The sequence below is a fragment of the Apteryx mantelli genome, chromosome 11 (assembly GCF_036417845.1).
Source record: "Apteryx mantelli isolate bAptMan1 chromosome 11, bAptMan1.hap1, whole genome shotgun sequence".
NCBI lineage: Eukaryota > Metazoa > Chordata > Aves > Apterygiformes > Apterygidae > Apteryx > Apteryx mantelli.
Genome location: NC_089988.1, coordinates 11,004,885 through 11,141,740, shown reverse-complemented (window position 1 = coordinate 11,141,740; position 136,856 = coordinate 11,004,885).

Sequence of the window (136,856 nt, the reverse complement as noted above, 5' to 3'; positions counted from 1 at the left end):
TGCCTGCTAGGCCAGTGCTCGGTGCGTGGCTGCTGTTTTCAATTGTGAGGTCAGTGGTGGCTCAGTGCCTGCTAGGCCAGTGCTAGGTGCGTGGCTGCTGTTTGTGGTTGTGAGGTCCCTTGTGGCTCAGTGCCTGCTAGGCCAGTGCTAGGTGCGTGGCTGCTGTTTTCAATTGTGAGGTCAGTGGTGGCTCAGTGCCTGCTAGGCCAGTGCTAGGTGCGTGGCTGCTGTTTGTGCTTGTGAGGTCACTTGTGGCTCAGTGCCTGCTAGGCCAGTGCTAGGTGCGTGGCTGCTGTTTGTGTTTGTGAGGTCACTTGTGGCTCAGTGCCTGCTAGGCCAGTGCTAGGTGCGTGGCTGCTGTTGTCAACTGTGAGGTCAGTGGTGGCTCAGTGCCTGCTAGGCCAGTGCTAGGTGCATGGCTGCTGTTTGTGGTTGTGAGGTCACTTGTGGCTCAGTGCCTGCTAGGCCAGTGCTAGGTGCGTGGCTGCTGTTTTCAATTGTGAGGTCAGTGGTGGCTCAGTGCCTGCTAGGCCAGTGCTAGGTGCGTGGGTGCTGTTTTCAATTGTGAGGTCACTTGTGGCTCAGTGCCTGCTAGGCCAGTGCTAGGTGCGTGGCTGCTGTTTGTGGTTGTGAGGTCCGTGGTGGCTCAGTGCCTGCTAGGCCAGTGCTAGGTGCGTGGCTGCTGTTTGTGGTTGTGAGGTCACTTGTGGCTCAGTGCCTGCTAGGCCAGTGCTAGGTGCGTGGCTGCTGTTTTCAACTGTGAGGTCAGTGGTGGCTCAGTGCCTGCTAGGCCAGTGCTAGGTGCGTGGCTGCTGTTTGTGGTTGTGAGGTCAGTGGTGGCTCAGTGCCTGCTAGGCCAGTGCTAGGTGCGTGGCTGCTGTTTGTGGTTGTGAGGTCGGTGGTGGCTCAGTGCCTGCTAGGCCAGTGCTCGGTGCGTGGCTGCTGTTTGTGGTTGCGAGGTCACTTGTTGCTCAGTGCCTGCTAGGCCAGTGCTAGGTGCGTGGCTGCTGTTTGTGGTTGTGAGGTCAGTGGTGGCTCAGTGCCTGCTAGGCCAGTGCTAGGTGCATGGATGCTGTTTGTGGTTGTGAGGTCAGTGGTGGCTCAGTGCCTGCTAGGCCAGTGCTAGGTGCGTGGCTGCTGTTTGTGGTTGTGAGGTCAGTGGTGGCTCAGTGCCTGCTAGGCCAGTGCTAGGTGCGTGAGTGCTGTTTTCAATTGTGAGGTCAGTGGTGGCTCAGTGCCTGCTAGGCCAGTGCTAGGTGCGTGGGTGCTGTTTTCAATTGCGAGGTCAGTGGTGGCTCAGTGCCTGCTAGGCCAGTGCTAGGTGCGTGGCTGCTGTTTGTGGTTGTGAGGTCCCTTGTGGCTCAGTGCCTGCTAGGCCAGTGCTAGGTGCGTCGCTGCTGTTTGTGGTTGTGAGGTCAGTGGTGGCTCAGTGCCTGCTAGGCCAGTGCTAGGTGCGTGGCTGCTGTTTGTGGTTGTGAGGTCAGTGGTGGCTCAGTGCCTGCTAGGCCAGTGCTAGGTGCGTGGCTGCTGTTTTCAATTGTGAGGTCACTTGTGGCTCAGTGCCTGCTAGGCCAGTGCTAGGTGCGTGGCTGCTGTTTGTGGTTGTGAGGTCAGTGGTGGCTCAGTGCCTCCTAGGCCAGTGCTAGGTGCGTGGCTGCTGTTTGTGGTTGTGAGGTCAGTGGTGGCTCAGTGCCTGCTAGGCCAGTGCTAGGTGCGTGGCTGCTGTTTGTGGTTGTGAGGTCACTTGTGGCTCAGTGCCTGCTAGGCCAGTGCTAGGTGCGGGGCTGCTGTTTGTGCTTGTGAGGTCAGTGGTGGCTCAGTGCCTGCTAGGCCAGTGCTAGGTGCGTGGGTGCTGTTTGTGCTTGTGAGGTCAGTGGTGGCTCAGTGCCTGCTAGGCCAGTGCTAGGTGCGTGGGTGCTGTTTGTGGTTGTGAGGTCAGTGGTGGCTCAGTGCCTGCTAGACCAGTGCTAGGTGCGTGGCTGCTGTTTGTGGTTGTGAGGTCAGTGGTGGCTCAGTGCCTGCTAGGCCAGTGCTAGGTGCGTGGCTGCTGTTTGTGGTTGCGAGGTCACTTGTGGCTCAGTGCCTGCTAGGCCAGTGCTAGGTGCGTGGCTGCTGTTTGTGGTTGTGAGGTCACTTGTGGCCCAGTGCCTGCTAGGCCAGTGCTAGGTGCGTGGCTGCTGTTTTCAATTGTGAGGTCAGTGGTGGCTCAGTGCCTGGTAAGCCAGTGCTAGGTGCATGGCTGCTGTTTGTGGTTGTGAGGTCAGTGGTGGCTCAGTGCCTGCTAGGCCAGTGCTCGGTGCGTGGCTGCTGTTTTCAATTGTGAGGTCACTTGTGGCTCAGTGCCTGCTAGGCCAGTGCTAGGTGCGTGGCTGCTGTTTTCAATTGTGAGGTCACTTCCTGCTCAGTGCCTGCTAGGCCAGTGCTAGGTGCGTGGCTGCTGTTTGTGGTTGTGAGGTCCCTTGTGGCTCAGTGCCTGCTAGGCCAGTGCTAGGTGCGTGGCTGCTGTTTGTGGTTGTGAGGTCCGTGGTGGCTTGTGCCTGCTAGGCCAGTGCTATGTGTGTGGCTGCTGTTTTCAGTTGTGAGGTCAGTGGTGGCTCAGTGCCTGCTAGGCCAGTGCTAGGTGCGTGGCTGCTCTTTTCAATTGCGAGTTCACTTGTGGCTCAGTGCCTGCTAGGCCAGTGCTAGGTGCGTGGGTGCTGTTTTCAACTGTGAGGTCAGTGGTGGCTCAGTGCCTGCTAGTCCAGTTGTTGGTGCGTGGCTGCTGTTTGTGGTTGTGAGGTCAGTGGTGGCTCAGTGCCTGCTAGGCCAGTGCTAGGTGCGTGGGTGCTGTTTGTGGTTGTGAGGTCAGTGGTGGCTCAGTGCCTGCTAGGCCAGTGCTAGGTGCGTGGCTGCTGTTTTCAATTGTGAGGTCACTTGTGGCTCAGTGCCTGCTAGGCCAGTGCTAGGTGCGTGGCTGCTGTTTGTGGTTGTGAGGTCAGTGGTGGCTCAGTGCCTGCTGGGCCAGTGCTAGGTGCGTGGCTGCTGTTTGTGGTTGTGAGGTCAGTGGTGGCTCAGTGCCTGCTAGGCCAGTGCTAGGTGCGTGGCTGCTGTTTTCAATTGTGAGGTCAGTGGTGGCTCAGTGCCTGCTAGGCCAGTGCTAGGTGCGTGGCTGCTGTTTTCAATTGTGAGGTCAGTGGTGGCTCAGTGCCTGCTAGGCCAGTGCTAGGTGCGTGGCTGCTGTTTGTGGTTGTGAGGTCACTTGTGGCTCAGTGCCTGCTAGGCCAGTGCTAGGTGTGTGGCTGCTCTTCGTGGTTGTGAGGTCAATGGTGGCTCAGTGCCTGCTAGGCCAGTGCTAGGTGCGTGGCTGCTGTTTTCAACTGTGAGGTCAGTGGTGGCTCAGTGCCTGCTAGGCCAGTGCTAGGTGCGTGGCTGCTGTTTGTGTTTGTGAGGTCACTTGTGGCTCAGTGCCTGCTAGGCCAGTGCTAGGTGCGTGGCTGCTGTTTTCAATTGTGAGGTCAGTGGTGGCTCAGTCCCTGCTAGGCCAGTGCTAGGTGCGTGGCTGCTGTTTGTGGCTGCGAGGTCAGTGGTGGCTCAGTGCCTGCTCGCCAGTGCTAGGTGCGTGGCTGCTGTTTTCAATTGTGAGGTCAGTGGTGGCTCAGTGCCTGCTAGGCCAGTGCTAGGTGCGTGGCTGCTGTTTTCAATTGTGAGGTCCCTTGTGGCTCAGTGCCTGCTAGGCCAGTGCTAGGTGCGTGGCTGCTGTTTGTGGTTGTGAGGTCAGTGGTGGCTCAGTGCCTGCTAGGCCAGTGCTCGGTGCGTGGCTGCTGTTTGTGCTTGTGAGGTCAGTGGTGGCTCAGTGCCTGCTAGGCCAGTGCTAGGTGCGTGGCTGCTGTTTGTGGTTGTGAGGTCGGTGGTGGCTCAGTGCCTGCTAGGCCAGTGCTGGGTGCGTGGCTGCTGTTTTCAATTGTGAGGTCACTTGTGGCTCAGTGCCTGCTAGGCCAGTGCTAGGTGCGTTGCTGCTGTTTTCAACTGTGAGGTCACTTGTGGCTCAGTGCCTGCTAGGCCAGTGCTAGGTGCGTGGCTGCTGTTTTCAACTGTGAGGTCAGTGGTGGCTCAGTGCCTGCTAGGCCAGTGCTAGGTGCGTGGCTGCTGTTTGTGATTGTGAGGTCCCTTGTGGCTCAGTGCCTGCTAGGCCAGTGCTAGGTGCGTGGCTGCTGTTTTCAATTGTGAGGTCAGTGGTGGCTCAGTGCCTGCTAGGCCAGTGCTAGGTGCGTGGCTGCTGTTTTCAATTGTGAGGTCACTTGTGGCTCAGTGCCTGCTAGGCCAGTGCTAGGTGCGTGGCTGCTGTTTGTGGTTGTGAGGTCAGTGGTGGCTCAGTGCCTGCTAGGCCAGTGCTAGGTGCGTGAGTGCTGTTTTCAATTGTGAGGTCAGTGGTGGCTCAGTGCCTGCTAGGCCAGTGCTAGGTGCGTGAGTGCTGTTTTCAATTGTGAGGTCAGTGGTGGCTCAGTGCCTGCTAGGCCAGTGCTAGGTGCGTGGCTGCTGTTTGTGGTTGTGAGGTCAGTGGTGGCTCAGTGCCTGCTAGGCCAGTGCTAGGTGCGTGGCTGCTGTTTTCAATTGTGAGGTCAGTGGTGGCTCAGTGCCTGCTAGGCCAGTGCTAGGTGCGTCGCTGCTGTTTTCAATTGTGAGGTCAGTGGTGGCTCAGTGCCTGCTAGGCCAGTGCTAGGTGTGTGGCTGCTGTTTGTGTTTGTGAGGTCACTTGTGGCTCAGTGCCTGCTAGGCCAGTGCTAGGTGCGTGGCTGCTGTTTTCAACTGTGAGGTCAGTGGTGGCTCAGTGCCTGCTAGGCCAGTGCTAGGTGCGTGGCTGCTGTTTTCAATTGTGAGGTCAGTGGTGGCTCAGTGCCTGCTAGGCCAGTGGTAGGTGCGTGGCTGCTTTTTGTGGTTGTGAGGTCAGTGGTGGCTCAGTGCCTGCTAGGCCAGTGCTAGGTGCGTGGCTGCTGTTTTCAATTGTGAGGTCAGTGGTGGCTCAGTGCCTGCTAGGCCAGTGCTAGGTGCGTGGCTGCTGTTTGTGGTTGTGAGGTCCCTTGTGGCTCAGTGCCTGCTAGGCCAGTGCTAGGTGCGTGGCTGATGTTTTCAACTGTGAGGTCAGTGGTGGCTCAGTGCCTGCTAGGCCAGTGCTAGGTGCGTGGCTGCTGTTTGTGGTTGTGAGGTCACTTGTGGCTCAGTGCCTGCTAGGCCAGTGCTAGGTGCGTGGCTGCTGTTTGTGGTTGTGAGGTCCCTTGTGGCTCAGTGCCTGCTAGGCCAGTGCTAGGTGCGTGGCTGCTGTTTTCAATTGTGAGGTCAGTGGTGGCTCAGTGCCTCCTAGGCCAGTGCTAGGTGCGTGGCTGCTGTTTTCAATTGTGAGGTCACTTATGGCTCAGTGCCTGCTAGGCCAGTGCTAGGTGCGTGGGTGCTGTTTGTGGTTGTGAGGTCACTTGTGGCTCAGTGCCTGCTAGGCCAGTGCTAGGTGCGTGGCTGCTGTTTTCAATTGTGAGGTCAGTGGTGGCTCAGTGCCTGCTAGGCCAGTGCTAGGTGCGTGGCTGCTTTTTGTGGTTGTGAGGTCAGTGGTGGCTCAGTGCCTGCTAGGCCAGTGCTCGGTGCGTGGCTGCTGTTTTCAATTGTGAGGTCAGTGGTGGCTCAGTGCCTGCTAGGCCAGTGCTAGGTGCGTGGCTGCTGTTTGTGGTTGTGAGGTCCCTTGTGGCTCAGTGCCTGCTAGGCCAGTGCTAGGTGCGTGGCTGCTGTTTTCAATTGTGAGGTCAGTGGTGGCTCAGTGCCTGCTAGGCCAGTGCTAGGTGCGTGGCTGCTGTTTGTGCTTGTGAGGTCACTTGTGGCTCAGTGCCTGCTAGGCCAGTGCTAGGTGCGTGGCTGCTGTTTGTGTTTGTGAGGTCACTTGTGGCTCAGTGCCTGCTAGGCCAGTGCTAGGTGCGTGGCTGCTGTTGTCAACTGTGAGGTCAGTGGTGGCTCAGTGCCTGCTAGGCCAGTGCTAGGTGCATGGCTGCTGTTTGTGGTTGTGAGGTCACTTGTGGCTCAGTGCCTGCTAGGCCAGTGCTAGGTGCGTGGCTGCTGTTTTCAATTGTGAGGTCAGTGGTGGCTCAGTGCCTGCTAGGCCAGTGCTAGGTGCGTGGGTGCTGTTTTCAATTGTGAGGTCACTTGTGGCTCAGTGCCTGCTAGGCCAGTGCTAGGTGCGTGGCTGCTGTTTGTGGTTGTGAGGTCACTTGTGGCTCAGTGCCTGCTAGGCCAGTGCTAGGTGCGTGGCTGCTGTTTTCAACTGTGAGGTCAGTGGTGGCTCAGTGCCTGCTAGGCCAGTGCTAGGTGCGTGGCTGCTGTTTGTGGTTGTGAGGTCAGTGGTGGCTCAGTGCCTGCTAGGCCAGTGCTAGGTGCGTGGCTGCTGTTTTCAATTGTGAGGTCAGTGGTGGCTCAGTGCCTGCTAGGCCAGTGCTAGGTGCGTGGCTGCTGTTTTCAATTGTGAGGTCACTTATGGCTCAGTGCCTGCTAGGCCAGTGCTAGGTGCGTGGGTGCTGTTTGTGGTTGTGAGGTCACTTGTGGCTCAGTGCCTGCTAGGCCAGTGCTAGGTGCGTGGCTGCTGTTTTCAATTGTGAGGTCAGTGGTGGCTCAGTGCCTGCTAGGCCAGTGCTAGGTGCGTGGCTGCTTTTTGTGGTTGTGAGGTCAGTGGTGGCTCAGTGCCTGCTAGGCCAGTGCTCGGTGCGTGGCTGCTGTTTTCAATTGTGAGGTCAGTGGTGGCTCAGTGCCTGCTAGGCCAGTGCTAGGTGCGTGGCTGCTGTTTGTGGTTGTGAGGTCCCTTGTGGCTCAGTGCCTGCTAGGCCAGTGCTAGGTGCGTGGCTGCTGTTTTCAATTGTGAGGTCAGTGGTGGCTCAGTGCCTGCTAGGCCAGTGCTAGGTGCGTGGCTGCTGTTTGTGCTTGTGAGGTCACTTGTGGCTCAGTGCCTGCTAGGCCAGTGCTAGGTGCGTGGCTGCTGTTTGTGTTTGTGAGGTCACTTGTGGCTCAGTGCCTGCTAGGCCAGTGCTAGGTGCGTGGCTGCTGTTGTCAACTGTGAGGTCAGTGGTGGCTCAGTGCCTGCTAGGCCAGTGCTAGGTGCATGGCTGCTGTTTGTGGTTGTGAGGTCACTTGTGGCTCAGTGCCTGCTAGGCCAGTGCTAGGTGCGTGGCTGCTGTTTTCAATTGTGAGGTCAGTGGTGGCTCAGTGCCTGCTAGGCCAGTGCTAGGTGCGTGGGTGCTGTTTTCAATTGTGAGGTCACTTGTGGCTCAGTGCCTGCTAGGCCAGTGCTAGGTGCGTGGCTGCTGTTTGTGGTTGTGAGGTCACTTGTGGCTCAGTGCCTGCTAGGCCAGTGCTAGGTGCGTGGCTGCTGTTTTCAACTGTGAGGTCAGTGGTGGCTCAGTGCCTGCTAGGCCAGTGCTAGGTGCGTGGCTGCTGTTTGTGGTTGTGAGGTCAGTGGTGGCTCAGTGCCTGCTAGGCCAGTGCTAGGTGCGTGGCTGCTGTTTGTGGTTGTGAGGTCGGTGGTGGCTCAGTGCCTGCTAGGCCAGTGCTCGGTGCGTGGCTGCTGTTTGTGGTTGCGAGGTCACTTGTTGCTCAGTGCCTGCTAGGCCAGTGCTAGGTGCGTGGCTGCTGTTTGTGGTTGTGAGGTCAGTGGTGGCTCAGTGCCTGCTAGGCCAGTGCTAGGTGCATGGATGCTGTTTGTGGTTGTGAGGTCAGTGGTGGCTCAGTGCCTGCTAGGCCAGTGCTAGGTGCGTGGCTGCTGTTTGTGGTTGTGAGGTCAGTGGTGGCTCAGTGCCTGCTAGGCCAGTGCTAGGTGCGTGAGTGCTGTTTTCAATTGTGAGGTCAGTGGTGGCTCAGTGCCTGCTAGGCCAGTGCTAGGTGCGTGGGTGCTGTTTTCAATTGCGAGGTCAGTGGTGGCTCAGTGCCTGCTAGGCCAGTGCTAGGTGCGTGGCTGCTGTTTGTGGTTGTGAGGTCCCTTGTGGCTCAGTGCCTGCTAGGCCAGTGCTAGGTGCGTCGCTGCTGTTTGTGGTTGTGAGGTCAGTGGTGGCTCAGTGCCTGCTAGGCCAGTGCTAGGTGCGTGGCTGCTGTTTGTGGTTGTGAGGTCAGTGGTGGCTCAGTGCCTGCTAGGCCAGTGCTAGGTGCGTGGCTGCTGTTTTCAATTGTGAGGTCACTTGTGGCTCAGTGCCTGCTAGGCCAGTGCTAGGTGCGTGGCTGCTGTTTGTGGTTGTGAGGTCAGTGGTGGCTCAGTGCCTCCTAGGCCAGTGCTAGGTGCGTGGCTGCTGTTTGTGGTTGTGAGGTCAGTGGTGGCTCAGTGCCTGCTAGGCCAGTGCTAGGTGCGTGGCTGCTGTTTGTGGTTGTGAGGTCACTTGTGGCTCAGTGCCTGCTAGGCCAGTGCTAGGTGCGGGGCTGCTGTTTGTGCTTGTGAGGTCAGTGGTGGCTCAGTGCCTGCTAGGCCAGTGCTAGGTGCGTGGGTGCTGTTTGTGCTTGTGAGGTCAGTGGTGGCTCAGTGCCTGCTAGGCCAGTGCTAGGTGCGTGGGTGCTGTTTGTGGTTGTGAGGTCAGTGGTGGCTCAGTGCCTGCTAGACCAGTGCTAGGTGCGTGGCTGCTGTTTGTGGTTGTGAGGTCAGTGGTGGCTCAGTGCCTGCTAGGCCAGTGCTAGGTGCGTGGCTGCTGTTTGTGGTTGCGAGGTCACTTGTGGCTCAGTGCCTGCTAGGCCAGTGCTAGGTGCGTGGCTGCTGTTTGTGGTTGTGAGGTCACTTGTGGCCCAGTGCCTGCTAGGCCAGTGCTAGGTGCGTGGCTGCTGTTTTCAACTGTGAGGTCAGTGGTGGCTCAGTGCCTGCTAGGCCAGTGCTAGGTGCGTGGCTGCTGTTTTCAATTGTGAGGTCAGTGGTGGCTCAGTGCCTGCTAGGCCAGTGGTAGGTGCGTGGCTGCTTTTTGTGGTTGTGAGGTCAGTGGTGGCTCAGTGCCTGCTAGGCCAGTGCTAGGTGCGTGGCTGCTGTTTTCAATTGTGAGGTCAGTGGTGGCTCAGTGCCTGCTAGGCCAGTGCTAGGTGCGTGGCTGCTGTTTGTGGTTGTGAGGTCCCTTGTGGCTCAGTGCCTGCTAGGCCAGTGCTAGGTGCGTGGCTGATGTTTTCAACTGTGAGGTCAGTGGTGGCTCAGTGCCTGCTAGGCCAGTGCTAGGTGCGTGGCTGCTGTTTGTGGTTGTGAGGTCACTTGTGGCTCAGTGCCTGCTAGGCCAGTGCTAGGTGCGTGGCTGCTGTTTGTGGTTGTGAGGTCCCTTGTGGCTCAGTGCCTGCTAGGCCAGTGCTAGGTGCGTGGCTGCTGTTTTCAATTGTGAGGTCAGTGGTGGCTCAGTGCCTCCTAGGCCAGTGCTAGGTGCGTGGCTGCTGTTTTCAATTGTGAGGTCACTTATGGCTCAGTGCCTGCTAGGCCAGTGCTAGGTGCGTGGGTGCTGTTTGTGGTTGTGAGGTCACTTGTGGCTCAGTGCCTGCTAGGCCAGTGCTAGGTGCGTGGCTGCTGTTTTCAATTGTGAGGTCAGTGGTGGCTCAGTGCCTGCTAGGCCAGTGCTAGGTGCGTGGCTGCTTTTTGTGGTTGTGAGGTCAGTGGTGGCTCAGTGCCTGCTAGGCCAGTGCTCGGTGCGTGGCTGCTGTTTTCAATTGTGAGGTCAGTGGTGGCTCAGTGCCTGCTAGGCCAGTGCTAGGTGCGTGGCTGCTGTTTGTGGTTGTGAGGTCCCTTGTGGCTCAGTGCCTGCTAGGCCAGTGCTAGGTGCGTGGCTGCTGTTTTCAATTGTGAGGTCAGTGGTGGCTCAGTGCCTGCTAGGCCAGTGCTAGGTGCGTGGCTGCTGTTTGTGCTTGTGAGGTCACTTGTGGCTCAGTGCCTGCTAGGCCAGTGCTAGGTGCGTGGCTGCTGTTTGTGTTTGTGAGGTCACTTGTGGCTCAGTGCCTGCTAGGCCAGTGCTAGGTGCGTGGCTGCTGTTGTCAACTGTGAGGTCAGTGGTGGCTCAGTGCCTGCTAGGCCAGTGCTAGGTGCATGGCTGCTGTTTGTGGTTGTGAGGTCACTTGTGGCTCAGTGCCTGCTAGGCCAGTGCTAGGTGCGTGGCTGCTGTTTTCAATTGTGAGGTCAGTGGTGGCTCAGTGCCTGCTAGGCCAGTGCTAGGTGCGTGGCTGCTCTTTTCAATTGTGAGGTCACTTGTGGCTCAGTGCCTGCTAGGCCAGTGCTAGGTGCGTGGCTGCTGTTTGTGGTTGTGAGGTCCGTGGTGGCTCAGTGCCTGCTAGGCCAGTGCTAGGTGCGTGGCTGCTGTTTGTGGTTGTGAGGTCACTTGTGGCTCAGTGCCTGCTAGGCCAGTGCTAGGTGCGTGGCTGCTGTTTTCAACTGTGAGGTCAGTGGTGGCTCAGTGCCTGCTAGGCCAGTGCTAGGTGCGTGGCTGCTGTTTGTGGTTGTGAGGTCAGTGGTGGCTCAGTGCCTGCTAGGCCAGTGCTAGGTGCGTGGCTGCTGTTTGTGGTTGTGAGGTCGGTGGTGGCTCAGTGCCTGCTAGGCCAGTGCTCGGTGCGTGGCTGCTGTTTGTGGTTGCGAGGTCACTTGTTGCTCAGTGCCTGCTAGGCCAGTGCTAGGTGCGTGGCTGCTGTTTGTGGTTGTGAGGTCAGTGGTGGCTCAGTGCCTGCTAGGCCAGTGCTAGGTGCATGGATGCTGTTTGTGGTTGTGAGGTCAGTGGTGGCTCAGTGCCTGCTAGGCCAGTGCTAGGTGCGTGGCTGCTGTTTGTGGTTGTGAGGTCAGTGGTGGCTCAGTGCCTGCTAGGCCAGTGCTAGGTGCGTGAGTGCTGTTTTCAATTGTGAGGTCAGTGGTGGCTCAGTGCCTGCTAGGCCAGTGCTAGGTGCGTGGGTGCTGTTTTCAATTGCGAGGTCAGTGGTGGCTCAGTGCCTGCTAGGCCAGTGCTAGGTGCGTGGCTGCTGTTTGTGGTTGTGAGGTCCCTTGTGGCTCAGTGCCTGCTAGGCCAGTGCTAGGTGCGTGGCTGCTGTTTGTGCTTGTGAGGTCAGTGGTGGCTCAGTGCCTGCTAGGCCAGTGCTAGGTGCGTGGCTGCTGTTTGTGGTTGTGAGGTCAGTGGTGGCTCAGTGCCTGCTAGGCCAGTGCTAGGTGCGTGGCTGCTGTTTTCAATTGTGAGGTCACTTGTGGCTCAGTGCCTGCTAGGCCAGTGCTAGGTGCGTGGCTGCTGTTTGTGGTTGTGAGGTCAGTGGTGGCTCAGTGCCTCCTAGGCCAGTGCTAGGTGCGTGGCTGCTGTTTGTGGTTGTGAGGTCAGTGGTGGCTCAGTGCCTGCTAGGCCAGTGCTAGGTGCGTGGCTGCTGTTTGTGGTTGTGAGGTCACTTGTGGCTCAGTGCCTGCTAGGCCAGTGCTAGGTGCGGGGCTGCTGTTTGTGCTTGTGAGGTCAGTGGTGGCTCAGTGCCTGCTAGGCCAGTGCTAGGTGCGTGGGTGCTGTTTGTGCTTGTGAGGTCAGTGGTGGCTCAGTGCCTGCTAGGCCAGTGCTAGGTGCGTGGGTGCTGTTTGTGGTTGTGAGGTCAGTGGTGGCTCAGTGCCTGCTAGACCAGTGCTAGGTGCGTGGCTGCTGTTTGTGGTTGTGAGGTCAGTGGTGGCTCAGTGCCTGCTAGGCCAGTGCTAGGTGCGTGGCTGCTGTTTGTGGTTGTGAGGTCACTTGTGGCTCAGTGCCTGCTAGGCCAGTGCTAGGTGCGTGGCTGCTGTTTGTGGTTGTGAGGTCACTTGTGGCCCAGTGCCTGCTAGGCCAGTGCTAGGTGCGTGGCTGCTGTTTTCAATTGTGAGGTCAGTGGTGGCTCAGTGCCTGGTAAGCCAGTGCTAGGTGCATGGCTGCTGTTTGTGGTTGTGAGGTCAGTGGTGGCTCAGTGCCTGCTAGGCCAGTGCTCGGTGCGTGGCTGCTGTTTTCAATTGTGAGGTCACTTGTGGCTCAGTGCCTGCTAGGCCAGTGCTAGGTGCGTGGCTGCTGTTTTCAATTGTGAGGTCACTTCCTGCTCAGTGCCTGCTAGGCCAGTGCTAGGTGCGTGGCTGCTGTTTGTGGTTGTGAGGTCCCTTGTGGCTCAGTGCCTGCTAGGCCAGTGCTAGGTGCGTGGCTGCTGTTTGTGGTTGTGAGGTCCGTGGTGGCTTGTGCCTGCTAGGCCAGTGCTATGTGTGTGGCTGCTGTTTTCAGTTGTGAGGTCAGTGGTGGCTCAGTGCCTGCTAGGCCAGTGCTAGGTGCGTGGCTGCTCTTTTCAATTGCGAGTTCACTTGTGGCTCAGTGCCTGCTAGGCCAGTGCTAGGTGCGTGGGTGCTGTTTTCAACTGTGAGGTCAGTGGTGGCTCAGTGCCTGCTAGTCCAGTTGTTGGTGCGTGGCTGCTGTTTGTGGTTGTGAGGTCAGTGGTGGCTCAGTGCCTGCTAGGCCAGTGCTAGGTGCGTGGGTGCTGTTTGTGGTTGTGAGGTCAGTGGTGGCTCAGTGCCTGCTAGGCCAGTGCTAGGTGCGTGGCTGCTGTTTGTGGTTGTGAGGTCAGTGGTGGCTCAGTGCCTGCTAGGCCAGTGCTAGGTGCGTGGCTGCTGTTTGTGTTTGTGAGGTCACTTGTGGCTCAGTGCCTGCTAGGCCAGTGCTAGGTGCGTGGCTGCTGTTTTCAACTGTGAGGTCAGTGGTGGCTCAGTGCCTGCTAGGCCAGTGCTAGGTGCATGGCTGCTGTTTGTGGTTGTGAGGTCACTTGTGGCTCAGTGCCTGCTAGGCCAGTGCTAGGTGCGTGGCTGCTGTTTTCAATTGTGAGGTCAGTGGTGGCTCAGTGCCTGCTAGGCCAGTGCTAGGTGCGTGGGTGCTGTTTTCAATTGTGAGGTCACTTGTGGCTCAGTGCCTGCTAGGCCAGTGCTAGGTGCGTGACTGCTGTTTGTGGTTGTGAGGTCCGTGGTGGCTCAGTGCCTGCTAGGCCAGTGCTAGGTGCGTGGCTGCTGTTTGTGGTTGTGAGGTCACTTGTGGCTCAGTGCCTGCTAGGCCAGTGCTAGGTGCGTGGCTGCTGTTTTCAACTGTGAGGTCAGTGGTGGCTCAGTGCCTGCTAGGCCAGTGCTAGGTGCGTGGCTGCTGTTTGTGGTTGTGAGGTCAGTGGTGGCTCAGTGCCTGCTAGGCCAGTGCTAGGTGCGTGGCTGCTGTTTGTGGTTGTGAGGTCGGTGGTGGCTCAGTGCCTGCTAGGCCAGTGCTAGGTGCGTGGCTGCTGTTTGTGGTTGCGAGGTCACTTGTTGCTCAGTGCCTGCTAGGCCAGTGCTAGGTGCGTGGCTGCTGTTTGTGGTTGTGAGGTCAGTGGTGGCTCAGTGCCTGCTAGGCCAGTGCTAGGTGCGTGGATGCTGTTTTCAATTGTGAGGTCAGTGGTGGCTCAGTGCCTGCTAGGCCAGTGCTGGGTGCGTGGCTGCTGTTTTCAATTGTGAGGTCAGTTTTGGCTCAGTGCCTCCTAGGCCAGTGCTAGGTGCGTGGCTGCTGTTTGTGGTTGTGAGGTCAGTGGTGGCTCAGTGCCTGCTAGGCCAGTGCTAGGTGCGTGGCTGCTGTTTTCAATTGTGAGGTCACTTGTGGCTCAGTGCCTGCTAGGCCAGTGCTAGGTGCGTGGCTGCTGTTTGTGCTTGTGAGGTCAGTGGTGGCTCAGTGCCTGCTAGGCCAGTGCTAGGTGCGTGGCTGCTGTTTGTGCTTGTGAGGTCAGTGGTGGCTCAGTGCCTGCTAGGCCAGTGCTAGGTGCGTGGCTGCTGTTTTCAATTGTGAGGTCAGTGGTGGCTCAGTGCCTGCTAGGCCAGTGCTAGGTGCGTGGCTGCTGTTTGTGGTTGTGAGGTCAGTGGTGGCTCAGTGCCTGCTAGGCCAGTGCGAGGTGCGTGGGTGCTGTTTGTGGTTGTGAGGTCGGTGGTGGCTCAGTGCCTGCTAGGCCAGTGCTCGGTGCGTGGCTGCTGTTTGTGGTTGCGAGGTCACTTGTTGCTCAGTGCCTGCTAGGCCAGTGCTAGGTGCGTGGCTGCTGTTTGTGGTTGTGAGGTCAGTGGTGGCTCAGTGCCTGCTAGGCCAGTGCTAGGTGCATGGATGCTGTTTGTGGTTGTGAGGTCAGTGGTGGCTCAGTGCCTGCTAGGCCAGTGCTAGGTGCGTGGCTGCTGTTTGTGGTTGTGAGGTCAGTGGTGGCTCAGTGCCTGCTAGGCCAGTGCTAGGTGCGTGAGTGCTGTTTTCAATTGTGAGGTCAGTGGTGGCTCAGTGCCTGCTAGGCCAGTGCTAGGTGCGTGGGTGCTGTTTTCAATTGCGAGGTCAGTGGTGGCTCAGTGCCTGCTAGGCCAGTGCTAGGTGCGTGGCTGCTGTTTGTGGTTGTGAGGTCCCTTGTGGCTCAGTGCCTGCTAGGCCAGTGCTAGGTGCGTCGCTGCTGTTTGTGGTTGTGAGGTCAGTGGTGGCTCAGTGCCTGCTAGGCCAGTGCTAGGTGCGTGGCTGCTGTTTGTGGTTGTGAGGTCAGTGGTGGCTCAGTGCCTGCTAGGCCAGTGCTAGGTGCGTGGCTGCTGTTTTCAATTGTGAGGTCACTTGTGGCTCAGTGCCTGCTAGGCCAGTGCTAGGTGCGTGGCTGCTGTTTGTGGTTGTGAGGTCAGTGGTGGCTCAGTGCCTCCTAGGCCAGTGCTAGGTGCGTGGCTGCTGTTTGTGGTTGTGAGGTCAGTGGTGGCTCAGTGCCTGCTAGGCCAGTGCTAGGTGCGTGGCTGCTGTTTGTGGTTGTGAGGTCACTTGTGGCTCAGTGCCTGCTAGGCCAGTGCTAGGTGCGGGGCTGCTGTTTGTGCTTGTGAGGTCAGTGGTGGCTCAGTGCCTGCTAGGCCAGTGCTAGGTGCGTGGGTGCTGTTTGTGCTTGTGAGGTCAGTGGTGGCTCAGTGCCTGCTAGACCAGTGCTAGGTGCGTGGCTGCTGTTTGTGGTTGTGAGGTCACTTGTGGCCCAGTGCCTGCTAGGCCAGTGCTAGGTGCGTGGCTGCTGTTTTCAATTGTGAGGTCAGTGGTGGCTCAGTGCCTGGTAAGCCAGTGCTAGGTGCATGGCTGCTGTTTGTGGTTGTGAGGTCAGTGGTGGCTCAGTGCCTGCTAGGCCAGTGCTCGGTGCGTGGCTGCTGTTTTCAATTGTGAGGTCACTTGTGGCTCAGTGCCTGCTAGGCCAGTGCTAGGTGCGTGGCTGCTGTTTTCAATTGTGAGGTCACTTCCTGCTCAGTGCCTGCTAGGCCAGTGCTAGGTGCGTGGGTGCTGTTTGTGGTTGTGAGGTCCCTTGTGGCTCAGTGCCTGCTAGGCCAGTGCTAGGTGCGTGGCTGCTGTTTGTGGTTGTGAGGTCCGTGGTGGCTTGTGCCTGCTAGGCCAGTGCTATGTGTGTGGCTGCTGTTTTCAGTTGTGAGGTCAGTGGTGGCTCAGTGCCTGCTAGGCCAGTGCTAGGTGCGTGGCTGCTCTTTTCAATTGCGAGTTCACTTGTGGCTCAGTGCCTGCTAGGCCAGTGCTAGGTGCGTGGGTGCTGTTTTCAACTGTGAGGTCAGTGGTGGCTCAGTGCCTGCTAGTCCAGTTGTTGGTGCGTGGCTGCTGTTTGTGGTTGTGAGGTCAGTGGTGGCTCAGTGCCTGCTAGGCCAGTGCTAGGTGCGTGGGTGCTGTTTGTGGTTGTGAGGTCAGTGGTGGCTCAGTGCCTGCTAGGCCAGTGCTAGGTGCGTGGCTGCTGTTTGTGGTTGTGAGGTCAGTGGTGGCTCAGTGCCTGCTAGGCCAGTGCTAGGTGCGTGGCTGCTGTTTGTGTTTGTGAGGTCACTTGTGGCTCAGTGCCTGCTAGGCCAGTGCTAGGTGCGTGGCTGCTGTTTTCAACTGTGAGGTCAGTGGTGGCTCAGTGCCTGCTAGGCCAGTGCTAGGTGCATGGCTGCTGTTTGTGGTTGTGAGGTCACTTGTGGCTCAGTGCCTGCTAGGCCAGTGCTAGGTGCGTGGCTGCTGTTTTCAATTGTGAGGTCAGTGGTGGCTCAGTGCCTGCTAGGCCAGTGCTAGGTGCGTGGGTGCTGTTTTCAATTGTGAGGTCACTTGTGGCTCAGTGCCTGCTAGGCCAGTGCTAGGTGCGTGACTGCTGTTTGTGGTTGTGAGGTCCGTGGTGGCTCAGTGCCTGCTAGGCCAGTGCTAGGTGCGTGGCTGCTGTTTGTGGTTGTGAGGTCACTTGTGGCTCAGTGCCTGCTAGGCCAGTGCTAGGTGCGTGGCTGCTGTTTTCAACTGTGAGGTCAGTGGTGGCTCAGTGCCTGCTAGGCCAGTGCTAGGTGCGTGGCTGCTGTTTGTGGTTGTGAGGTCAGTGGTGGCTCAGTGCCTGCTAGGCCAGTGCTAGGTGCGTGGCTGCTGTTTGTGGTTGTGAGGTCGGTGGTGGCTCAGTGCCTGCTAGGCCAGTGCTAGGTGCGTGGCTGCTGTTTGTGGTTGCGAGGTCACTTGTTGCTCAGTGCCTGCTAGGCCAGTGCTAGGTGCGTGGCTGCTGTTTGTGGTTGTGAGGTCAGTGGTGGCTCAGTGCCTGCTAGGCCAGTGCTAGGTGCGTGGATGCTGTTTTCAATTGTGAGGTCAGTGGTGGCTCAGTGCCTGCTAGGCCAGTGCTGGGTGCGTGGCTGCTGTTTTCAATTGTGAGGTCAGTTTTGGCTCAGTGCCTCCTAGGCCAGTGCTAGGTGCGTGGCTGCTGTTTGTGGTTGTGAGGTCAGTGGTGGCTCAGTGCCTGCTAGGCCAGTGCTAGGTGCGTGGCTGCTGTTTTCAATTGTGAGGTCACTTGTGGCTCAGTGCCTGCTAGGCCAGTGCTAGGTGCGTGGCTGCTGTTTGTGCTTGTGAGGTCAGTGGTGGCTCAGTGCCTGCTAGGCCAGTGCTAGGTGCGTGGCTGCTGTTTGTGCTTGTGAGGTCAGTGGTGGCTCAGTGCCTGCTAGGCCAGTGCTAGGTGCGTGGCTGCTGTTTTCAATTGTGAGGTCAGTGGTGGCTCAGTGCCTGCTAGGCCAGTGCTAGGTGCGTGGCTGCTGTTTGTGGTTGTGAGGTCAGTGGTGGCTCAGTGCCTGCTAGGCCAGTGCGAGGTGCGTGGCTGCTGTTTTCAATTGTGAGGTCAGTGGTGGCTCAGTGCCTGCTAGGCCAGTGCTAGGTGCGTGGGTGCTGTTTGTGGTTGTGAGGTCACTTGTGGCTCAGTGCCTGCTAGGCCAGTGCTAGGTGCGTGGCTGCTGTTTTCAACTGTGAGGTCAGTGGTGGCTCAGTGCCTGGTAAGCCAGTGCTAGGTGCATGGCTGCTGTTTGTGGTTGTGAGGTCAGTGGTGGCTCAGTGCCTGCTAGGCCAGTGCTGGGTGCGTGGCTGCTGTTGGTGGTTGTGAGGTCAGTGGTGGCTCAGTGCCTGCTAGGCCAGTGCTAGGTGCGTGGCTGCTGTTTTCAATTGTGAGGTCAGTGGTGGCTCAGTGCCTCCTAGGCCAGTGCTAGGTGCGTGGCTGCTGTTTTCAAATGTGAAGTCACTTGTGGCTCAGTGCCTGCTAGGCCAGTGCTAGGTGCGTGGCTGCTGTTTTCAATTGTGAGGTCACTTGTGGCTCAGTGCCTGCTAGGCCAGTGCTAGGTGCGTGGCTGCTCTTTTCAATTGCGAGGTCAGTGGTGGCTCAGTGCCTGCTAGGCCAGTGCTAGGTGCGTGGCTGCTGTTTTCAATTGTGAGGTCACTTCCTGCTCAGTGCCTGCTAGGCCAGTGCTAGGTGCCTGGCTGCTGTTTGTGGTTGTGAGGTCACTTGTGGCTCAGTGCCTGCTAGGCCAGTGCTAGGTGCGTGGCTGCTGTTTTCAATTGTGAGGTCAGTGGTGGCTCAGTCCCTGCTAGGCCAGTGCTAGGTGCGTGGCTGCTGTTTGTGGCTGCGAGGTCAGTGGTGGCTCAGTGCCTGCTAGGCCAGTGCTAGGTGCGTGGCTGCTGTTTGTGGTTGTGAGGTCAGTGGTGGCTCAGTGCCTGCTAGGCCAGTGCTAGGTGCGTGGCTGCTGGTTGTGGTTGTGAGGTCAGTGGTGGCTCAGTGCCTGCTAGGCCAGTGCTAGGTGCGTGGGTGCTGTTGGTGGTTGTGAGGTCAGTGGTGGCTCAGTGCCTGCTAGGCCAGTGCTAGGTGCGTGGCTGCTGTTTGTGGTTGTGAGGTCAGTGGTGGCTTGTGCCTGCTAGGCCAGTGCTAGGTGTGTGGCTGCTGTTTTCAGTTGTGAGGTCAGTGGTGGCTCAGTGCCTGCTAGGCCAGTGCTAGGTGCGTGGCTGCTCTTTTCAATTGCGAGTTCACTTGTGGCTCAGTGCCTGCTAGGCCAGTGCTAGGTGCGTGGCTGCTGTTTTCAATTGCGAGGTCACTTGTGTCTCAGTGCCTGCTAGGCCAGTGCTTGGTGCCTGGCTGCTGTTTGTGGTTGTGAGGTCACTTGTGGCTCAGTGCCTGCTAGGCCAGTGCTAGGTGCGTGGCTGCTGTTTTCAATTGTGAGGTCAGTGGTGGCTCAGTGCCTGCTAGGCCAGTGCTCGGTGCGTGGCTGCTGTTTTCAATTGTGAGGTCACTTGTGGCTCAGTGCCTGCTAGGCCAGTGCTAGGTGCGTGGCTGCTGTTTTCAATTGTGAGGTCACTTCCTGCTCAGTGCCTGCTAGGCCAGTGCTAGGTGCGTGGCTGCTGTTTGTGGTTGTGAGGTCCCTTGTGGCTCAGTGCCTGCTAGGCCAGTGCTAGGTGCGTGGCTGCTGTTTTCAATTGTGAGGTCAGTGGTGGCTTGTGCCTGCTAGGCCAGTGCTAGGTGTGTGGCTGCTGTTTTCAGTTGTGAGGTCAGTGGTGGCTCAGTGCCTGCTAGGCCAGTGCTAGGTGCGTGGCTGCTCTTTTCAATTGCGAGTTCACTTGTGTCTCAGTGCCTGCTAGGCCAGTGCTAGGTGCGTGGCTGCTGTTTTCAATTGCGAGGTCACTTGTGTCTCAGTGCCTGCTAGGCCAGTGCTAGGTGCCTGGCTGCTGTTTGTGGTTGTGAGGTCACTTGTGGCTCAGTGCCTGCTAGGCCAGTGCTAGGTGCGTGGCTGCTGTTTTCAATTGTGAGGTCAGTGGTGGCTCAGTGCCTGCTAGGCCAGTGCTAGGTGCGTGGCTGCTGTTTGTGGCTGCGAGGTCAGTGGTGGCTCAGTGCCTGCTAGGCCAGTGCTAGGTGCGTGGCTGCTGTTTTCAATTGTGAGGTCACTTGTGGCTCAGTGCCTCATAGGCCAGTGCTAGGTGCATGGGTGCTGTTTGTGGTTGTGAGGTCAGTTTTGGCTCAGTGCCTGCTAGGCCAGTGCTAGGTGCGTGGCTGCTGTTTGTGGTTGTGAGGTCACTTGTGGCTCAGTGCCTGCTAGGCCAGTGCTAGGTGCGTGGCTGCTGTTTGTGGTTGTGAGGTCACTTGTGGCTCAGTGCCTGCTAGGCCAGTGCTAGGTGCGTGGCTGCTGTTTTCAATTGTGAGGTCAGTGGTGGCTCAGTGCCTGCTAGGCCAGTGCTAGGTGCGTGGCTGCTGTTTGTGGTTGTGAGGTCCGTGGTGGCTCAGTGCCTGCTAGGCCAGTGCTAGGTGCGTGGCTGCTGTTTGTGGTTGTGAGGTCCCTTGTGGCTCAGTGCCTGCTAGGCCAGTGCTAGGTGCGTGGCTGCTGTTTTCAACTGTGAGGTCAGTGGTGGCTCAGTGCCTGCTAGGCCAGTGCTAGGTGCGTGGCTGCTGTTTTCAACTGTCTGGTCAGAGGTGGCTCAGTGCCTGCTAGGCCAGTGCTAGGTGCGTGGCTGCTGTTTGTGCTTGTGAGGTCACTTGTGGCTCAGTGCCTGCTAGGCCAGTGCTAGGTGCGTGGCTGCTGTTTGTGTTTGTGAGGTCACTTGTGGCTCAGTGCCTGCTAGGCCAGTGCTAGGTGCATGGCTGCTGTTGTCAACTGTGAGGTCAGTGGTGGCTCAGTGCCTGCTAGGCCAGTGCTAGGTGCATGGCTGCTGTTTGTGGTTGTGAGGTCACTTGTGGCTCAGTGCCTGCTAGGCCAGTGCTAGGTGCGTGGCTGCTGTTTTCAATTGTGAGGTCAGTGGTGGCTCAGTGCCTGCTAGGCCAGTGCTAGGTGCGTGGCTGCTGTTTTCAATTGTGAGGTCACTTGTGGCTCAGTGCCTGCTAGGCCAGTGCTAGGTGCGTGGCTGCTGTTTGTGGTTGTGAGGTCCGTGGTGGCTCAGTGCCTGCTAGGCCAGTGCTAGGTGCGTGGCTGCTGTTTGTGGTTGTGAGGTCACTTGTGGCTCAGTGCCTGCTAGGCCAGTGCTAGGTGCGTGGCTGCTGTTTTCAACTGTGAGGTCAGTGGTGGCTCAGTGCCTGCTAGGCCAGTGCTAGGTGCGTGGCTGCTGTTTGTGGTTGTGAGGTCAGTGGTGGCTCAGTGCCTGCTAGGCCAGTGCTAGGTGCGTGGCTGCTGTTTGTGGTTGTGAGGTCGGTGGTGGCTCAGTGCCTGCTAGGCCAGTGCTCGGTGCGTGGCTGCTGTTTGTGGTTGCGAGGTCACTTGTTGCTCAGTGCCTGCTAGGCCAGTGCTAGGTGCGTGGCTGCTGTTTGTGGTTGTGAGGTCAGTGGTGGCTCAGTGCCTGCTAGGCCAGTGCTAGGTGCATGGATGCTGTTTGTGGTTGTGAGGTCAGTGGTGGCTCAGTGCCTGCTAGGCCAGTGCTAGGTGCGTGGCTGCTGTTTGTGGTTGTGAGGTCAGTGGTGGCTCAGTGCCTGCTAGGCCAGTGCTAGGTGCGTGAGTGCTGTTTTCAATTGTGAGGTCAGTGGTGGCTCAGTGCCTGCTAGGCCAGTGCTAGGTGCGTGGGTGCTGTTTTCAATTGCGAGGTCAGTGGTGGCTCAGTGCCTGCTAGGCCAGTGCTAGGTGCGTGGCTGCTGTTTGTGGTTGCGAGGTCCCTTGTGGCTCAGTGCCTGCTAGGCCAGTGCTAGGTGCGTCGCTGCTGTTTTCAATTGTGAGGTCAGTGGTGGCTCAGTGCCTGCTAGGCCAGTGCTAGGTGCGTGGCTGCTGTTTGTGGTTGTGAGGTCAGTGGTGGCTCAGTGCCTGCTAGGCCAGTGTTAGGTGCGTGGCTGCTGTTTTCAATTGTGAGGTCACTTGTGGCTCAGTGCCTGCTAGGCCAGTGCTAGGTGCGTGGCTGCTGTTTGTGGTTGTGAGGTCAGTGGTGGCTCAGTGCCTCCTAGGCCAGTGCTAGGTGCGTGGCTGCTGTTTGTGGTTGTGAGGTCAGTGGTGGCTCAGTGCCTGCTAGGCCAGTGCTAGGTGCGTGGCTGCTGTTTGTGGTTGTGAGGTCACTTGTGGCTCAGTGCCTGCTAGGCCAGTGCTAGGTGCGTGGCTGCTGTTTGTGGTTGTGAGGTCACTTGTGGCTCAGTGCCTGCTAGGCCAGTGCTAGGTGCGGGGCTGCTGTTTGTGCTTGTGAGGTCAGTGGTGGCTCAGTGCCTGCTAGGCCAGTGCTAGGTGCGTGGGTGCTGTTTGTGCTTGTGAGGTCAGTGGTGGCTCAGTGCCTGCTAGGCCAGTGCTAGGTGCGTGGGTGCTGTTTGTGGTTGTGAGGTCAGTGGTGGCTCAGTGCCTGCTAGACCAGTGCTAGGTGCGTGGCTGCTGTTTGTGGTTGTGAGGTCAGTGGTGGCTCAGTGCCTGCTAGGCCAGTGCTAGGTGCGTGGCTGCTGTTTGTGGTTGTGAGGTCCCTTGTGGCTCAGTGCCTGCTAGGCCAGTGCTAGGTGCGTGGCTGCTGTTTTCAACTGTGAGGTCAGTGGTGGCTCAGTGCCTGCTAGGCCAGTGCTAGGTGCGTGGCTGCTGTTTTCAACTGTCTGGTCAGAGGTGGCTCAGTGCCTGCTAGGCCAGTGCTAGGTGCGTGGGTGCTGTTTGTGCTTGTGAGGTCAGTGGTGGCTCAGTGCCTGCTAGGCCAGTGCTAGGTGCGTGGGTGCTGTTTGTGGTTGTGAGGTCAGTGGTGGCTCAGTGCCTGCTAGACCAGTGCTAGGTGCGTGGCTGCTGTTTGTGGTTGTGAGGTCAGTGGTGGCTCAGTGCCTGCTAGGCCAGTGCTAGGTGCGTGGCTGCTGTTTGTGGTTGTGAGGTCCCTTGTGGCTCAGTGCCTGCTAGGCCAGTGCTAGGTGCGTGGCTGCTGTTTTCAACTGTGAGGTCAGTGGTGGCTCAGTGCCTGCTAGGCCAGTGCTAGGTGCGTGGCTGCTGTTTTCAACTGTCTGGTCAGAGGTGGCTCAGTGCCTGCTAGGCCAGTGCTAGGTGGGTGGCTGCTGTTTGTGCTTGTGAGGTCACTTGTGGCTCAGTGCCTGCTAGGCCAGTGCTAGGTGCGTGGCTGCTGTTTGTGTTTGTGAGGTCACTTGTGGCTCAGTGCCTGCTAGGCCAGTGCTAGGTGCGTGGCTGCTGTTGTCAACTGTGAGGTCAGTGGTGGCTCAGTGCCTGCTAGGCCAGTGCTAGGTGCATGGCTGCTGTTTGTGGTTGTGAGGTCACTTGTGGCTCAGTGCCTGCTAGGCCAGTGCTAGGTGCGTGGCTGCTGTTTTCAATTGTGAGGTCAGTGGTGGCTCAGTGCCTGCTAGGCCAGTGCTAGGTGCGTGGGTGCTGTTTTCAATTGTGAGGTCACTTGTGGCTCAGTGCCTGCTAGGCCAGTGCTAGGTGCGTGGCTGCTGTTTGTGGTTGTGAGGTCCGTGGTGGCTCAGTGCCTGCTAGGCCAGTGCTAGGTGCGTGGCTGCTGTTTGTGGTTGTGAGGTCACTTGTGGCTCAGTGCCTGCTAGGCCAGTGCTAGGTGCGTGGCTGCTGTTTTCAACTGTGAGGTCAGTGGTGGCTCAGTGCCTGCTAGGCCAGTGCTAGGTGCGTGGCTGCTGTTTGTGGTTGTGAGGTCAGTGGTGGCTCAGTGCCTGCTAGGCCAGTGCTAGGTGCGTGGCTGCTGTTTGTGGTTGTGAGGTCGGTGGTGGCTCAGTGCCTGCTAGGCCAGTGCTCGGTGCGTGGCTGCTGTTTGTGGTTGCGAGGTCACTTGTTGCTCAGTGCCTGCTAGGCCAGTGCTAGGTGCGTGGCTGCTGTTTGTGGTTGTGAGGTCAGTGGTGGCTCAGTGCCTGCTAGGCCAGTGCTAGGTGCGTGGATGCTGTTTTCAATTGTGAGGTCAGTGGTGGCTCAGTGCCTGCTAGGCCAGTGCTAGGTGCATGGATGCTGTTTGTGGTTGTGAGGTCAGTGGTGGCTCAGTGCCTGCTAGGCCAGTGCTAGGTGCGTGGCTGCTGTTTGTGGTTGTGAGGTCAGTGGTGGCTCAGTGCCTGCTAGGCCAGTGCTAGGTGCGTGGCTGCTGTTTTCAATTGTGAGGTCAGTGGTGGCTCAGTGCCTGCTAGGCCAGTGCTAGGTGCGTGGGTGCTGTTTTCAATTGCGAGGTCAGTGGTGGCTCAGTGCCTGCTAGGCCAGTGCTAGGTGCGTGGCTGCTGTTTGTGGTTGTGAGGTCCCTTGTGGCTCAGTGCCTGCTAGGCCAGTGCTAGGTGCGTCGCTGCTGTTTTCAATTGTGAGGTCAGTGGTGGCTCAGTGCCTGCTAGGCCAGTGCTAGGTGCGTGGCTGCTGTTTGTGGTTGTGAGGTCAGTGGTGGCTCAGTGCCTGCTAGGCCAGTGCTAGGTGCGTGGCTGCTGTTTTCAATTGTGAGGTCACTTGTGGCTCAGTGCCTGCTAGGCCAGTGCTAGGTGCGTGGCTGCTGTTTGTGGTTGTGAGGTCAGTGGTGGCTCAGTGCCTCCTAGGCCAGTGCTAGGTGCGTGGCTGCTGTTTGTGGTTGTGAGGTCAGTGGTGGCTCAGTGCCTGCTAGGCCAGTGCTAGGTGCGTGGCTGCTGTTTGTGGTTGTGAGGTCACTTGTGGCTCAGTGCCTGCTAGGCCAGTGCTAGGTGCGTGGCTGCTGTTTGTGGTTGTGAGGTCACTTGTGGCTCAGTGCCTGCTAGGCCAGTGCTAGGTGCGGGGCTGCTGTTTGTGCTTGTGAGGTCAGTGGTGGCTCAGTGCCTGCTAGGCCAGTGCTAGGTGCGTGGGTGCTGTTTGTGCTTGTGAGGTCAGTGGTGGCTCAGTGCCTGCTAGGCCAGTGCTAGGTGCGTGGGTGCTGTTTGTGGTTGTGAGGTCAGTGGTGGCTCAGTGCCTGCTAGACCAGTGCTAGGTGCGTGGCTGCTGTTTGTGGTTGTGAGGTCAGTGGTGGCTCAGTGCCTGCTAGGCCAGTGCTAGGTGCGTGGCTGCTGTTTGTGGTTGCGAGGTCACTTGTGGCTCAGTGCCTGCTAGGCCAGTGCTAGGTGCGTGGCTGCTGTTTGTGGTTGTGAGGTCACTTGTGGCCCAGTGCCTGCTAGGCCAGTGCTAGGTGCGTGGCTGCTGTTTTCAACTGTGAGGTCAGTGGTGGCTCAGTGCCTGGTAAGCCAGTGCTAGGTGCATGGCTGCTGTTTGTGGTTGTGAGGTCAGTGGTGGCTCAGTGCCTGCTAGGCCAGTGCTCGGTGCGTGGCTGCTGTTTTCAATTGTGAGGTCACTTGTGGCTCAGTGCCTGCTAGGCCAGTGCTAGGTGCGTGGCTGCTGTTTTCAATTGTGAGGTCACTTCCTGCTCAGTGCCTGCTAGGCCAGTGCTAGGTGCGTGGCTGCTGTTTGTGGTTGTGAGGTCCCTTGTGGCTCAGTGCCTGCTAGGCCAGTGCTAGGTGCGTGGCTGCTGTTTGTGGTTGTGAGGTCCGTGGTGGCTTGTGCCTGCTAGGCCAGTGCTATGTGTGTGGCTGCTGTTTTCAGTTGTGAGGTCAGTGGTGGCTCAGTGCCTGCTAGGCCAGTGCTAGGTGCGTGGCTGCTCTTTTCAATTGCGAGTTCACTTGTGGCTCAGTGCCTGCTAGGCCAGTGCTAGGTGCGTGGGTGCTGTTTTCAACTGTGAGGTCAGTGGTGGCTCAGTGCCTGCTAGTCCAGTTGTTGGTGCGTGGCTGCTGTTTGTGGTTGTGAGGTCAGTGGTGGCTCAGTGCCTGCTAGGCCAGTGCTAGGTGCGTGGGTGCTGTTTGTGGTTGTGAGGTCAGTGGTGGCTCAGTGCCTGCTAGGCCAGTGCTCGGTGCGTGGCTGCTGTTTGTGGTTGTGAGGTCAGTGGTGGCTCAGTGCCTGCTAGGCCAGTGCTAGGTGCGTGGCTGCTGTTTGTGTTTGTGAGGTCACTTGTGGCTCAGTGCCTGCTAGGCCAGTGCTAGGTGCGTGGCTGCTGTTTTCAATTGTGAGGTCAGTGGTGGCTCAGTGCCTGCTAGGCCAGTGCTAGGTGCGTGGGTGCTGCTTGTGGTTGTGAGGTCAGTGGTGGCTCAGTGCCTGCTAGGCCAGTGCTAGGTGCGTGGCTGCTGTTTTCAGTTTTGAGGTCCCTTGTGGCTTAGTGCCTGCTAGGCCAGTGCTAGGTGCGTGACTGCTGTTTGTGGTTGTGAGGTCCGTGGTGGCTCAGTGCCTGCTAGGCCAGTGCTAGGTGCGTGGCTGCTGTTTGTGGTTGTGAGGTCACTTGTGGCTCAGTGCCTGCTAGGCCAGTGCTAGGTGCGTGGCTGCTGTTTTCAACTGTGAGGTCAGTGGTGGCTCAGTGCCTGCTAGGCCAGTGCTAGGTGCGTGGCTGCTGTTTGTGGTTGTGAGGTCAGTGGTGGCTCAGTGCCTGCTAGGCCAGTGCTAGGTGCGTGGCTGCTGTTTGTGGTTGTGAGGTCGGTGGTGGCTCAGTGCCTGCTAGGCCAGTGCTAGGTGCGTGGCTGCTGTTTGTGGTTGCGAGGTCACTTGTTGCTCAGTGCCTGCTAGGCCAGTGCTAGGTGCGTGGCTGCTGTTTGTGGTTGTGAGGTCAGTGGTGGCTCAGTGCCTGCTAGGCCAGTGCTAGGTGCGTGGCTGCTGTTTTCAATTGTGAGGTCACTTGTGGCTCAGTGCCTGCTAGGCCAGTGCTAGGTGCGTGGCTGCTGTTTGTGCTTGTGAGGTCAGTGGTGGCTCAGTGCCTGCTAGGCCAGTGCTAGGTGCGTGGGTGCTGTTTGTGCTTGTGAGGTCAGTGGTGGCTCAGTGCCTGCTAGGCCAGTGCTAGGTGCGTGGCTGCTGTTTTCAATTGTGAGGTCAGTGGTGGCTCAGTGCCTGCTAGGCCAGTGCTAGGTGCGTGGCTGCTGTTTGTGGTTGTGAGGTCAGTGGTGGCTCAGTGCCTGCTAGGCCAGTGCGAGGTGCGTGGCTGCTGTTTTCAATTGTGAGGTCAGTGGTGGCTCAGTGCCTGCTAGGCCAGTGCTAGGTGCGTGGGTGCTGTTTGTGGTTGTGAGGTCACTTGTGGCTCAGTGCCTGCTAGGCCAGTGCTAGGTGCGTGGCTGCTGTTTTCAACTGTGAGGTCAGTGGTGGCTCAGTGCCTGGTAAGCCAGTGCTAGGTGCATGGCTGCTGTTTGTGGTTGTGAGGTCAGTGGTGGCTCAGTGCCTGCTAGGCCAGTGCTGGGTGCGTGGCTGCTGTTGGTGGTTGTGAGGTCAGTGGTGGCTCAGTGCCTGCTAGGCCAGTGCTAGGTGCGTGGCTGCTGTTTTCAATTGTGAGGTCAGTGGTGGCTCAGTGCCTCCTAGGCCAGTGCTAGGTGCGTGGCTGCTGTTTTCAAATGTGAAGTCACTTGTGGCTCAGTGCCTGCTAGGCCAGTGCTAGGTGCGTGGCTGCTGTTTTCAATTGTGAGGTCACTTGTGGCTCAGTGCCTGCTAGGCCAGTGCTAGGTGCGTGGCTGCTCTTTTCAATTGCGAGGTCAGTGGTGGCTCAGTGCCTGCTAGGCCAGTGCTAGGTGCGTGGCTGCTGTTTTCAATTGCGAGGTCACTTGTGTCTCAGTGCCTGCTAGGCCAGTGCTAGGTGCCTGGCTGCTGTTTGTGGTTGTGAGGTCACTTGTGGCTCAGTGCCTGCTAGGCCAGTGCTAGGTGCGTGGCTGCTGTTTTCAATTGTGAGGTCAGTGGTGGCTCAGTGCCTGCTAGGCCAGTGCTAGGTGCGTGGCTGCTGTTTTCAATTGTGAGGTCACTTGTGGCTCAGTGCCTGCTAGGCCAGTGCTAGGTGCGTGGCTGCTGTTTTCAATTGTGAGGTCACTTCCTGCTCAGTGCCTGCTAGGCCAGTGCTAGGTGCGTGGCTGCTGTTTGTGGTTGTGAGGTCCCTTGTGGCTCAGTGCCTGCTAGGCCAGTGCTAGGTGCGTGGCTGCTGTTTTCAATTGTGAGGTCAGTGGTGGCTTGTGCCTGCTAGGCCAGTGCTAGGTGTGTGGCTGCTGTTTTCAGTTGTGAGGTCAGTGGTGGCTCAGTGCCTGCTAGGCCAGTGCTAGGTGCGTGGCTGCTCTTTTCAATTGCGAGTTCACTTGTGGCTCAGTGCCTGCTAGGCCAGTGCTAGGTGCGTGGCTGCTGTTTTCAATTGCGAGGTCACTTGTGTCTCAGTGCCTGCTAGGCCAGTGCTTGGTGCCTGGCTGCTGTTTGTGGTTGTGAGGTCACTTGTGGCTCAGTGCCTGCTAGGCCAGTGCTAGGTGCGTGGCTGCTGTTTTCAATTGTGAGGTCAGTGGTGGCTCAGTGCCTGCTAGGCCAGTGCTCGGTGCGTGGCTGCTGTTTTCAATTGTGAGGTCACTTGTGGCTCAGTGCCTGCTAGGCCAGTGCTAGGTGCGTGGCTGCTGTTTTCAATTGTGAGGTCACTTCCTGCTCAGTGCCTGCTAGGCCAGTGCTAGGTGCGTGGCTGCTGTTTGTGGTTGTGAGGTCCCTTGTGGCTCAGTGCCTGCTAGGCCAGTGCTAGGTGCGTGGCTGCTGTTTTCAATTGTGAGGTCAGTGGTGGCTTGTGCCTGCTAGGCCAGTGCTAGGTGTGTGGCTGCTGTTTTCAGTTGTGAGGTCACTTGTGGCTCAGTGCCTGCTAGGCCAGTGCTAGGTGCGTGGCTGCTCTTTTCAATTGCGAGTTCACTTGTGTCTCAGTGCCTGCTAGGCCAGTGCTAGGTGCGTGGCTGCTGTTTTCAATTGCGAGGTCACTTGTGTCTCAGTGCCTGCTAGGCCAGTGCTAGGTGCCTGGCTGCTGTTTGTGGTTGTGAGGTCACTTGTGGCTCAGTGCCTGCTAGGCCAGTGCTAGGTGCGTGGCTGCTGTTTTCAATTGTGAGGTCAGTGGTGGCTCAGTGCCTGCTAGGCCAGTGCTAGGTGCGTGGCTGCTGTTTGTGGCTGCGAGGTCAGTGGTGGCTCAGTGCCTGCTAGGCCAGTGCTAGGTGCGTGGCTGCTGTTTTCAATTGTGAGGTCACTTGTGGCTCAGTGCCTCATAGGCCAGTGCTAGGTGCATGGGTGCTGTTTGTGGTTGTGAGGTCAGTTTTGGCTCAGTGCCTGCTAGGCCAGTGCTAGGTGCGTGGCTGCTGTTTGTGGTTGTGAGGTCACTTGTGGCTCAGTGCCTGCTAGGCCAGTGCTAGGTGCGTGGCTGCTGTTTGTGGTTGTGAGGTCACTTGTGGCTCAGTGCCTGCTAGGCCAGTGCTAGGTGCGTGGCTGCTGTTTTCAATTGTGAGGTCAGTGGTGGCTCAGTGCCTGCTAGGCCAGTGCTAGGTGCGTGGCTGCTGTTTGTGGTTGTGAGGTCCGTGGTGGCTCAGTGCCTGCTAGGCCAGTGCTAGGTGCGTGGCTGCTGTTTGTGGTTGTGAGGTCCCTTGTGGCTCAGTGCCTGCTAGGCCAGTGCTAGGTGCGTGGCTGCTGTTTTCAACTGTGAGGTCAGTGGTGGCTCAGTGCCTGCTAGGCCAGTGCTAGGTGCGTGGCTGCTGTTTTCAACTGTCTGGTCAGAGGTGGCTCAGTGCCTGCTAGGCCAGTGCTAGGTGCGTGGCTGCTGTTTGTGCTTGTGAGGTCACTTGTGGCTCAGTGCCTGCTAGGCCAGTGCTAGGTGCGTGGCTGCTGTTTGTGTTTGTGAGGTCACTTGTGGCTCAGTGCCTGCTAGGCCAGTGCTAGGTGCGTGGCTGCTGTTGTCAACTGTGAGGTCAGTGGTGGCTCAGTGCCTGCTAGGCCAGTGCTAGGTGCGTGGGTGCTGTTTTCAATTGTGAGGTCACTTGTGGCTCAGTGCCTGCTAGGCCAGTGCTAGGTGCGTGGCTGCTGTTTGTGGTTGTGAGGTCCGTGGTGGCTCAGTGCCTGCTAGGCCAGTGCTAGGTGCGTGGCTGCTGTTTGTGGTTGTGAGGTCACTTGTGGCTCAGTGCCTGCTAGGCCAGTGCTAGGTGCGTGGCTGCTGTTTTCAACTGTGAGGTCAGTGGTGGCTCAGTGCCTGCTAGGCCAGTGCTAGGTGCGTGGCTGCTGTTTGTGGTTGTGAGGTCAGTGGTGGCTCAGTGCCTGCTAGGCCAGTGCTAGGTGCGTGGCTGCTGTTTGTGGTTGTGAGGTCGGTGGTGGCTCAGTGCCTGCTAGGCCAGTGCTCGGTGCGTGGCTGCTGTTTGTGGTTGCGAGGTCACTTGTTGCTCAGTGCCTGCTAGGCCAGTGCTAGGTGCGTGGCTGCTGTTTGTGGTTGTGAGGTCAGTGGTGGCTCAGTGCCTGCTAGGCCAGTGCTAGGTGCATGGATGCTGTTTGTGGTTGTGAGGTCAGTGGTGGCTCAGTGCCTGCTAGGCCAGTGCTAGGTGCGTGGCTGCTGTTTGTGGTTGTGAGGTCAGTGGTGGCTCAGTGCCTGCTAGGCCAGTGCTAGGTGCGTGAGTGCTGTTTTCAATTGTGAGGTCAGTGGTGGCTCAGTGCCTGCTAGGCCAGTGCTAGGTGCGTGGCTGCTGTTTTCAATTGCGAGGTCAGTGGTGGCTCAGTGCCTGCTAGGCCAGTGCTAGGTGCGTGGCTGCTGTTTGTGGTTGTGAGGTCCCTTGTGGCTCAGTGCCTGCTAGGCCAGTGCTAGGTGCGTCGCTGCTGTTTTCAATTGTGAGGTCAGTGGTGGCTCAGTGCCTGCTAGGCCAGTGCTAGGTGCGTGGCTGCTGTTTGTGGTTGTGAGGTCAGTGGTGGCTCAGTGCCTGCTAGGCCAGTGTTAGGTGCGTGGCTGCTGTTTTCAATTGTGAGGTCACTTGTGGCTCAGTGCCTGCTAGGCCAGTGCTAGGTGCGTGGCTGCTGTTTGTGGTTGTGAGGTCAGTGGTGGCTCAGTGCCTCCTAGGCCAGTGCTAGGTGCGTGGCTGCTGTTTGTGGTTGTGAGGTCAGTGGTGGCTCAGTGCCTGCTAGGCCAGTGCTAGGTGCGTGGCTGCTGTTTGTGGTTGTGAGGTCACTTGTGGCTCAGTGCCTGCTAGGCCAGTGCTAGGTGCGTGGCTGCTGTTTGTGGTTGTGAGGTCACTTGTGGCTCAGTGCCTGCTAGGCCAGTGCTAGGTGCGGGGCTGCTGTTTGTGCTTGTGAGGTCAGTGGTGGCTCAGTGCCTGCTAGGCCAGTGCTAGGTGCGTGGGTGCTGTTTGTGCTTGTGAGGTCAGTGGTGGCTCAGTGCCTGCTAGGCCAGTGCTAGGTGCGTGGGTGCTGTTTGTGGTTGTGAGGTCAGTGGTGGCTCAGTGCCTGCTAGACCAGTGCTAGGTGCGTGGCTGCTGTTTGTGGTTGTGAGGTCAGTGGTGGCTCAGTGCCTGCTAGGCCAGTGCTAGGTGCGTGGCTGCTGTTTGTGGTTGTGAGGTCCCTTGTGGCTCAGTGCCTGCTAGGCCAGTGCTAGGTGCGTGGCTGCTGTTTTCAACTGTGAGGTCAGTGGTGGCTCAGTGCCTGCTAGGCCAGTGCTAGGTGCGTGGCTGCTGTTTTCAACTGTCTGGTCAGAGGTGGCTCAGTGCCTGCTAGGCCAGTGCTAGGTGCGTGGCTGCTGTTTGTGCTTGTGAGGTCACTTGTGGCTCAGTGCCTGCTAGGCCAGTGCTAGGTGCGTGGCTGCTGTTTGTGTTTGTGAGGTCACTTGTGGCTCAGTGCCTGCTAGGCCAGTGCTAGGTGCGTGGCTGCTGTTGTCAACTGTGAGGTCAGTGGTGGCTCAGTGCCTGCTAGGCCAGTGCTAGGTGCATGGCTGCTGTTTGTGGTTGTGAGGTCACTTGTGGCTCAGTGCCTGCTAGGCCAGTGCTAGGTGCGTGGCTGCTGTTTTCAATTGTGAGGTCAGTGGTGGCTCAGTGCCTGCTAGGCCAGTGCTAGGTGCGTGGGTGCTGTTTTCAATTGTGAGGTCACTTGTGGCTCAGTGCCTGCTAGGCCAGTGCTAGGTGCGTGGCTGCTGTTTGTGGTTGTGAGGTCCGTGGTGGCTCAGTGCCTGCTAGGCCAGTGCTAGGTGCGTGGCTGCTGTTTGTGGTTGTGAGGTCACTTGTGGCTCAGTGCCTGCTAGGCCAGTGCTAGGTGCGTGGCTGCTGTTTTCAACTGTGAGGTCAGTGGTGGCTCAGTGCCTGCTAGGCCAGTGCTAGGTGCGTGGCTGCTGTTTGTGGTTGTGAGGTCAGTGGTGGCTCAGTGCCTGCTAGGCCAGTGCTAGGTGCGTGGCTGCTGTTTGTGGTTGTGAGGTCGGTGGTGGCTCAGTGCCTGCTAGGCCAGTGCTCGGTGCGTGGCTGCTGTTTGTGGTTGCGAGGTCACTTGTTGCTCAGTGCCTGCTAGGCCAGTGCTAGGTGCGTGGCTGCTGTTTGTGGTTGTGAGGTCAGTGGTGGCTCAGTGCCTGCTAGGCCAGTGCTAGGTGCGTGGATGCTGTTTTCAATTGTGAGGTCAGTGGTGGCTCAGTGCCTGCTAGGCCAGTGCTAGGTGCATGGATGCTGTTTGTGGTTGTGAGGTCAGTGGTGGCTCAGTGCCTGCTAGGCCAGTGCTAGGTGCGTGGCTGCTGTTTGTGGTTGTGAGGTCAGTGGTGGCTCAGTGCCTGCTAGGCCAGTGCTAGGTGCGTGAGTGCTGTTTTCAATTGTGAGGTCAGTGGTGGCTCAGTGCCTGCTAGGCCAGTGCTAGGTGCGTGGGTGCTGTTTTCAATTGCGAGGTCAGTGGTGGCTCAGTGCCTGCTAGGCCAGTGCTAGGTGCGTGGCTGCTGTTTGTGGTTGTGAGGTCCCTTGTGGCTCAGTGCCTGCTAGGCCAGTGCTAGGTGCGTCGCTGCTGTTTTCAATTGTGAGGTCAGTGGTGGCTCAGTGCCTGCTAGGCCAGTGCTAGGTGCGTGGCTGCTGTTTGTGGTTGTGAGGTCAGTGGTGGCTCAGTGCCTGCTAGGCCAGTGCTAGGTGCGTGGCTGCTGTTTTCAATTGTGAGGTCACTTGTGGCTCAGTGCCTGCTAGGCCAGTGCTAGGTGCGTGGCTGCTGTTTGTGGTTGTGAGGTCAGTGGTGGCTCAGTGCCTCCTAGGCCAGTGCTAGGTGCGTGGCTGCTGTTTGTGGTTGTGAGGTCAGTGGTGGCTCAGTGCCTGCTAGGCCAGTGCTAGGTGCGTGGCTGCTGTTTGTGGTTGTGAGGTCACTTGTGGCTCAGTGCCTGCTAGGCCAGTGCTAGGTGCGTGGCTGCTGTTTGTGGTTGTGAGGTCACTTGTGGCTCAGTGCCTGCTAGGCCAGTGCTAGGTGCGGGGCTGCTGTTTGTGCTTGTGAGGTCAGTGGTGGCTCAGTGCCTGCTAGGCCAGTGCTAGGTGCGTGGGTGCTGTTTGTGCTTGTGAGGTCAGTGGTGGCTCAGTGCCTGCTAGGCCAGTGCTAGGTGCGTGGGTGCTGTTTGTGGTTGTGAGGTCAGTGGTGGCTCAGTGCCTGCTAGACCAGTGCTAGGTGCGTGGCTGCTGTTTGTGGTTGTGAGGTCAGTGGTGGCTCAGTGCCTGCTAGGCCAGTGCTAGGTGCGTGGCTGCTGTTTGTGGTTGCGAGGTCACTTGTGGCTCAGTGCCTGCTAGGCCAGTGCTAGGTGCGTGGCTGCTGTTTGTGGTTGTGAGGTCACTTGTGGCCCAGTGCCTGCTAGGCCAGTGCTAGGTGCGTGGCTGCTGTTTTCAACTGTGAGGTCAGTGGTGGCTCAGTGCCTGGTAAGCCAGTGCTAGGTGCATGGCTGCTGTTTGTGGTTGTGAGGTCAGTGGTGGCTCAGTGCCTGCTAGGCCAGTGCTCGGTGCGTGGCTGCTGTTTTCAATTGTGAGGTCACTTGTGGCTCAGTGCCTGCTAGGCCAGTGCTAGGTGCGTGGCTGCTGTTTTCAATTGTGAGGTCACTTCCTGCTCAGTGCCTGCTAGGCCAGTGCTAGGTGCGTGGCTGCTGTTTGTGGTTGTGAGGTCCCTTGTGGCTCAGTGCCTGCTAGGCCAGTGCTAGGTGCGTGGCTGCTGTTTGTGGTTGTGAGGTCCGTGGTGGCTTGTGCCTGCTAGGCCAGTGCTATGTGTGTGGCTGCTGTTTTCAGTTGTGAGGTCAGTGGTGGCTCAGTGCCTGCTAGGCCAGTGCTAGGTGCGTGGCTGCTCTTTTCAATTGCGAGTTCACTTGTGGCTCAGTGCCTGCTAGGCCAGTGCTAGGTGCGTGGGTGCTGTTTTCAACTGTGAGGTCAGTGGTGGCTCAGTGCCTGCTAGTCCAGTTGTTGGTGCGTGGCTGCTGTTTGTGGTTGTGAGGTCAGTGGTGGCTCAGTGCCTGCTAGGCCAGTGCTAGGTGCGTGGGTGCTGTTTGTGGTTGTGAGGTCAGTGGTGGCTCAGTGCCTGCTAGGCCAGTGCTAGGTGCGTGGCTGCTGTTTGTGGTTGTGAGGTCAGTGGTGGCTCAGTGCCTGCTAGGCCAGTGCTAGGTGCGTGGCTGCTGTTTGTGTTTGTGAGGTCACTTGTGGCTCAGTGCCTGCTAGGCCAGTGCTAGGTGCGTGGCTGCTGTTTTCAACTGTGAGGTCAGTGGTGGCTCAGTGCCTGCTAGGCCAGTGCTAGGTGCATGGCTGCTGTTTGTGGTTGTGAGGTCACTTGTGGCTCAGTGCCTGCTAGGCCAGTGCTAGGTGCGTGGCTGCTGTTTTCAATTGTGAGGTCAGTGGTGGCTCAGTGCCTGCTAGGCCAGTGCTAGGTGCGTGGGTGCTGTTTTCAATTGTGAGGTCACTTGTGGCTCAGTGCCTGCTAGGCCAGTGCTAGGTGCGTGACTGCTGTTTGTGGTTGTGAGGTCAGTGGTGGCTCAGTGCCTGCTAGGCCATTGCTAGGTGCGTGGGTGCTGTTTGTGGTTGTGAGGTCAGTGGTGGCTCAGTGCCTGCTAGGCCAGTGCTAGGTGCGTGGCTGCTGTTTTCAATTGTGAGGTCAGTGGTGGCTCAGTGCCTGCTAGGCCAGTGCTAGGTGCGTGGCTGCTGTTTGTGGTTGTGAGGTCAGTGGTGGCTCAGTGCCTGCTAGGCCAGTGCTAGGTGCGTGGCTGCTGTTTGTGGTTGTGAGGTCAGTGGTGGCTCAGTGCCTGCTAGGCCAGTGCTAGGTGCGTGGCTGCTGTTTGTGGTTGTGAGGTCGGTGGTGGCTCAGTGCCTGCTAGGCCAGTGCTAGGTGCGTGGCTGCTGTTTGTGGTTGCGAGGTCACTTGTTGCTCAGTGCCTGCTAGGCCAGTGCTAGGTGCGTGGCTGCTGTTTGTGGTTGTGAGGTCAGTGGTGGCTCAGTGCCTGCTAGGCCAGTGCTAGGTGCGTGGATGCTGTTTTCAATTGTGAGGTCAGTGGTGGCTCAGTGCCTGCTAGGCCAGTGCTGGGTGCGTGGCTGCTGTTTTCAATTGTGAGGTCAGTTTTGGCTCAGTGCCTCCTAGGCCAGTGCTAGGTGCGTGGCTGCTGTTTGTGGTTGTGAGGTCAGTGGTGGCTCAGTGCCTGCTAGGCCAGTGCTAGGTGCGTGGCTGCTGTTTTCAATTGTGAGGTCACTTGTGGCTCAGTGCCTGCTAGGCCAGTGCTAGGTGCGTGGCTGCTGTTTGTGCTTGTGAGGTCAGTGGTGGCTCAGTGCCTGCTAGGCCAGTGCTAGGTGCGTGGGTGCTGTTTGTGCTTGTGAGGTCAGTGGTGGCTCAGTGCCTGCTAGGCCAGTGCTAGGTGCGTGGCTGCTGTTTTCAATTGTGAGGTCAGTGGTGGCTCAGTGCCTGCTAGGCCAGTGCTAGGTGCGTGGCTGCTGTTTGTGGTTGTGAGGTCAGTGGTGGCTCAGTGCCTGCTAGGCCAGTGCGAGGTGCGTGGCTGCTGTTTTCAATTGTGAGGTCAGTGGTGGCTCAGTGCCTGCTAGGCCAGTGCTAGGTGCGTGGGTGCTGTTTGTGGTTGTGAGGTCACTTGTGGCTCAGTGCCTGCTAGGCCAGTGCTAGGTGCGGGGCTGCTGTTTGTGCTTGTGAGGTCAGTGGTGGCTCAGTGCCTGCTAGGCCAGTGCTAGGTGCGTGGGTGCTGTTTGTGCTTGTGAGGTCAGTGGTGGCTCAGTGCCTGCTAGGCCAGTGCTAGGTGCGTGGCTGCTGTTTGTGGTTGCGAGGTCACTTGTGGCTCAGTGCCTGCTAGGCCAGTGCTAGGTGCGTGGCTGCTGTTTGTGGTTGTGAGGTCACTTGTGGCCCAGTGCCTGCTAGGCCAGTGCTAGGTGCGTGGCTGCTGTTTTCAACTGTGAGGTCAGTGGTGGCTCAGTGCCTGGTAAGCGAGTGCTAGGTGCATGGCTGCTGTTTGTGGTTGTGAGGTCAGTGGTGGCTCAGTGCCTGCTAGGCCAGTGCTGGGTGCGTGGCTGCTGTTTGTGCTTGTGAGGTCAGTGGTGGCTCAGTGCCTGCTAGGCCAGTGCTAGGTGCGTGGCTGCTGTTTTCAATTGTGAGGTCAGTGGTGGCTCAGTGCCTCCTAGGCCAGTGCTAGGTGCGTGGCTGCTGTTTTCAAATGTGAAGTCACTTGTGGCTCAGTGCCTGCTAGGCCAGTGCTAGGTGCGTGGCTGCTGTTTTCAATTGTGAGGTCACTTGTGGCTCAGTGCCTGCTAGGCCAGTGCTAGGTGCGTGGCTGCTCTTTTCAATTGCGAGGTCAGTGGTGGCTCAGTGCCTGCTAGGCCAGTGCTAGGTGCATGGCTGCTGTTTATCATTGTGAGGTCAGTGGTGGCTCAGTGCCTGCTAGGCCAGTGCTAGGTGCGGGGCTGCTGTTTGTGCTTGTGAGGTCTGTGGTGGCTCAGTGCCTGCTAGGCCAGTGCTAGGTGCGTGGCTGCTGTTTGTGGTTGTGAGGTCCGTGGTGGCTCAGTGCCTGCTAGGCCAGTGCTAGGTGCGTGGCTGCTGTTTTCAATTGTGAGGTCACTTGTGGCTCAGTGCCTGCTAGGCCAGTGCTGGGTGCATGGCTGCTGTTTTCAATTGTGAGGTCAGTGGTGGCTCAGTGCCTGCTAGGCCAGTGCTAGGTGTGTGGCTGCTGTTTTCAGTTGTGAGGTCAGTGGTGGCTCAGTGCCTGCTAGGCCAGTGCTAGGTGCGTGGCTGCTCTTTTCAATTGCGAGTTCACTTGTGTCTCAGTGCCTGCTAGGCCAGTGCTAGGTGCGTGGCTGCTGTTTTCAATTGCGAGGTCACTTGTGTCTCAGTGCCTGCTAGGCCAGTGCTAGGTGCCTGGCTGCTGTTTGTGGTTGTGAGGTCACTTGTGGCTCAGTGCCTGCTAGGCCAGTGCTAGGTGCGTGGCTGCTGTTTTCAATTGTGAGGTCAGTGGTGGCTCAGTGCCTGCTAGGCCAGTGCTAGGTGCGTGGCTGCTGTTTTCAATTGTGAGGTCACTTGTGGCTCAGTGCCTGCTAGGCCAGTGCTAGGTGCGTGGCTGCTGTTTTCAATTGTGAGGTCACTTCCTGCTCAGTGCCTGCTAGGCCAGTGCTAGGTGCGTGGCTGCTGTTTGTGGTTGTGAGGTCCCTTGTGGCTCAGTGCCTGCTAGGCCAGTGCTAGGTGCGTGGCTGCTGTTTTCAATTGTGAGGTCAGTGGTGGCTTGTGCCTGCTAGGCCAGTGCTAGGTGTGTGGCTGCTGTTTTCAGTTGTGAGGTCAGTGGTGGCTCAGTGCCTGCTAGGCCAGTGCTAGGTGCGTGGCTGCTCTTTTCAATTGCGAGTTCACTTGTGTCTCAGTGCCTGCTAGGCCAGTGCTAGGTGCGTGGCTGCTGTTTTCAATTGCGAGGTCACTTGTGTCTCAGTGCCTGCTAGGCCAGTGCTAGGTGCCTGGCTGCTGTTTGTGGTTGTGAGGTCACTTGTGGCTCAGTGCCTGCTAGGCCAGTGCTAGGTGCGTGGCTGCTGTTTTCAATTGTGAGGTCAGTGGTGGCTCAGTGCCTGCTAGGCCAGTGCTAGGTGCGTGGCTGCTGTTTTCAATTGTGAGGTCACTTGTGGCTCAGTGCCTGCTAGGCCAGTGCTAGGTGCGTGGCTGCTGTTTTCAATTGTGAGGTCACTTCCTGCTCAGTGCCTGCTAGGCCAGTGCTAGGTGCGTGGCTGCTGTTTGTGGTTGTGAGGTCCCTTGTGGCTCAGTGCCTGCTAGGCCAGTGCTAGGTGCGTGGCTGCTGTTTTCAATTGTGAGGTCAGTGGTGGCTTGTGCCTGCTAGGCCAGTGCTAGGTGTGTGGCTGCTGTTTTCAGTTGTGAGGTCAGTGGTGGCTCAGTGCCTGCTAGGCCAGTGCTAGGTGCGTGGCTGCTCTTTTCAATTGCGAGTTCACTTGTGTCTCAGTGCCTGCTAGGCCAGTGCTAGGTGCGTGGCTGCTGTTTTCAATTGCGAGGTCACTTGTGTCTCAGTGCCTGCTAGGCCAGTGCTAGGTGCCTGGCTGCTGTTTGTGGTTGTGAGGTCACTTGTGGCTCAGTGCCTGCTAGGCCAGTGCTAGGTGCGTGGCTGCTGTTTTCAATTGTGAGGTCAGTGGTGGCTCAGTGCCTGCTAGGCCAGTGCTAGGTGCGTGGCTGCTGTTTTCAATTGTGAGGTCACTTGTGGCTCAGTGCCTCATAGGCCAGTGCTAGGTGCATGGGTGCTGTTTGTGGTTGTGAGGTCAGTTTTGGCTCAGTGCCTGCTAGGCCAGTGCTAGGTGCGTGGCTGCTGTTTGTGGTTGTGAGGTCACTTGTGGCTCAGTGCCTGCTAGGCCAGTGCTAGGTGCGTGGCTGCTGTTTGTGGTTGTGAGGTCACTTGTGGCTCAGTGCCTGCTAGGCCAGTGCTAGGTGCGTGGCTGCTGTTTTCAATTGTGAGGTCAGTGGTGGCTCAGTGCCTGCTAGGCCAGTGCTAGGTGCGTGGCTGCTGTTTGTGGTTGTGAGGTCCGTGGTGGCTCAGTGCCTGCTAGGCCAGTGCTAGGTGCGTGGCTGCTGTTTGTGGTTGTGAGGTCCCTTGTGGCTCAGTGCCTGCTAGGCCAGTGCTAGGTGCGTGGCTGCTGTTTTCAACTGTGAGGTCAGTGGTGGCTCAGTGCCTGCTAGGCCAGTGCTAGGTGCGTGGCTGCTGTTTTCAACTGTCTGGTCAGAGGTGGCTCAGTGCCTGCTAGGCCAGTGCTAGGTGCGTGGGTGCTGTTTTCAACTGTGAGGTCACTTGTGGCTCAGTGCCTGCTAGGCCAGTGCTAGGTGCATGGCTGCTCTTTGTGGTTGTGAGGTCAGTGGTGGCTCAGTGCCTGCTAGGCCAGTGCTAGGTGCGTGGGTGCTGTTTGTGGTTGTGAGGTCAGTGGTGGCTCAGTGCCTGCTAGGCCAGTGCTAGGTGCGTGGCTGCTGTTTGTGGTTGTGAGGTCAGTGGTGGCTCCGTGCCTGCTAGGCCATTGCTAGGTGCGTGGGTGCTGTTTGTGGTTGTGAGGTCAGTGGTGGCTCAGTGCCTGCTAGGCCAGTGCTAGGTGCGTGGCTGCTGTTTGTGGTTGTGAGGTCACTTGTGGCTCAGTGCCTGCTAGGCCAGTGCTAGGTGCGTGGCTGCTGTTTTCAACTGTGAGGTCAGTGGTGGCTCAGTGCCTGCTAGGCCAGTGCTAGGTGCGTGGCTGCTGTTTTGAATTGTGAGGTCAGTGGTGGCTCAGTCCCTGCTAGGCCAGTGCTAGGTGCGTGGGTGCTGTTTTCAATTGTGAGGTCACTTGTGGCTCAGTGCCTGCTAGGCCAGTGCTAGGTGCGTGGCTGCTGTTTGTGGTTGTGAGGTCCGTGGTGGCTCAGTGCCTGCTAGGCCAGTGCTAGGTGCGTGGCTGCTGTTTGTGGTTGTGAGGTCACTTGTGGCTCAGTGCCTGCTAGGCCAGTGCTAGGTGCGTGGCTGCTGTTTTCAACTGTGAGGTCAGTGGTGGCTCAGTGCCTGCTAGGCCAGTGCTAGGTGCGTGGCTGCTGTTTGTGGTTGTGAGGTCAGTGGTGGCTCAGTGCCTGCTAGGCCAGTGCTAGGTGCGTGGCTGCTGTTTGTGGTTGTGAGGTCGGTGGTGGCTCAGTGCCTGCTAGGCCAGTGCTCGGTGCGTGGCTGCTGTTTGTGGTTGTGAGGTCAGTGGTGGCTCAGTGCCTGCTAGGCCAGTGCTAGGTGCGTGGCTGCTGTTTGTGGTTGTGAGGTCAGTGGTGGCTCAGTGCCTGCTAGGCCAGTGCTAGGTGCGTGGATGCTGTTTTCAATTGTGAGGTCAGTGGTGGCTCAGTCCCTGCTAGGCCAGTGCTAGGTGCGTGGCTGCTGTTTTCAACTGTGAGGTCAGCGGTGGCTCAGTGCCTGCTAGGCCAGTGCTAGGTGCGTGGCTGCTCTTTGTGGTTGTGAGGTCAGTGGTGGCTCAGTGCCTGCTAGGCCAGTGCTAGGTGCGTGGCTGCTGTTTGTGGTTGTGAGGTCCCTTGTGGCTCAGTGCCTGCTAGGCCAGTGCTAGGTGCGTGGGTGCTGTTTTCAATTGTGAGGTCAGTGGTGGCTCAGTGCCTGCTAGGCCAGTGCTAGGTGCGTGGGTGCTGTTTGTGGTTGTGAGGTCAGTGGTGGCTCAGTGCCTGCTAGGCCAGTGCTAGGTGCGTGGCTGCTGTTTTCAATTGTGAGGTCAGTGGTGGCTCAGTGCCTGCTAGGCCAGTGCTAGGTGCGTGGCTGCTGTTTGTGTTTGTGAGGTCACTTGTGGCTCAGTGCCTCCTAGGCCAGTGCTAGGTGCGTGGCTGCTGTTTTCAATTGTGAGGTCACTTGTGGCTCAGTGCCTGCTAGGCCAGTGCTAGGTGCATGGCTGCTGTTTTCAATTGTGAGGTCACTTGTGGCTCAGTGCCTGCTAGGCCAGTGCTAGGTGCGTGGCTGCTGTTTGTGGTTGTGAGGTCACTTGTGGCTCAGTGCCTGCTAGGCCAGTGCTAGGTGCGTGGCTGCTGTTTTCAACTGTCTGGTCAGTGGTGGCTCAGTGCCTGCTAGGCCAGTGCTAGGTGCGTGGCTGCTGTTTTCAATTGTGAGGTCACTTCCTGCTCAGTGCCTGCTAGGCCAGTGCTAGGTGCGTGGCTGCTGTTTGTGGTTGTGAGGTCCCTTGTGGCTCAGTGCCTGCTAGGCCAGTGCTAGGTGCGTGGCTGCTGTTTTCAATTGTGAGGTCAGTGGTGGCTCAGTGCCTGCTAGGCCAGTGCTAGGTGCGTGGCTGCTGTTTGTGGTTGTGAGGTCAGTGGTGGCTCAGTGCCTGCTAGGCCAGTGCTAGGTGCGTGGCTGCTGTTTGTGGCTGCGAGGTCAGTGGTGGCTCAGTGCCTGCTAGGCCAGTGCTAGGTGCGTGGCTGCTGTTTTCAATTGTTAGGTCACTTGTGGCTCAGTGCCTCATAGGCCAGTGCTAGGTGCATGGGTGCTGTTTGTGGTTGTGAGGTCAGTTTTGGCTCAGTGCCTGCTAGGCCAGTGCTAGGTGCGTGGCTGCTGTTTGTGGTTGTGAGGTCACTTGTGGCTCAGTGCCTGCTAGGCCAGTGCTAGGTGCGTGGCTGCTGTTTGTGGTTGTGAGGTCAGTGGTGGCTCAGTGCCTGCTAGGCCAGTGCTAGGTGCGTGGCTGCTGTTTGTGGTTGTGAGGTCAGTGGTGGCTCAGTGCCTGCTAGGCCAGTGCTAGGTGCGTGGCTGCTGTTTGTGGTTGTGAGGTCAGTGGTGGCTCAGTGCCTGCTAGGCCAGTGCTAGGTGCGTGGATGCTGTTTTCAATTGTGAGGTCAGTGGTGGCTCAGTGCCTGCTAGGCCAGTGCTAGGTGCGTGGCTGCTGTTTTCAACTGTGAGGTCAGCGGTGGCTCAGTGCCTGCTAGGCCAGTGCTAGGTGCGTGGCTGCTGTTTGTGGTTGTGAGGTCAGTGGTGGCTCAGTGCCTGCTAGGCCAGTGCTAGGTGCGTGGCTGCTGTTTGTGGCTGCGAGGTCAGTGGTGGCTCAGTGCCTGCTAGGCCAGTGCTAGGTGCATGGCTGCTGTTTTCAACTGTGAGGTCAGTGGTGGCTCAGTGCCTGCTAGGCCAGTGCTAGGTGCGTGGCTGCTGTTTTCAATTGTGAGGTCAGTGGTGGCTCAGTGCCTGCTAGGCCAGTGCTAGGTGCGTGGCTGCTGTTTGTGTTTGTGAGGTCACTTGTGGCTCAGTGCCTGCTAGGCCAGTGCTAGGTGCGTGGCTGCTCTTTTCAATTGTGAGGTCACTTGTGGCTCAGTGCCTGCTAGGCCAGTGCTAGGTGCATGCCTGCTGTTTTCAATTGTGAGGTCACTTGTGGCTCAGTGCCTGCTAGGCCAGTGCTAGGTGCGTGGCTGCTGTTTGTGGTTGTGAGGTCACTTGTGGCTCAGTGCCTGCTAGGCCAGTGCTAGGTGCGTGGCTGCTGTTTTCAACTGTCTGGTCAGTGGTGGCTCAGTGCCTGCTAGGCCAGTGCTAGGTGCGTGGCTGCTGTTTTCAATTGTGAGGTCACTTGTGGCTCAGTGCCTGCTAGGCCAGTGCTAGGTGCGTGGCTGCTGTTTGTGGTTGTGAGGTCCCTTGTGGCTCAGTGCCTGCTAGGCCAGTGCTAGGTGCGTGGCTGCTGTTTTCAATTGTGAGGTCAGTGGTGGCTCAGTGCCTGCTAGGCCAGTGCTAGGTGCGTGGCTGCTGTTTGTGGTTGTGAGGTCAGTGGTGGCTCAGTGCCTGCTAGGCCAGTGCTAGGTGCGTGGCTGCTGTTTGTGGCTGCGAGGTCAGTGGTGGCTCAGTGCCTGCTAGGCCAGTGCTAGGTGCGTGGCTGCTGTTTTCAATTGTTAGGTCACTTGTGGCTCAGTGCCTCATAGGCCAGTGCTAGGTGCATGGGTGCTTTTTGTGGTTGTGAGGTCAGTTTTGGCTCAGTGCCTGCTAGGCCAGTGCTAGGTGCGTGGCTGCTGTTTGTGGTTGTGAGGTCACTTGTGGCTCAGTGCCTGCTAGACCAGTGCTAGGTGCGTGGCTGCTGTTTGTGGTTGTGAGGTCACTTGTGGCTCAGTGCCTGCTAGGCCAGTGCTAGGTGCTTGGGTGCTGTTTTCAATTGTGAGGTCAGTGGTGGCTCAGTGCCTGCTAGGCCAGTGCTAGGTTCGTGGGTGCTGTTTGTGGTTGTGAGGTCAGTGGTGGCTCAGTGCCTGCTAGGCCAGTGCTAGCTCCGTGGCTGCTGTTTGTGGTTGTGAGGTCAGTGGTTGCTCAGTGCCTTCTAGGCCAGTGCTAGGTGCGTGGCTGCTGTTTTCAATTGTGAGGTCAGTGGTGGCTCAGTGCCTGCTAGGCCAGTGCTAGGTGCGTGGCTGCTGTTTGTGGTTTTGAGGTCATTTGTGGCTCAGTGCCTGCTATGCCAGTGCTTGGTGCGTGGCTGCTGTTTGTGCTTGTGAGGTCAGTGGTGGCTCAGTGCCTGCTAGGCCAGTGCTAGGTGCGCGGGTGCTGTTTGTTGTTGCGAGGTCAGTGGTGGCTCAGTGCCTGCTAGGCCAGTGCTAGGTGCGTGGCTGCTGTTTTCAATTGTGAGGTCAGTGGTGGCGCAGTGCCTGCTAGGCCAGTGCTAGGTGCGTGGCTGCTGTTTTCAATTGTGAGGTCAGTGGTGGCTCAGTGCCTGCTAGGCCAGTGCTAGGTGCATGGCTGCTGTTTTCAATTGTGACGTCACTTGTGGCTCAGCGCCTGCTAGGCCAGTGCTAGGTGCATGGCTGCTGTTTTCAATTGTGACGTCACTTGTGGCTCAGTGCCTGCTAGGCCAGTGCTCGGTGCGTGGCTGCTGTTTGTGGTTGTGAGGTCACTTGTGGCTCAGTGCCTGCTAGGCCAGTGCTAGGTGCATGGCTGCTGTTTGTGGTTGTGAGGTCAGTGGTGGCTCAGTGCCTGCTAGGCCAGTGCTAGGTGCGTGGCTGCTGTTTTCAATTGTGAGGTCAGTGGTGGCTCAGTGCCTGCTAGGCCAGTGCTAGGTGCGTGTGTGCTGTTTGTGGCTGCGAGGTCACTTGTGGCTCAGTGCCTGCTAGGCCAGTGCTAGGTGCGTGGCTGCTGTTTGTGGTTGTGAGGTCAGTGGTGGCTCAGTGCCTGCTAGGCCAGTGCTAGGTGCGTGGCTGCTGTTTTCAATGGTGAGGTCAGTGGTGGCTCAGTGCCTGCTAGGCCAGTGCTAGGTGCGTGGCTGCTGTTTGTGGTTGTGAGGTCAGTGGTGGCTCAGTGCCTGCTAGGCCAGTGCTAGGTGCGTGGGAGCTGTTTGTGGTTGTGAGGTCCGTGGTGGCTCAGTGCCTGCTAGGCCAGTGCTCGGTGCGTGGCTGCTGTTTTCAATTGTGAGGTCACTTGTGGCTCAGTGCCTGCTAGGCCAGTGCTAGGTGCGTGGCCGCTGTTTCCAATTGTGAGGTCACTTGTGGCTCAGTGCCTGCTAGGCCAGTGCTAGGTGCGTGGCTGCTGTTGCTGGTTGTGAGGTCACTTGTGGCTCAGTGCCTGCTAGGCCAGTGCTAGGTGCGTGGCTGCTGTTTTCAGTTGTGAGGTCAGTGGTGGCTCAGTGCCTGCTAGGCCAGTGCTAGGTGCGTGGCTGCTGTTTGTGGTTGTGAGGTGAGTGGTGGCTCAGTGCCTGCTAGGCCAGTGCTAGCTGCGTGGCTGCTGTTTTCAATTGTGAGGTCACTTGTGGCTCAGTGCCTGCTAGGCCAGTGCTAGGTGCGTGGCCGCTGTTTTCAATTGTGAGGTCACTTGTGGCTCAGTGCCTGCTAGGCCAGTGCTAGGTGCGTGGCTCCTGTTGGTGGTTGTGAGGTCACTTGTGGCTCAGTGCCTGCTAGGCCAGTGCTATGTGTGTGGCTGCTGTTTTCAATTGTGAGGTCAGTGGTGGCTCAGTGCCTGCTAGGCCAGTGCTAGGTGCATGGCTGCTGTTTTCAATTGTGAGGTCACTTGTGGCTCAGTGCCTGCTAGGCCAGTGCTAGGTGCGTGGCTGCTGTTTGTGCTTGTGAGGTGAGTGGTGGCTCAGTGCCTGCTAGGCCAGTGCTAGGTGCGTGGCTGCTGTTTGTGGTTGTGAGGTCAGTGGTGGCTCAGTGCCTGCTAGGCCAGTGCTAGGTGCGTGGCTGCTGTTTGTGATTGTGAGGTCAGTGGTGGCTCAGTGCCTGCTAGGCCAGTCCTAAGTGCGTGGCTGCTGTTTGTGGTTGTGAGGTCAGTGGTGGCTCAGTGCCTGCTAGGCCAGTGCTAGATGCGTGGCTGCTCTTTTCAATTGTGAGGTCCGTGGTGGCTCAGTTCCTGCTAGGCCAGTGCTAGGTGCGTGGGAGCTGTTTGTGGTTGTGAGGTCAGTGGTGGCTCAGTCCCTGCTAGGCCAGTGCTAGGTGCGTGGCTGCTGTTTGTGGTTGTGAGGTCAGTGGTGGCTGAGTGCCTGCTAGGCCAGTGCTAGGTGCGTGGCTGCTGTTTGTGGCTGCGAGGTCACTTGTTGCTCAGTGCCTGCTAGGCCAGTGCTAGGTGCGTGGCTGCTGTTTGTGCTTGTGAGGTCAGTGGTCGCTCAGTGCCTGCTAGGCCAGTGCTCGGTGTGTGGCTGCTGTTTTCAATTGTGAGGTCAGTGGTGGCTCAGTGCCTGCTAGGCCAGTGCTAGGTGCGTGGCTGCTGTTTGTGCTTGTGAGGTCAGTGGTGGCTCAGTGCCTGCTAGGCCAGTGCTAGGTGTGTGGCTGCTGTTTGCGGTTGTGAGGTCAGTGGTGGCTCAGTGCCTGCTAGGCCAGTGCTAGGTGCGTGGCTGCTGTTTTCAATTGTGAGGTCAGTGGTGGCTCAGTGCCTGCTAGGCCAGTGCTAGGTGCGTGGGAGCTGTTTGTGGTTGTGAGGTCAGTGGTGGCTCAGTCCCTGCTAGGCCAGTGCTAGGTGCGTGGCTGCTGTTTGTGGTTGTGAGGTCAGTGGTGGCTCAGTGCCTGCTAGGCCAGTGCTAGGTGCGTGGCTGCTGTTTGTGGTTGTGAGGTCACTTGTGGCTCAGTGCCTGCTAGGCCAGTGCTAGGTGCGTGGCTGCTGTTTGTGCTTGTGAGGTGAGTGGTGGCTCAGTGCCTGCTAGGCCAGTGCTAGGTGCGTGGCTGCTGTTTGTGGTTGTGAGGTCAGTGGTGGCTCAGTGCCTGCTAGGCCAGTGCTAGGTGCGTGGCTGCTGTTTGTGATTGTGAGGTCAGTGGTGGCTCAGTGCCTGCTAGGCCAGTCCTAAGTGCGTGGCTGCTTTTTGTGGTTGTGAGGTCAGTGGTGGCTCAGTGCCTGCTAGGCCAGTGCTAGGTGCGTGGCTGCTGTTTGTGGTTGTGAGGTCACTTGTGGCTCAGTGCCTGCTAGGCCAGTGCTAGGTGCGTGGCTGCTGTTTGTGCTTGTGAGGTGAGTGGTGGCTCAGTGCCTGCTAGGCCAGTGCTAGGTGCGTGGGTGTTCTTTGTGGTTGTGAGGTCCCTTGTGGCTCAGTGCCTGCTAGGCCAGTGCTAGGTGCGTGGGAGCTGTTTGTGGTTGTGAGGTCAGTGGTGGCTCAGTCCCTGCTAGGCCAGTGCTAGGTGCGTGGCTGCTGTTTGTGGTTGTGAGGTCAGTGGTGGCTGAGTGCCTGCTAGGCCAGTGCTAGGTGCGTGGCTGCTGTTTGTGGCTGCGAGGTCACTTGTTGCTCAGTGCCTGCTAGGCCAGTGCTAGGTGCGTGGCTGCTGTTTGTGCTTGTGAGGTCAGTGGTCGCTCAGTGCCTGCTAGGCCAGTGCTCGGTGTGTGGCTGCTGTTTTCAATTGTGAGGTCAGTGGTGGCTCAGTGCCTGCTAGGCCAGTGCTAGGTGCGTGGCTGCTGTTTGTGCTTGTGAGGTCAGTGGTGGCTCAGTGCCTGCTAGGCCAGTGCTAGGTGTGTGGCTGCTGTTTGTGGTTGTGAGGTCAGTGGTGGCTCAGTGCCTGCTAGGCCAGTGCTAGGTGCGTGGCTGCTGTTTTCAATTGTGAGGTCAGTGGTGGCGCAGTGCCTGCTAGGCCAGTGCTAGGTGCGTGGGAGCTGTTTGTGGTTGTGAGGTCAGTGGTGGCTCAGTCCCTGCTAGGCCAGTGCTAGGTGCGTGGGTGCTGTTTGTGGTTGTGAGGTCAGTGGTGTCTCAGTGCCTGCTAGGCCAGTGCTAGGTGCGTGGCTGCTGTTTTCAATTGTGAGGTCAGTGGTGGCTCAGTGCCTGCTAGGCCAGTGCTAGGTGCGTGGCTGCTGTTTGTGGTTGTGAGGTCAGTGGTGGCTCAGTGCCTGCTAGGCCAGTGCTAGGTGCGTGGCTGCTGTTTGTGGTTGTGAGGTCACTTGTGGCTCAGTGCCTGCTAGGCCAGTGCTAGGTGCGTGGCTGCTGTTTGTGGTTGTGAGGTCACTTGTGGCTCAGTGCCTGCTAGGCCAGTGCTAGGTGCTTGGGTGCTGTTTTCAATTGTGAGGTCAGTGGTGGCTCAGTGCCTGCTAGGCCAGTGCTAGGTGCGTGGCTGCTGTTTGTGGTTGTGAGGTCAGTGGTGGCTCCGTGCCTGCTAGGCCATTGCTAGGTGCGTGGGTGCTGTTTGTGCTTGTGAGGTCAGTGGTGGCTCAGTGCCTGCTAGGCCAGTGCTAGGTGCGTGGCTGCTGTTTGTGGTTGTGAGGTCAGTGGTGGCTCAGTGCCTGCTAGGCCAGTGCTAGGTGCGTGGCTGCTGTTTTCAATTGTGAGGTCAGTGGTGGCGCAGTGCCTGCTAGGCCAGTGCTAGCTCCGTGGCTGCTGTTTGTGGTTGTGAGGTCAGTGGTGGCTCAGTGCCTGCTAGGCCAGTGCTAGGTGCATGGCTGCTGTTTTCAATTGTGACGTCACTTGTGGCTCAGTGCCTGCTAGGCCAGTGCTCGGTGCGTGGCTGCTGTTTGTGGTTGTGAGGTCACTTGTGGCTCAGTGCCTGCTAGGCCAGTGCTAGGTGCATGGCTGCTGTTTGTGGTTGTGAGGTCAGTGGTGGCTCAGTGCCTGCTAGGCCAGTGCTAGGTGCGTGGCTGCTGTTTTCAATTGTGAGGTCAGTGGTGGCTCAGTGCCTGCTAGGCCAGTGCTAGGTGCGTGGCTGCTGTTTGTGGTTGTGAGGTCAGTGGTGGCTCAGTGCCTGCTAGGCCAGTGCTAGGTGCGTGGGAGCTGTTTGTGGTTGTGAGGTCCGTGGTGGCTCAGTGCCTGCTAGGCCAGTGCTCGGTGCGTGGCTGCTGTTTGTGGTTGTGAGGTCACTTGTGGCTCAGTGCCTGCTAGGCCAGTGCTAGGTGCGTGGCTGCTGTTTGTGGTTGTGAGGTCAGTGGTGGCTCAGTGCCTGCTAGGCCAGTGCTAGGTGCGTGGGAGCTGTTTGTGGTTGTGAGGTCCGTGGTGGCTCAGTGCCTGCTAGGCCAGTGCTCGGTGCGTGGCTGCTGTTTTCAATTGTGAGGTCACTTGTGGCTCAGTGCCTGCTAGGCCAGTGCTAGGTGCGTGGCTGCTGTTTGTGGTTGTGAGGTCAGTGGTGGCTCAGTGCCTGCTAGGCCAGTGCTAGGTGCGTGGCTGCTGTTTGTGGTTGTGAGGTCGGTGGTGGCTCAGTGCCTGCTAGGCCAGTGCTAGGTGCGTGGCTGCTGTTTTCAATTGTGAGGTCACTTGTGGCTCAGTGCCTGCTAGGCCAGTGCTAGGTGCGTGGCTGCTGTTTTCAATTGTGAGGTCCGTGGTGGCTCAGTGCCTGCTAGGCCAGTGCTAGGTGCGTGGCCGCTGTTTTCAATTGTGAGGTCACTTGTGGCTCAGTGCCTGCTAGGCCAGTGCTAGGTGCGTGGCTCCTGTTGGTGGTTGTGAGGTCAGTGGTGGCTCAGTGCCATCTAGGCCAGTGCTATGTGTGTGGCTGCTGTTTTCAATTGTGAGGTCAGTGGTGGCTCAGTGCCTGCTAGGCCAGTGCTAGGTGCGTGGCTGCTGTTTTCAATTGTGAGGTCACTTGTGGCTCAGTGCCTGCTAGGCCAGTGCTAGGTGCGTGGCTGCTGTTTGTGCTTGTGAGGTGAGTGGTGGCTCAGTGCCTGCTAGGCCAGTGCTAGGTGCGTGGCTGCTGTTTGTGCTTGTGAGGTCAGTGGTGGCTCAGTGCCTGCTAGGCCAGTGCTAGGTGCGTGGCTGCTGTTTGTGATTGTGAGGTCAGTGGTGGCTCAGTGCCTGCTAGGCCAGTCCTAAGTGCGTGGCTGCTGTTTGTGGTTGTGAGGTCAGTGGTGGCTCAGTGCCTGCTAGGCCAGTGCTAGATGCGTGGCTGCTCTTTTCAATTGTGAGGTCCGTGGTGGCTCAGTTCCTGCTAGGCCAGTGCTAGGTGCGTGGGAGCTGTTTGTGGTTGTGAGGTCAGTGGTGGCTCAGTCCCTGCTAGGCCAGTGCTAGGTGCGTGACTGCTGTTTGTGGTTGTGAGGTCAGTGGTGGCTGAGTGCCTGCTAGGCCAGTGCTAGGTGCGTGGCTGCTTTTTGTGGCTGCGAGGTCACTTGTTGCTCAGTGCCTGCTAGGCCAGTGCTAGGTGCGTGGCTGCTGTTTGTGCTTGTGAGGTCAGTGGTCGCTCAGTGCCTGCTAGGCCAGTGCTCGGTGTGTGGCTGCTGTTTTCAATTGTGAGGTCAGTGGTGGCTCAGTGCCTGCTAGGCCAGTGCTAGGTGCGTGGCTGCTGTTTGTGCTTGTGAGGTCAGTGGTGGCTCAGTGCCTGCTAGGCCAGTGCTAGGTGTGTGGCTGCTGTTTGTGGTTGTGAGGTCAGTGGTGGCTCAGTGCCTGCTAGGCCAGTGCTAGGTGCGTGGCTGCTGTTTTCAATTGTGAGGTCAGTGGTGGCTCAGTGCCTGCTAGGCCAGTGCTAGGTGCGTGGGAGCTGTTTGTGGTTGTGAGGTCAGTGGTGGCTCAGTCCCTGCTAGGCCAGTGCTAGGTGCGTGGGTGCTGTTTGTGGTTGTGAGGTCAGTGGTGGCTCAGTGCCTGCTAGGCCAGTGCTAGGTGCGTGGCTGCTGTTTTCAATTGTGAGGTCAGTGGTGGCTCAGTGCCTGCTAGGCCAGTGCTAGGTGCGTGGGTGCTGTTTGTGGTTGTGAGGTCAGTGGTGGCTCAGTGCCTGCTAGGCCAGTGCTAGGTGCGTGGCTGCTGTTTGTGGTTGTGAGGTCACTTGTGGCTCAGTGCCTGCTAGGCCAGTGCTAGGTGCGTGGCTGCTGTTTGTGGTTGTGAGGTCACTTGTGGCTCAGTGCCTGCTAGGCCAGTGCTAGGTGCTTGGGTGCTGTTTTCAATTGTGAGGTCAGTGGTGGCTCAGTGCCTGCTAGGCCAGTGCTAGGTGCGTGGCTGCTGTTTGTGGTTGTGAGGTCAGTGGTGGCTCCGTGCCTGCTAGGCCATTGCTAGGTGCGTGGGTGCTGTTTGTGGTTGTGAGGTCAGTGGTGGCTCAGTGCCTGCTAGGCCAGTGCTAGGTGCGTGGCTGCTGTTTGTGGTTGTGAGGTCAGTGGTGGCTCAGTGCCTGCTAGGCCAGTGCTAGGTGCGTGGCTGCTGTTTGTGGTTGTGAGGTCAGTGGTGGCTCAGTGCCTGCTAGGCCAGTGCTAGCTCCGTGGCTGCTGTTTGTGGTTGTGAGGTCAGTGGTTGCTCAGTGCCTTCTAGGCCAGTGCTAGGTGCGTGGCTGCTGTTTTCAATTGTGAGGTCAGTGGTGGCTCAGTGCCTGCTAGGCCAGTGCTAGGTGCGTGGCTGCTGTTTTCAATTGTGAGGTCAGTGGTGGCTCAGTGCCTGCTATGCCAGTGCTTGGTGCGTGGCTGCTGTTTGTGCTTGTGAGGTCAGTGGTGGCTCAGTGCCTGCTAGGCCAGTGCTAGGTGCGCGGGTGCTGTTTGTGGTTGCGAGGTCAGTGGTGGCTCAGTGCCTGCTAGGCCAGTGCTAGGTGCGTGGCTGCTGTTTTCAATTGTGAGGTCAGTGGTGGCGCAGTGCCTGCTAGGCCAGTGCTAGGTGCGTGGCTGCTGTTTTCAATTGTGAGGTCAGTGGTGGCTCAGTGCCTGCTAGGCCAGTGCTAGGTGCATGGCTGCTGTTTTCAATTGTGACGTCACTTGTGGCTCAGTGCCTGCTAGGCCAGTGCTCGGTGCGTGGCTGCTGTTTGTGGTTGTGAGGTCACTTGTGGCTCAGTGCCTGCTAGGCCAGTGCTAGGTGCATGGCTGCTGTTTGTGGTTGTGAGGTCAGTGGTGGCTCAGTGCCTGCTAGGCCAGTGCTAGGTGCGTGGCTGCTGTTTTCAATTGTGAGGTCAGTGGTGGCTCAGTGCCTGCTAGGCCAGTGCTAGGTGCGTGTGTGCTGTTTGTGGCTGCGAGGTCACTTGTGGCTCAGTGCCTGCTAGGCCAGTGCTAGGTGCGTGGCTGCTGTTTGTGGTTGTGAGGTCAGTGGTGGCTCAGTGCCTGCTAGGCCAGTGCTAGGTGCGTGGGTGCTGTTTTCAATGGTGAGGTCAGTGGTGGCTCAGTGCCTGCTAGGCCAGTGCTAGGTGCGTGGCTGCTGTTTGTGGTTGTGAGGTCAGTGGTGGCTCAGTGCCTGCTAGGCCAGTGCTAGGTGCGTGGGAGCTGTTTGTGGTTGTGAGGTCCGTGGTGGCTCAGTGCCTGCTAGGCCGGTGCTCGGTGCGTGGCTGCTGTTTTCAATTGTGAGGTCACTTGTGGCTCAGTGCCTGCTAGGCCAGTGCTAGGTGCGTGGCTGCTGTTTGTGGTTGTGAGGTCAGTGGTGGCTCAGTGCCTGCTAGGCCAGTGCTAGGTGCGTGGCTGCTGTTTGTGGTTGTGAGGTCGGTGGTGGCTCAGTGCCTGCTAGGCCAGTGCTAGGTGCGTGGCTGCTGTTTTCAATTGTGAGGTCACTTGTGGCTCAGTGCCTGCTAGGCCAGTGCTAGGTGCGTGGCTGCTGTTTTCAATTGTGAGGTCACTTGTGGCTCAGTGCCTGCTAGGCCAGTGCTAGGTGCGTGGCCGCTGTTTTCAATTGTGAGGTCACTTGTGGCTCAGTGCCTGCTAGGCCAGTGCTAGGTGCGTGGCTGCTGTTTGTGGTTGTGAGGTCAGTGGTGGCTCAGTGCCTGCTAGGCCAGTGCTAGGTGTGTGGCTGCTGTTTTCAATTGTGAGGTCAGTGGTGGCTCAGTGCCTGCTAGGCCAGTGCTAGGTGCGTGGCTGCTGTTTTCAATTGTGAGGTCACTTGTGGCTCAGTGCCTGCTAGGCCAGTGCTAGGTGCGTGGCTGCTGTTTGTGCTTGTGAGGTGAGTGGTGGCTCAGTGCCTGCTAGGCCAGTGCTAGGTGCGTGGCTGCTGTTTGTGCTTGTGAGGTCAGTGGTGGCTCAGTGCCTGCTAGGCCAGTGCTAGGTGCGTGGCTGCTGTTTGTGATTGTGAGGTCAGTGGTGGCTCAGTGCCTGCTAGGCCAGTCCTAAGTGCGTGGCTGCTGTTTGTGGTTGTGAGGTCAGTGGTGGCTCAGTGCCTGCTAGGCCAGTGCTAGATGCGTGGCTGCTCTTTTCAATTGTGAGGTCCGTGGTGGCTCAGTTCCTGCTAGGCCAGTGCTAGGTGCGTGGGAGCTGTTTGTGGTTGTGAGGTCAGTGGTGGCTCAGTCCCTGCTAGGCCAGTGCTAGGTGCGTGGCTGCTGTTTGTGGTTGTGAGGTCAGTGGTGGCTGAGTGCCTGCTAGGCCAGTGCTAGGTGCGTGGCTGCTGTTTGTGGCTGCGAGGTCACTTGTTGCTCAGTGCCTGCTAGGCCAGTGCTAGGTGCGTGGCTGCTGTTTGTGCTTGTGAGGTCAGTGGTCGCTCAGTGCCTGCTAGGCCAGTGCTCGGTGTGTGGCTGCTGTTTTCAATTGTGAGGTCAGTGGTGGCTCAGTGCCTGCTAGGCCAGTGCTAGGTGCGTGGCTGCTGTTTGTGCTTGTGAGGTCAGTGGTGGCTCAGTGCCTGCTAGGCCAGTGCTAGGTGTGTGGCTGCTGTTTGTGGTTGTGAGGTCAGTGGTGGCTCAGTGCCTGCTAGGCCAGTGCTAGGTGCGTGGCTGCTGTTTTCAATTGTGAGGTCACTTGTGGCTCAGTGCCTGCTAGGCCAGTGCTAGGTGCGTGGGAGCTGTTTGTGGTTGTGAGGTCAGTGGTGGCTCAGTCCCTGCTAGGCCAGTGCTAGGTGCGTGGGTGCTGTTTGTGGTTGTGAGGTCAGTGGTGGCTCAGTGCCTGCTAGGCCAGTGCTAGGTGCGTGGCTGCTGTTTTCAATTGTGAGGTCAGTGGTGGCTCAGTGCCTGCTAGGCCAGTGCTAGGTGCGTGGCTGCTGTTTGTGGTTGTGAGGTCAGTGGTGGCTCAGTGCCTGCTAGGCCAGTGCTAGGTGCGTGGCTTCTGTTTTCAATTGTGAGGTCAGTGGTGGCTCAGTGCCTGCTAGGCCAGTGCTAGGTGCGTGGCTGCTGTTGTGGTTGTGAGGTCAGTGGTCGCTCAGTGCCTGCTAGGCCAGTGCTAGGTGCGTGGCTGCTGTTTTCAATTGTGAGGTCAGTGGTGGCTCAGTGCCTGCTAGGCCAGTGCTAGGTGCGTGGCTGCTGTTTGTGGTTGTGAGGTCAGTGGTGGCTCAGTGCCTACTAGGCCAGTGCTAGGTGCATGGCTGCTGTTTGTGGTTGTGAGGTCACTTGTGGCTCAGTGCCTGCTAGGCCAGTGCTGGGTGCGTGGCTGCTGTTTTCGATTGTGAGGTCAGTGGTGGCTCAGTGCCTGCTAGGCCAGTGCTAGGTGCGTGGCTGCTGTTTGTGGTTGTGAGGTCAGTGGTGGCTCAGTCCCTGCTAGGCCAGTGCTAGGTGCGTGGGTGCTGTTTGTGGTTGTGAGGTCAGTGGTGGCTCAGTGCCTGCTAGGCCAGTGCTAGGTGCGTGGCTGCTGTTTTCAATTGTGAGGTCAGTGGTGGCTCAGTGCCTGCTAGGCCAGTGCTAGGTGCGTGGCTGCTGTTTGTGGTTGTGAGGTCAGTGGTGGCTCAGTGCCTGCTAGGCCAGTGCTAGGTGCGTGGCTGCTGTTTGTGGTTGTGAGGTCACTTGTGGCTCAGTGCCTGCTAGGCCAGTGCTAGGTGCGTGGCTGCTGTTTGTGGTTGTGAGGTCACTTGTGGCTCAGTGCCTGCTAGGCCAGTGCTAGGTGCTTGGGTGCTGTTTTCAATTGTGAGGTCAGTGGTGGCTCAGTGCCTGCTAGGCCAGTGCTAGGTGCGTGGCTGCTGTTTGTGGTTGTGAGGTCAGTGGTGGCTCCGTGCCTGCTAGGCCATTGCTAGGTGCGTGGATGCTGTTTTCAATTGTGAGGTCAGTGGTGGCTCAGTGCCTGCTAGGCCAGTGCTAGGTGCGTGGCTGCTGTTTTCAACTGTGAGGTCAGCGGTGGCTCAGTGCCTGCTAGGCCAGTGCTAGGTGCGTGGCTGCTGTTTGTGGTTGTGAGGTCAGTGGTGGCTCAGTGCCTGCTAGGCCAGTGCTAGGTGCGTGGGTGCTGTTTGTGGTTGTGAGGTCAGTGGTGGCTCCGTGCCTGCTAGGCCATTGCTAGGTGCGTGGGTGCTGTTTGTGGTTGTGAGGTCAGTGGTGGCTCAGTGCCTGCTAGGCCAGTGCTAGGTGCGTGGCTGCTGTTTGTGGTTGTGAGGTCAGTGGTGGCTCAGTGCCTGCTAGGCCAGTGCTAGGTGCGTGGCTGCTGTTTGTGGTTGTGAGGTCAGTGGTGGCTCAGTGCCTGCTAGGCCAGTGCTAGCTCCGTGGCTGCTGTTTGTGGTTGTGAGGTCAGTGGTTGCTCAGTGCCTTCTAGGCCAGTGCTAGGTGCGTGGCTGCTGTTTTCAATTGTGAGGTCAGTGGTGGCTCAGTGCCTGCTAGGCCAGTGCTAGGTGCGTGGCTGCTGTTTTCAATTGTGAGGTCAGTGGTGGCTCAGTGCCTGCTATGCCAGTGCTTGGTGCGTGGCTGCTGTTTGTGCTTGTGAGGTCAGTGGTGGCTCAGTGCCTGCTAGGCCAGTGCTAGGTGCGCGGGTGCTGTTTGTGGTTGCGAGGTCAGTGGTGGCTCAGTGCCTGCTAGGCCAGTGCTAGGTGCGTGGCTGCTGTTTTCAATTGTGAGGTCAGTGGTGGCGCAGTGCCTGCTAGGCCAGTGCTAGGTGCGTGGCTGCTGTTTTCAATTGTGAGGTCAGTGGTGGCTCAGTGCCTGCTAGGCCAGTGCTAGGTGCATGGCTGCTGTTTTCAATTGTGACGTCACTTGTGGCTCAGTGCCTGCTAGGCCAGTGCTCGGTGCGTGGCTGCTGTTTGTGGTTGTGAGGTCACTTGTGGCTCAGTGCCTGCTAGGCCAGTGCTAGGTGCATGGCTGCTGTTTGTGGTTGTGAGGTCAGTGGTGGCTCAGTGCCTGCTAGGCCAGTGCTAGGTGCGTGGCTGCTGTTTTCAATTGTGAGGTCAGTGGTGGCTCAGTGCCTGCTAGGCCAGTGCTAGGTGCGTGTGTGCTGTTTGTGGCTGCGAGGTCACTTGTGGCTCAGTGCCTGCTAGGCCAGTGCTAGGTGCGTGGCTGCTGTTTGTGGTTGTGAGGTCAGTGGTGGCTCAGTGCCTGCTAGGCCAGTGCTAGGTGCGTGGCTGCTGTTTTCAATGGTGAGGTCAGTGGTGGCTCAGTGCCTGCTAGGCCAGTGCTAGGTGCGTGGCTGCTGTTTGTGGTTGTGAGGTCAGTGGTGGCTCAGTGCCTGCTAGGCCAGTGCTAGGTGCGTGGGAGCTGTTTGTGGTTGTGAGGTCCGTGGTGGCTCAGTGCCTGCTAGGCCGGTGCTCGGTGCGTGGCTGCTGTTTTCAATTGTGAGGTCACTTGTGGCTCAGTGCCTGCTAGGCCAGTGCTAGGTGCGTGGCTGCTGTTTGTGGTTGTGAGGTCAGTGGTGGCTCAGTGCCTGCTAGGCCAGTGCTAGGTGCGTGGCTGCTGTTTGTGGTTGTGAGGTCGGTGGTGGCTCAGTGCCTGCTAGGCCAGTGCTAGGTGCGTGGCTGCTGTTTTCAATTGTGAGGTCACTTGTGGCTCAGTGCCTGCTAGGCCAGTGCTAGGTGCGTGGCTGCTGTTTTCAATTGTGAGGTCACTTGTGGCTCAGTGCCTGCTAGGCCAGTGCTAGGTGCGTGGCCGCTGTTTTCAATTGTGAGGTCACTTGTGGCTCAGTGCCTGCTAGGCCAGTGCTAGGTGCGTGGCTGCTGTTTGTGGTTGTGAGGTCAGTGGTGGCTCAGTGCCTGCTAGGCCAGTGCTAGGTGTGTGGCTGCTGTTTTCAATTGTGAGGTCAGTGGTGGCTCAGTGCCTGCTAGGCCAGTGCTAGGTGCGTGGCTGCTGTTTTCAATTGTGAGGTCACTTGTGGCTCAGTGCCTGCTAGGCCAGTGCTAGGTGCGTGGCTGCTGTTTGTGCTTGTGAGGTGAGTGGTGGCTCAGTGCCTGCTAGGCCAGTGCTAGGTGCGTGGCTGCTGTTTGTGCTTGTGAGGTCAGTGGTGGCTCAGTGCCTGCTAGGCCAGTGCTAGGTGCGTGGCTGCTGTTTGTGATTGTGAGGTCAGTGGTGGCTCAGTGCCTGCTAGGCCAGTCCTAAGTGCGTGGCTGCTGTTTGTGGTTGTGAGGTCAGTGGTGGCTCAGTGCCTGCTAGGCCAGTGCTAGGTGCGTGGCTTCTGTTTTCAATTGTGAGGTCAGTGGTGGCTCAGTGCCTGCTAGGCCAGTGCTAGGTGCGTGGCTGCTGTTGTGGTTGTGAGGTCAGTGGTCGCTCAGTGCCTGCTAGGCCAGTGCTAGGTGCGTGGCTGCTGTTTTCAATTGTGAGGTCAGTGGTGGCTCAGTGCCTGCTAGGCCAGTGCTAGGTGCGTGGCTGCTGTTTGTGGTTGTGAGGTCAGTGGTGGCTCAGTGCCTACTAGGCCAGTGCTAGGTGCATGGCTGCTGTTTGTGGTTGTGAGGTCACTTGTGGCTCAGTGCCTGCTAGGCCAGTGCTGGGTGCGTGGCTGCTGTTTTCGATTGTGAGGTCAGTGGTGGCTCAGTGCCTGCTAGGCCAGTGCTAGGTGCGTGGCTGCTGTTTGTGGTTGTGAGGTCAGTGGTGGCTCAGTTCCTGCTAGGCCAGTGCTAGGTGCGTGGGTGCTGTTTGTGGTTGTGAGGTCAGTGGTGGCTCAGTGCCTGCTAGGCCAGTGCTAGGTGCGTGGCTGCTGTTTGTGGTTGTGAGGTCCGTGGTGTCTCAGTGCCTGCTAGGCCAGTGCTAGGTGCGTGGCTGCTGTTTGTGGTTGTGAGGTCCGTGGTGTCTCAGTGCCTGCTAGGCCAGTGCTAGGTGCATGGCTGCTGTTTTCAACTGTGAGGTCAGTGGTGGCTCAGTGCCTGCTAGGCCAGTGCTAGGTGCGTGGGTGCTGTTTGTGGTTGTGAGGTCAGTGGTGGCTCAGTGCCTGCTAGGCCAGTGCTAGGTGCGTGGGTGCTGTTTGTGGTTGTGAGGTCAGTGGTGGCTCAGTGCCTGCTAGGCCAGTGCTAGGTGCGTGGCTGCTGTTTGTGGTTGTGAGGTCACTTGTGGCTCAGTGCCTACTAGGCCAGTGCTAGGTGCGTGTTTCCTGTTTGTGGTTGTGAGTTCAGTGGTGGCTCAGTGCCTGCTAGGCCAGTGCTAGGTGCGTGGCTGCTGTTTTCAGTTGTGAGGTCAGTTGTGGCTCAGTGCCTGCTAGGCCAGTGCTAAGTGCGTGGCTGCTCTTTTCAATTGCGAGTTCACTTGTGTCTCAGTGCCTGCTAGGCCAGTGCTAGGTGCGTGGCTGCTGTTTGTGGTTGTGAGGTCAGTGGTGGCTCAGTGCCTGCTAGGCCAGTGCTAGGTGCGTGGCTGCTGTTTGTGGTTGTGAGGTCAGTGGTGGCTCAGTGCCTGCTAGACCAGTGCTAGGTGCGTGGGTGCTGTTTGTGGTTGTGAGGTCAGTGGTGGCTCAGTGCCTGCTAGGCCAGTGCTAGGTGCGTGGGTGTTGTTTTCAATTGTGAGGTCAGTGGTGGCTCACTGCCTGCTAGGCCAGTGCTAGGTGCGTGGCTGCTGTTTGTGGTTGTGAGGTCAGTGGTGGCTCAGTGCCTGCTAGGCCAGTGCTAGCTGTGTGGCTGCTCTTTTCAATTGTGAGGTCACTTGTGGCTCAGTGCCTGCTAGGCCAGTGCTAGGTGCGTGGGTGCTGTTTGTGTTTGTGAGGTCAGTGGTGGCTCAGTGCCTGCTAGGCCAGTGCTAGGTGCGTGGCTGCTGTTTTCAATTGTGAGGTCAGTGGTGGCTCACTGCCTGCTAGGCCAGTGCTAGGTGTGTGGCTGCTCTTTTCAATTGCGAGGTCAGTGGTGGCTCAGTGCCTGCTAGGCCAGTGCTAGGTGTGTGGCTGCTCTTTTCAATTGCGAGGTCAGTGGTGGCTCAGTGCCTGCTAGGCCAGTGCTCGGTGCGTGGCTGCTGTTTTCAATTGTGAGGTCAGTGGTGGCTCACTGCCTGCTAGGCCAGTGCTAAGTGCGTGGCTGCTGTTTTCAATTGTGAGGTCACTTGTGGCTCAGTGCCTGCTAGGCCAGTGCTAGGTGCGTGGCTTCTGTTTTCAATTGTGAGGTCAGTGGTGGCTCAGTGCCTGCTAGGCCAGTGCTAGGTGCGTGGCTGCTGTTTTCAATTGTGAGGTCACTTGTGGCTCAGTGCCTGCTAGGCCAGTGCTAGGTGCGTGGCTGCTGTTTGTGCTTGTGAGGTGAGTGGTGGCTCAGTGCCTGCTAGGCCAGTGCTAGGTGCGTGGCTGTTCTTTTGAATTGTGAGGTCACTTGTGGTTCAGTGCCTGCTAGACCAGTTCTAGGTGGATGGCTGCTGTTTTCAATTGTGAGGTCAGTGGTGGCTCAGTGCCTGCTAGGCCAGTGCTAGGTGCGTGGCTGCTGTTTGTGGTTTTGAGGTCCCTTGTGGCTCAGTGCCTGCTAGGCCAGTGCTAAGTGCGTGGCTGCTGTTTGTGGTTGTGAGGTCAGTGGTGGCTCAGTGCCTGCTAGGCCAGTGCTAGGTGTGTGGCTGCTGTTTTCAATTGCGAGGTCTCTTGTGGCTCAGTGCCTGCTAGGCCAGTGCTAGGTGCGTGGTTGCTGTTGGTGGTTGTTAGGTCAGTGGTGGCTCAGTGCCTGCTAGGCCAGTGCTAGGTGCGTGGCTGCTGTTTGTGGTTGTGAGGTCAGTGGTGGCTCAGTGCCTGCTAGGCCAGTGCTAGGTGCGTGGCTGCTGTTTGTGGTTGTGAGGTCGGTGGTGGCTCAGTGCCTGCTAGGCCAGTGCTAGGTGCGTGGCTGCTGTTTTCAATTGTGAGGTCACTTGTGGCTCAGTGCCTGCTAGGCCAGTGCTAGGTGCGTGGCTGCTGTTTTCAATTGTGAGGTCACTTGTGGCTCAGTGCCTGCTAGGCCAGTGCTAGGTGCGTGGCTGCTGTTTTCAATTGTGAGGTCACTTGTGGCTCAGTGCCTGCTAGGCCAGTGCTAGGTGCGTGGCTCCTGTTGGTGGTTGTGAGGTCAGTGGTGGCTCAGTGCCTGCTAGGCCAGTGCTATGTGTGTGGCTGCTGTTTTCAATTGTGAGGTCAGTGGTGGCTCAGTGCCTGCTAGGCCAGTGCTAGGTGCGTGGCTGCTGTTTTCAATTGTGAGGTCACTTGTGGCTCAGTGCCTGCTAGGCCAGTGCTAGGTGCGTGGCTGCTGTTTGTGCTTGTGAGGTGAGTGGTGGCTCAGTGCCTGCTAGGCCAGTGCTAGGTGCGTGGCTGCTGTTTGTGCTTGTGAGGTCAGTGGTGGCTCAGTGCCTGCTAGGCCAGTGCTAGGTGCGTGGCTGCTGTTTGTGATTGTGAGGTCAGTGGTGGCTCAGTGCCTGCTAGGCCAGTCCTAAGTGCGTGGCTGCTGTTTGTGGTTGTGAGGTCAGTGGTGGCTCAGTGCCTGCTAGGCCAGTGCTAGATGCGTGGCTGCTCTTTTCAATTGTGAGGTCCGTGGTGGCTCAGTTCCTGCTAGGCCAGTGCTAGGTGCGTGGGAGCTGTTTGTGGTTGTGAGGTCAGTGGTGGCTCAGTCCCTGCTAGGCCAGTGCTAGGTGCGTGGCTGCTGTTTGTGGTTGTGAGGTCAGTGGTGGCTGAGTGCCTGCTAGGCCAGTGCTAGGTGCGTGGCTGCTGTTTGTGGCTGCGAGGTCACTTGTTGCTCAGTGCCTGCTAGGCCAGTGCTAGGTGCGTGGCTGCTGTTTGTGCTTGTGAGGTCAGTGGTCGCTCAGTGCCTGCTAGGCCAGTGCTCGGTGTGTGGCTGCTGTTTTCAATTGTGAGGTCAGTGGTGGCTCAGTGCCTGCTAGGCCAGTGCTAGGTGCGTGGCTGCTGTTTGTGCTTGTGAGGTCAGTGGTGGCTCAGTGCCTGCTAGGCCAGTGCTAGGTGCATGGGTGCTGTTTGTGGTAGTGAGGTCAGTGGTGGCTCAGTGCCTGCTAGGCCAGTGCTGGGTGTGTGGCTGCTGTTTGTGGTTGTGAGGTCAGTGGTGGCTCAGTGCCTGCTAGGCCAGTGCTAGGTGCGTGGCTGCTGTTTTCAATTGTGAGGTCACTTGTGGCTCAGTGCCTGCTAGGCCAGTGCTAGGTGCGTGGCTGCTGTTTGTGTTTGTGAGGTCACTTGTGGCTCAGTGCCTGCTAGGCCAGTGCTAGGTGCGTGGCTGCTGTTTGTGGTTGTGAGGTCAGTGGTGGCTCAGTGCCTGCTAGGCCAGTGCTAGGTGCGTGGCTGCTGTTTGTGGTTGTGAGGTCAGTGGTGGCTCAGTGCCTGCTAGGCCAGTGCTAGGTGCGTGGGTGCTGTTTGTGGTTGTGAGGTCAGTGGTGGCTCAGTGCCTGCTAGGCCAGTGCTAGGTGCGTGGCTGCTGTTTGTGGTTGTGAGGTCAGTGGTGGCTCAGTGCCTGCTAGGCCAGTGCTAGGTGCGTGGCTGCTGTTTGTGCTTGTGAGGTCAGTGGTGGCTCAGTGTCTGCTAGGCCAGTGCTAGGTGCGTGGGTCCTGTTTGTGCTTGTGAGGTCAGTGGTGGCTCAGTGCCTGCTAGGCCAGTGCTAGGTGCGTGGGTGCTGTTTGTGGTTGTGAGGTCAGTGGTGGCTCAGTGCCTGCTAGGCCAGTGCTAGGTGCGTGGGTGTTCTTTGTGGTTGTGAGGTCCCTTGTGGCTCAGTGCCTGCTAGGCCAGTGCTAGGTGCGTGGCTGCTGTTTGTGGTTGTGAGGTCAGTGGTGGCTCAGTGCCTGCTAGGCCAGTGCTAGGTGCGTGGCTGCTGTTTGTGGTTGTGAGGTCAGTGGTGGCTCAGTGCCTGCTAGGCCAGTGCTAGGTGCGTGGGTGCTGTTTGTGTTTGTGAGGTCACTTGTGGCTCAGTGCCTGCTAGGCCAGTGCTCGGTGCGTGGCCGCTGTTTTCAATTGTGAGGTCACTTGTGGCTCAGTGCCTGCTAGGCCAGTGCTAGGTGCGTGGCTGCTGTTTGTGGTTGTGAGGTCCGTGGTGTCTCAGTGCCTGCTAGGCCAGTGCTAGGTGCATGGCTGCTGTTTTCAACTGTGAGGTCAGTGGTGGCTCAGTGCCTGCTAGGCCAGTGCTAGGTGCGTGGGTGCTGTTTGTGGTTGTGAGGTCAGTGGTGGCTCAGTGCCTGCTAGGCCAGTGCTAGGTGCGTGGGTGCTGTTTGTGGTTGTGAGGTCAGTGGTGGCTCAGTGCCTGCTAGGCCAGTGCTAGGTGCGTGGCTGCTGTTTGTGGTTGTGAGGTCACTTGTGGCTCAGTGCCTGCTAGGCCAGTGCTAGCTGTGTGGCTGCTCTTTTCAATTGTGAGGTCACTTGTGGCTCAGTGCCTGCTAGGCCAGTGCTAGGTGCGTGGCTGCTGTTTGTGTTTGTGAGGTCAGTGGTGGCTCAGTGCCTGCTAGGCCAGTGCTAGGTGCGTGGCTGCTGTTTTCAATTGTGAGGTCAGTGGTGGCTCACTGCCTGCTAGGCCAGTGCTAGGTGTGTGGCTGCTCTTTTCAATTGCGAGGTCAGTGGTGGCTCAGTGCCTGCTAGGCCAGTGCTAGGTGTGTGGCTGCTCTTTTCAATTGCGAGGTCAGTGGTGGCTCAGTGCCTGCTAGGCCAGTGCTCGGTGCGTGGCTGCTGTTTTCAATTGTGAGGTCAGTGGTGGCTCACTGCCTGCTAGGCCAGTGCTAAGTGCGTGGCTGCTGTTTGTGGTTGTGAGGTCACTTGTGGCTCAGTGCCTGCTAGGCCAGTGCTAGGTGCGTGGCTGCTGTTTTCAATTGTGAGGTCAGTGGTGGCTCAGTGCCTGCTAGGCCAGTGCTAGGTGCGTGGCTGCTGTTTTCAATTGTGAGGTCACTTGTGGCTCAGTGCCTGCTAGGCCAGTGCTAGGTGCGTGGCTGCTGTTTGTGCTTGTGAGGTGAGTGGTGGCTCAGTGCCTGCTAGGCCAGTGCTAGGTGCGTGGCTGTTCTTTTGAATTGTGAGGTCACTTGTGGTTCAGTGCCTGCTAGACCAGTTCTAGGTGGATGGCTGCTGTTTTCAATTGTGAGGTCAGTGGTGGCTCAGTGCCTGCTAGGCCAGTGCTAGGTGCGTGGCTGCTGTTTGTGGTTTTGAGGTCCCTTGTGGCTCAGTGCCTGCTAGGCCAGTGCTAAGTGCGTGGCTGCTGTTTGTGGTTGTGAGGTCAGTGGTGGCTCAGTGCCTGCTAGGCCAGTGCTAGGTGTGTGGCTGCTGTTTTCAATTGCGAGGTCTCTTGTGGCTCAGTGCCTGCTAGGCCAGTGCTAGGTGCGTGGTTGCTGTTGGTGGTTGTTAGGTCAGTGGTGCCTCTGTGCCTGCTAGGCCAGTGCTAGGTGCGTGGCTGCTGTTTGTGGTTGTGAGGTCAGTGGTGGCTCAGTGCCTGCTAGGCCAGTGCTAGGTGCGTGGCTGCTGTTTTCAATGGTGAGGTCAGTGGTGGCTCAGTGCCTGCTAGGCCAGTGCTAGGTGCGTGGGTGCTGTTTGTGGTTGTGAGGTCGGTGGTGGCTCAGTGCCTGCTAGGCCAGTGCTAGGTGCGTGGCTGCTTTTGGTGGTTGTGAGGTCAGTGGTGGCTCAGTGCCTGCTAGGCGAGTGCTAGGTGCGTGGGTGCTGTTTGTGGTTGTGAGGTCAGTGGTGGCTCAGTGCCTGCTAGGCCAGTGCTAGGTGCATGGCTGCTGTTTGTGGTTGTGAGGTCACTTGTGGCTCAGTGCCTGCTAGGCCAGTGCTAGGTGCGTGGCTGCTGTTTGTGGTTGTGAGGTCAGTGGTGGCTGAGTGCCTGCTAGGCCAGTGCTAGGTGCGTGGCTGCTCTTTGTGGTTGTGAGGTCAGTGGTGGCTCAGTGCCTGCTAGGCCAGTGCTAGGTGGGTGGGTGCTGTTTGTGGTTGTGAGGTCAGTGGTGGTTCAGTGCCTGATAGGCCAGTGCTGGTTATGTTCCTTCTCTTTTCAATTATGACGTCATTTGTGGTTCAGTGTCTGGTATTTAACTTTCTTTTCACTTTTGTTCATTCTCGTGCTCTGGTAATGAGCAGAAGCAGTTAGAATCTCTCTTTTTTTTTTTTTATTTTTCTTTGTAGCAATACGATGCTTCCTGTTTGGAGCACAAGGAGGGACCCCAAGCAGTTTTTTGTTACACCTTTTAAGGAATAGTAAGTTGTTACATATTCAGTACTTCAGTTTACATAACTACCACATCTATCCACGACTCTTATTTCTACCAGTCCCCTTGCCGTGTTATTGTATGATTTAGATTCATGCCAGCCTTTATGGTCCATCTTATAACTATTCATTAGCTGATTTGCACCTCTTCTGGTGGTACCTTTGAATAACTTTTGTCCAGCTGCCTGGGTTAAACTGGCTTCTTTGCAGTTCTTCAGCTGCGAACGAAAACCAGGGCTAAGACAAGGTCAGATAAGATGTTCTGCTGGCAGGGCACCGTGACTTTGCCTGTTCTTCCTCTGCAAAAGCTCGAGTAGAGTGGACATTTTCTTAACATTCCCTCCTTTTATTTTTAAGCATACCTGCCTTCAATGTTATGCTGGTCTAGACTCATGTCCCCTTACACACGAGACGCAAGTGGAACATATTAGACGCATGCAGGAGACACAACAGAAAAGCACAGTTCCTAATGCCAGAATTAACATTAAAATTATTCAAACACATCTGGTCCACACTCCCAGATGCGGTAGCCATGACCACAGCCACGACCAGTCTGCTGCTAGGGCATTAGGCAGGGCCTGCTCTTTGGGTATTTGATGGAAGGTACGAACATATTGTTGAATGATGTTTACAGCATATTCAATTTGTTTTGATATGTTTGCATAAAAACAACAGGCGGTGTTTTCCAGCACACACACTCCTCCCTGTGTGGCCAACAGGCAATCTAAAGCCCATCGATTTTGGACGGCAAATTGAGAGAGAGAGTTCACTTCAATTTGTAGATTTTTTGAGACATTGAGGCGTTTTGATAGGCATAAGGGACCAGGCGTCCAGTGGTGCAGGTGCCAGCCCATCATGGTGGAAAACTCTTGTAGGCGTTGGTTCCACGTAAGCAGAATGACACGGATGTCACAATGGTTGGTTTCCCTACCTGGATGGTCTTCTTTCTCTGCCCTGTCCCCTATCAGGCCCTGAGGCACAAGTGACCTCACAACCACAAACAGCAACCACAGGACCAGTACTGACCTATCAGGCACTGAGGGATAAGTGACCTGGTGTCACGCTACGAAGGTTCGATAGTAACGACTGAGACTGTAAAGTAATAAAAAGCTACGTTTACTTCCTCACGCAAGCTCTTAGATTAGTAACATCCATTAAAATAATGCGATTACTAATTTAGAAAGGATAGCCTGAAAAAGGATAGTCCGAAATCATCGATTATTGATTCAGAAAGGATAGCCCGAAATAATGCAATTACTGATTTAGAAAGGATAACCCGAAACCGTCAGTTACTGCACTAGTAATTGGAAGCACTGCTTATCCCTACTTCAAAGCTTTCTTGTTCACTCTCTTAGTGAGAGGACTCTCAACCTCGAGGAGTTACCTTAACCCAGCGTCCCAGGAAAAGGGGAGGGGGGGAAATACTCATAGTCCAGCCGGAGAGGATGGTCAGGTCACATTCCCGTCCCTGCTCCAACTCTCTTAGCTGCCAAGTCTCTTTTTATATGGCTGGGGCTCTGGGCAAACGCTGCTTTTGCTGACCTCTGTGAGTTTCACAATCAAAGGACTGTTTGTTTGTCTGCTTGGGAGGACCCTGCTAGCGAGGCAAGACCACAACCCCTCCGTATCGCTTCTCCCCTCCCTGTGGGTCCATGCAGATTCCTTGGCCTTGTCAGGTGGCGGAGTTCTTTAGCCGTTAGCTCTTCTAGTCTGCAGTCTTGAGCATATCCGTTGGCAGACGTTTTCAGTCCTGTTAACTCTTAACTCACTTGACAGTCCTTGTTGAATTCCGTGAGGTTCCTGACAGCCCATTCCTCCTGCCTCTCTAGGTCCCTCTGAATGGCAGCCCTCATCTACAACCCATCCAGTTGTCTGCTCTTCTAGACTCCAACGTTCTAACGTGCATGTAAGAATATTGTGGGAGACAGTGTCAAACACCTTGCTAAAGTCTAGGTAAAGGACATTTACTCTTCTCCATCCACAAATACGGTTATTTATTCGTAGCAGGCAATCAGGTCGGTGAGGCAGAATTTACCCTTGGTAAATGCATGCTAACTGTTCGCAGGCACCTTCTTCTCCTTCATGTGCCCAGAACTGTGATCTGAGAGGATTCATTCCATGACTCACTCCTCACTAAAGGGAGGCTGAACTGCCTGCAACTCCCCAGGTTGCCCTTGTGGCCTTCTTGGAAGATGGATGTAACAATTGCCTTTCTGCAGTCATTGGGACTTCACCCCATCTCCACAACCTTTCAAGATGATAGAGAGTGGCCTTTCAGGGACTGCAGTCAGCTCTCACAGCATCCTCGGCTGCAGTCCATCCAACCTCATTGACTTGTACCGTCTGAGTTCTCACAAGTAGTCCCTCACTAACCTCGTCCACTGGTGGCTGTTTTTCTCCTCTGGAGTCCTGACTCCAGGCACAACGGCCCGGGAGACCTTGCTTGTGGAAACCGAAGCTAGTAAGGGGTTGAGTTGCTCAGACCTATCTGCAGCTGCTGCTACAAGATTCCCTTCCCATTTAGCAGTGAGGCCACATTTTCCTTTCTATTCTTTGATTCTTATGGAAGCAGTAGCAGCTCATCTTCATGCCCTTGACATCCCCTGCAAGTGTCAATCCTCAGGGAGCTTTTTCTTCCCTAACACCCAGCCTATGACCCTGGACAATATTTCTAAATGCCTCCTTTGCCTCTCCCTTCTTGCCCCTTCTGTATGCTGCCCTATCACCCTGGAGCTAAGGTGCGAGGTCCCTGTTTAGCCAGGTTGGTCCCCTGAGATATCTACTAGTTTTACTGAGTATGGGGATGGCCCATCCTTGTGTTTGGCAGGTGCTGTCCTTAAAGACCAGCCGGCTTTCCTGAGCTCCTGGGCCCTTTGGAGCTGCCTCCCATGAGTTCCCCCCCAGCAGTCTCTTGAACTGGCCAAAGTCTGCTCCTCTGAAGTCCAGGGTCTGTGCTCTACTACTGTCCTTCCTCACTCTCCTGAGGATCTGGGACTCCACATTTTCATGGTCACTGTAGGCAAGGCTGACACTATCCCATCCCTGATCACTTCCTCCTTATTTGCAATTTCCAGATCCAGGAAAGCATCACCCTTATCTGGCTTCTGCATCTCCTTCTGCTCGTGCCTATGCCCAGGCTGCATTCACTTGTGTATATTTGGGCTGCAGAGCCTCAGCTGTGGCACAGAAAGCAGACTGGTCATGGTGAAAGATGTTACCAAAGGCCAAGGACACTGTGTGTGCAACGGCCTCACCTCAGAGCAGAGACATGCTGGCATAGATAGTAGGTGGCAATGTAATGGTGAAAGGAGGTTCCCACTGAGAGAGCAAAGCCTGCAGTGCCCAAGGCCAGCAAGAAACAGAACTGGGCTGTGCAGGGATGCCAGGAGAGAGGCTGGCTGCCTGAGCTGACTTGTAGTACCTTGGGGTCTGTGACAGAGGTGAACCAATCTCCAGGCAGGACAAGTGCCACTGAAAAATTCCCTGGGCCTGGATGTCCTGTGATCCAACCAACCTGTGGACTCCACTAGCACAGTCCTGTTCACATGATCCAGAGATGAGAAGTTGTTCATGGAGAGAAAAGCTAGAAGTGTTTGCGAGTGCAGAGACTAGAGCAGAGACCTTGGTGTGATGTGTCTGCCATCTATGCAACACTTGGATATAGACGGGATGGACTTTGCCTAAGGCAGTGGTGGGATTCAGTTGTTTGGGCCCTGGTTGGAAACCTGAGTGGCCTTCAGGTGCCTTCCAAGCAACCACTCCAAAAGGACATGCCTTTCCTGTAGATCCCATGCTGTATTTGCTAGAGACCTGGGGTTGTGCTGGACATCACAGGCACTGGACACAGCCCTGCCTATGGCCTATCTTTATGTCACTGAATCTACTATCTGCACTGAAATGCATTCAGTGTTTGCATTGTACAGATCTGCTTGTGTCTCAGCTTCATCATTGTGGAGCTGTAGCTGCAGTGGGCATCTAGTGTCATTTCAGATGGCCAAGGAAATTCCCCACTGGCCCCCACCTCAGACTCAAGAAGGTTTTGGGTGTCATAGTTGCTCCATCAGAACAAGCAGACACTGGCACATGCCTTAGACCACCTCTGTCTCTTTAGCTGTCCCCAGGTGTTTGTGTGTGACCAGCTGACTCCCACCCTCCATCTCCAGTGATTACAACGGGAGCTTATGCAAGGAGCTCCGATGCAGACACCTCTGTTATGCTCATTTCAGGTTTGGCAAAGGGAATCCCACCTCCTGTGTGTTTATGAATCTGAATCAACACCTGAAACATGGGTAAATGAACTCCCTTCTTGTCCCTGCCTCGGTTCCTGCTTAGTGAAGGGATAGGAATAGGGGCTTCCAGAGGGGGACGTTTCCACCTCTCATAGATAACCATCCTCTGATGAAATAAATTGCAATGCTGGAATCAGTCTTCCTTCAGTGTTTAGAGGGTGACCATGAGTGATTATTTTAGTTTATTGCAGTGAACATTTCCCAGGAGGAGGGAGCACAAGGGACAGAGAAATTCATGAGCTCAGCTGGGCCTCTGCTCCTGAGTGGGGCCAGGCTCCTGGGATGGAGGGAGCTCATGGCAAACGGGCAGCACTGCCCAGAGACAGCTGTGTGAAGGAGCAGCTCCCCTGCAAAGAGCAGCAGGGCTCCGGGCACTGCCTGCTGCTGCTGACATGAGAGGAGAGAAGACAGAGAGAAGTGCAAGGCAGTGTGGAGTGGGAGGCCAGAGGAGAGCTCACTGTGGGAAAAATCTTCACAGCCCCTGACACGGTAAGTCTCTGGCTGCAGGGCAATGCTACTGAGGTTCCTGGAGGGGTCTTCTGAACTCATCCAATCGCATCACTGATAGGATTTTTAGCTTCTCTCTCCTGGCTTCTCCTTTGCAGGGGAGGAAGAGGTGCTTCAGAGCAGGGATTCTCTCCCATACAATCTCAGGGACAGGGCATCCTACTACCTTTTCCCAAGGAAGCTGCAGGGGTGTGAAGCCGGGGTGTGCACACAGGTCTCTGCAGGGCTGTAAGTTGGAGCAGTGTTCCTGTTCCCCAGGGTGCTGTGTTCCTGGCAAATTGACTCTGCCACCTGCAAGGTTGAGCACTCAGCCCACCCATGGAGCTCCCCACATCGCTGTCAGGAGAAGCTCTGGGTGGGAGGAGAGAGCCCGTCAGGGCAGGTTCATTGTCCTGCTGAGAGGGTGCTGTGTGGGTCAGGGCTGCTCATAGCTCCAGCTCATGCACAGGACATTTCTGAGAGGACTTTTCAAAAGGAAAGCGAAGGCAGGGATTTCCTGAAAGAGAAGCCAATTTCCTGACATGGTGCTTTACATTTCCTACCACCCGGCAAGAGGAAAACAGAAAGGGAGCTGTCAGGCTTGGACAACAGACTGAGACTCATTAACAGTTTCCAGGAGCAGCCAACGTGTCTGCTAGGAACTTCTGAAAGTCCCTTCCCCCACCCCTTAGTCTATAGACAGCACCAGCTTCCCCTTTGCTGGCCTCCTCAGGATTTATGTGACCTGCTCCTTAGCACCTGCAACCATGGGGATGGCCCTGGGCAGTGCCCTGCTACTGGGAGGTTTCTGCAGGGGAGACCTGAGCTCCCTGAGGGAGGTGTTGGCCCTGCAGGGCCTGACCATGACTTGCTCAGCTCCATCCACCCATAATGTTTCTGTTGGCACTTCCCTCTCATTGCCTGCCCATCTCCGCTGCCTGGAGCTGCCCCTGCTGGCAGCTCTTTCTCTGTCCCAATGTCTTTTCCTGGTCGGTGCTCACAGACCCCCTCCCACCCTCTGTGTGCTCATTCCTGCCCTCCACAAACCTCCCACAGGCAGGGCCCTGTCCAGGGGCATCTCTGTGCTTACAGGTTCTAAGGAGCAGGTCACACAAACCCTCAAGAAGCCAAGAAGGTGATGGTGGTGCTGTCTGTAGGCTGAGGTGAGGATGAAGGGACTTGCTGAAGTTTCTCTCAGACCTTTTGGGGGTGTTCAGCTGCAGTTAAGACACCAGCCCTGTGTGTCCTGCATGGTGTTCCCTTCCTGGCAGTGAGAAGCCCCAGTCCCCTTCCAACCTGTGAGGCTCCTGGCAATGCATTTCATTAGGGTGGGAATGAGCTGACTCTCCTTTTAGGAAAGTCCAACTTTAGGACTCTTGACTGCTTCTCGGGGCTGTGCTGTCAAGCTGCAAGCTGCCCTCCAGAAAAGCACAGCTTCCCTGGAGCATTTCTGTAAGATCTGAGAGTCCCTGGTCTGGTCATGTGAGTCAGAAACCTTGTCACACTCTTCATCACTCTCTCCATCTTGGGGCTGAGAGCGAAGAATTTGGAAATCTTCACTGTGACACTGAACTCCTCCACTCCCAGCTCAGTCCAGTTTCTTTCTTAGAGGAACTTGTGTGTGTGGTTGTCCTTCCTCTGAGTGAGGTGCAAGTGCAGAGCAGTGAGGGGCAAGACTCATGGACAGACCAGGTCCCGTGACCCCATACAAAGTCACAGCGAGTCCTTTTTTGCTCTTGGGATGCACAAGGGCTCATGCTGAGAGCAAATGAAATGCCAAAGATTTCTACCCGCTCAAAGAATGCTCTCACGGTGAGAAGGAGGCATCTAAAATACAGATAATACATGTGTGCGTGTGCACGTGTGTGTGTGCATATATATATACATATATATACATATATATATATGTATGTATATATGTATGTATATCCTCAGACTCTTGCACTGATCATTTTGCAGAGAAAAATGGGTTTCGAAATGTTGAACAACCCTTCCACATACGCGGTGGACATAATCTGCTGCAGCATGTGTGCATCAGAGCTAGTCACTTCCCATTCTCTCTGCAGTGCCTGCAGGAAGGGTGCACATTGTAAACTGGCGTGAGGACAGGGTCTATCTCATTGGGACAGAGACATCTAGAAAGGGTCAGGTCACGCCCTGCCTTCACTCGACTGTTTCTCTGCCTTGCTGGAGTGGCAGCTGGTGTGGCTGATTCAGATACAGACACCTCTGTTCAAGAGGGCAAGGCTGGGGGAGATGAATCCTTCACAAGGGTCTTCTCTTTCAGACATAGCCGTATTCAGCTCTCATCATGGCAAAGAGAGAAACTTCCCACTGGTACCTGGACCAAGTCCCCTGCTCCCACCTCCCAGCGCCCATCCCCAGGTATCCCACCACATAGCAGGCTCAGTTTGACACCTCCATTTACACCCCCCCAGCAGAACAGGACTGACTCCTCTGGAGCCAATGGGCAGATGCCCCTGCTCCGCATGGCACCCTCAGCCAGTGTAAACAGAGCTGCAGAAAGGGAGCTGAGTGAAGGTAAAGGTCAGAGGAAAGGTGGGGGTTTCTATGAGACACAGGGTGGGTTTGGCTCAGAGAAGCCTGCTCTAACTTGCCACTGTCTTTTCCTCCTTGGACAGTCCACAAAGCCCCGAGGAAGCAAATGTCCAACAGCAGCTCCCTCAACGAGTTCCTCCTCCTGGCATTTGCGGACACGCGGGAGCTGCAGCTCTTGCACTTCTCGCTCTTCCTGGGCATCTACCTGGCTGCCCTCCTGGGCAACGGCCTCATCATCACAGCTGCAGCCTGCGACCACCGCCTCCACACCCCTGTGTACTTCTTCCTCCTCAACCTCTCCCTCCTCGACCTTGGCAACATCTCCACCACTGTCCCCAAATCCATGGCCAATTCCCTTTGGGGCACCAAAGTCATTTCCTACTTGGGATGTGCTGCCCAGGTCTTTTTCTCCTTTTTTTTATTTGCAGCAGAGTATTATCTCCTCACTGTCATGGCCTATGACCGCTTTGTTGCCATCTGCAGACCCCTGCACTATGGGACCCTCATGGGCAACAAAGCTTGTGTCAAAATGGCAGCAGCTGCCTGGGGCAGTGGTTTTCTCAATGTTCTCCTGCACACTGGAAACACACTTTCAATGTCACTCTGCCAAGGCAATGTTGTGGACCAGTTCTTCTGTGAGATTCCCCCACTCCTCAAGCTCTCCTGCTCAGACTCCTACCTCAGGGAAGTTGGGCTTATTGTGCTTACCGTCTGTCTATCTTTGGGGTGTTTCATTTTCATTGTGGTGTCCTACATGCAGATCTTCACTGCTGTGCTGAGGATCCCCTCTGAGCAGGGACGACACAAAGCCTTTTCCATGTGCCTCCCGCACCTGGCCGTGGTCTCCCTGTTTATCAGCACTATCATCTTTGCCTACCTGAAGCCCCCCCTTCATCTCCTCCCCAGCTCTCGATCTGGTGCTGGCCATGCTGTACGCGTGGTGCCTCCAGCAGTGAATCCTCTCATCTACAGCATGAGGAACAAGGAACTCAAGGAGGCACTGAAGAAATTGGTTCGGCTGGTACTGTTTCAGCAGCAATAAGTTGCCCATCTCTCCTCACAAGTGATTTCCAAGCGATCTCAGGCAACGTTTGTGGTCCGGACATTCTATCTGGGATAAGCGTGTTTGTACACAAACGTCTGAATTCATCTCCAGAGGCACAACCCCCTTCTGTCTGACTCAGAGGCTTTGTGTAAATTTGCTGAACACTGTGTCAGAGCTGGCCTCCCTTGCAGCATCTCTGTAATAAAAGGAGATCTCCTCAGCACAGTGCCTGAAGTTTGGGCTCTTCTTCCCAAGCTGGAGCCAAGAATGTGCTCAGGGAATTGCACTCGAAAAGCCCCTTTTGCCATGCCTGGGTTTTCCATGGGCTAAGGGGGATGCGCTCATAGGGTGATGTGTTAGGGTGCCCAGTATGTGTCCAGTGCCCCTGGGGAGGGTAAGTGGTCAAGTGGTATCTGCCGGGCACTGTCCCACATATCACTAGTTTGCTCACAGATGCCTATCCTTCTGGAAGGGAGTATGGAGCCACCTGGAGAGCAGAGGGGATCTCCAGGGCAGCGTGTGCCTGGGATGGGCAGTGAGCGCAGACTGAAAACCAAGTGGAGTCACCCAAAGTAAAGGGCCAAACTGAGGAACGTACCAAATCTCAGGAGAGGCAGTGGGCTGGGTCTAATGACATCTCTGAACACATCCTGGGTAATGTGAAATGCCCTGTGATTGTTCCAAGCATCTTCCACATACACAGATGCTGGGGAGGGGGGGTGTCAGGTGCAATGATGCTGGGCCAGCTGGCTCTGCCCTGACCAGCATGGCCAGTGTGGAGTCACCCCATGGCCCCACAGTACACTCACCCTGCAGAGCAGCACCGCCAGCCCGGATCCCTGCGAGGAGCACAGGAGAGGGCTGCAGGAATGGCCAGGCAGGCCAGCAAGGACACACTGACCTGGGGAAAGGCTCTCTGGGGAGCAGGGATGTCTCCAGAGAAGAGCAAAGGAGCAATTGTGTGCTTGTGGGGAAGAATAAATGATAACCTGTTTCTGAGTGTGTCAGCTCAGGGCAGGCTGCCCTGTCACTGGAGCTGCCTGAGGAGCCCCGGGGCCAGGACTCGTGTGCTGTCGTGGGGAGAGGGGCTGCCCAGAGGGGCTGCAGGCAGCCAGGGTTAAGGATCTCCTGGTGATGAGAGCAGTGGAGACATGGAGTGAGTGGCCTCCATTTCCTTGTGCCATTGCTGGCCTCCAGCCCTGGGGCTGATGGGCTCACACCTCTCTCTGCCCCCCAGGACCTGCTGTGCCCTTCAGAGGGGCTGGGGCTGTGGAGTGAGTGCCCAGAGCTCTGTAGCCCCCTGCAGCAGGCACTGCTGGGGGCCACAGCCAGTTTGGGCTTCTCTGGTGGGTGGTCTGGGAGAGGGCAGGGGAGGTGGGGAGAGCTGGGGAGGGTCTGGGCTGGACTGGAAAGGGCCTGGGAGAGGAAAAATGCCATCAGGCAGCTACTGTGTGTGAATGGCAGTGTGGGAGCACATGGCCATGTGCTTGGAGGGCAAATGCAGGTCTCCTGGGAAAGGCACCAGGACGGGGCGGGCGCAGGAGAGATGAGCCCAGGTTGTTCCCTGTGTTGCATGGACACGCTGGGGAAGCTGCCCAGGGCCATTGTCTCAGAGCAGCCCCTCACATCACCCCTTTCCCATGCTGGCTACTGACCCCAGCTGTGGAGTTGTCCATGGCCACCTGCATCCTCCTGCAGGTCTCTCTGTCCCAATGGAGGGGAAAAGGTCAGCCTTGCATGACCTCTCTTCTGCACCAGACTCTGGCAGATCCAGGAGCACGGCTGTTTGCTGACCACCACGTGGAGCACAGCCCCGGCTGGGTAAGGATATTTTTACATTTGCTAAAGACCTTAGGCACATTAGAGTGCCATCACCCTCATGCCATGACTTTTTGCTTGTGCCATACTCATTTGGTATCATGTTGTAATGTACAGGAGTTGTAGGCTGTGAGCAGGGCCCATTCTGGACAAGCAGTCACTCATAATGAACCCTTGAACTGAAAACCTTTCAGGCCCAAGAGGCAACCTCACACCACTAGGAGGGGGCTGGCTCTGGAGAGGCCATGTTAGGTGCTAACCCACATGCAGAAAAGGACTTGCTGCCTGCAAGAATTGCAGTGCCTATCACCAGAGATGACAGAATTACAGAGTCATTCAGGCTGGAAGGGACGTTGGGAGGACTCTAGCCCAACCTCCTGCTCACTTAGGGATCCACACTGAACTCACACCAAGTTCCTCAGGCCTTTGTCCAGCTGAAACCTGAAAGCCTCCAAGAAGAGTACACAGTCCCTCTGGACGCCACTTCAAATACTTCAGGATCCTCATCGATTTTTCTCCCTTATATACAATTTATATACAATTTTATATACAATTTTAACAGCACTTGTGTCAGCTTTGAACTCTTTCCTCTCATTCTCCTGCCATGAATTCCTTTAAAAACCTGGTTCATTATCAGTGAGAACCTTGATCTGGGAAGCTGCTATGAGTTCCCCCAGAAACCTTCCCTTTTCTGTGCTGAATAAACCCATTCCCTCAGCCTCTCCTCACAGAGCAAGTGCTTCAGCCCCCAGCCACCTTGGGGGCCTGCCACTGGCCTCACTCCATGTGATCAACAGTGTTCTACAGGCAGCCCCACCTGGACACAGTTTCTGGATGGGCTCTAACAAGTGTTGAGTAGAGGGGCATAATCACTTCCCTCCATCTCCTGGCTGTGCTCCTGTTCATGCCACCCAGGACACTGTGGCCTCCTTTGTTGCCTGGGCAAGCTGCTGGCTGATGTTCAGCTCCCTGCCCAAAAAGACTCCCCAGGCAATATTATTGCAGGGTGTTAGTCTACCCCAGGTGCAGGACCTGCATTTGTCCTTGTTGAATTTCACAAAGTTCCTGACAGATCGTTTCTCCCTTCTGCTGAGGTCCCTCTGAATGGCAGCCCTCAAACATGTGACTCTTCCTCCTGATGAGGTGTCATCTACAAACGTGATGAGAGTTGCATCCTCCAGGTCACTGGTGAATCTGTTAGACAGGACAGGTCCGAGTATAGACCCCTGCATACTCCACCTTTACCTGGCTTCCTGGTAAAGCATGACCCATTCAAAAAACCCTCTGAGCTCCATCATCCAAACAGCTTTTTACCCACCTGGTTGTCAACACAACTTATCATGATGCCTTATTGTATTCAAGAATATTCATGGAGACAGTGTCCAACACCGTGCTAAAATCATGGTAAATGACATCTAGTACTTTTGGGTCCTCCACAATCACAGGTCTTTTATCACAGAAGGCAATCAGGTTGTGCAGGAATGTTTTACCTTGGGTAAATCCATGCTGATTGTTCCCAGGCACATTCTTCATGTGCCCAGAAATATGATCTGAGAGCATTTGCTGCATGAAACACTCTTCACCAAAGTGAGGCTGAAGGGCCTGCAGCTCCCCAGGTTGTCCCTGTGGCCTTTTTTGAAGATGGTCAGAACCTATTCCTTTTTCTGGTCATTGGGACATCCCTTGATCTCCACAACCTTTCAAAAGGTGATAGAGACTGGCCTTGTTATGATGTTGGCCAGCCCTCTCAGTGTCCATGGGTGCAGCCTGAATGTAGCTGAATGTTACAGCTCACGTGCACCAATTCCCACCTGCTTTCCTTTGAGAACTAGCTGCAAACAGACAGAGAAGGTTTTGTCTTAAGAGCAAACAAACAAAAATAAAATTTGGAACAGTTTAATAAAAGATACAAGACACTCCTCAACTGTATGTCAAGTCCAAGCTGCCTCCAGTGAGGTCCACTGCCCACAAGGCATAACCTGCCTTGAAATGTTTTCCACACATAGATGGGAAAGGGTAGACAGAAACACAACAAAGGAGCTGCCTAAAGGGACAACGAGACTTCTGAAAGACAAGGCAAGCTTCAGACTCCCAGAAGCTCAGAGCAGCAACTGGAGAGTTGAGGAGTACCTGAATGACAAGGAATAAAGGGAGGAGGAAAACTGGGAAACTATGGTAGTGCACATGCCCAGAGATGCAAAGATGCCTTTAGTAATGACCAGTTTAATCAGGACATGTGGAAATATGTGAGAGAGGACTGAGATTTCATCCACAGCCCAATAGACAGAGTATTGGAAACACAAGGTCAAGGGCAGATCGATATTTCTTCTCCCGCCATTAACACCCTTCCTGAAGATTTCCACTCTTTCACCATGTTCATTGAAGTAGACTAAAATAATCACCAATGGGCCCTCTCTAAGCACTGAAGGAAGACTGATTCCAGCATTACAAATTGTCTCATCAGAGGATGGTTATGTGCAAGAGGTGGAAATGTCTGGCTCTGGCAGCCCCAATTCTCATCTCTTAACTAGTCAGGACACAGAGAACAGGGTAAGAAGGGAGCTCATTGACAGCAAGGAGGAGGCTGATCTCACCCCAGGACAGACCCCCTCAGTGCAGATGTCTCTGACAAATACAGTTCTCTGCACTTCCCTTTCTCGTCCAAAGAGGGAACTAAGTTGTCTCAACGGAGTTGTTTTGAGATACGTTTCCTAATGACAAGCTAAGGTCCTGCAGGAGCTGCCTCCAAAATTTCCACATGGCACCACAGCTACCCCAGGGCATCTCAGGCAGCAAAAGCCTCTCTCTGTGGTAAAATGAATCAAGCCCCAAAAGCAGATCCTAGTCATAAGTTGAGATCTTCTCAAAAAATAACTCACTGCAACAATTGAGAAGAAATGCTCGTTTCCAAAACTTCACACAGTTTTTACCATAGCCGTATATTTTTTTCTTTCTTATGAATTGGCAGCACCATGTTCATGCACTACAGGAATTAGCCTGTCTATGCGAGTGTGTGTGTATATATATATATGTACACGTACACATACACACACACATTATTCACCAAAATACATTTGCTATCAACACTCATAATGGAGAAAGTTTGTTTTAGGAACTGTTTTATTTAAACTGTCATGTTTCAGCTCTCTTCTTCTGCCTCTCTGACCTTTCTTCTTCCTCCGCCTCTTCTCTCTTTACAGAGTGCTCCAAGAAACAGTTCACTGAACCACAGCACTTAGGGTGGACGAGACCTCCGGAAGTCACCTTGTCCAGTCCCCCTGGTCAATGCAGAGGGAACTAGATGAGGTTGCCCAGGGCCTCCCCCCACTTATGCATTGTCCACAAGGGTGCTGAGAGTGCGCTCCATCCACTGTGCAGGCCATTCATAAAGATGGTAAACAGTCCTGCCCCACATGTTGATCACTGAGGGATGCCACTAGGAACTGGCTGCCACTTGGAACTTGCACCACTGATCACAGCGTTTCAGCCTGATGGCCCATCCAATCTTCCACCTGCCTTATGATCCAATGATCAAGGGCTGAGCTCAACAATTTGCCTCTAAGGAGACTCTGGGGGACTGTGTCCAAGGCTTTCCTAAAGTGAAGGTTCACAGAATCCCTGCAAAATCCCCCTTGTTCACACAGGCATTCATCTTATGGCAGAAGGCAATCAGGTTGGTCAGGCATGGTTTCCATTTCCCCTTGGTCAACCCACGATGCCTCTTCCAGACCTTCTCCTTCATATGCTTGGAGATGGTTTCCAGGAGGATTTGCTGCATCACCTTCCCAGGGACTGAGATGAAGATGAGCAGCCTGTCGTTGCCCAGACCCTCCCTCTTGCCCTTCTGCAAAATGGGTGTGATGTCTGCCTTTTCCCAGTCATCAGGAACCTCCCTGATTGCACTGACATTTCATAGACAATTGGGAGCAGCATTGCAGTGACTCCCGCCACCTCCCCCTGCACCCTGGGGTGCTTCCCGTCTGGTCCCATGGACTTGTGAGTCCTCCCCAGCTGCATCTTCATCACCCTTTGGTGAGGCTTTGCTAACACAGATGCTGCCAAAGGACTCGGGGGCCAGGGAGGCCTGGCAGCAGACAAGACCAGGAAAAGACAAGGTGAAAGAGGCAATGAGCTCCTCAGCCTTTCCCCTCTCTTTGTCACTATGTCCCCTGCCCCACTGAGCAGGGAGAACACATTTTCCTTGGATGGATGCCTTGTGCTGCCAACATCCTTGCAGAAGCCCTTCAGGTTACACTCCCCATCCCTTCCTAGATCCAGATCTGGCTCCAGCTCGAGCTCCAGCTGAGCTTTGGCTTGCCTAACTCCATCCCAAACAAGATGAAATCCTCTCTGCTGCAGTCCAGGGTGGTGATGCAGTTATTCCTCTTACCTCTCCACCATCTCACGGTCACTGCAGTGACAGCCAACCTCCACATTCACATCCCCATCCAGCCTGAGCTTCAGGCAAGAAACCAAGGGGAGGATGGCACCATCTATTTAGAGGCGCAAACTACAGAGGTACAGAAATCACACTGCAGAAAAGCCTGTTTTTCTCCCCTCACCACTGAAGGGTTCCAGGCAATGGCTTTTCAGGTGGTTGAAGGTGGATGCCAAGAATTTCCATTGTAATGTAGGTATGCCTGAGGCAGTGCCTCCCAGGCTGCCCTTACAGTCAACAGGGAGGAGGAGGTGTTCACCTGCCTTCTTTTAGATGGTCACATAAAGCACAAAGGACTCCTGTTCCAGAGACATTTACTCTGTGCTTGAAAAGGGGCCTGAGATCATAGGCGTTCAGGATAATTCAGGTTGAAGGGACCACAGGAGGCCTGTAGTGCAACGTGCTGCTCAAAGCAGAGTAAGATAGAGGGTCAGAAACCAAAAAAAGGCCCCTGCCAAGGACTTCTGGGGGTAATAGAGAAGGAGAAGGCAGTAGAGGGTTAACGGGGTGATCCCATAGACGAAAGGGTTTTTCTCCTTCTCCTGAGAATGAAATTCTCAGCTCTCCACAGAGAAGAAGCTGGGACACAAACTTTGCCACTAACATGGAGGTGGAGAATCTCCTGAGTGCCTTTCAGACAGAGGCTGGTGCAAAGGCCACCACCCCAGTGGCACCAAACCCCCAGGCATGCCTGCCTTGTTGCTGGGCACCCTGCAGCCCCAGGCAGGAGGTGTGTGGGGAACAGAGTGGGGTGTGCAGCCTGCAAGCCTGGCCACCCTGCAGGTGTGGTGGGACCCTGCTCCTCTAGGTGAGACTGGGCTCTCCTGCATTTCCCCCGTGTGAAGCCTGCGTCCTCTCCAGCTGGGAATACAGCCTGGCAGAGAGGGCCAACATGGGAAACACGATCTCTGTTTTGGGGTGTGAAGAGGGAGAAGCGTGGGCAGAAGGGGATCTGCTCATGCCCTGGGCAGTGATTCCCCTCCGTGCTGCCAGTACAGCCCTACTGATGCCCTGTAACCTGTGAGTGCAGGAGATGGGACTCCGATCTGCTCTGTCTCTGAAGATTTTTTCAGCCTTTCAGACCCAGGATGCAAAGCACCTGTCTGGGGACACCTCAGCAGTCGAAGGACCTGAATGCCTGGCGTGTTCCTGAGAACTTCTACGTAGTATCCCAGCACTGCTTTAACTCCTGTTGTCCATGGAGCAGATACTCCTTTTAAGGATGAACTCACTCACTGTGTGACTCTGAGGACAAGCTTGACCAGGCAGTACAAATGCCAGCAAGGCCTCAACCCCACAACAGCATCCCCTGCGCCTCACTCTGCCTTCCAGCCCCTTTCTCCTAGAGGATTTGGGTTGGGAGGGACCACCAGAGATCTCCAGGACCATGATCTGCTCTGAGCTGGGCTAACTTGACAGATCAGGTTGGTAGGTGCTTTCTCCAGGAGAGTTTTTAAAAATCTCCTGTCCCCTGCTCCAGTGCTGCTCAACTACCATGGTTATTTCTTTATTTTTTTTTCCTTCAGCTCGTTTGGAATTTCCCTTACTGCATCTTCTCTTTGTTGTCTCTTGTCCTTTCCTTCCCTTGGCCCCCAGACAGACCATCCCACCAACTTTGACTGAGGAGAATCACAGCCTCACCTCCAAGCACAGCCTTGCTGGGATCTCCTGGAACCACACAGGCAGTCTGTCGTGGCCAGCTCTTAGGAGAGCTACATGCTGTGGGTCCCTACGTGGTCTCAGAAGTGAGCATATGGAGACATAACATGACCCACGGCAGAGTCTGTGGGTCGTCACCAGGGCAGAGATGCAATCAGCAGGCATAAGAAGAGCAGACCTTCAGCATCTCCTCTCCATGCCTGGGCAGGGAGTGACACACTCAGCGGTGCTCCTGCGAGAGGACGGTGACACAGGGAGGGGGGGCACTGTGAGCTGCAGTGCTGGGCACCAACCATCTGTGCTGGGTCTGGGAGTCCTGGCAGGTGGTGCTGGTGGCTGTAGCCCTTGAGAACCCCCCGATCCTGCTAGCAGCAGTGAGTCCCTTCCATAACCGTCGAGATCTTCTGGAGTGTCATGGCTCCCATCTACACCTCAGCCCTCCACTGGCCCAGCCCTGCTGCCTTCCATGCAGCCCCACAGCCACACTGTGCAGGCACCTCACAGGACAGGGTGCATTCTGGGGTGGAGAAAACTCCCCCAGGCATGGTCCCCATGACAGCCCTTGGTGCCCTGGCCACCACGGCCCTCCTGCCTGGCAACCTCCCACCAGCCCCCAGGCCCTGCCCAGCCCTGATCCTGTACCCTTGGGGTTAGCAGAAGGCCATTGTCTGGTGTCTGCTGAGGTCTGGAGCACACAGAGAGGCCAGGAAATAGCTGCCATGAGGGGCTGGGTCTGGGAGGAGTTTCCTGGGGCAGTTTCTCCTCTCTGTTCAGGCAGCAATAAGCTGGGCTGGATCTTTACAGTAGGGCAGGCTGCTTGAGGTCCCCATGGGAGGAGGATGGTATACAGGCCCAGTAGATGCTCCCAGGACCTCCTCTACGTTCTCCCTGCCAGCCCTGCCTAGGACCCAGCAGAGGGCTCATCTTCCCAGGGATCACAGCTGGATGCTCAGTCCTCCAGCTGGACATGGAGCCCTGTATGGGGGGCAGGGGGGGGGTTACTTTGGGGGTGAGAACCAACATGCGGGGTGGGGGAGATTGTCTGAAGGAAATGTGCTGGGGACACGGCATAAGGGACAGCAGCTTTGGAGGAAGAGCCCAGCCTTTAAGCACTGCACCTGGAAGAACCTACTTTTTTACAGAGATACTGTGAGGGAGTCAGCTCTGACTCAGTGTTGGACACAACTTTATATGGGCACCAGGTGAGACAGAGCAGTCTCAGTGAAGGTGGAATGAATCCAACCTTTGGTGCAGCAACATGGTGACAAATAACAATAACAACAGTAATAGTAGTAATAACGCAAACACAGTGAACAAACAAAGCTCAGTCCTTGTACGGGAGACAGGGGGAGTCATTTGTGGAGAGCAATGTTGCCAGTGCTGAAAAAGGTCCATGAAATCACTTTCCTCAGGGCATCTTTGAGTTCCTTGTTCCTCATGCTGTAAATGAGAGGGTTCAGAGTTGGAGGCACCACCGAGTACAGAATAGTCACCACCATATCCAGAGCTGGGGAGGAGAGGGAGGGGGGCTTCAGGTAGGCAAACATGCCAATGCTGACAAACAGGGAGACCACAGCCAGGCGTGGGAGGCACATGGAAAAGGCTTTGTGACAACCCTGCTCAGAGGGCATTCTCAGCACAGCAGTGAAGATCTGCACGTAGGACAGCACAATGAAAATGAAACACCCAAAGATTAAACAGCCACTAACTGCAATAAGCCCAACTTCCCTGAGGTAGGAGTCTGAGCAGGAGAGCTTGAGGATCTGGGGAATCTCACAGAAGAACTGGTCCACTCTGTTGCCTTGGCAGAGTGGTATGGAAAAATGTGTTCCCAGTGTGCAGCACAGCATTGATAAAACCACTGGCCCATGCAGCTGCTGCAATTTTGACACAAGCCCTGCTGCCCATGATGGTCCCGTAGTGCAGAGGTTTGCAGATGGCAACAAAGCGGTCATAGGCCATGACAGTGAGGAGAAAATATTCTCCTCCTAACAACAAGAGAACCAGGAAGACTTGAGCAGCACATCCTGAGTAGGAAATGGCCCTGGTGTCCCACAGGGAATTGGCCATGGATTTGGAGACTGTCGTGGAGACAGTGCCAAGGTCCAGAACAGAGAGGTTGAGGAGGAAGAAGTACATGGGGGTGTGGAGGCGGTGGTCACAGGCTACCGCTGTGATGATGAGGCCGTTGCCCAGGAGGGCAGCCAGGTAGATGCCCAGGAAGAGCGAGAAGCGCAAGAGCTGCAGCTCCCGTGTGTCTGCGAATGCCAGGAGGAGGAACTCATTGAGGGAGCTACTGTTGGACATTTTACTATCTCCGGGCATGGGGGACTGTCCAAAGGAGAAGAGACATTGAGAAGTTAGGAGAGACTTTTCAAGCAAAGAAACTCCCAAATGTTGCAGTTCTCATACAACCCCCCCCCACATTGCCTCTCTCTTTCCTGAGAGGATCTTTGTGCAGCTCCCTTGCTGGAGCTCCGCTTTGCAGTGGCTGAGCATTCTATGAGGAGCAGGGATCTCTGCCCATGGGCTCCAGAGCAGTCAGTCCTGCTGTAAAGCAATGGGCACAGGGGAATGGGGGTGACCAGCTCTGACAGTCACAAATTCTGTCAGGTGAAATCCACTCATGGCGTAGAAGGGCTTTTCAGCATCCTCACTCTGAATTCTAACGAATGAGGTCTGAGGAACAGAGTTTCAGGTATTTTTTATTTTCTTTGAGATGTCCTTGGCACCCCTGGGGGGGTGTTCCTCCAAGATAGAAATCTTGGAATTTCCACTCTGAGTCCTGAGAAAAACGGATTCACTGTCACTTGTTGCAGAGTGAGGAAAACTAGTCTGTGTATCAGTCTTGTTCCCAGCTGTCCTCTGCTTCCATCTCTTGGTGCTGGAGGATGATCACACTCATGTATGTTGCCCTAGAAAGAAAGCAGCCCCTGCTGAGAGCACACGATTCCAGTTTCAAAGTGCACAGCTCCAAACTTCTCACCCTTTCTCCAGGCACCTGAGGGAGCTCTCCACACTCCCCTTCTAGCCAAGCACACACAGGGTTCTTTTCAGATGCCCACATACAGCCTCCCACCACCATCTCCATACTCGCAGCATCTCTGCACCTTCCTCATGGGGCTCTCAGATATCACAGAGGTGCTATGAGACAGCAGTGCCTTTCTAGAGGGCAGCTCAAAGCCTGGCAAGACACCACAGGGAAACGGTCAAAGGACCTTTAGGAATGAAAATGGGCTCTCCTTAAAGGAGAGTCAGTTCATTTCCCAGCCCCACGGACTGCATTTCCTGGAGCTCCACAAGTCAGAAGGGGGCTGGGGCAACCTCATTCCCATGCAAACCCCTATGCTGCACAACTTGTAGCATCCATGTCTGAACTGCAGCTGAAACTTCCCACCCCAGAGAGCCGAAGAGCAAGACCAGGAGCATCATGGCCAGGAGGGGAAACAAGGAGCAACACCATGATCCTGCTGCCAAGGGAGGCAAGAAGAGAGACAGATGGGAACTCAGGAAAGCCTTCATCTTACCAGTTAGGCATGCTACCTCACAGAGGGTGACATCTCAGGGCAGTCCCTTTGGGCAGTCCCCCATCTCACTCAGTCCCTTTGTTGGGCACCTCTCCTCTGCCGGAGGACTGGCTGCAGAGAAGGCAGCTCATGCCCTGGACCCCATGGCTCTCAGGGCAGAGGCTCTTCTGGGTGGCAGAGGAGACACAGGGAGCTTGCTCAGAGGAAGGTGTCTGCATCAGAGGCACTGACCACTGACCATGACTTGCCCAAATCCATCCTCCCATGATGATTCTGTTGGCACTTCTGTCGCGGTCCGCGGGAATGACAGGAAAGAATCATATGCAGTCACAGAATGCAGATTCAATTCCAACTTTATTCAGCAATTTGACCATCTTATAGGTGGAGGCATGCGGCGCTTTGACCCTTGATTGGTGGTTCATACAGATTATGTCACAGGTAGCCAATCATAGCACCGATCACGCACACAGCGGTCATGCCTTGTACCTTGCTACTTATTTAGCAAAGCTATCTTACCCTTAACCTTGGTTCCCACTGGCTTCTGCTAGTTTATCTGTACTTTCTCAGGATGTATCATTTCCAGCTGCACCAGTGTCCTTGGTGGACTACTTCAAAGCATGTAGCAGCGGCTATAGCCTGAGGCCTAAGGCTTCAGCAAATTTAGCTACTAATGCTAAGCAAGTTGTGCTAAGCAATTAATCCTAAACAGTGTTAGTTCCATACTCTATAACTCATATAGATTATTGTTCTGAAGCACCGCAAGGGCCCCAACAATTTCCTTCTCAGGATGTGCTGCACAAGTCTTTCTATTTGTCTTCTTGTTAGGAGGAGAATATTCTGTTCTCACAGTCATGGCCTATGACCGCTATGTTGCCATCTGCAGACCCCTGCACTATGGGACCCTCATGGGCAGCAGAGCTTGTGTCAAAATGGCAGCAGCTGCCTGGGCCAGCGGTTTTATCAATGCTCTCCTGCACACTGCTAACACATTTTCCATACCACTCTGCCAAGGCAACACAGTGGACCAGTTCTTCTGTGAAATCCCCCAGATCCTCAAGCTCTCCTGCTCAGACTCCTACCTCAGGGAAGCTGGGCTCATTGTGTTTAGTCTTTGTTTAGTTTTTTTGTGCCTTGTTTTCATTGTGCTGTCCTATGTGCAGATCTTCGCTGCTGTGCTGAGGATCCCCTCAGAGCAGGGCCAGTGCAAAGCCTTTTCCACATGCATCTCACACCTGGCTGTGTTCTCCCTGTGTGTCAGCACTGATATGTTTGCCTACCTGAAGCCCCCCTCCCTCTCCTCCCCAGCTCTGGATCTGGTGGTGGCTGTTCTGTACTCAGTGGTGCCTCCAACAATGAGCCCGCTCATCTACAGTATGAGGAACTAGGAGCTCAAGGATGCCCTGAGGAAAGTGATTTCATGGACATTTTCCAGCAGTGGTAACATTGCCATTGCTCTCCACAAATGACTCCCCTTGTGTCCCGTACCAGGACTGAGCTGTGTTTGTTCACTTTGTTTGTAACATTACTACTATTACTGTTGTTATTATTATTTGTCACCATGTTGCTACACAAATGCTTGGATTCATTCCACCTTCACTGAGACTGCTCTGTCTCACCTGGTGCCCGTATAAATTGTGTCTAACACTGGGTCAGAGCTGACTCCTTCACAGTATCTTTGTAGTGAAGTAGGTTCTTCCAGGTGCAGTGCCTGAAGGCTGTCCTCTTTCTCCAAAGCTGCTCTCCCTTTTGCCATGTCCTCAGCACATTTCCTTGAGACAATCTTGCCCAACCTGCATGCTGATCCTTACCCCAAAAGTCATCCTGCCAGACAAGGCTCCATGCCCAGCTGGAGGGTTGGATGTCCAGCTGTGAGCCCTTGGAGGATGAGCCCTCTGCTGGGTCCTCTGCAGGGCTGGCAGGGAGCATGCAGAAGTCCTGGGGCCATCTCCTGGGCCTGTAGACCATCCTCCTCCCATGGCGGGACTCAGACAGGGTCTGTCAGAACACAGATGCAGCCCAGCTTGTTGCTGCATGAACAGGGAGGAGAAACTGCCCCAGGAAATTCCTCACACACCCAGCCTCTCGTACCAGCTCTTTCCAGCACCAACCATTCCCTGTGGTCCTGGTGAGGTGTGATCTTTGAATGTGACCAGCTCTGTCTGCCTGTCCAGCCTCAGTATGTGTGTGGAGACAATGTCCAGCCCTGCCTGGCCTCTCTGTGGGCTCAGACCTCAGCAGACCATAGAGCACGGCATTCTGCTAACGCTGAGGCGAACAGGTACAGGGCTGGGCAGGGGTTGGGGACTGCTGGGAGGCTGCCAGGCAGGAGGGCTGAGGGGGACAGGGCATCAAGGGCTGTCCTGGGGACCGTGCTGGGGGGATATTTCCCCACCCCAGAACGCACACTGTCCTGTGCCGTGCCTTCACAGTGGGACCGTGGGGCCATGTGCAGGGCATCAGGGCTGGGCCAGTGGAGGGATGAGGTGCAGATGGGTGCCATGACACTCCAGAAGCTCTCGACGGTTATGGAAGGGACTCGCTGCTGCTAGCAGGATCGGGGGGTTTCTCAAGGGCTACAGCCACCAGCACCACCTGCCAGGACTCCCAGACCCAGCACAGATGGTCAGTGCCCAGCACTGCAGCTCGCAGTATCCCCCATCCTGTGTCACTGTCCTCTCTCAGGAGCACTGCCAGGTGCATCATTCCCTGCCCAGGTTTGAGAAGAGCTGCTGGAGGTCTTCTCTTCTCATGCCTGCTGATCGCAGCTCTGCCCTGGCACTGGCCCACAGCCTCTGCCCTGGGTCATGTTATGTCTCCACACGTTCTCGTCTGAGACCATGTAGAGATCTGCAGCACATAGCTCTGCTTGCAGCTGGCCACCATGGCCGACCTGCATAGTCCCAGGAGATCCCAGCAAGGCTGTGCTTGGAGACGAGGATGTGATTGTCCTCAGTCAAAGTTGGTGGGGTGGTCTGACTGGGGGCCAAGGGGAGGAAAGGACAAGAGACAACAAGGAGAAGATGCAGGAAGGGAAATTTCAATGGAGTTGAAGGATAAATAAAGAAACAACCATGGTAGTTGAGTAGCACTGGGGCAGGGGACAGGAAATCTTTGAAAACTCTCCTGGAGAAAGCACCTACCAACCTGATCTAACTTTCAAGTTAGCCCAGCTCAGAGGAGATCTTGGTCCTGGAGATCTCTGGTGGTCCCTCCCAACCCAAATCCTCTAGGAGAAAAGGGCTGGACAACCTTTTTCCCTTGGTAGACTGGAAAGGGAAGTCTGGAGAACTGGATTAGCCAAAGATGTCTGAACTGACGGGGAGTGGCCTGGGGTGAGATCAGACTCCTCCTTGTTGTCCCCCAAAATGAAGTCACTTCATTGACCGTGGAGGGAATGAAAAGGATGCATAGTGAGATATTTTAGGGACTCCTTTAAAAGACCATGGTAACACAACTATGTTGAGATTTGTGCAAATTCGGCCATCGAAAAGTAGAGGCCTTGGTGGCAGATGCACCAGCCATAGGGAAAGGGAAAAAGACCTCCGTTCTTTTAGAGGCTTTCAGCCTGGGCAGTACCCTCAGTCGTCTACAACACAGGCTGTCCTAAGCTGTCCCAAACCTGCACCTCTTTCCCTGCAGCCTGTAGACACCCAACCTGCTTCCGCACCTTGCTCTCACTGCACGATCTCCCCACCTTTACTGAAATCCCTCCGTCCTTGTTGGTGGCTCCTTGAAACACAAAGCCCCGGACTGATCACGGAGCTCCTCTGGGTGTCCAGTTGCACCACAGCACTACCTACAAGTGACGTTCCTTTTACCTGAAGTGCAGTCTGAACCTCTCCAGATGCACTTTGTGGCTCTTTCCCCTTCTCATGCTGTTTCCCACTGCCAAGAAAAGCTCCATCATCTCTGAAACCACCCTTCAAGCAGTCACAGGTGACTACCGTATTGGCCTTAGCCTCCACTTCAGCAGGCTAAGGAAGTCCGGGTCCCTCAACCTCCCCATACAAGTTATGTGCTTCAGACCCCCAACCCCATCTGGGCAGACCTCCCCTGGACCCTCTCCAGTTGCTCCTCATTCCTCCAGCACTGGGTACCCCACACTGGGACACGTTCCAGACATGGCCACACCAGTGCTGAGAGGAGGGGGATAAGGACTGCCCTTGCCTGGGTGGCCATGCTCTTCCTAACACAGCCCTGCATGCAGCTGGCCTCATTTGTGGTGAGCATGCACCACACGCTCATATAGCATTCCCCATAATGTCCAGGGCCTTCTCCTCAGGGTCAATCCTCTGTCGGTCAGGTCTCTGCCCGTCCTGATGCACAGGTAGTTCTGCCCTGCTGATGAGTCTTTCAAACAGGACAGGATGTGGAATGTAGACCCCTGCATAACCCACCTTTACCTGGCTTCCTGGTAAAGCATGACCCATTCATGAAAGCCCTCTGATCTCGATCATCAAAACACCTTTTTGCCCATCTGGATGTCTACTGGACATCCACTACTCTCCTCTCCTCCACAAGTACTTGTCTTTTTTCACAGAAGACAATCAGGTTGCTGAGGAATGATTTACCTTGGGTAAATCCATGCTGACTGTTCCCAGGCACATTCTTCATGTGCTCAGAAATGTGATCTGAGAGGACTGGCTCCATGACACACTCCTCACCAACGTGAGGCTGAATGGCCTACAGCTCCCCAGGCTGTCCTTGCGGCTGTTTTTGAAGATGGGCACAACATATTCCTACTTTTGGTCATTGGGACCTCCCCTGATCCACACAACCTTTCAAAGATGACAGCGAGCAGCCTTGATGTCACAGCAGCCAGCTCTGATGCCAGCCATCCAATCCCATAGACTTGTAGGGGTTGAGTTCTAGAGGCTTGGGCACTGCAGGTTGCTTTTCTCCTCAGCAGTCCTGACTCTAGGCACAGCAGCTCAGGAGACCTTGTTGGTGAAGACTGAAGCCAGGAAGGACTTGACTTCCTTAGACACATCTACATCTGCTTTTCCTAGGATTCCTGCCCCAGTCAGCAGTGACCCCACATTTCCTTGTTTCTTCTTTTACTGTTACTGAAGCAGCAGCAGCTCTTCTTCCTGTCCTTCACATCCCCTGCAAGTGTCTCTGTCCCAGGGGAGCTTTGGCTTCCTTAACACCATCCCGACTTTGCTGGACAATATTTCTAAATTCCTCCTTTGCAGCCTCTCCCTACTTCCCCTTTCTGTATGCTGCCTGATTGCCCTGGAGCTCACGCGTGAGCTCCCTGTTTAGCCAAGCTGCGGTCCAGAGATGGCTACTAGTTCTACAAACTGTTCATAGGGAGCATTCTTGTGCTTAAAGGGTGCTTAATGACCTGCCAGCTTTCCTGAGCTCCTCTGCCTTTTAGAACTGCCTCCCTTTATCCATCCCATGGAAGAGCTCCATACATCCAAGCTACCCCTTCTCACATAGGGCATCCGCCTCCTCATCTTCCCTGATGCTCTATCCCGAGAACTTGTACCCTGCCACTGAAGGACTGCAGTCATGTGTGTGACCCCACCACATCTCAGTTATTCCAACCATGGGGCAGTCCCGTGACAGGCTCCATATGTTTGCATATATTTTGGTTTCAGCATCTCAGCTGTGGTGCCGACTGAAGATTTGTCACAGGGAAACATTTTAGCAGGGACCTCATGTATGCAAAGGCTTTGATTGCAAGTGGTGACACGCTGGCCAGCGAGAAACAGAGCTGGGCCACACAGGAATGGCAGGAGAGGGGTTTGCTGCCTGAGCTGACTCTGCAGCACCTTGGGGCCTGTGACAGAAGTGAGCTGATCTCCAGGAAGGACAAGGTGCCACTGAAGAAGTCCCTGGACCTGGGTAGCCTGTGATCCAGCCACCCTGAGGTCATCATTAGCCCAGTCCCTGCTCATATCATACCGGGGAGTGAGAAAAGGTTCAGAGGGCAGAAAGCAAGAGTCTGAGAGTGCAGATACTGGAGTGGAGCCCTTGGTGTGATGTGTCTGCCATTTGTGCAGCATGCTTGGATGTAGACAGTACAGACTGTGCCTAAAGGCAGTGGTGGGATTCATTGGTTTGGGCACAGGTAGGAAACCCAAGATGCCCTGGGACACTTGCCCAGCAAGCACTCCTAAAAGGCATGGCTTCCTGTAGGTCCCATGCTGGAACTACTAGAGACATGTGGATGTGCTGGACACAACAGGCATCTGACATGGCCCTGCCAGCCTATTTCTATGTCATTAAATCAAGTGTCTGCCCTGAACTGCATTAGCTGTTTATAGCATTGAGATCTTCCTATGTCTCAGCTTTATAGTGAGTGGAGCCCTAGGAGGCATCTAGTGTAATTTCAGATGGCCAAGGGGATTCCCCCCCCGGCCCACATCTCAGGCTCTAGAAGGATGGGGGTGTCGTAGTTGCTCCATCAGAGCAAGAAGACTCTGGCACATGCCTTGGTCCACCTCTGTCTCTTCCAGTGTCACCAGGTGTTTGTGTGCGGAGCAACTGACTCCCACCCTCCATCTCCAGTGATTACAATGGGAGCTTAGACAAGGAGCTCCCATGCAGACACCTCTGTTGTGCACACTTCATTTTTTTGCAAGGGGAATCCCACCACCTGTGTGGTTTTTTTGTGGAGTTCACAGGAGGGATCTGCATCCCACTGAGTCCCAGGGGCTTCTAACTGGGCATGCGATGCCCAGACTGACTCATCTGAATGAAAACCTGAACCATGTGTGAATGACCTCCCTTCATGTCAGCTTCTAGGTGTCCTGCCAAGTTAAGAGATGGCAATATGGATTTCCTGGGTGGGATGTTTCCACCTACTGTAGATAACCATCCTCTGATGAAACAAGGGACAATGTTGTAACTGGTCTCTTTGTGTTGTTTAGAGAGGGTCCTCTATAGTGATTATTTTAGTTTGTTGCAGAGAACACTTCCCAGGAGGAGGGAGCACAAGGGACAGAGAAAGTCATGAGCTCAGCTGGGCCTCTGCTCCTGAGTGGGGCCAGGCTCCAGGGAAGGAGGGAGGTCATGGCAAGTGGGCAGCACTGCCCAGAGACAGCTGTGTGCAGGAGCAGCTGCTCTGCAAAGAGCAGCAGGGCTCTGGGCACTGCCTGCTGCTGCTGACATGAGAGGAGACAAGGCAGAGAGAAGTGCAAGGCAGTGTGGAGTGGGAGGACAGACAGCTTATTGTGAGAGAAGTCTTCACATCCCTGAACACGGTAAGTCTCTGGCTGCAGGGCAATGCCACTGAGGTTCCTGGAAGGGTCTTCTACACCTATTTCATCCCATGACTGATAGGTTTTTTAAGGATCGCTCTCCTTTGCAGAGGAGGGGGAGATGCTTCAGAGCGGGGATTCCCTGCCACATCGTCACAGGGACAGGGCATGCTGCTACTTTCTCCCAAGCACGGCTGCAGGGTTGTGAAGCTGGGATATGCACCCAGGTCTGCCCAGGGCTTTGATTAGAGCAGTGTCCCTGTACCGCAGAGAAAGGTGCAAAAAAGGCTACTTGAAAGGGAAGGAGCTTTCCTTCCAGGGCTTTCAGTTTCCTTATGTTGGCAGGGAGAAAAAAGGAAAGAGTTTTGTGGTTTGGCAAGGAACTGGGACTCACTAACCTTCCCTCTCAGAGAACAGTAGATCTTTGAGAAAGCTCAGCAAACCCTTTCAACCCCACCTCCACCTACAGCAGCACCAGCAGCACCTTTATGGACTTATCAGGGCTAATGTGACCTGCTCCTTAGGACCTGTGAGCACAGAGATGCCCTGGACAGTGCCCTGACCTGGGAGGTTTCTGTAGGGCAGAACTGCGCACAGAAAGGGTGGGACAGGGTCTGTGAGTACCGACAGAGAAGAGATGTTTGGAGAGAGAAAGCTGCAGGCAGCAGGGACAGCTGCAGGCCATAGAGCTGGGCAGGGAATGAGAGGGAAGTGCCAACAGAATTGTCATGGGAGGATGGATTTGGGCAAGTCATGGTCAGTGGTCAGTCCCTCTGATGCAGACACCTTCCTCTGAGCAAGCTCCCTGTGTCTCCTCTCCCTGCCAGCAGAGCCTCTGCCCTGAACAGCCATGGGGTCCAGGGCATAAGCTGCCTTCTCTGCAGCCAGCCCTCTGGCAGAGGAGAGGTGCCTGACGAAGGGACTGAGAGGGACTGCCCTGCGATGCCACTGCCTGCGAGGCAGCATGCCTAGCTGGTAAGGTGAAGGCTTTCCTGAGTTCCTGTCTGTCTCTATCTTCTTGCCTCCCTTGGCAGCAGGATCGTGGTGTTGCTCCTTGTTTCCCCTCCTGTTAATGCTGCTCCTCTTCTTGTTCTCGTGCTCTCTGGTTTTGGTGGGAGGGGGGGCGGGAGGGGGGGTTCAGCTGCAGTTCTGACATTGATGCCACAAGTTGTACAGCAGAGGGGTCTGCATGGGAATGAGGTTGCCCCAGCCTCCTTCTGACTTTTGGAGCTCCAGGAAATGCAGTCCATGGGGCTGGGAAATGAGCTGACTCTCCCTTAAGGACAGCCCACCTCCAGTCCTAATGGTCCTTTGACTGTTTCTTTATAGCATCCTGGCAGACTGTGTGATGCCCTCTAGAAAGGCACAGCTGTCTCATAGCACCTCTGTGATATCAGAGAGACCCATGAGGAAGGTGCAGAGATGCTGCGAGTATGGAGATGGTGGTGGGAGGCTGTATGTGGGCATCTGCAAAGAGCCCTGTGTGTCCTTAGCTAGAAGGGGAATGTGGAGATCTCCCTCAGGTGCCCAGAGAAAGGGTGAGAAGTTTGGAGATGTGCACTTTGAAACTGGACTCGTCTGCTGTCAGTAGGGGCTGGTTTCTTTCTAGGGCAACATATGAGTGCGATCATCCTCCACCTCAAAGATTTAGAAGTACAAGACAGCTGGGAACGAGACTAATAGACAGACTAGGTGTCCTCACTCTGCACCAAATGACAAGGAATGCTTTCCTCTCAGGACTCAGTAGAAATGCCGAGAATTTCTACCTTTGAAGAACACTCCCCTGGGGTGACAAGTACATCTGAAAGAAAATAAAAAATCCCTGAGACTGTGTTTCTCAAACCTCCTTCTTTAGAATTGGGACTGACAATGCTGAAAAGCCCTTATACACGATGAGTGGATTTCACCTGACAGAACTTGTGACTGTCAGAGCTAGTCACCCCTGTTCCCCTGTGTCCACAGCTTTACAGCAGGATTGACTGCTGTGGAGCCCATGGGCAGAGGTCCCTGCTCCTCACAGCACACTCAGACAGTGCAGAGCTGAGCCCAAGCCAGGGAGCTGCACAAAGATCCTCTCAGTAAAGAGAGAGGCAATGTGGGGGGCTGTATGACAACTGCAACATTTGGGTGTTTCTTTGCTTGAAAAGTCTCTGCTAACTTCTCAACGTCTTTTCTTCTTTGCACAGTCCCCCATGCCCAGAGATAGAAAAATGTCCAACAGCAGCTCCCTCACCGAGTTCCTCCTCCTGGCATTTGCAGACACACAGAAGCTGCAGCTCTTGCACTTCTCGCTCTTCCTGGGCATCTACCTGGCTGCCATCCTGAGCAACGGCCTCATCGTCACAGCCGTAGCCTGCGACCACCGCCTCCACACCCCCATGTACTTCTTCCTCCTCAACCTCTCCCTCCTCGACCTTGGCACCATCTCCACCACTGTCCCCAAATCCATGGCCAATTCCTTGTGGAACACCAGGGCCATTTCCTACTCGGGATGTGTTGCACAAGTCTTTCTATTTGTCTTCATGGTAGGAGGAGAGTATTGTCTTCTCACAGTCATGGCCTATGACCGCTATGTTGCCATCTGCAAACCCCTGCACTATGGGACCCTCATGGGCACCAGAGCCTGTGTGAGAATGGCAGCAGCTGCCTGGGCCAGTGCTTTTTTCCATGCTCTCCTGCACACTGCTAACACATTTTCCATACCACTCTGCCAAGGCAACACAGTGGATCAGTTTTTCTGTGAGATTCCCCCACTCCTGAAGCTCTCCTGCTCAGATTCCTACCTCCAGGAAGCTGGTGTTATTGTGGTTGGTGCCTGTTTAGGCTTTGGGTGCTTTGTCTTCATTGTGTTGTCCTATGTGCAGATCTTCACTGTTGTGCTGATGATGCCCTCTGAGCAGGGCAAGCACAAAGCCTTTTCCACGTGCCTCCCTCACCTGGCCGTGGTCTCCCTGTTTGTCAGCACCTCATTTTTTGGCTATCTGAAGCCCTCCTCCCTTTCCTCACCAGCTCTGGATCTGGTGGTGGCTGTTCTGTACTCAGTGGTGCCTCCAACCATGAACCCGCTCATCTACAGCATGAGGAACAAGGAGCTCAAGGATGCCCTGAAGAAATTGATCAGTTGGGTACAAGGTCAGCACCAATAACTGTCCAACGTGCATTCACTCACCCATTGTCACACTACGAAATTTCGACAGTAACAACTGAGACAGCAACGTAATAAAAAATTATGTTTACTTCCTCACGCAAGCTCTTAGGTTAGTAACACCCATTAACATAATGCGATTACTAGTTTAGAAAGGATAGCCCAAAATCATTGATTACTGATTTAGAAAGGATAACCCGAAATCATGGATTACTGATTCAGAAAGGATAACCCAAAACCGTCAGTTACTGCGCTAGTAATTGGAAGCACTGCTTATTCCTACTTGAAAGCTTTCTTGTTCACTCTCTTAGTGAGAGGACTCTCAACCTCGAGGAGTTACCTTAACCCAGTGTCCCAGGAACAGGGAGGGGGGAAATACTCATGGTCCAGCTGGAGAGGATGGTCAGGTCACGTTCCCGTCCCTGCTCAAACTCTCTTAGCTGCCAAGTCTCATTTTATAGAGCTGGGGCTCTGGGCAAACACTGCTTTTGCTGACCTCTGTGAGTTTCATAATCACAGGACTGTTTGCTTGGAAGGACCCTGCAAGCGAGGCAAGACCACAACACCTCTTATTGCTTCTCCCCTCCCTGCGGGTCCATGCAGATTCCTTGGCCTTGTCAGGCGGCAGAGTTCTTTAGCCGTTAGCTCTTCTAGTCTGCAGCCTTGAGCATATCAGTTGGCAGACTTTTTCAGTCCTGTTAACTCTTAACTCACTTGACAGTCCTTGTTGAATTCCATGAGGTTCCTGACAGCCCATTCCTCCTGCCTCTCTAGGTCCCTCTGAATGGCAGCCCTCATCTACAACCCATCCAGTTGTCTGCTCTTCTAGACTCCAACGTCCTAACGTGCATGCAAGAATATTGTGGGAGACAGTGTCAAAGACCTTGCTAAAGTCTAGGTAAAGGACATTTACTCTTCTCCATCCACAAATACAGTTATTTATTCATAGCAGGCAATCAGGTGGGTGAGGCAGAATTTACCCTTGGTAAATGCATGCTAACTGTTCCCAGGCACCTTCTTCTCCTTCATGTGCCCAGAAATTTGATCTGAGAGGATTTGCTTCATAACTCACTCCTCACCAAAGTGCGGCTGAACTGCCTGCAGATCCCCAGGTTGCCCTTGTGGCCTTTTTGGAAGATGGATGTAACAATTGCCTTTCTGCAGTCATTGGGACTTCACCCCATCTGCACAACCTTTCAAAGATGATAGCGAGTGGCCTTGCAGGGACAGCACAAAGCTCTCACAGCATCCTTGACTGCAGTCCATCCAACCTCATTGACTTGTATCGTCTGAGTTCTCACAAGTAATCCCTCACGAACCTCGTCCAATGTTGGCTGCTCTTCTCCTCTGGAGTCCTGACTCAAGTCACAACAGCCCGGGAGACCTTGCTCGTGGAAACGGAAGCTAGTAAGGGGTTGAGTTGCTCAGACCTATCTGCATCTGCTGCTACAAGATTCCCTTCCCATTTAGCAGTGAGGCCACATTTTCCTTTCTATTCTTTGATTCTTACTTGAAGCAATAGCAGCTCATCTTCATGCCCTTGACATCCCCTGCAAGTGTCAGTGCTAGGGGAGCTTTTCCTTCCCTAACACCAAGCCTATGACCCTGGACAATATTTCTAAATGCCTCCTTTGCCTCTCTCTTCTTCCCCCTTCTCTATGCTGCCCTATCACGCTGGAGCTAAGGTGTGAGGTCCCTGTTTAGCCAAGTGGGTCCCCTGAGATATCTGCTAGTTTTACTGAGCATCAGGTTGGTCCATCCTTGGGCTTTACATGTGCTGTCCTTAAAGACCTGCTGGCTTTCCTGAGCTCCTGGGCCCTTGACAGCTGCCTCCCATGGGTTCCACCACCAGTCCCCTGAAGAGGCCAAAATCTGCTCTTTTCAAGTCCAGGGTCTGTATTCTGCTCCTGCCCTTCCTCACTCTCCTCAGGATCTGGAAATCCACATTTTCATGGTCACAGTAGAGAAGGGTGACACTTACTATCCCATCCCTGATCAGTTCCTCCTTCTTTGAAATTTTCAGATACAAGAAAGCATCACGCTTCTTATCCCATCTGGCAGTGTAAAGAAATTGTCCCAAGAGCAAGAAGAGGAGCAGCATGGACAGGAGGGGAAACAAGGAGCAACACCATGATCCTGGTTCCGAAGGAGACAAGGAGGAAGAGACAGAGGGGGACTTAGGAAAGCCTTCAGCTTACCCAGTTGGGCATGCTGCCTCACAGACAACGACATTGCAGGGCAATCACTCTCAGCCCCCTTGTCAGGCAGCATGAAATGGGCCTGTGGCAGGAGAGATGCCCCTCTCCTCTGGCAGAGGTCTGGATGCAGAGGAGGTGGCTCATGCCCTGGACTCCATGTACTGACAGCCCATTCCTCCTGCCTGTCCAGGGCCCTCTGAATAGCAGCCCTCAAGCATATGGCTGGGGTCCCCTGCAGTTTTTTTGTCCTCAGCAAGCATAGTGAGTATTGCCTCTTCCATGTCACTAATCAACCATCTGGTGGTCCACCCATCTAGGTGGTAAATTTCTGAATTGTATTCCACAAGGATATTGTGGGAGACAGTGTCAAACACCTTGCTCAAATCAAGTTGAAAGACATTTTCTGCTCTCCAGCCACAAATAGAGCTATGTGATCCTAGAAGCCAATCAGGTTGGTGAGGCACAATTTACCCTGGGAACATCCATGCTGCCTCTTCCCTATCACCTTCTTCTCCCTCATGTGCCCAGAAATGAGTGGACTCACTCCATGACACACTCCTCAACCAATTGAGGCTGAACGGCCTGTCGATCACTGGGTTGCCCTCTGGGCCTTTCTTGAAGATGGATATAACATTTGCCTTTCTGCAGTTATTGGGACCTCACCCCATCTCCACGACCTCTCAAAGATGACAGAGGGCAGCCTTGCTATGACAGCAGCCAGCTCTCTCAGTGTCCTTGGGTGCAGCCGTTCCAATCCCACTGACTTGTAGGGGTGGAGTTCTTGCAAGTCATCCCTCACTCAGCCCTCATGCACTGTTGGTTGCTTTTCTCACCTGGAGCCCTGACTCTAGGCACAACAGCCCAGGAGGCCTTGTTGGTGAAGACGGAAGCCAAAAAGGCATTGAGCTCCTCAGACCTACCTACATCTGCTGTTCCTACATTCTCTGCTCCCTTCAGCAAGGAGCCAGCATTTTCCTTTTATTCTTTACCATTCCTGAAGCAGTAGCAGCTCTTCTTCATGCCTTTGATGTCCCCTGCCAGTGTCTACTCTCTGAAAGCTCTGGCTTCCCTAACGCCATCCCTGCTTCGGTGGACACACTATTTGAATTCCTCCTTTGCTGCATATTTCTCCTTCTGCTTCTTGTATGCTGCCTTACTGTCCTGAAACTGAGCTGTGAGTTCCTGTTCTAGCCTGGCTTCCCCTTCTCGTGGTGTTTCCCACTACCAAGAAAAGATCCATGATCTCTTCAAGCACTCAGAGGCTAGTTTAAAGGGACTGCTGGCAAAGGTAGGGATCACCATGCCAAGCATCTCAGAAAAGCCAAGTGAATGTACAAAGAAAGCAAATCCAGGATCAATGGGAAAAGGCTAAAGAGGAGTTGGCTGACCTCATGGGAGGATATCAGGATGTTAAAAGAGAAGAACTTGGAAGGTGGAAAAGAGGGAAAAATGCAGTAAAAGGTGAAGCAAAAGAAAAATCAAGGCTATTTGAAGGTGCCTGCCAAGGAGTCTGGAACCTGAAGGACTCTGACCGGAGCAGGACAAGGAACACGCAGTTGATCTGGTCATACTTTTGGGAGACCTACTTCCATGGTCACAGGGAAGCTGAAGGTTTTCCCTCAGGTCAAAAAGAGAAGACGCAGTGTGGAAGGAAATGCAGAATCTTTCAGGATAGAAGGGACCTCAAGATCTCTCTGGCCCAACTTCCTTCCCACAGCAGGGTCAGCTATCAGGTCCAGATTTCTCAGGGCTTTACTCACTGAGGACTTGAAAATCTCTGAGGATGGAGATGGCACAGCCTCTCAGGGCAACCTGCCTCAGTGCTTGTCTGTCTGAATGGGTCAAATGTTTTTCCTTATCCACAGCCTGAACATCTCTTGTTTCAGCTAATGGCCATTGGACCTCATCCTTCCATCATGCACAGCAGTGAAGAGCCTGGCTCCATCTCCTTGAGGACATCCTGGTGGACATTGGGAGGCTGTTATTAGTTGTCCCCAAATCCTTCTCTTCTCCAGGCTGAACAAACACAGCTCCCTCACCTCCCAGAGGGACAAAGTCAACATTACCTAGGTGTGCCTAGGAGCTTTAAGGCTCTTCCAGTCCTTCTGAATGTTATTGAATCAGCAAAGGACCTCATGGATGTTAGAGTGCAATCACTCTCATGCCATGATTTTCTGCATTTGTCACATTCATTTGGCATCATGTTGTAATGTACAGGTGTTGTAGGCTGTAGAGGGGGTTCACTCTGGACAAGCAGTCACTCATAATGAACCCTTGAACTGAAAACCTTTCAGGCCCAAGGGGCAACCTCACACCACTAGGAGGGGCTGGCTCTGGGGAGGCCATGTCAGCTGCTAACCCACGTGCAGCAAAGGATTTGCTGCCTGCAAGAATTGCAGTGGCTATCTCCAGAGAGGACAAAATCACCAAATCATTCAGGCTGGAAGGGACCTTGGGAGCTCTCTAGTTCAACTACCTGCTCATATCAGGATCAACACTGAATTCACACCAAATTCCTCAGGGCTTTGTCCAGCTGCGTACTGCAAGCCTCCAAGAAGAGAGGGTCCATAACCCCTCTGGACCCCACTTCAAATGCTGCAGGATACTCATTGATTTTTCTTGCTTATATACCATTTTCACTGCACTTGTTTAAGCTTATAGCCATTGCCTCTCATTCTCCTGCCATGAATTCCTTTAAAAACCTTGTTCATTATCAGTGGAAAACTTCAGTTGGGGACCTGCTATGAGTCCTCTGCAAAACCTTCCCTTCTCTGTGCTGAATAAACCCATTCCCTCAGCCTGTCCTCACCAGCAAAGTGCTTCAGCCCCCAACCACCTTGGGGGCCTGCCACTGGACTCACTCCATGTGATCAACAGCATTCTTCTACAGGCAGCCCCAACTGGACACAGTATCTAGATGGGCTCTAATGAGTCTTAAGTAGAGGGGGGATAATCACTTCCCTCCATCTCCTGGCTGTGCTCCTGTTCATGCAGCCCAAGACGCCGTGGCCTGCTTTGCTGCCAGGGCACACTGCTGGCTCATGTTCAGCTCGCTGCCCACAAAGACTGCCAGGTGCTTTTTCTGCAGAGCTGCTGCCCAGCTGAGCAGTCCCCAGCCTGTATCACTGCAGGGTGTTGGTCTACCCCAGGTGCAGGACCTGCATTTCTCCTTGCTGAATTTCCTGACAGTTCATTCCTCCTGCCTGCTGAGGCCCACCTGAATGGCAGCACTCAATATATGACTCTTTCTCCTGAGTAAGTGTCATCTACAAACATGATGAGAGTTTCATCCTCCAGGTCACTGATGAACCTGTTAGACAGGACAGGTCGTAGTATGTGGAAGAATAGTTAAGTGAAAAGGGGCATGATCTCTTAGAAGTGAGCAATCCTGTCTTCACGATGGAGGGAGGATCCCACATCTATGCGAGCAGTCCTTGAAGCGGCCTTGAGCACTACAAAAGAAGGCATTCACGAACTGATAAACAAGTCTAAGCGGAGCCAGGTCCGATAAGTGTCGACAGACTTCTCCGCGTGAAGAGCAATCCTGCACCGATCGTATATCCGCTTTAGGCACGTGAACGAAGGCTGTAAACCAATCATATAGCTATCGCTAGCACATGCTTATTGCCTGTCTATATATACACTCTGTAAAAGCTTGAATAAAGGGAGAACGATAATACTCACATTGAGACTCATCATTACTCCGGGTCCGTCTCCCACTCCGACATCTGGTAGCAGAGGATGGTTGTGCTCAACTAAAATCTCCGAGTCTGCGGTAAGCAGCTAGAGGAGGGGAGTGGGAAACCATGGCTGAGAGAGGCGCTGCTTGGGGCAGAAGCAAAGCAGACGCTGGTGTGTGGGGTCGCGCCCCACCTCTCAGGCGCAGCTATGGAAACAGACGCTGCGGCCACGCTACTCGCCGGAATCCTCTCTAAGAGAGGGATAGACGTACCGGCGAAACTGTTACACAGCTTGATTAAACTGGGACGGCGTTGGGGTCATTTTTCTGACACCCACCTTTTATTTTCCGTATCGGAATGGCGAGACTTTGGGGGAACAATGTGGCAGAAGTTAATTGAGGGGGACAAAAAGGAGGAAAAGGAGATAAAAGCCGTTCGTACGCTTTGGAACACTGTGTTAGAGACTTTAACGTCAATGAAGGCAGAGAGAGAAGTAGCTTGTGCAGCTGCACAAATGCTGGGTCTGGGGGTCCCTGCCGATAAGCCCCGAAATAAGCCGGGACCTGTCGCACGGCTCCTCGGACTGCCTCCCGTAAGGGGTATGTCTGGGACTATCTGTAAAAGTGTTGACGAGCTGCGGAAGAAAGGGGAGGGTCGCGACTCCCCGGGAGCAGGGAAAGTAGTGCTACCAGAGCCTGAACAGGCATCTGAAAAAGCGGAAGTTTCTACGGGAAAGGCCGGTGCAAGCTCTGAAGCAAAAGCGGAAGTGCGCCTGGAGGAGGTCCCGAAAGGGGCGGAGGCCGTGCCTCCTGCCGACCTCATAGACTTGGGCGGAGAGAGGTACCGGCCTCCTCCTTCTGCCCCTCCTCTTCCACCGCCCGCCACACCGTCGTTGCACCCCCCACTGCCATCCTTCAGCGAGTCCTCTGGTGATACCACCCCAGTCGCCAGGGCAAAGTCGCCGCCAGCCCCAGATGTCACTGCAAAAATATTGCAAACAGCCCCAGATGTCACTGCAAAAATATTGCAAACAGTTTTAAAGCGCCTTGAGGAATTGGAGCTGCAGACAAAGCACAAGAGGAGAAGCGTTCCTCCATGCTTCCTGAGCCCCTCTACACCATCCGCGACTGCGCCTCCCGTACCTATGCGTTGGAGCGGCGTTATCAAAGATGCCATTATAGAAGGACAATGGAAACCTCTCGGAGGGGCTGAGGGTCCCACAGCGTTGGCATTCCCTGTGATACAACAGAATGGCCAAGGGAAATGGGAGCCACATGACTGGAAAATTTTGCAACAAGCTCGTACCACCATCTCAACCTATGGGGGAGGTTGGACTGGATTAGGACCCCAATTTGGAACAATGGTACCCCAAAAGCCTTGCCGCCAGACGTCTTTTTGATATGTGGTGACAGGACCTGGCAGGGAACACCCCCCACCGCAAAAGGAAAACAACAAGACACCAAGAAAACAACAAGACACCAAGAAAACAACAAGACACCAAGAAAACAACAAGACACCAAGAAAACAAGAAAACAAGAAAGTTGATGTTAATAAAGATTCTCAGAGGTGTCTGACCACTAAAAGCTTAGTACAACTTCATAGTGAAGTTGAAATGGCTTGCCTTGTACTGTAGAGATTTTGACAACTTACCAACCTTTCCTTGCACTTGGTACTTTTGTGTTTTGATTTTGGCTAAATTAGCTTAACTCTGAGTTTGCTTGAACCATTCCTGCAGTGCAAGAGGCCATACCTTTTTTTTTTTTTTTTTTTTTTGGACCTTACTTAATGCAAAGAAATCTAGGCGTGTAGGCATGTGAGAGGAGAAAATCAAGCACTGTTTTATTAACTTCAGGCAATGAATGTGTCTTTTCCAGTACTTTCCAGAAAGATGAGCATGCTTCCTTTGAGTTTTGCCCGTTCAAGAATCCATAGTAGATAATCACATTCAGGAAAAATCCAAAGCATACCTAATAGTAAAGGAGGTTCACTGTATCCAGTTCTACTTCACTCAGTAGAGCTGGAGCATAAGTGTCTTGTGTAAAACTGATACGCTCCCTTTCAGCATTCAGAGCTCCAGATACTCAACCTAGCTTGGCATTGCATAGATTGTAAGCGCTCTTTTCCTCTTTAGTGTCCTTCAGAGTCAGGAGGCCAATTACAGCAGGCTCCATCAGAATAGCATAAATGTGCTGGCCACTCTACATTATTAGTGTCTGACATTGTTCCTGCTACCATTTTGCACAGTATTGAACTTTCCTCCCAGAAACAAACTGTCACCTATGAGATGTGGAACGGTTATGCCAAACACTAGCAAACTAAGCCTTAATTTGAATTGCTACCTTTCAAAATGTGGAGTAAAATCTAAGAAAAATTCTGCTCAACTTCCCTGTCACTGTCACACTATACATGCACTCCTATAGTGGTTGGTAACTGCCACCTAATAACTGCATTATACAGCAAAGTCAAATTCCTTAAAGCTAAATAAAAAATTGGTACAAGTAAAAAAAAAAAAAAAGAGAGAGAGAAAAAGAAAAAAAAAAGGAAAATAATGGTGGAAAAATATAACAGGGAACAGGAGCGCCACCCGTAGTAAACGGGCGGCCGTAGGGCTTTCACCAGATTGTAATGATAAGGTTACCCTACTCAGTCCTACTGAAAGAGCTAACTCTTTGTGCCTGGGGCAACAGCAGGCAACGCCTTACACCAAATAGGACACTTGGCTTGTTGGGCAGAGAAGCAAGCTAACGTCACCACTGAGGTAATAGAGAGCCTATTAGAGGACCAAGGTAGCCTGCGACATGCTGTTCTGCAAAATAGAGCTGCAATTGATTTTTGTTATTAGCTCAAGGTCATGGTTGTGAGGATTTTGAAGGTATGTGCTGCATGAATTTGTCTGATCATAGTGAATCCATTCACAAACAATTGCAATGGTTGAAGGAGCACGCAAGTAAAATCCGTCAGAAACATGGGCTATTAGGCGAATGGCTAACTAACCTGTTTGGAAATCTACCACAGTGGCTAATAGGGTTGCTTACTGAAGGCTTACGCATATTAATAATCCTTGTAGTTATAGGTTTGTGTTTATGTGTAGTATTAAGCTGTATTAAGAAAGCTCTGCTGAAAGTAGTGAACCAAGCCTGGATTGCTCAAAGACAAGAAGGGGGAATTGTGGAAGAATGGTTAAGTGAAAAGGGGCATGACCTCTTAGAAGTGAGCAATCCTGCCTTCATGATGAAGGGAGGATCCCGCGGCTATGTGAACTGTCCTTGAGCATTCCTAGACCATTACAGAAGGGGAAGGCAAGTAGTGGTAAACAAGTCAAGGAGGGGGCCGACAAGCCCCTCCACATGAACAGCAACTTTGCACCAATCATGTATTCGCTTTAAGGCGCATGAACAGAGACTGTAAGCCAATCATATAGCTGTTGCTAGCACATGCTCATTGCCTGTCTATATACACTCTGTAAGAACTTGAATAAAGAGAGAACGATCATATTCATACTGAGACTCAATCGTTACTCCGGGTCCGTCTCCCACTCCGATATGACCTCACAACCACAAACAACACCCACGCACCTACCACTGGCCTAGCAGGCACTGAGCCACCACTGACCTCACAACCACAAACAGCACCCACGCACCCATCACTGGCCTAGCAGGCACTGAGCCACCACTGACCTCACAACCACAAACAGCACCCACGCACCTAGCACTGGCCTAGCAGGCACTGAGCCACCACTGACCTCACAACCACAAACAGCAGCCACGCACCTAGCACTGGCCTAGCAGGCACTGAGCCACCACTGACCTCACAACCACAAACAGCAGCCACGCACCTAGCACTGGCCTAGCAGGCACTGAGCCACCACTGACCTCACAACCACAAACAGCAGCCACGCACCTAGCAGTGGCCTAGCAGGCACTGAGCCACAAGTGACCTCACAACCACAAACAGCAGCCACGCACCTAGCACTGGCCTAGCAGGCACTGAGGCACAAATAACCTCAGGATCGCAAACAGTGATATAGTGTTTCCTTGTTGGCTGTTGTTTCTAGATGCAGAAGTGGCCTAACAGTGTGTATCAAAGGATGTTGCTTGCTGCTTGACTATCCCATTCCGAGGAAGTAGTGACTTCACAGGCTTCAGCAAAGCCACATGCCATCTGCTGGCCTGTTATATAGGAAGGCAAGAATGACCTCACAACCACAAACAGCGGCCTTGTGCCCACCACTGGCCTCTCAATACTGAAACAAAAGTGACCTCACAGTCTGCCTTGAAGCCACGTGCATGCTGCTGGCCTAGCACGGACTGAGGCACACCATCCCCAGAAGCACAAACAACACTCATCTCCATACTGCTGCTCTACCAAGTGCTCCTGCACTGTACAAAAAGAAGCAGTGTGTCTGCTGGTGGCCTAGGAGATACTGAGCCCGAATGACTTCACAAACACGAACATCAGCAATATGCATCGAGCTGGTCTGTCAGGTACTGAGGCTGAAGAGAGAGGAGAGGAGAAGCTCACCTGGGCCACTTGCATGTCCCTTGATTAAGCTGTTATCACTCTGTACAGAACAGTCTTCTGCAAACACCTTTCATCTCCTGGCAAGACTCTCTCCAGGTCATGCGACAGCTCCACTCTGTCACCCTGCACACAAATCACAAAAGGGAACAATTGGTCTTGCTTTTCCTTTAGTGCCATCCAGCCCGAGGTGGGAGCCTTTGCACTGCAGCACCTGCACAATGACAGCAGCATGCCACTTCCATTTCTGGTGCATTTCTAGGGACAGAGACCAGCTGAGGGAGCAGCTGCACTGCAAAGGGTTGCTGACACTGGCCAGCACTGCACCAGGCATCAACCTGATGCCAGACCTCTGCTCTGCCCCCTACTCTACAAACACACTGTCTCTGTCCCACAGAGCTGCCTCTTCTGCTTGATACAACCAGGTGCCACCAAGAAGAGATGGATGCAGGACACTCGCCTCTCCCACACTCCCCAGCCACTGCTCTGCTCGCTGCCTTCCCTTGGCTCCTCAACCCAGACACACAGCAAAGCTCTTGCGGTGACACCACAAGTTGGCCAAGGCACTATAGGCTCACAAGGCCTGTGCAAATGAGCAGCACAAGATCGGGGACAGAGCTGGCTCCTTGGGAGATGCTGCTCTTTTCAGAGGGAAGGATCCTGCTTTCTTTGGGCACAGCAGGCTGCTGCTTCCCACCTCCATCCCCTCAGGAACCTCCACCTAGGGATGGCAGGGATGGGGATTTTCTTTAGTAATACAAAAGATACAGATACAGTGTAGAAACAGTAGAGAGTCCAGAAGGCCTCCTGAGCGCAAAGGAACCTTGGGTCCTTTCCTTTACTTACTTGGACAAGGAGCCCCGCAGAAGGGAAAAAGGTTGCAGAGGCTTTGACATGAGGCCCTAGCAATGAGACAGCCCCAGCCTGGAGGTCTGCTGAAATGCCAGCTGTCCTGGCTGTGCAGGCTCTGCAGCAGCAGTCTGGGCTCCACAGCTGGCTTCACAGAGCACTGAGGGCTGGGTGCCACGGGCAACCCGGCCTTGGGCACATCTTCACCCCTTGCAGAGCCACGAGCCCAAGAGCTGTCAGACTTCCTCAGGTCAAGCTACGGAGGCTTTACGGTCCTCACACAAAGGCACTCAAGACATGTTGGCATTTATTATAAGGGTCTTGCACTCGTCCTATATGGCACCACAATCATCTAGGAAAAGGAGGGGATACAATAGCATTTGGTGGGCAGGCTGGCAGTAACAGCAGTTGTGGGACGCGGAATTTGCAGCACAGCAGAGGTACCAGGAGGTGAACCCACACCCCAAGTCACCCACGGAAGCCAGGCGCATTTATGGAAGCCTTTGCATCCATACGTAGCCTCTTCTCATCCACTTGCAGCTGCTTTCACAGAGGGCTCACGATGTTGGCAAAGATGTTGACAGCTGCAGGGACACGCCCTGGAATCCTGCCTCCACCCTCAGGGGTTCCAGGACTGCACTGGGAACCTCCAGGAGTGGAGCAACCTAGAAAGAAAGAAAGAATCAGTGTGCTACTGTCAGTTCTGCTGGCCTTACAGAGTCTCAGCAGGCAGGGGCAAATGTCTCCCCTCTGTGCTGAGCTGTATTGGTGAGAGCCTGATCAAAACTTCCCTGGAAAAGGACCCAAGACACCTCATCTACTGAGACCTGCCTTGAGCAGGGTGTTGGATCCTTACCTCCACATGTCTCCCCCATTGCAGACTCAAGGAATCTGCTCTTCTGAGACTCTTGCCAAAGGCAGCAGCAGCTTTGGAGATGCCACCTCCATCGCTCACCAAGGACAGGTGTCTCAGAGCCACCCATCACCCTCAGAGGCCTGACTTCTTGTGAGGTGGCATCTCCCCTGTCTGCAAGGGTCTGGGCAGGCACAAAGTGGAGAAATGCCTCTGACTGCTTTGATTAAATACCCGTCTCTCTGAGGGATTGGAGTGGATTAGGGTCTGAGATGGGAAGATGCAATGAGGGTCCAGCTGCAACAGAAAGCCTTTAAGGAGGGAGAAGATAAGTTTTTCCAGGGGAGTCAGTAACATCCCAAAGACTCACGGAAGCATCAAGACCTTCCGAAACTGCAAGCCTGGACCTCAGCTGACAGAAACCACCAAACTGCGAGCAGCCCTGACTCACACCACGATGCTCCAAGGAGGCAACACGGTCACCAACAGTCCTCACCCAGGTCTCCCAGAAGGACACCGTGATGGCAGGCTGGGCTCTGGGAGCAGAGCACTGCTCTCTCCAGCCACCTCCAACCATGCTGAGCAGCAAAACACTGGGGCCACCACCTGGCTCCACCACAGGGCACCCTGCACTGTAACACGCCGCTATCCCTGCACCTCACAGAGGGTTGGCAGCCAACACCCACCTCTGCATCAGCGGCACACAGGCCACAGCACCACACATGGCAGCACACAGGGCACCCCAAGCACCCCACAACACACAAAGCCCAACTCTCCAGCCCTTCCATTCCCTTCTAGGCATCCAAGGCCTTGCAACAGGCACTGCCTCTGAACAGCCACTCACAGCCTGGGGCCTGCTCACTTCCCACCTCCAGGACTCTCAGAGCCACTCAGAAATGCCGTTTTCAGAACAAAAGACACCATTGGGAAGGGCCCCTCGCGAGGACACCAGCAGCCTGCTCACGCTTTGCCCAGCAGCTCCCAAACGCAGCTCGGAGCAGCACCTGGGGGCTGTGGTGGCAGCAGCAGCTCAGGGAAACGCTTTCAAATGGATCTCCGACCCCCGGCAGGGGCAAAGCTTCCTGCCCCCAACCCCAGCAGCCGCCCCGGCCCAGCTGCTCGGGGCAGGCCGCCACGTCTGGCTGCAGGGCAGCTGCCCGCTCTGTCCCCAGTCGCTCCTTGCCGTACTCACAGCCCCACCAGCCCCTGCTGCAGCTCCTGCAGGAAAGCAGCCCCGGGGCCAGCACCACTGCCCCCGCCCCAGTGGAAGGGCACCTGCCAGCAGCTGAAGGCACCCACAGCCCCACCAGCCCCGCTCACACCCGCTCTCACCTGCTCCCTCCCTCCAGCTTGGCTCCTGCTCTCCTTTCATGGCTGTTTTTCCACATGCCACACTCTGATTGGCTGACAGAGCCGTCAGTCAAACCCTGCTCCAGCCTCCTCCCCTTTCCAGCCAATAGGAGGGCAGCACTGGGGGCGACGCTATGGCAACACTGCAGCCCTGTGTGATCCCCCAGGCAGCCCCCTCCCCCTCCCCCACGGTGAGGCGCCATGTTGTGGGCGGCAGCGCAGGGCAGCGCGATGCGTCGCAGGGCCTGGGGGCAGCGCTGCCCGGTGTGCCTGGGCAGTGCCAGGCCCTGGGGCATGGCTGCTGCCCTGCCGGGGCTAGGCTCTGCCTCAGGGGCCCTGCAGGGCTCCTGGCTGCCCTGCGCCAGGGGCTGTGCCAGGTGCGGGGGAGCAGCCCCCCCCCCCCCCCAGGACCTGTGCTGGTCCCGGCCCTGGTGCTGTCGTGGGGGCCCTGGGCATGGCTGGGGCACCAGAGCCAGCGGGCAGCGTCCTGCTGCCCCCAGTGCAGGGCAGGGCAGAGGCCTGTCACCCCTGGGGCCCCGGCAGCCCCGGAGTTCGGCAGCCCTCGCACTGCACCCAGCAGGGCTGGGCCGCGGCCAGGCAGGGACTGCTCTCTGTGGGGCCGGGCTGGGTCCTGGGGGTTGCTCTGGAGGACTGAGGAGTCGTGGGGGCACAGGGCAGCCAGGGCAGAGCAGCTGTGGGCCTGCCGGTGCTGGGCAGTAGAGGTGTGTGGCTGGGAGGGGGCTGGGGCAGGTGGCCCTGCTGGACTCCCCCCAGCACTGCCCCCCACGGCTCAGAGGAAAATGCTTGGTGTCAGCAGGGACTTGTGGGGTGGCGATGGCACCCCCACCTGTTTCCAAGCTGCTTCCCCAAACAGGCTTTCTTTTGGGTGCAGAGTTTTGACTCCCATTTGCAGAGGAACAGGGTCTGTGGCCATCTGAGGACAACATCTCTGAGCCCAAACCATGCTCTGCCAAATTGAAAGCATAAAATGATGCAGGGGGAAGGAAGAGAGGTTCTCCCAAACAAGTAGACACCTTGGGGTTATTACAAGTGAAGGAACCATTTCCAACATCGGCATTTCCAGCAGGCTCTTGAAAGCCCCACAGGAGCTGCAGGACACCCCAACCTCCAGGACACAGGACCCCTTTCCTGCCAGAGACAGATCCCAAAGGGGGACCCACTCCCAGGGATACCTCGACCTGGATTTCTCCCTGCCATGAGGGGATGGAGCTGGCCCCAGAAGAGCCATGGTGCTCAGGGCAGCCACAGCCCCAGGACCCAGAATTCCTGGCTGCCACATTGTTCCCTGAGCCAGGCGGGACCCTCAGGCAGAGCTCTTGTGGCAGCCCCCAGCACTGTCCAGTCACCCCCACATCCCAGGACCCACAGCCATTTTTGGAATTAGCACTCTGTGTGCAACACCTCAGGAAGGAGCTCCCGAAGCCCTTCCCCTTGGTGGAGAGCTGCAGGAGCATTTGGAACAAGGAACTGTGGTCCAGGGTGATGGTCTCAGTCCAGCAGTCCTCCATCTATCTCACTTGCCCTCTTGCCCTCAGCTCACCTGTCCATCCGGGGAAGAAGGGCACTCTTATCGTCTCATTACCGTAAAACTCCTCTCCAACATGTCCCTGCTCCTCTGCCTGTCAGTGAGGGGCCCCAGCATCGTCCCGCTGCCTCCTGTCCCCACTCCATGCTGTGGAGCAGCTCTGAAGGGCAGAGGTGGGGAGCATGTGAGCAGTGCCCAGCAGTGCCTGGGCATTGCAGGGAAGCACCAAAGAGACCTCCCTGTGATGCAGCACATCTCACTGTGACCTCAGCTTGTGTCGTCTGGGGGCTCAGCAGGTCACCACCATGGAGATGCGGCACCCAGGAAGAAAGCAGAGAGATTTCCCCTCATGTACTGGAAGGCAGTCCTTCTCCATGTCTCAATTTGTCAGGGCATAAAATAGGAGTCACACATCACCACCATGTGCCAGTGGTGGGGTGGCCTGTGGTGGGGACAGGCGGTGGCCCCAGTGTGTTGGTGCTGCATGCAGGAAGAGCTGTCTGGAGAGAGCAGTGCTGTGCGTGGGGAGCCCTGCCAGGCTGGGGAGCTAGGGAGCACTGCGAGGTGAGGAGGTGCCTTGGCTCACAGGGCCCAGGCTGCCCTGGTGGTGTGAGCCAAGGTTGCTGGCAGCCTGCTGCCTTGTGTGTGCTGAGGTTGAGGCCTTGAGTTTCCAAAGCTCTTTTCAGGATGTGCAGCCAGATATCCCACATATGCTGTGAAATACATAGAAATATGCAGCTTAGAGTATTTGGAGTAGAAGAGGTCATCTTTCAGAAAGGGTTCCTTGTTGGAGATTCTTGACATTAACACTTCTGGGATCTGTCCAAAAACAAGATTTTTTTTAGGCATAGCAGGCAAGTTTTTTAGGCTAGAGGCATGGCAGTTGCCTCTCTTTCCTATGAGCAAAGGCTAATGGGGATACTACCCATATACATAATTGGTGCAGACACTCTTTTCTTCTCATGTGGCAGGACCCTAGAAACTCTTTGCTTATAATGCAGTAGTATCCCCCAATTAGCCCTTACTTAACCATCCGATTAACCCCCCTCCAATCCAGTGAATTCTGGAGAGGGTCTTGAGCTTTTTGTGCTGAAGGCCTTGCTGTTTTGGGGCTCCCTGCTGCACCCTGAACCCTGCACCATCCCCTGGGCTCTGACACAAGACATGCAGGGGCTGACATCCAGCAGGAGGCCACAGAGAGCAGTTTCCATCACCTGGGACTTTTTCTACCCACACAGTTAACAAGGAAATGGTCTTGCCAAGGTGCAGCAATCAGAGGCGCCCTTTCAAGCGGCAGTGCCACAGTCATTAGCTTTTGAAATGGGCAAAATAAGGGAAACTTCCAAAGACAAAATATATCTTCAGAAAATAGTTGGCCTTTGAAACCACTTCTCCCAGATGTGCAGTGACTACAGCGAGTAGTGATGCTCCAGCACTTGCCTGCAAGTCAGCAGGAAATACTTCATGCGTCATAGCTGAGAATCAGCTTGCAAAGCTGAAGGTGTTTTATGCAGATAACTTGCAAGCCCCCTCAGAATGATGTCCCTCACCTTTCCACATGCTCCTCTCTTCTCTAAGGCAGTCATTTCTACCTGACAGGTCAGGTGTCCAACTCAGCTGAGCATGTTTTGCACTGTGTCCCTGAGCTGGGTGAGGCCTGCAGGTTCTGAAGCTCCTGCCTGATCAGCTCAGGCACAGCCTGGGCATTAGCTAACTTGTGGTCTCTTCTTTGCAAGTGAAGCCCCTCTGAGATGAAATCGCAAGTGTGGATCTGAGGCTAATGTGGACAAAGGTCCCCTCTTGGCAGTGAGGTGTGGAGAAAAGGAAGTGAGGGTCAGTTCCTTCTAGTGTGGTACAAGGTTGTCCCAGCAGGCCTTGCACAGTTCAGCTCACGCACCCGTCATCGAAGTGTACATTGGAGCCTGCAGAATGATTTCTTAGTGGTATCACACTATAAAAAAACCCTTATGGCTGGTAATAATACATCACGTGCTACTTTGGAAACATTGATCTGCCAGAGAAGCCTCCAGATAATGTCCATGGTGTCTCTGGGCCACAGGAGCAGCATGCTGGTGTCGAAGAGGCCTAGGTGAGGATCTGTGTGCTGCTTGGTGGCAGGTCTGCTGCAGAGGGCTAGTACTGAGCAGGGTGGCCATGAGCCATGCCTGCCTGCCTGCCCGCTGTGGACTGGTGGGGTGGCTGCAGCAGAGGTGCCCTCGCAGTCACTGCACAGATGGGTCCCTGTCACCTGCTTCATCCCTTCCCCTCCCTAGGGCAGTCATTTCTGCTGGGTGGACTCTCTGAGGCGCTGGGTGACATCCCAAAGCCTGCTGGCCAGCACATCTGCTGAGGGCCAGTCAGGCTGCTGCAGTGGAAGTGACCTCACAATCAACACTGCAGCCATGTCCACTTTGCCTGCCTCTCCCCATCCTCCTGCCCGTATATCATCTCTGGTGGTGGGATGAGTGGTGGTGCGATTCTCTTCTTTTCCTCAGACTGGCTCCTACCAGAACCCAGCCCATGAGGTTCCTGTACAAGAAGTGACCTCACCATCAACACTGCACAGGTGTCACTTCTATGATTTTCTGTCCTGCCCCTCTTCTGAGTCGTCCTCTCTTCTGGGCCCCACATTCAACATCCCAGTCATGTCCCCTTTACTGGCACCTCCCTCTCCCCTATTCCTGTGGAATTACACACACATGGTGGGACAGCTCACATGGCAGGGAGAAACTGGGCTCCCGGGGAAGGCAGGATGGGATGGTGAGGAGGTGCAGGTGTGCTCTGGGTAAAGGGGTGGCTGGAGTGCACAGGGCTTTGCCTTGGAGCAGGTGATGAGCCAGTTGAGACCTTGTAGTAAGGATAAGAGGACACAGCAGTCTGGGTGACATTCTGGTAGGTGTTTCGGCTCCTTCAGGATCTGCTTTGCAGGATCCCACAGGAGACTTCCCTGGAGGGCAGAGGGACCATGAGGCCTCTGTAAAGACAGACTAGGCAGAGGAAGAGAGCACAGGAAGGCAGAAGAAGAGAGAGGAGACGTCAGTTTGAATACAGTAGTTTCTCAGGACCAAGTTTCTCCATTCAGAGTGTTGGCAGGAAACATCTCATGAAGAATAACATATATATCTAGGTAAACATATAAACTCACATAGAGTGATTTCTGTAGTGCATGCATATGGGGCTGCCAATAAAAGAGAAAGAAAATGTTCATTAGAATTGATAAAGAATGTTGGAAGATCTGAAAAAAAATATTTTTTTCAGTTCTTGCATAGAGCTATTTTTTGCATAGATTTCACCCAATGACAAGAACTTTACATTCAGGCTCTTATAGACACATATAGAGGCCACTGCTGCCTGAGATGCCCTGTGTAGCTGTGTTGCCATGTGGCGCTGGGCAATGTGACCCAGGAACTATGGGAACGTTTCTGGAGCATTGGCTGGTCACCAGGAGAAGCATCTCAAGACCTCTCAGTGGGACAACTTTTTTCTTTCCATTGACTAGAAAGGGAAGTCCAGACACCTGGGTTAGCCAGAGACATCTGCACTGCAGGGGTCTGGCATCGGGTGAGCTAATTCCCATCCCTGTTGTTGCCTAAAATAGAGTCGCGCTTCATGACCATGCAGGGAATGAAAAGGGTTTGTGGCTAGATGTGTAGGGACTCCTTTAAGGCATCACTGTAACACAGGTACGTTGAGATTTGTGCATTTTTGCCATCGATAAATAGAGCATTTTCACTGAAGCTGATCAGGCTGCTTTCCTCTATCAGTTGTGAGAGCTCGACATCTCATCTTGCGACTCGCTGTGTGCAAAGACTGAGGAGCGGCAAGGAAGATCCTGGGCAGGGAGTGGTTTGAGAGCAGTGGATTTGTGCGAGAAAAAAACCTGTCATTTTTAATAGTGTAGGCCTTATTATAGAAGAAATCTTTAGAAAAGGACAATAAAAAAGAGACAAGAAAGAAATTAGTTACTTATTTAAAGTAAAAAAAAAAGATTTGTTAGACTTTTCAGCATTACAAAGTTCTTTGTGTTCTTATTTTTCTTATTATCATTGTGTTCTTATTTTCTTTTTCTAATTATCTTTTTTGTTTGGTTCTTTTTTGATACACTGGTCTTTTGGGGAGATTCTTTTCTTTCTTTTTTTGAAAGGGAAAGTGATTTTCAGAGCTGGGGTTGGATGCAGTCACAGGGTCATGGATGGCTGTTGCCATTGTAGGTGGCCTGCTCCCCTCTGCCCAGCCTCCCTCTGCAGCTCCGAGGGGCTCCGGTCTCCTGCAGGTCCTCTGTGAGGGCTGCCAGGCCCAGGCAGGTCCCTCAGAGACACTGGGGCCTCTCCAAGTGCCCCTGGGTGCTTGTGGTTGGACACCTGAGCTCTGCCTGGAAAGGTGAAGAACTGTTTTCAACATTTCAAAAATAGGAGCACACTTTCCTCAGCTCAAATGATCGGCTAATTTTAATGTCAATATTTTCCTGTGATGAAAGACTGGAAATCTTCAGGAAGGGTATTAATCTTGGTGGAAGAAATATCGATCTGCCCTTGACCTTGTGATTCCACTGCTCTGTCTATTAGTCTGTGGAGGTAGTCTCAGTGCTCCCTCACGTATTTCCTCATGTCCTGATTAAATTGATCACACTCATATGCTGCTCTGAACTTCTGGGAGTCTGAAGCTTGTCTCGTCTTTCTGCAGTCTCCTTCTCTCTTTAGCCAGCTCCTTTGTTGTGTTTCTATCTATCCTTTCCTATCTGTGGAAAACATTTCAAGGAAGGTTATGCCTTGTGGGCAGTGGACCTCGCTGGAGGCAGCATGGACTTACCATAAAGTTGACGAGCATCTTATATCTTTTGTTGAATGGTTCCAAATTATAATTTGCTTGTTTGCTATTAAGACAAACCCTTCTGTGTCTGTCTGCCACTAGTTTTCTAAGGAAAGCAGGTGGGAATTGGTGCACGTGAGCTGTAACATTCAGCTACAGCCTTGAGAGGAAAAAGTTTCGATTATAACCAGACTGATGTGAAGTCCCCAGTGGCTGATGAGGGCAATGGCAGGGCTGGGGAGCTGGCGAGGAAGGTTCTCCATACATGTGTCCTATCAAGTATACTGCTTTGCCTACATGTGCAGAGTTCATTAGGAGACACTGTGGGTCAGTATGAATTGGGGAATGTGGGTATGACTTATTCTTCAAACTGAAGAATCAGGAATGCTTAAGCAGCAGACATCTTTTTTTTCAGGTGCTCATTGAAATCTGCCTAATTTCAATACACTCCTGCAAACTTTCCAATTAGTGAAACAAGAATTGACCAACTGAAGAAGGTTATGGAAAGAGGCATGGCTCCTTAGGGGTTTTTGCATTTTAATGACCACTGGGTGTATTTGGTGCTGAGCCCATGAAGTTCAGATACTGAGAGGAGTCTGAAGAAACATCTCAAGAAGCAAATCACAAGTTTCTTGGAAAAATAATGGGTCCCACTGAGGGCCCTTACCAGCAAAGGCTCCCCAGGGGCTGATTAGAGCTGAAAGTTGGAGGCGCTGATTGCAGGTAGGCAAAGGCAATGTGAGGGTGTCTTTGATGCCAAGTCAACCTTGACGTGTGTTATCAAGCAGAGTGACCAGGCACTGACAGCCAGCCCCTGGGTAGGGTGATGCTTTCCATCCCACATTGCTCAGGGCTCTTCCTGGGGGGCAGTTTGAGTGTGGAGATGCACAACACTAAGTGCAGGACCATGATAGGGCACCTGCTGGGCTCCCAAGGGACAAGGAGGCAGCAAGGCCACAGTGCTTTAAGGAATGGCATCTTTTCGGGGGCCTCGGTGTCAGATACACCAGCCATAGCCAAAAGGACAAACACCTAGCTGTGTTGGGAGCTTTCAGCCCTGGCAGTGCCCTGGGCCATCTCCACCACAGGCTGTGCTATGTTTTCCCACGCCTGTGCCTCTTTCCCTGCAGCCTGTACACACCCAATCTGCTTCCCCACCTTGCTCTCACCCCGCAATCTCCCCACCTCTCCTGATGTCTTCCTGTCCTCACTTGCTTTTCCTTGAAGCACAAAGCCAGGGGCTGATCACAGGCTCCCTCTGGGTGACCTGTTGCACCTCAGCACTATGCTAGGAGTGACATTCTTTTGACCTGAAGTCCAGTCTGAACCTCTCAAGATGCAGTTTGTGGCTCCTTCTCCTTCGCATGCTTTTTCCCACTGCCAAGAAAAGCTCCATCATCTCTGAAACCACCCTTCGAGCAGTCACAGGCTAATAGTGTACTGCCCTTTGTCTCCTGGCTAAAGAAACCCAGGTCCCTCAATCTCTCCTCATGGATGGGGTTATTCCCACCTAGGCACAGGACTTGACGCTTTTCTTGTTAATCTTCAGGAGATATTTGTTGTCCAAATCACCCGAATTTCTCAAGTTCCTTCAGGCCTGAAGCTCCTCTGTGTCAAAATAAAACAAAATAAAACAAACAAATAAAGAAACCATCCAGTGCCAATGAGGTAAGGGTGAGCAGGGGTGGGGTGTGCTGTATGGGACGGGATCAGAATGGTAAAAGAAACAGACTCAGGAGGGATGGAAGAAAAAAACAAGGAAATTAAAAGTGAAGCCAAGGATTGATCAGGGCTGTCTTGGGGATTCCTGCCAAGAAGCCCTGCATCTGAACAATTCTGACTGGAGGAGGACAAGAAAGCTTGCCTGCTTCCACTGTCACAGGGCACCTGAGTGCTTTCCCTGACATCAACAAGCAAAGATGGAGAGTGGGAAGAATCATGGACTCCTTCAGGGTGGAAGGGACCTCAAGAGGTTTCTGTCCCTTCATGTGCCCAGAAATGTGATCTGAGAGGATTCACTGCATGACTCACTCCTCACCAAAGGGAGGCTGAACTGCCTGCAACTCCCCAGGTTGCCCTTGTGGCCTTTCTGGAAGATGGATGTAATAACTGCCTTTCTCCTGCTATCCCATCCCTGATCCATTCCTCCTTGTTTGAAATTTCCAGATACAAGAAAGCATCACCCACATCGGCCCATCTGGCTGCTGTGTGAAGAAGTTGTCCCTGATGCCCTCCAGAAACCTCCTGGCCTGCTTGCACTCTGCTGTTTGCCCTTCCAGTTCATGTCAGGGGGATTAAAGCCCCCCCAACAACAAACAGGGCCTGTGATCCACAGACTTGCTCAGGTTGCTTAAAGGAAACTGCATCCACCTCCCTACCCTCATTAGGTGGTCTGTAGCTCCCACCATGATGTCACCCCTACTGTGATGCTCACCCACAAGCACTCACCCAAACCCTTGCCTCTCCCATGGAAGCGCTGCGCACATCTGAGCTGCCCCTTCACACAAAAGACATCCTCCCTCCTCATCTTCTCTGACAGTCTCTCCTGAAGACATTGTACCCTACAAGCATTGCTCTCCAGTCATGTGAGTGATACCACCACATCTCAGTCATTCCAATGATGTTTCAGTCCTGTGACAGCTTGTGCAGTTCCATCTGCTCCTGTCTCTACCCCAGGCTGCATACATTTGAATATATTTGGGCTGAAAAGCATCAGCTGTGGCACAGAGAGGGGACTGGTTGTGGTGAAAGCTGTTACCAAGAGCCAAAGACAGTGTGTGTGCAATGGCCCCACTTCAGAGCAGAGCCATGCTGGCATAGACAGCAGGTGGCAATGTCATGGTGCAAGGAGGTTCCCACTGAGAGGGCAAAGCCTGCAGTGCCCAAGGCCAGCAAGAAACAGAACTGGGCTGTACAGGGATGCCAGGAGAGGGGTTTGCTGCCTGAGCTGACTTGTAGCACCTTGGGGTCTGTGACAGAGGTGAACCAATCTCCAGGCAGAACATGTGCCACTGAAAAATTCCCTGGGCCTGGATGTCCTGTGATCCAACCAACCTGTGGACACCACTAGCAAATTCCCTGTTCACATGATCTGGGAGTGAGAAGTTGTTCATGGAGAGAAAAGCTGGAAGTGTTTGAGAGTGCAGAGACTAGAGCAGAGACCTTGGTGTGATGTGCCTCCCATCTATGCAACACTGTTGGATGTAGATGGGATGGACTTGGCCTAAAGGCAGTGGTGGGATTCAGTTGTTTGGGCACTGGTTGGAAACCTGAGCGGCCCTGGGGTGCTTTCACAGCAACCACTGCAAAAGGACATGCCTTTTCTGTAGGTCCCATGCTGTATTTGCTAGAGACCTGGGATTGTGCTGGACATCACAGGCATTGGACACAGCCCTGCCTATGGCCTATCCTTATGTCACTGAATCTACTATCTGCACTGAATTGCATTCACTGTTTGCATTGTACAGATCTGCTTGTGTCTCAGCTTCATCATGAGTGGAGCTCTAGCTGCACTAGGCATCTAGGGTCATTTCAGATGGCCAAGGGAATTCCCCACTCGCCCCCACCTCAGACTCAAGAAGGTTTTGGGCGTCATAGTTGCTCCGTCAGAACAAGCAGACACTGGCACATGCCTCGGACCACCTCTGTCTCTTCCAATGTCACCAGGTGTTTGTATGTGACCAGCTGACTCCCACCCTCCATCTCCAGGGATTACAACGGGAGCTTAGACAAGGAGCTCCGATGCAGACACCTCTGTTGTGCTCACTTCAGGTTTGGCAAAGGGAATCCCACCTCCTGTGTGTTTATGAATCTGAATCAACACCTGAACCATGGATAAATGAACTCCCTTCTTGTTCCTGCCTCGGTTCCTGCTTAGTGAAGGGATAGGAATAGGGGCTTCCAGAGCGGGAAGTATCCACCTCTCATAGATAACCATCCTCTGATGAGACAAATTGCAATGATGGAATCAGTCTTCCTTCAGTGTTTAGAGACGGATCATGAGTAATTATTTTAGTCTAATTCAGTGAACATTTCCCAGGAGGAGGGAGCACAAGGGACAGAGAAATTCATGAGCTCAGCTGGGCCTCTGCTCCTGAGTGGGGCCAGGCGCTGGGGATGGAGGGAGCTCATGGTAACTGGGCAGCACTGCCCAGAGACAGCTGTGTGCAGGAGCAGCTCCTCTTCAAAGAGCAGCAGGGCTCCGGGCACTGCCTGCTGCTGCTGACATGAGAGGAGACAAGGCAGAGAGAAGTGCAAGGGAGGGTGGAGTGGGAGGACAGAGGAGAGCTCCTTGTGGGAGAAATCTTCCCAGCCCTTGACACGGTAAGTCTCTGGCTGCAGCACCATGCTACTTAGGTTCCTGGAGGGGTCTTCTAAATCCATCCCATCCCATAACTGACAGGTTTTTTAAGGATCACTCTCCCAGCACATCCAATGCATAGTCAGAGGAGGAGATGCTTCAGAGCAGGGATTCTCTGCCACACCATCACAGGGACAGGGCGTGCAGCTCCATTCTGCCAGGGGTGGCTGCAGGGTGTGAAGCCAGGGAGGACACACAGGTCTGTGCAGGTCTGTTATTCAGAGCAGTGTCCCTGCACCACAGGGTGCTGTGTGCCTGGGGCAGTGACTCTGTTGCCTGTGAGGGTCAGCCCTCAGCCTGCCCAGGGAGCTCCCCAAAGCACTATGGGGAGAACCTCTGGGTGAGAGGAGCGACCCCCGGCAGGGCAGGTTCATTCTCCTGCTGAGAGGGTGCTGTGTGGGTCAGGGCTGCTCACAGCTCTAGCTCATCTGCAGCAGATGTGCAAGGGGTCTTTTCAAGAGGAGATCAAGAGAAGGGCTTCTTGAAGGGGAAGGAGCTTTTCTTCAGGTGTCTGACCTTTCAGTTTCCTAATTTTCGGCAGAGAGAATGAAGAAATGAGTTTTCTGTTTTGCCAAGGAGGTGGGAGTCCTAAACCTTCACTCTGAGAGATTAATAGGTCAGTGAGAAACATCAGGAAGCCACTTCATCCCCACCTTAGCCTACAGACAGCATCAACATCACCCTTGTGGCCTCATAGGAGTTTATGTGATCTGATGCTTAGGCCGTGCATGCCCAGAGATGCCCCTAGAGAGTGCTGTGATGCGGGAGGTTTCTGTAGGGCAGAAGTGAGCACCCAGTGGGTGGGATGGTGTCTGTGAGCACTGACCGGGAGAAGATGTTGTGACAGAGAAAGAGCTGGCAGCAGGGACAGCTCCAGGCAGCAGGGATGGGCAGGGAATGAGAGGGAAGTGCAGGGCATGAGCCACCTCCTCTGCAGCCAGACCTGTGGCAGAGGAGAGGGGCATCTCTCCTGCTCTGGGCCCATTTTGGGCTGCCTGACAAAGGGGCTGAGAGTGACTGTCCTGCAATGTCACCATCTGTGAGGTGACATGCCCAGCTGGGTAAGGGGAAGGTTTTCCAGAATGCCTCTCTATCTCTCTCCCTGCCACCCTTGGCAGCAGGATCATGGTGCTGCTCCTTGTTTCCTCTCCTCTCCGTGCTGTTCTTATTCTTGTTCTTGGGCTTTCTGGGGTTGGGGGTTTTCAGCTGCAGTTCAGACACTGATGCTGCAAGTTGTAGAACAGAGGAGTCTGAATGGGAATGAGGTTGCCCCAGCCCCCTTCTAACCTGTGGAGCTCCCAGAAATGCAGTCAGTGCGGTTGGGAATTGAGCTGACTCTCCCTTAAGGAGAGCCCATCTTCAGTCCTAAGAGTCCTTTGACCATTTCCTTATAGTGCCCTGGCAGACTGCGTGATGCCCTCTAGAAAGGCACTGCTGTCTCATAGCACCTCTGTGATATCTGAGAGCCCCATGAGGAAGGTGCAGAGATGGTGAGAGTATGGAGATGGTGGTGGGAGGCTGTATGTGGGCATCTGAAAAGAGACCTGTGTGTCCTTGTCTAGAAGGGGAGTGTGGAGATCTCCGTCAGGTGCCTGGAGAAAGGGTGAGAAGTTTGGAGATGTGCACTTTGAAACTGGACTCGTGTGCTCTCAGCAGGGGCTGCTTTCTTTCTAGGGCAACATATGAGTGTGACCATCCTCTCAGTAAAGAGAGAGACAATGTGGGGGGGATGTATGAGAACTGCAACATTTGGGGTATTTTTTGCTTGAAAAGTCTGGGACCTAAAGATGGGGCACCTGAAGATGGGTCCTAACTTCTCAATGTCTTTTCTTCTTTGCACAGTCACCCATGCTTGGAGATAGCAAAATGTCCAACAGCAGCTCCTTCAACGAGTTCCTCCTCCTAGCATTCGCGGACACACGGGAGCTGCAGCTCTTGCACTTCTCGCTCTTCCTGGGCATCTACCTGGCTGCCCTCCTGGGCAACGGCCTCATCATCACAGCTGTAGCCTGTGACCACCGCCTCCACACCCCCATGTACTTCTTCCTCCTCAACCTCTCCCTCCTCGACCTTGGCACTGTCTCCACCACTGTCCCCAAATCCATGGCCAATTCCCTGTGGGACACCAGGGCCATTTCCTACTCAGGATGTGCTGCTCAAGTCTTTCTCTTTGCCCTCTTGTTAGGAGGAGAGTATTCTCTTCTCACAGTCATGGCCTATGACCGCTATGTTGCCATCTGCAAACCCCTGCACTATGGGACCCTCATGGGCAGCAGAGCTTGTGTCAGAATGGCAGCAGCTGCCTGGGCCAGTGGTTTTCTCCATGCTCTCCTGCACACTGCTAACACATTTTCAGTACCACTCTGCCAAGGCAACACAGTGGACCAGTTTTTCTGTGAAGTCCCACAGATCCTCAAGCTCTCCTGCTCAGACTCCTACCTCAGCGAAGTTGGGCTTCTTGTGGTTAGTTGTTGTTTAGTCCTTGGGTGTTTCATTTTCATTGTGCTGTCCTACGTGCAGATCTTCACTGCTGTGCTGAGGATCCCCTCTGAGCAGGGACGACACAAAGCCTTTTCCATGTGCCTCCCTCACCTGGCTGTGTTCTCCCTGTTTGTCAGCACTGATCTGTTTGCCTACCTGAAGCCCCCCTCCCTCTCATCCCCAGCTCTGGATGTGGTGGTGGCTGTTCTTTACTCGGTGGTGCCTCCAGCAATGAACCCTCTCATTTACAGCATGAGGAACAAGGAGCTCAAGGATGCAGTGAGGAAACTCATTCAGCTGGTACTAGCTCAGCAGCAATAAGTGGCCCATCTTTCCTCACAAACCATTTCAGGTTTTCTCAGACAGCTCTTGTGTTTTGGGACTTCTGTCTGTGACATTCATGTTTTTACAGAAATGTTTCAATTCATCCCACCTCTCCAGAGGCACAAACCCCGTCTGTCTGTCTCAGAGGCTTTCTGTAAATCTGCCGAGCACTGTGTCAGAGCTGGCCTCCCTTGCAGCATCTCTGTAATAAAAGGGGATTTCATCAGTACACTGTCTGAAGCCCCGGCTCTTCTTCGAAAGCAGGAGCCAAGAATGTGCTCTGGGAATTGCACCTGAAAAGCCCCTTTTGCCGTGCCTGGGTTTTCCACGGGCTAAGGAGGATGTGCTCATAGGGTGATGTGTGAGGGAATGAGGGCTGGATTCAGCCCTCACTTGGGGGTGCCCAGGGTCCCTGGAGAGGGTGAGTGCTCACGCGGTGTCTGCTGGGTGCTGTCTCACATATTAGAGGGCTGGTGACAGATGCCCATCCTTCTGGAAGGCAATATGGAGCCACCAGGTGAGCACAGGGGATTTCCAGGGACAGGATTTGCCTGGGATGGGCAGTGAGTGGAGACTCACAAAACTAAGTGGAGTCACGCAAAGTCAAGGGCCTCAACCAAAGAATGAACCAAATCAGGGCTCTGCAACCTCAGGAGAGGAAGTGGGGACTTCTCAGGCACAGGGAAGGCAGCCTCAAGAGCGGTTCATGTCACCAACAATGAAAAGTCATAGCTGCATCTAACGACACACCTGACCCCATCCTGAGCCATTGGAAATGCCTTGTGATTGCTCTGAGCATCTTCCACAGCCACAGATGCCTGGGGAGGGAGTTGTCAGGTGCAGTGATGCTGGGCCAGCCGGGTCTACCCTGACCAGCCTGGCCAGTGTGGAGTCACCCTGGGGTCCCACAGCCCACTCACCCTGCAGAGCAGCACCGCCAGCCCGGGGAACACAGTGGAAGGGTGCAGGAGTGGCTGGGCAGGCCAGCACGGACACACTGACTGGGTGAAAGTCTCCCTGGAGAACAGCGATGTCTCTGGAGAAGAGCAATGGTGCCATTGTGTGCTTGTGGGGAAGAATAAATGACAACCTGTTTCTGTGCATGCCAGCTCGGGGCAGGCTGCTCTGCTCTGTCACTGGAGCTGCCTGAGGAGCCCCAGGCCCAGGACTCGTGTGCTGTCCTGGGGAGAGGGGCTGCCCAGAGGGGCTGCAGGCAGCCAGGGTTAAGGATCTGCTGGTCACAACAGCAGTGAAGACATGGAGTGAGTGGCTTCCATTTCCTTGTGCCATTGCTGGCCCCCAGCACTGGGGCTGATGGGGAGGCTGACACCCCTCTCTGCCCCCCAGGACCTGCTGTGCCCTTCAGAGGGTCTGGGGCTGTGCAGTGAGTGCCCAGAGCTCTGCAGCCCCCTGCAGCAGGCACTGCTGCGGGGCCACCGCCAGCCTGGGCTGCTCTGCTGGGTGGTCTGGGGAGAGGGCAGGGAGGTGGGGAGAGAAGAGGAGGGTCTGGGCTGGGCTGGGAAGGGCCCAGGAGAGGAAAAATGCCAGCAGGCAGCTACTGCGTGTGAACAGCAGTGTGGGAGCACAGAGCTGTGTGCTTGCAGGGCAAATGCAGGTCTCCTGGGAAAGGCACCAGGACATGGCAGGTGCAGGAGAGAAGATCCCAGGTTGTTCCCTGTGTTGCATGGACACACTGGGGAAACTGCCCCAGGGCCATCGTCCCAGAGCAGCCCCTCACATCACCCCTTTCCAGTGCTGGCTGCTCACCCCAGCTGTGGGGCTGTCCATGGCCAGCTGCGTCCTCCTGCAGGTTTCTCTATCCCAATGGAGGGGAAAAGGGCAGCCTTGCATGACCTCTCTTCTGCACCAGACCCTGGCAGATCCAGGAGCATGGCTGTTTGCTGACACCCACGTGGGGCACAGGTCCAGCTGGGTATGGGTCCTCCAAACTCCAGGGGAATTTTTAAGAGTCATTTAATAATCCACCAGCCCTTTCCATGTCCAAGGTTTCTGGCTGCACCTCCAGCTGTGCTCTGGCTTTCCCCACTCCATCCCTGCATGCAGAAACAATGTCTCCATGATCCCTCTGGGCAGCCTGTGCCCCTTTCACCCTCTGTGCACTTCCACCCCGGTGCCCTGAGCATGGGTGCTGCTGCCAGGGCAGAGGTGAAGGATCCCCGCAGCTGTTCCTCAGGGATCTCCCCAGGGAAATGCTGTGTCCAGCCGCAGACTCAGCCTCAGCCCCAGCCCCAGCCTGGCAGAGGGGAGCTGCCCTCTCCTGACCCCCCTGCATGTGCCAACCCCACCTCAGCCCACTCCTGAAAGGTTCCAGCACAGCCCTCGAGGGAGCTGGAGGTGCCTCTCCTAACCGTGCATCCTAAAATCTGACCCAAGTGGCTGCCCTCACTTTTTTGTCCAGCTAAGACTCTGCGTGCAGTGTTAGCTGAGTAGGGGTCCAAATGTGAAGCTCTCCTTACACCTTTACACTGGCTGTCAGGTAAACGTTGCTGTGGATATATGGTCATCTTTTGCATCTGAAACCTTCTCTGGGTGCTGCTCAGGTCCCAGCATCCCTTTCTAAGGCTTTTCTGACTGTAGTGCAGAGACCAGTTCGAGGTAGAGATGGGGAGTCAATTCAGCAGGATGGGCACAGGGACAGGTCCAGACATGAGAGGTGCAGGGCCAGGAACAGGCATGTCCACAGCATAACTCAGGCAAGGCTCCAGCCTGTGATTCTTCATTGAGGGTGCAGGAATCACTCTCCAGTGCCCCTTCTCCAGGCCTCTGGGGTCCCCACTGCCTCTCTGGGGATTGCAGAGCCCTCATTTCCCCATGTGTGCCTGGATTTAGTGCTCTACCTTCTGGTCACTCCACCACCGTGGACTGTCCCTCATTGTGTGAGGCTCCACTCACTGCCCACCCCAGGCACATGTTGTCCCTGGAGATCCCCTGAGCTCTCCTGGCAGCTCCAGATTCCCCTCCAGAAGGATGGGCATCTCTCATCAGCACTGTCACCTGTGGAACAGCCTCGGGCAGAAAATTCAGAGACCATTCCCCATCTCCAGTAGCACTGGTCACCAAGAGATGTATCCTGGATCCAGCCCTCAGCCCCTAACAGATCACATGGAGACTCTGAGCTTGTCCCCCACATCCCATGGCGTTCACAAGCAGAGCAGCAGGCCCTTCTGAGGTGCAGTTTCTTTGGGTGTATTTTTGACTCCAGCTTCTGAAGAAAGGCCAGACCTCAGGCACATAATGGAGGGGATCCCCTTTTATTATCGCAATGTTCTTGTGCAGGCCAGGTCTGGCCTAAATGCACCCAATGCCTGGCCCTGCCTGAGCTCACAGGAATGCACAGGGAAGCACAAACCTACCACCAGCATGTTACAAGAGCACTGAGGCCATACACACACACCAGAGCAAGGCAGGACAGTGTGGAAATGAGGAGAAAAGCCCTGAAAAGAGAAAGTCCTGCTGCTGTTGGTGGATGTGTCTCCAAGAAAGCTGCAGGCCCCACGCAAAGGCTGCAGTGAGGAAATGCCTGCTGTGGCAGTGGGGGAACGGTCCTGAGGAACAGAGGGGCTGTCCCTACAGACTTCATCCAGACTCTCCTCCTTTCAATTCTTGCTCTGCTTTGAGTATTGGAAGGCTGTAGAGAGAAGGGACCAGCCCATGGTGACAGTCGGTTGCCACCCTCAGAGGAGAGGGGTGTGGGATCATACCCTGAATGTGGCCAGAGGAGCTGAGCTCTCCTAATGGACACAAGACCGATGGTCTGGCCATGGCTGTACTCATCTGAGCCTGACACTGTCCCCCAGAGCTCCCTTGGTGTCTGCACCAAAAGAGACCCTGCAAAGGGAAACTCTCCTCATTGCACTGAGGACATCCAAAGGAGTTCAGACTAGAGGGCTCTGGGGTTCTCCCATCTCTGCTGATGAAGGGGGAAGCCTGGCTTCCTGCTTCAACACAGTCTCTGGATCAGATTCAAATGAGAGATTCCCGAGGACAAATGGCACGAAGCAAAATATTTTTTATTTTCAGAGACTATAAAAGAGAAAAATAAGAAAGAAAGAAAGACATGAACAACACATAGCTATGATGTTACCAAATACCTTGGGAATGAGGAGCAGATGCACATGGGAAAGTTGCTGGTGCTGATATTGTACCTACTGAACCAGTTTTTTCAGTGCATCTTTGAGCTCCTTGTTCCTCATGCTGTAGATGAGGGGGTTCATTGCTGGAGGCACCACTGAGTAGAGAACAGCCAGCACCAGATCCAGAGCTGGGGAGGAGAGGGAGGGGGGTTTCAGGCAGGCAAATATTACAGTGCTGATAAACAGGGAGACCACGGCCAGGTGAGGGATGCACGTGGAAAAGGCTTTGTGTCGTCCCTGCTCAGAGGGGATCCTCAGCACAGCAGTGAAGATCTGCACATAGGACAGCACAATGAAAATGAAACACCCAAAGCCTAAACAGGCAGTAAACACAAGAAGCCCAACTTTCCTGAGGTAGGAGTCTGAGCAGGAGAGCTTGAGGATCTGGGGGATTTCACAGAAGAACTGGTCCACCACGTTGCCTTGGCAGAGTGGAATTGGAAATGTGTTCCCAGTGTGCAGGAGAGCATGGAGAAAAACACTGGCCCAAGCAGCTGCTGCCATTTTGACACAAGCTCTGCTGCCCATGAGTGTGCCGTAGTGCAAGGGTTTGCAGATGGCAACATAGCGGTCATAGGCCATGACAGTGAGAAGAGAATACTCTCCTCCTAACAAGAAGACAACCAGGAAGACCTGGGCAGCACATCCTGAGAAGGAAATGGCCCTGGTGTCCCACAGGGAATTGGCCATGGATTTGGGGACAGTGGTGGAGACAGTGCCAAGGTCGAGGAGGGAGAGGTTGAGGAGGAAGAAGTACATGGGGGTGTGGAGGCGGTGGTCACAGGCTACAGCTGTGATGATGAGGCCGTTGCCCAGGAGGGCAGCCAGGTAGATGCCCAGGAAGAGCGCGAAGTGCAAGAGCTGCAGCTCCCGTGTGTCTGCAAATGCCAGGAGGAGGAACTCATTGAAGGAGCTGCTGTTGGACATTTTACTCCCTCTGGGCTTTGGGATCTGTGCAAAGAAGAAAAGGCTTTGAGAAGTTAGGAGAGACTTCTCAAGGCAAGAAACCCCCAAATGTTGCAGTTCTCATACAAGCCCCCACATTGCCTCTCTCTTTACTGAGAGGATCTCTGTGTGGTTCCCTTGCTTGAGCTCCGCTTTGCCCTGGCTGAGTGTGCTGTGAGGAGCAGGGACCTCTGCCCATGGGCTCCACAGGACTCAGTCCTGCTGTCAAGCAGTGGGCACAGGGGAATGGGGGTGACCAGCTCTGGCAGTCACACTTTCTGTCAGGTGAAAACCACTCATCGTGTAGAAGGGCTTTTCAGCATCTTCACTCTGAATTCTAACGAATGAGGTTTGAGGAAGAGAGTTTCAGGGATTTTTTATTTTTCTTTTGGATGTTCTTGTCACCACTGGGGAGTGTTCCTCGAAGGCAGAAACCCTTGGCATTTCTACTGAGTCCTGAGAAAAACGGATTCACTGTCCCTTGTTGCAGAGTGAGGACAGCTAGTCTGTCTATTAGTCTCGTTCCCAGCTGTCATGTGCTTGTAAATCTTTGGGCTGGAGGATGATCACACTCATATGTTGCCCTGGAGAGAAACCAGTCCCCGCTGAGAGCACACGAGTCCAGTTTCAAAGTGCACATCCCCAAACTTCTCACCCTTTCTCCAGGCACCTGAGGGAGCTCTCCACACTCCCCTTCTAGCCAAGCACACATAAGGCTCTTTTCAGATGCCCACATACAGCCTCCCACCACCATCTCCATACTCGCAGCATCTCTGCACCTTCCTCATGGGGCTCTCAGATATCACAGCAGTACTATGAGACAGCAGTACCTTTCCAGAGGGCAGCACGCAGTCTGCCAGGACACCACAGGGAAATGGTCAAAGGACTGTTAGGACTGAAGATGGATTCTCCTTAAGGCAGAGTCAGCTCATTTCCCAGCACCACAGACTGCATTTCCTGGAGCTCCACAAGTCAGAAGGGGGCTGGGGCAACCTCATTCCCATGCAGACCCCTCTGCTGCACAACTTGTAGCATCCATCTATGAACTGCAGCTGAAACTTCCCACCCCAGAGAGTCCGAGAGCCTGAGAACAGGAGCAGCATGGCCACGAGGGGAAACAAGGAGCAGCACCATGATCCTGCTGCCAAGGGAGGCAAGAAGAGAGAGACAGACAGGAACTCATGAAAGCCTTCACCTTACCAGCTAGGCATGCCGCCTCGCAGGCAGTGGCATCGCAGGGCTGTCACTCTCAGTCCCATTGTCGGGCATCTCTCCTCTGCTGGAGGGCTGGCTGCAGAGAAGGCAGCTCATGCCCTGGACCCCATGGCTGTCAGGGCAGAGGCTCTGCTGCATGGGAGAGGAGACACAGGGAGCTTGCTCAGAGGAAGGTGCCTGCATCGGAGGGACTGACCACTGACCATGACTTGCCCAAATCCATCCTCCCATGACGATTCTGTTGGCAGTTGCCTCTCACTCCCTGCCCATCTCTACTGCCTGGGGCTGTTCCTGCTGCCTGCAGCTTTCTCTCTCCCAACATCTTTTCCCTGTCAGTACTCACAGACCCTGTCCCACCCTCTCTGTGCACAGTTCTGCCCTCCCGGATCAGGGCACTGTCCAGGGGCATCTCTGTGCTCACAGGTCCTAAGGAGCAGGTCACATTAGCCCTGATAAGTCCATAAAGGTGCTGCTGGTGCTGCTGTAGGTGGAGGTGGGGCTGAAAGGGTTTGCTGAGCTTTCTCACAGACCTACTGATCTCTGAGAGGGAAGGTTAGTGAGCCCCAGTTCCTTGCCAAACCAGAAAACGCTTTCCTTTTTCCTCCCTGCCAGCATTAGGAACCTGAAAGTCCTGGAAGGAAAGCTCTTTCCCTTTCAAGTAGCCTTTTTTGCACCTTCCTCTGCGGTACAGGGACACTGCTCTAATCAAAGCCCTGGGCAGACCTAGGTGCATATCCCAGCTTCACAACCCTGCAGCTGTCCTTGGGAGAAAGTAGCAGCATGCCCTGTCCCTGTGACGATGTGGCAGGGAATGCCTGCTCTGAAGCATCTCCCCCTCCTCTGCAAAGGAGAGTAATCCTTAAAAAAACTATCAGTCATGGGATGAAATAGGTTTAGAAGACCCTTCCAGGAACCTCAGTGGCATTGCCCTGCAGCCAGAGACTTACCGTGTTCAGGGATGTGAAGACTTCTCTCACAATAAGCTGTCTGTCCTCCCACTCCACACTGCCTTGCACTTCTCTCTGCCTTGTCTCCTCTCATGTCAGCAGCAGCAGGCAGTGCCCGGAGCTGTACTACTCTTTGCAGAGGAGCTGCTCCTGCACACAGCTGTCTCTGGGCAGTGCTGCCTGGTTGCCATGAGCTCCCTCCTTCCCTGGATCCTGGCCCCACTCAGGAGCAGAGGCCCAGCTGAGCTCATGGCTTTCTCTGTCCCTTGTGCTCCCTCCTCCCGGGAAATGTTCCCTGCAACAAACTAAAATAATCACTATAGAGGTCCCTCTCTAAACAACACAGAGAGACCAGTTACAACATTGTCCCTTGTTTCATCAGAGGATGGTTATCTACAGTAGGTGGAAACATCCCACCCAGGAAATCCATATTGCCATCTCTTAACTTGGCAGGACACCTAGAAGCTGACATGAAGGGAGGTCATTCACACATGGTTCAGGTTTTCATTCAGATGAGTCAGTCTGGGCATCGCATGCCCAGTTAGAAGCCCCTGGGACTCAGTGGGATGCAGATCCCTCCTGTGAACTTCACAGACACGCAGGAGGTGGGATTCCCCTTGCAAAAAACTGAAGTGTGCACAAGAGAGGTGTCTGCATGGGAGCTCCTTGTCTAAGCTCCCATTATAATCACTGGAGATGGAGGGTGGGAGTCAGTTGCTCAACACACAAACACCTGGTGACACTGGAAGAGACAGAGGTGGACCAAGGCATGTGCCAGAGTCTTCTTGCTCTGATGGAGCAACTACGACACCCCTATCCTTCTAGAGCCTGAGGTGGGGGCCAGGTGGGGAATCCCCTTGGCCATCTGAAATGACACTAGATGCCTCCTAGGGCTCCACTCACTATAAAGCTGAGACATAGGAAGATCCCAGTGTTACAAACAGCTAATGCAATTCAGAGCAGACACTTGATTTAATGACAGAGAAATAGGCTGGCAGGGCCATGTCGGATGCCTGTTGTGTCCAGCACATCCACATGTCTCTAGTAGTCATAGCATGGGACCTACAGGAAGCCATGCCTTTTTGGAGTGCTTGCTGGGCAAGTGCCCCAGGGCATCTTGGGTTTCCTACCTTTGCCCAAACAAATGAATCCCACCACTGCCTTTAGGCACAGTCTGCACTGTCTACATCCAAGCATGCTGCACAAATGGGAGACACATCACACCAAGGGCTCCACTCCAGTATCTGCACTCTCAGACTCTTGCTTTCTGCCCTCTGAACCTTTTCTCACTCCCCGGTATGATATGAGCAGGGACTGGGCTAATGATGACCTCAGGGTGGCTGGATCACAGGCTACCCAGGTCCAGGGACTTCTTCAGTGGCACCTTGTCCTTCCTGGAGATCAGCTCACTTCTGTCACAGGCCCCAAGGTGCTGCAGAGTCAGCTCAGGCAGCAAACCCCTCTCCTGCCATTCCTGTGTGGCCCAGCTCTGTTTCTCGCTGGCCAGCGTGTCACCACTTGCAATCAAAGCCTTTGCATACATGAGGTCCCTGCTAAAATGTTTCCCTGTGACAAATCTTCAGTCGGCACCACAGCTGAGATGCTGAAACCAAAATATATGCAAACATATGGAGCCTGTCACGGGACTGCCCCATGGTTGGAATAACTGAGATGTGGTGGGATCACACACATGACTGCAGTCCTTCAATGGCAGGGTGCAAGTTCTTCAGGATACACCACCAGGGAAGATGAGGAGGGGCATGCCCTATGTGAGAAGGGGTGGCTTGGATGTATGGAGCTCTTCCATGGGATGGATAAAGGGAGGCAGTTCTAAAAGGCAGAGGAGCTCAGGAAAGCTGGCAGGTCATTAAGCACCCTTTAAGCACAAGAATGCTCCATAATGAACAGTTTGTCAAATTAGTAGCCATCTCTGGACCCCAGCTTGGCTAAACAGGGAGCTCACGCGTGAGCTCCAGGGCAATCAGGCAGCATACAGAAAGGGGAAGTAGGGAGAGGCTGCAAAGGAGGCATTTAGAAATATTGTCCAGCAAAGTAAGGATGGTGTTAAGGAAGCCAAAGCTCCTCTGCAATAGAGACACTTGTGGGGATGTGAAGGACAGGAAGAAGAGCTGCTGCTGCTTCAGTAACAGTAAAAGAAGAAACAAGGAAATGTGGGGTCACTGCTGAATGGGGCAGAGAGTCTAGTAAAAGCAGATGTAGATGTGTCTGAGGAAGTCAAGTCCTTCCTGGCTTCAGTCTTCACCAACAAAGTCTTCTGAGCTGTTGTGCCTAGAGTCAGGACTGCTGAGGAGAAAAGCAACCTGCAGTGCCCAAGCCTCTAGAACTCAACCCATACAAGACTATGGGATTGGATGGCTGGCATCAGAGCTGGCTGCTGTGACAGCAAGGCTGCTCTCTATCATCTTTGCAAGGTTGTGGAGATCAGTGGAGGTCCCAAAGACCAAAAGTAGGAATATGTTGTGCCCATCTTCAAAAACAGCCACAAGGACAGCCTGGGGAGCTGTAGGCCATTCAGCCTCACGTTGGTGAGGAGTGTGTCATGGAGCCAGTCCTCTCAGATCACATTTCTGAGCACATGAAGAATGTGCCTGGGAACAGTCAGCATGGATTTACCCAAGGTAAATCATTCCTCAGCAACCTGATTGTCTTCTGTGAAAAAAGACAAGTACTTGTGGAGGAGAGGAGAGTAGTGGATGTCCAGTAGACATCCAGATGGGCAAAAAGGTGTTTTGATGATCGAGCTCAGAGGGTTTTCATGAATGGGTCATGCTTTACCAGGAAGCCAGGTAAAGGTGGGTTATGCAGGGGTCTACTTTCCACATCCTGTCCTGTTTGAAAGACTCATCAGCAGGGCAGAACTACCTGTGCATCAGGACGGGCAGAGACCTGACCGACAGAGGATTGACCCTGAGGAGAAGGCCCTGGACATTATGGGGAATGCTATATGAGCGTGTGGTGCATGCTCACCACAAATGAGGCCAGCTGCATGCAGGGCTGTGTTAGGAAGAGCATGGCCACCCGGGCAAGGGCAGTCCTTATCCCCCTCCTCTCAGCACTGGTGTGGCCACGTCTGGAACAATGTGTCCCAGTGTGGGGTACCCAGTGCCGGAGGAATGAGGAGCAACTGGAGAGGGTCCAGGGGAGGTCTGCCCAGATGGGGTTGGGGGTCTGAAGCACATAACTTGTATGGGGAGGTTGAGGGACCTGGACTTCCTTAGCCTGCTGAAGTGGAGGCTAAGGCCAATACGGTAGTCACCTGTGACTGCTTGAAGGGTGGTTTCAGAGATGATGGAGCTTTTCTTGGCAGTGGGAAACAGCATGAGAAGGGGAAAGAGCCACAAAGTGCATCTTGAGAGGTTCAGACTGCACTTCAGGTAGCAAGAATGTCACTTGTAGGGTAGTGCTGTGATGCAACTGGACACCCAGAGGGACTGCGTGATCAGTCCCTGGCTTTGTGTTTCAATGAGCTGCCAACAAGGATGGAGGGATTTCAATAAAGGTGGGGAGATCCTGCAGTGACAGCAAGGTGGGGAAGCAGGTTGGGTGTCTACAGGCTGCAGTGAAACAGGTGCAGGTTTGTGACAGCTAAGGACAGCCTGTGTTGGAGATGACGGAGGGCACTGTCAAGGCTGAAAACCTCCAAAAGAACTGAGGAATTTTTTCCTTTTACTATGGCTGGTGTCTCTGACATCAAGGCCCACAAGAAGATGATATTTTGTTACAGTACTGGGCCTTGTTGCCTCCTCACCCCCGGGGATCCCAGGAGGTGTTGTAACGTTGTCCTGCACTCGGCATTTTGCACTGTCAACTCACACTGCCCCCAGGAAGAGCCCTGAGCAATACTTGATGGAAAGCATCACCCTACCCAGGAGCTGGCTGTCAGTGCCTGGTCACTCTGCTTGATAACACACATCAAAGTTGACTTGGCATCACAGCCACCCTCACATTGCCTTTGCCTACCTGCAATCAGGGCCTCCAACTTTCGGCTCTAATCAATCCCTGGGGAGCCTTTCTTGGTAATGGCCCTCAGTGGAACCTGTTAACGCTCCAAGAAACTTGGGGATTTTCTTTTGACTTTCTTGAGAGGTTTGTTCAGTCTCAGCACCTGAGGTTCATGGGCTCAGCACCAAATATATTTGAGGGGTCATTAATATGCAAAAACCCCTGAGGAGCCATGCCTCTTTCCATAATTTTCTTCAATTCTTGTGTGGCTAATTGGGGAAGTTTCAGGAGTGTATTTAAAAGAGGAAGATTTCAGTGAGCACAAAAAAGAAAAAAAAAAGGATTTCTGCTTTTGAAGTTTTCCTTAGTTTTCAGCTTTCAAATTAGGGTGATATCCACATTCTCCAACTGATATGGATCCAGAGTGTCTCCTAATGATGTCGGGACATGTAGAAAAAGTAGCATCCTTGATGTCAGACATCCATGGAAAATATTCCTCCCACCTTCCCAGCCCTACCAGTTCTCTCATCAGCCACTGGGGACTTCAGATCACTCTTGTGAAAATCAAACCTTTTGCCACTCAAGGCTGTAGCTGAATGTTACAGCTCGTGTGCACCAATTCCCACCTGCTTTCCTTCGAGAACTAGCTGCAAACAGGCGCAGAAGGGTTTGTCTTAAGTGCAGACAAACAAAAATAATCTTGATCCAGTGTCATAAGAAATAAAATACAATCCTCAACTGTGCACATGCCCAGGGAGTCTGATGCAAAGTTGACTTTAGAAATGACCGTTTAAGCAGGATATATGGAAATATGCGAAAGGTTACTGAGATTAAACCCACAGCAAAAGAGACAGAGCAGTGGTAATGCAAGTTAATGGGCAGATCGATATTTCTTCTCCCGAGACGAACACCCTTCCTGAAGATTTCCACTATTTCATCACAGGAAAACATTGACATTAAAAATTAGCCAGTCTTTTGTGCTGATGAAAGTGTGCTCTTATTTTTGACATGTTGAAAACAGTTCTTCACCTTTCCAGGCAGAGCTCAGGGGTCCAACCACGAGCACCCAGGGGCACTTGGGGAGGCTCTGATGTCTCTGAGGGACCTGCCTGGGCCTGGCAGCTCTCACAGGGGACCTGTGGGAGACTGGAGCCCCTTGCAGCTGCAGAGGGAGGCTGGGCAGAGGGGACCAGGGCACCTGCAAAGGCACCAGCTGTCCATGACCCTGTGACTGCATCCCACCCCAGTTCCGAAAGTCTCTTTCCTTTTTAAAAAAAAAAAGAAAAAACACAGCATTCCCCTGAAAGACCACTATATTAAGAAAAAATAAATAAATGACTCAAGAAAGATAATAGGAACACAAAAAAATTAAAAGCTGGAAAGGATAAAAAAAAATTCTTTGCTTTCAATCTATTTCTTAATTTCTTTCGTGTTTCATTTTTAATTCATTTTCTAAACATTTCTGTTATAATCAGCCTTACACCATTAAACAAAATATTTTTGTGTCTCACACAGAGCCCAGGGCTCAGAAAACCACACCCTGCCCACAGCTGTCCATGCCACTCTTCACTCTTTGCGCAGAGCACATCGCACTCTGAGGTGTCAGGCTCTCTCAACTGGTGAGGAAAGCAGGGTGACCAGCTTCAAGGAAATGCTCTACTTCTGGATGGCCAAATTTACACAAATCTCAACATACCTGTGTTACCATGATGTTTTAAAAGAGTCCCTAAAACATCTCGCCACACTCCCTTTTCATTGTGCACACAGGCATTCATCTGATGGCAGAAGGCAATCACATTGGTCAGGCATGCTTTCCATTTCCCCTTGGTGAACGCATGCTGCCTCTTCCAGGCCTTCTCCTTCCTATGCTTGGAGATGGTTTCCAGGAGGATTTGCTCCATCACCTTCCCAGGGACTGAGACGAAGAGGACCAGCCTGTTATTCCCCAGATCCTCCCTCTTGCCCTTCTGGAAAATGGGTACAATTTCTGCCTTTTCCCAGTCATCAGGAACTGCCCTGATTACCCTGGCATTTCACAGACAATTGGGAGCAGCGTTGCAGTGACTCCAGCCACCTCTCCCTGCACCCTGGGGTGCTTCCCATCTGGTCCCATGCACTTCTGTGTGCCCACTGGGCAAAAGTCCTCCCCAGATGCATTGTCCTCTACCATGGGTGAGGCTTTGCTAACACAGATGCTGCCAAAGGACTCGGGGGCCAGGGAGGCCTGGCAGTAGACAAGACCAGGAAAAGACCAGGTGAAAGAGGCAATGAGCTCCTCAGCCTTTCGCCTGTCTTTGTCACTATGTCCCCTGCCCCACTGAGCAGGGAGAACACATTTTCCCTGGCTGCCTGCCTTGTGCTGCCAGCATCCTTACAGAAGCCCTTCAGGTTACCATCCTCATCCCTTCCTAGCTCGAGCTCCAACTCCAGCTCCAGCTGAGCTTTCACTTGCCTAACTCCATCCCAAACAAGATGAAATCCTCTCTGCTGCAGTCCAGGGTGGTGACTCTGTTATTCCTCTTACCTCTCCACCATCTCACGGGCACTGCAGTGACAGACAACCTACACGTTCACATCCCCATCCAGGCTGAGCTTCAGGCAAGAAACCAAGGGGAGGATGGCACCATCTACTTAGAGGCACAAACTACAGAGGTACAGAAATCACACCGCAGAAAAGCCTGCATTTCTCCCCTCACCCCTGAGGGGATCCAGGCAATTGCCTTTCAGGTGGTTAAAGGTGGATGCAAAGAATTTCCGCTGTGATGTAGATATGCCTGAGGTAGTGCCTGCCAGGCTGCCCTTACAGTCAACAGGGAGGAGAAGCTGTTCACCTGCCTTCTTTTAGATGGTCACATAAAGCACAAAGGACTCCTGTCCCAGACATTTGCTCTGTCCTTGAAATGGGGCCTGGGATCAAAGGCTTTCAGGATAATTCAGGTTTTAGGGACCACAGGAGGCCTGCAGTGCAAGGTGCTGCTCAAAGCAGGGTCAGATAGAGGATCAGAAACCAAAAAAATGCTGCTGCCAAAGGATTTTGGGGGTGATACAGCAGGAGAAGGCAGTAGAGGGTTGACAGGGTGATCCCATGGACAAAAGGGTTTCCTTTTTCCCCTTCTCCCAAGAATAAAATCCTCAGCTCTCCAGAGGGAAGAACCTGCGACACGAACTTTGCCGCTAACATGGAGGCGGAGAATCTCCTGATCCCCTTACAGACAGTGGCTGGTCCAAAGGCCACCACCCCAATGGCACCAGACCCCCAGGCATGCCTGCCTTGTTGCTGGGCACCCTGCAGCCCCAGGCAGGAGGTGTGCAGGGAACAGAGTGGGGTGTGCAGCCTGCAGACCTGGCCACCCAGCAGGTGTGGTGGGACCCTGCTCCTCTAGATGAGACTGGGCTCTCCTGCATTTCCCCAGTGTGGAGCCTGTGTCCACTCCAGCTGGGAATACAGCCCGGCAGGGAGGGCCAACACGGGAAATACAATCTGTGTTCCAGGTTGTGAAGAGAGAGGGGAGGGCAGAGGGGGATCTGCTCATGCCCTGGGCAGTGATTCCCTCCCTGCAGCCAGTACAGCCCTGCTGATGCCCTCTAACCTGTGAGTCCAGGTGATGGGACTCCGATCTGCTCTGGCTCCAAAGATTTCTCAGCCCTTCAGACCCAGGATGCAAAGCACCGGTCTGGGGACACCTCAGCAGTCAAAGTGGCTGAATGCCTGGTGTGTTCCTGAGAACTTCTCTGGAGTCTCCCGGCACTGCTTTGACTCCTGTTGCCCATGAAGCAGAGACTCCTTCTGAGGATGAACTTGCTCACTGTGTCCCTCTGAGGACAGGCTTGACCAGGCAGTACAAATGCCAGCAAGGCCTCAACCCCACAACAGCATCCCCTGCCCCTCACTCTGCCTTCCAGCCCCTTCCTCTTAGAGGATTTGGGTTGGGAGGGACCACCAGAGATCTCCAGGACCACGATCTGCTCTGAGCTGGGCTAAATTTGTAGTTAGATCAGGTTGGTAGGTGCTTTCTCCAGGAGAGTTTTTAAAAAATCTTCTGGCACCTGCCCCAGTGCTGCTCAAGTACCACGGATGTTTCTTTAATTTTCCTTCAGCTCATTTGAAATTTCCCTTACTGCATCTTCTCCTTGTTGTCTCTCGTCCTTTCCTCCTCTTGGCCCCCACACAGACCATCCCTCCGTCTTTGACTGAGGACAATCAGAGCCTCACCTCCAAGCACAGCCTTGCTGGGATCTCCTGGGACCACACAGGCAGGTCGTGGTGGCCAGCTCCAAGCACAGCTATGTGCTGCAGATCCCCACGTTGTCTCAGATGAGAACGTATGGAGACATAACATGACACAGTGCAGAGCCAGTTGGCCAGTGCCATGGCAGACATGGGGGCAGCTGGCATGAGAAGAGAAGACCTCCAGCAGCTCCTCTCCACAGCTGAACAGGGAGTGATACAACTGGAGGTGCTCCTGAGAGAGGATGGTGACACAGGATGGTGGGCACAGTGCAGTGCTGGGCAACGACCATGTGTGCTGGGTCTGGGAGTCCTGGCAGGTGGTGCTGGTGCCTGCAGCCCTAGAGAAAACCCCGATCCTGCTAGCAGGATTGAGTCCGCTCCAAGACTCTTGGGAGTTTCTGGACTTTCGTGGCTCCCATCTGCGCCTCAGCCCTCCAGTGGCCCAGCCCTGCTGCCCTGCACGGGTCCCCACGACCCCACTCTGTAGGCACCACACAGGACAGGGTGTGTTCTGGGGTGGGGAAACATCCCCCCAGCATGGTCCCCATGACAGCCCTTGGTGCCCCGTCCCCCTGAGGCCTCCTGCCTGACAGCCTCCCACCAGTTCCCAGACCCTGCCCAGCCCTGGTCCTGTCCCCCTAGGCTTAGCAGAAGGCCATGCTCCAGGGTTTGCTGAGGTCTGGGCCCAGAGAGAACCCAGGCAGGGCTGGCCATTCCCCCCATACAGCTGCTGAGCCCAGCAGGCAGACAGAGCTGGTCACATTCAAAGATCACCCCTCACCAGGACCATGGGGAATGGCTGGTGCTGGAAATAGGTGGTATGAGACACTGCGTGTATGAGGAGTTTCATGGGGCAGTTTCTCCTCTCCGTTCATGCAGCGACAAGCTTGGCTGAATCTGTGTTCTGACAGACCCTGTTTGAGGTCCCCCATGGGAGGAGAATGGTCTACAGGCCCAGTAGACAGCCCCAGGACTTCCTCTGCATGCTCCCTGACAGCCCTGCAGAACCCAGCAGTGGGCAGATCCTCCCAGGGATCACACCTGGATGCCCAGTCCTTCAGCTTGGCGTGGAGCCTTGTCTGGGGGAGACGTTTGGGGTAAGGACCAGCACGCAGGGTGGGAGAGATTGTCCCTAAGAAATGTGCTGGGGACAGTGCTGAGGGACAGCAGCTTTGGCGGCAGAGTGCAGCCTTCAGGCACCGCACCAGGAAGAACCTACTTCATTACAAAGATACTGTGAGGGAGTCAGCTCTGACCCAGTGTTGGACACAGCTTTATATGGGCACCAGGTGAGACAGAGCAGTCTCAGTGAAGGTGGAATGAATCCAAGCATTTGTGTAGCAACATGGTGACAAATATTAATAACAACAGTAATAATAGTCATAATACAAATAAAGTGAACAAACAAAGCTTGGTCCTGGTACGGGACACAGGGGGAGTCATTTGTGGAGAGCAATGGCAATGTTACCACTGCCGGAAAATGTCCAAGAAATCACTTTCCTCAGGGCATCTTTGAGGTCCTTGTTCCTCATGCTGTAGATGAGAGGGTTCACTGTTGGAGGCACCACAGCGTACAGAACACTCACCACCAGATCCAGAGCTGGTGAGGAGAGGGAGGGGGGCTTCAGGTGAGCAAAGATGATAGTGCTGACAAACAGGGAGACAACAGCCAGGTGAGGGAGGCACGTGGAAAAGGCTTTGTGTCGTCCCTGCTCAGAGGGGATCCTCAGCACAGCAGTGAAGATCTGCACGTAGGACAGCACAATGAAAATGAAACACCCAAATGTTAAACAGCCACTAACCACAAGAAGCCCAATTTCCCTTAGGTAGGCATCTGAGCAGGAGAGCTTGAGGATCTGGGGGATTTCACAGAAGAACTGGTCCACCACGTTGCCTTGGCAGAGTGGTATTGAAAATGTGTTAGCAGTGTGCAGCACAGCATTGAAAAAACCACCGGCCCAGGCAGCTGCTGTCATTCTGACACAGGCTCTGTTGCCCATGATGGTCCC